Source organism: Primulina eburnea, chromosome 5, assembly GCF_022965805.1.
Source record: "Primulina eburnea isolate SZY01 chromosome 5, ASM2296580v1, whole genome shotgun sequence".
In the NCBI taxonomy this organism is placed as follows: Eukaryota; Viridiplantae; Streptophyta; class Magnoliopsida; order Lamiales; family Gesneriaceae; genus Primulina; species Primulina eburnea.
The window spans coordinates 33217943-33362121 of NC_133105.1; positions in this window are offsets into that span (position 1 = coordinate 33217943).

Here is a 144179-nt window from a genome sequence, read left to right on the forward strand (position 1 = left end):
GTTCTTGACTCGATTCGTTTCTAATCTAGGGATCCCAGTGTGAATAAGACGGTCTGTCACCTACCCAACCACTCGGGGTGACGGTACAGTCTTATTCCTAGACTTCGGTCAACTCTGTATCGAAGGTCTACACATAGAGTAAATCTGCTCCTATGCATCGATACACCGAAACGTCTAGTTTTGGCCAATCTGCCAATATCTCCTATCTCAGGACTCGAATATAAATCAATAAACAAGACATTACATAATCAATGTAATAACAATCTAGTATGTGATTTAGGGAAACTCGTATCAATTCTGAATCGAGTTGTGCAATCCCGTGACCACATGAATTATACCTTTCGTCGCACAATGTCTGTCGAGATCTTGAAATCGGAATGTCGAGTCTGACAATAACAACTCTGAAAGGCAATGTAGACATGCAATATTAATTCTCAATTCAATTCAGCACATATACAATTCAATACTCGGTTTTGATACAATTCGACAGCATAACAGCGTAATCTCGTGATACCGATAACTCAATAATATCATACTCAATCACAAGCAACTCATACTATCATCAAAACATCAACATATATTCTGAAATCTGTAAGTATCCTAACTCATATATGCTGGAAATTTCGAACAATAGCATACGGTCTCCAAATTTCGATCCGGTAACGAATATATCATGCTCAGTATATCAAGAACACATTATTCTAAATCAAATCTGAATTTCCCCCAACATGAATATCTGAAACATGCTGAAACTGCAAGAAACTTACTTCCTTTTGTAGCCAATGATGCAAGGATCAGTAATCTCTACTCGGATTCAAAATCGGATGCACCAATCTTTCAAAACTAATGATCTAATCTACCTTGAAGCTTGAGGATTCTTTGGAGGAGGAGCTCGGTTCTTGTTTCTGAATGAAACAATGAGGTGTCATTTCAAAGTATATATATAACATGCCAAGTGTCAACATAAAAATCGAAGGTGGCATTTCGCATGCAGCACCGCGGGTGCGGTGGCTCAAGAGCGCGGGTGCGCTGTGCTCACGGGGAGTTCATCTATAAGTGCAGCACCTAGACCGCGGGTGCGGTCCCTGCATGACCGCGGGTGCGGTCTCACCACCGCGGGTGCGGTCTTGCTTGCACCGCGGGTGCGGTCTTGCTACGCACAAATCCACTAATTTCCTCTCAATGCACCGCGGGTGCGGTCCTTCCTGTACCGCGGGTGCGGTGTGGCTTCGGCCCAGCTTTACAATTCTGATTTAAATGTCATGCATTCTTACCTTTACAAGTCTAACATCAATGCCAGTTAATAATTCTCGAGCCTTACATTTCTCCCCCTCTTAGACAGGAGTTCTTCCTCGAACTCGTACGCAAGTTATCATGCAAGTATACCCAAAACAGTATAATCAAAATTGAAAGGAAGACTCACATCATATGAATAGCTCGGGATGTTTCTGCCTCATATCAGACTCTGTCTCCCAAGTTGCTTCCTCGATGCCATGACGACTCCACTGAACCTTCACAAGCGGAATGGTCTTGGTTCTAAGCTGTTTCTCTTTCCGATCAAGAATCTGTATTGGTCTTTCAACATAACTCAGAGTTTGATCTAACTCGGCTTCGTCAGGCTGAATGACATGAGAATCATCTGGCATATATCTGCGCAACATCGATACATGAAAAACGTCGTGTATACCCGATAATGAAGGAGGAAGAGCAAGTCTGTAAGCTCGATCGCCAATCTTTTCAAGAATCTCATACGGACCGATGAATCTAGGAGACAGCTTTCCACGCTTGCCAAATCATGACAACGTCTCTGAAAGGTGAAATCTTCAAAAATACTCTGTCTCCTTGCTCAAATATCAACGGTCTTCGTCTAATATTGGCGTATTTCGCTTGCCTATCATGTGCCGTCTTCATTCTCTTTTGAATGATCTTCACTTTCTCGGTCATCTCACGAATCATATCCGGCCCCAACTCTGGAACCTCGGAGATATCATCCCAGTACAACGGAGATCTGCACATCATTCCGTATAAAGCTTCGAACGGTGCCATCTCGATGCTAGTCTGATAGCTGTTGTTGTATGAAAACTCATACAACGGCAATGAATCTTGCCAACTAGTACCAAAATCTAGTACTACAGCTCTCAGCATGTCCTCTAAAGTCTGGATTGTCCGCTCTGACTGTCCGTCTGTCTGAGGATGATAAGCAGTGCTCAGGTGTAAAGTCGTACCTAGAGCCTGCTGCAAACTGTGCCAAAAGTGGGAAGTAAATCGTGGATCACGATCTGATACGATCGACTTCGGCACATCATGCAATCTGACGACCTCTCTGACATACAACTCTGCCATCAGATCGTGTCGATAGGTCATTCTGTACGGAATAAAGCACGCTGATTTGGTCAGTCTGTCTATCACAACCCAAATCGCGTCACAGCCCCGCGAAGATCGAGGTAACTTCGTCACGAAATCCATGGAAATGTGGTCCCATTTCCATTCAGGAACAGACAAACTCTGAAGTAAACCTCCGGGCTTCTTTCTTTCTGCCTTCACCTGCTGGCAATTCAAACATTTAGACACAAATTCTGCAATATCTGTCTTCATCTGCTTCCACCAGAATTGTGTCTTCAGATCATTGTACATCTTCCTGCCACCAGGATGAATGCTGAACCGGCTACAGTGTACCTCTGACATGATCTGTCGTCTTAATTCTGAAACTTCTGGCACTACTAGACGGTTATTCACATACAGAACAAAATCTCTAACCTGATATTCTGATATATGACCAGCTCTGACCATATCAATCGATTTCTGAATGCTCGGATCAGTTCTCTGCGCCTCTTTAACCCTCAAAATCAGATCTGGCTCAATCTGAATCGCAGCAAGTCGCAACGGTCTACTCTCTGTATCAAATGTCAACCCAGACAAGCAACAATCCTCTACTAAATTCGATACACCTACTGTCGACAAGGAAAGCGCACATACCTTTCGACTTAAGGCGTCTGCCGCTGCATTCGACTTCCCTGGATAGTACTTGATCTCGCAATCAAAATCTTTCAGCAGATCAAGCCATCGTCGCTGCCTCATGTTCAACTCTGACTGAGAAAAGAGATACTTCAAGCTCTTATGATCGGAATAGATCTCAAATTTCTCGCCATATAGATAATGACGCCAGATCTTAAGTGCAAAAACAATCGCCGCCAATTCAAGATCATGAATCGGGTAACGAGTCTCGTGCGGCTTCAGCTGTATAGAGGCGTACGCTATCACGTGCCCTCGCTGCATAAGAACACACCCTAGTCCTCTGTGAGATGCGTCACAATATACAACGAACTCATTTGTACCTGAAGGAATCGTCAAGACAGGCGCACTAGTCAGCCTCTTCTTCAACTCTACAAAACTGGCTTCACAATCTTCAGACCATACAAATGGCATGTTCTTCTGTGTCAACTGGGTGATAGGCTTCGCTATACTGGAGAAATCTCGGATAAAACGACGATAATACCCGGATAGACCCATGAAACTGCGTATCTCTGGCACAAAAGTCGGTCTCGGCCAACTGATCACAGCCTCAACTTTACTCGGATCTACCGCAATACCATCTCCAGATATAATGTGCCCCAAAAAGACAACCTGTTTCAGCCAGAATTCGCACTTGGACAATTTAGCATACAACTGCTCATTTCTCAAAGTCTTCAATACAATTCTCAGATGATCTGCATGCTCAGTCAGACTCTTCGAATATACCAAAATATCATCAATGAACACAATCACAAAATCATCTAAATATCTCTGAAAGATGCGGTTCATCAAACTCATAAATACCGCTGGTGCATTCGTCAAACCAAAAGCAATAACAATAAACTCGTAATGTCCATACCTGGTTCGGAACGCAGTCTTCGGGATATCAACGTCTCTAACTCGGAGCTGATGATACCCTGATCTCAAATCAATCTTCGAGTATACAGAAGATCCTTGTAACTGATCAAATAAATCATCGATACGCGGCAAAGGATACTTGTTCTTCACTGTTGCCTTGTTCAACTGTCTATAATCAATACACAATCGCATTGAACCATCTTTCTTTCGAACAAATAGCACCGGAGCACCCCAAGGTGATACACTCGGTCTAATGTATCCCTTGGACAGAAGATCTTCCAACTGCGCTTTCAACTCTTTCAGTCTATCGGTGCCATCCTATACGGAGCTCTCGAAATAGGAACACTGTCTGGCACAAGATCTATGCTGAAATCAACCTCTCGAACTGGAGGCAACCCCGGTATCTCATCAGGAAAAACATCTGCAAACTCGCAAACTACTGGCAGATCTGCCAATGCTGGGCTCGACTTCAGTAGATCTACTGAGTATACGAGAAAGCCCTCTGCTCCTCTCTGAAGCAATCTACTCATAGTCAGAGCAGATACTAAGGGAATCCGAGATCTGGAACCCTTTCCGTAGAATTTCCACTCATCTGTCATTTCGGGTCTGAATCTGACAATCTTGTGGAAACAATCTACAGTGGCCCTGTACTTGGTCAACATATCTATACCAACTATACAATCAAAATCAGCTAAACCAAGTACTACACAGTCTAAATCAATCTCATGCCCCTCAAACTGAAGCATACAGTGTCTAACAGTAGTTACAGATATCAAACCACTTCCCAACGGCGAAGCTATAGACACTACTGTGGACAAAGACTCAACAGGCAATGAATGTCTCAATGCAAAATGTTCAGATATGAATGTATGGGATGCACCTGTGTCTATCAACACATATGCAGGATAACCGCCAAGGAAACAGTTACCTGCAATGACATCGTCTGGTGCCTCCTGCGCCTGCTCCTCTGTCAGCGCAAATACCCTAGCCTGCTGTCGGGAAGGTTGACTCACTGTCTGACTACCTCCTGGTCTCTGCTGGGTCTGTGTAGATGGGGGCTGGAAGGAGTGTACAGAGGATGCCTGTCTTTCCATCTGTGGCACTGGTGCTGATGACCCTGTACTCTGGAATCGTTGTGCACCTCTTTGGGGACAAACTCTGGCAAAGTGTCCCTGTTGCCTACAGATGTTGCAGCGTCCCATAACTCCTTGACACTGCTCCGTGTCATGTCGCCCTCCGCACGAACTACAGTACGTGCCACTATAATCTGACCCCTGAACTCTCTGTCGAGATCCACTCGAACTCGATGAACTGCTCCCGGATTTCTTAAACTGCTTGCCCTTGGCCTTCAGAAATTCCTTCTTGCCGCTACTACTAGATCCACTATCGAAACTAGGAGGAGGTGGTGGAAACTGAACGGCGGTAGGCTGTGGCTGTCTCTGCCCCTGAACACTGTAAGAAGCGCCTCGCTGCCTGATCAGGCCAGCCTCTGCTCCCTTAGCTCTGTTCAGTGCCTCTGAAAAAGTATTAGGCCTCCCGGTGTTTACCAAGGTGAAGACATCTTGGTTCAGCCCGTTGATGAACTGATCAGCCACTGCCTCATCGTTCCCAGCCACATGCGGTGCAAATCGAAGCAACGCAGAAAATTTAGCAACATACTCCTAGATGTTCCACTGTCCCTGCCTCAGATTCGCAAATTCAGCCCCTTTATCTTTTCGGTAAGAGACAGGAAAGAAGCGCTGATAGAACTCATCCTTGAAGACTTTCCACGTGATATCAAAACCTCGGTTCTCCAAGGCTCTCTTCGTAGTCAACCACCAGCTCTTGGCAACCTCTTGCATCTGATGCCCTATCAATTTCACACGTCGCTCATCGGTATATGCCAAAGACTCAAACAACATCTCGATATCATCAAGCCAGCTCTCGCACTCCACTGCACTCTCTGTGCCCTTCAGCGTAGGAGGATGGAAAGACTGAAACCTCTTCAATAAGGTCTCCATCGGCGTAGCGGTGACGTCCATCTGTGCACCTGATGTGCTACCCTGCTCTGGCTGTGGTATATGTCTAGGCGGCATAAATCTGATTACCAAACTGATTAGTACACAATCAATATCATCTGTCTCAGCCCTCCACTGATCATATACTCTGATCGAGAATCGGTTTTGATTCAGGCTTGACAAGTATATGCTGTAAATCAACTCAGATAATGCAATAACATATAATAGGGAAAACAATAAATCATGCTAACACATCAAAAGCAAGGAAGATGACTCGATCTACCCCGCTCATTCTATTCTATCTCAGTCTACAGAACCTACAGCTCTGATACCACCTGTTGTGGGGACCCGGGCTCTAACTCAATTCTTTTGGGATTTATTGGATCTTTGCTCGAAAATGTGGGTCAAAATTTTGCTTTTAACATTAAATCAAATGTATAATCAAAGCATAACACGTCTTTATAATAATTAAACAACATCATGTACATACAAGTCTGTTTAGTACAATCATATACTAGTGTTCAAGTCCCAACTACAACATAAGTAGTACAAGTCTAGTATATCAACACTAGAAATCTTCAACGCCCGAGATCTCCACGCTATCATCAATCTCTCATCTAGCTCGAGACCCAGATCCTGCCCCACCTGTTGCCATGCATACATACAGACACGACAACAACAGGATAACTCCTGTGAGAACAAATCCCAGTATAAAACATGAATGCATGCAATGTAACTAAATCAAGTACAAAAGCATAGCATATATCAAGTAACATGAATTAAAATCTAAACATGTAAAGGAATACAAATCTGTATTCAACATATAGTTCTTGACTCGATTCGTTTCTAATCTAGGGATCCCAGTGTGAATAAGACGGTCTGTCACCTACCCAACCACTCGGGGTGACGGTACGTCTTATTCCTAGACTTCGGTCAACTCTGTATCGAAGGTCTACACATAGAGTAAATCTGCTCCTATGCGTCGATACACCGAAACGTCTTGTAACGCCCCGAAAATTTTAAGTCCACGCGAACCACATGCATGCAATTATTAAATTGCTTTGTATTTTAATTAAATGTTTTAATTGCATTATTTAATTATGTTGTGCATATTTGCATGTTTAAAATATATTTTCTACATGGTTGCATTCAAATGTTATTTTTAGATTTGGTAAAGTAGTTGGTTGTTTTATTTTAAAATGATATCAAAAATATTTTATGGTTCGGCCGAATGCTACGTGAGGTTTTTAAAAAAAAAAATTCTAGTACTTTTAAAGCAATAAAAAGGGAAGGACGTTTCAGTTGGTATCAGAGCCAGGTTCTGTAAAGGGTTGTGCCACCATCAGCGTCGGGAAGATCAGTCGTCAAGCCTCAAACTTGTAAGTTTAAATGCTTTATATGATTTTATTACCTGCATAAGTACTTGAATTAAATGTTTACGTCACATGTTTAGTAGCGTCACGATAATATATGTTCTATATGCTCTGAATTTTTATACGTGTTACGATATGAAATAAGAAATTATTTGATTTTAACGCATGTTGGTTTTGTGGTGGGATTGGATGATGTTGATTTTTGGGTTTTAGAATTGACGTTCTACTTTTTGGGCTATAAGTTAATCGAGAATATTATGAATGCTTTGGGACACGTAGATTTTCTCTAAGAAAATATTTATGATTCATGGTTACTAGTCGAATTAATTTTTGGGAATTAGACATAAGGAATAATTATTCGAGTGTTGCAACGGCTTTGGGAATAAGAAAATGTATAAATTGGGATTTTTAGTAAAATTGGTTATAGGAATTGATTTTGGGTAAATAAGTTTAAGTTTATTGAAATTATGTCATGGGAAAGCTGTAGAAGAAAATTAAGAATGCCAAGAACTTATGGGCTAATCGTAGGATTTTTGAAATTTAAGGACGAATGAGGAAAATTTTTGAGGAAATTAAGAATTTATTTTGCAAATATTTAAGGAATTTTGGGACTAGTTTAACAATAAGCGCGAATTGTAAGGGTTATATGGTAGGAATTTTGATGATTTAGACTTTTAGGAATAGTTGGAACCTTGGGATATCTTGGGTATAATGCTATAAGGAATTTTAATCAAGGGTTTTAAGAATGAATCGATAATAGGCTTGAAAATCTAAGCGTTAGCGGATGCGTTTGGGATTTTAAGGTTGAAATTTGATGAGTCGATGAATATTTTGGATATAAAATAAGGAAAATAATATACGATAAGTATGACACTCCATCTTTTAATATTGGGAATTGTAAGAAAAAATTGAAATTCGAGGTTATAATAGTATAGTACTAAGTCATTTGGGTCTCTTTAAGTTACGATTTGAAAATAAGGATTTAGAAGATAAAATTAATTGGGTTCAATAAGACGTAAGGACATTCTAGAACTTAAGTTTTATCAGAGTAGCGCAGCCGAAGCGTGGATTTTTGGGATACTAGAACTAAGTCTAAACTTTGGGTTCTTAAGGATAAGCGAATTTCGAGGACGAAATTCAATTTAAGGGGGGGAGATTGTAACGCCCCGAAAATTTTAAGTCCACGCGAACCACATGCATGCAATTATTAAATTGCTTTGTATTTTAATTAAATGTTTTAGTTGCATTATTTAATTATGTTGTGCATATTTGCATGTTTAAAATATATTTTCTACATGGTTGCATTAAAATGTAATTTTTAAAGGTTATTCGAGTTGCGATCGAGAAACGGAGACCGATGGCTGAAAAATAGAAACTGTTTTTATTAAAGAATTGTTTTTAGTCATTTAAAATATGGTGATGATTTTTAGTATTTTTGAAAATAAAGGGTTTTGAAGTGATTTTATACGCCGGGACGTAAAATTTATCGGTGTTGGTTTTTCAACTAAAATACGAACTTTTTGGCAACCCGGCTAATAAATTCACACATTAATTAAAGAAAAACTTTGGTATTATTTTATTTAAATCCTAATTAGACTAATGGGCTTAATTTATTGGCTTAATGGGCCTAAGCCTAGTTAGTAAGTTAATTAGCTAATTTTATTATTATAAAACACCTAAACCTAACCCATGCACTCTTATAAAACTCACGGCAACTCCAATTTAAAAATTCAGAAACACCCCACCCCCTCACGGCACAGTACAAACACAAATTTCAGAAAGTTTCAAAGGGATTTTGGTGGGTTCAAGAGAGTTTAAGCCTTGGTTTCGATCCGTTCTTCGTTGTCAACGATTATTCGCGCGTAAACAACGCAAAGGCACGCCATACATCTCCTTTTCTCGTCTATCACATCATATTATTGTTTAAATTATATTTGAATGAAAAGCATGAGGTTTTTATGAATATTTTCGCAACTATTAATATGCATGAGTTTAACTCTTGGTTGTTGATCCAAAAATCATGTTTAATTGGTGTTAAGGGGCTGCCATGGTTAGGGTGTGAATTAAGGGTGTTTTAAACAAGTTTAGGGGTCTTAGAACACACTAAAACGCTGCAAACGACAAAGGAAACAAGATGGGACCAGGTTGCTGTCATGGGAGTAAAGGAGTTCGGTTTTGTGTCCTTGTTGGCATGACTGGACTGGGCTTGGTTCCAGTGTTAGAGTAGATGCCCTACAAGTCAACTGTTGACTAGGGATTTTATTGACTCGGTTGTAAAGAACAATCTTTATTTTAATATAATTCATTATTTCATGGTTCGTTATACTTTATCTGTATACCCATGCAAGCAACATAGATAAAGTCCTTGATTATGCTTTAATACAAATGAATCGTAATTCGATATTGAAACTCATTTGTAAACACTGCATAATCTAAATTCGTTCCTAGTCGATTCAGCCGCCTAAAACAGGGATAAAGGTCGCTTGAGCTCGAGACTAGTGTCTGTGATGTTGTGTACTCCGTTTCTTGGTAAGGGCATAGAGATGTCCAAACATACAGATGGGTAGTCATATGATGATTATACCGAACAACCCTCCCTCGGACTTTCCAAGTGGTTCTCATACATCGAGAGGATAATTCCGTGGTTATGATTGTATACCATTAGTCCTTATGACCCGAGACAACTCTGAGGCTCTATATGCTAGGGCTGTGCTTTGACTCGTTTACCGGCTCCAGGAGAGTCATCAGGTGGCGAGGTTGGGTACAGTCGCGACACATATAGGAGCCAGTGCATTGTAGCCGGGGATTCACCGCTCACCTACGGGTGTGGATATCCTATGTGATCTGATGTAATAATAGTGCATGGAATCTCTGGCCAGAGTATGAGATGTACGTTGGAGAAGGAGTTCTCCAATAGTACACGCGATGCCACTATTATATGTAACACATAGTTATCGAATTAATATGCAACCCTCGATGAACAAATGGTTGCAGATTCGATCGGGATATATGAGATGAAGGGACCGTACTGTACGTTAATCATAATCGACTGGTTCTTGCAGGCACTATCAGTGATACCTAGGGGATCATGGGGCGATGCTACTAGACGCTCCTACCATGATCCGATGGATGCAATCAGAAATGAGTTCTGACATTCTTGATCAAGGTGTTGATGAATAGAATGCGGCTAACTAGGGTAAGCCCGAATAAGAATAAATGTTATTCTGAATCACAAGGAGTTGTGAACCCACGGCTAGCTGTATCCCTGAACCATTGAGGGTCACACAAGTACTGGATTGTTTGTTCCCGTAGAGAGAATAAATTCAAGAAGTTGAATTTATATTATATAGTAAATTCAAGGAGTTGTATTTATGATAAATAAATTTTGAGAGAATAAATTCAAGTAGTTGAATTTATAAAATGTGATAATTTAATTTATTAAACTCAAATGTTGGGTTTATTAAATATTAAATTTTGGAGGTGATGTAAATTCAAGTAGTTGAATTTATAATTTAAAATAAGAAATTCAAATGTTGAATTTGTAATATATTTAATTTATTAAGCTCAAAAGTTGAGTTGATTAATTAATAAATTAAATATGGTGGATAATATGTTTAATGGGCTTGTAGGGGTACAAGTCCAACATATTAAATAATTAAAGTTTTAATGGACTTTGATTAAATTAATTAAACTAGTTGGACTAGCTCAATTAATTAAATCAAGCCCATTAATGTTAATTATGTAATTAGGGTTTAATTTATTATAAATAACACATGCAAACAAATTAAAACCCCTAGCCACCAACCATAATTCGGCAGACCCACCTCCAAGGAATAAAAAAATCGGCCACTTGGTTTTTGGGAAAGAAAAATATTGTGCCGTCTCTCTCAATTATTTTCTCTCCTACGCAAATATCTTCCATATTTTCTAGTGCAAATTGGAAGAGGAACATACTATCTAGTCGTGGACTTGATAGGAGGATTTCTTCAAGAAAGTTCGTAGGGATTCATCAAGAGCCAGATCTGTTATACTGGATCGGTTGGTGTCCAGTGATTAATTCACCAAAGGTATAACGATTCTAACATCCTATATCTGTTTTGATAAATCATACGAGCGCCTAAAGCAATATTATTTTGTTTTTCAAAATAAAATAAAAATTTTTAAATCTTCCGCTGCGTTTGGGCGTGTAGAAAACCGGATCCAACAGTGGTATCAGAGCCAGGTTTTCTAAATCGTATGATTTAAATTATATTGAATAATTTATTTCTAACCACACAAGAAAATTTTCAGAAATATTGATGCACCATAAAAATTAAATTTTTCGGAAAAACAAAAAAAAAATATATATTTTTTCGCGATCTGCCCAGAACTGTTCCGGGCAGACCGCGCGCAGGGCTGCGCGCGCAGCTTGCAGCACCCTGCGCGCAGGAACGCGCAACGCGCGCACGCGCAGAGCGGCGCAGCGTGCGGAACGTCCGCAAGCTGTGCGCCGCCCCGCGCGGCGCACAATGCGGCGCAGCGTGCGGAGCGTCCGCACGCTGCGCTCGGCGTTGTGCGCGCGCCTGCGCGCACAGGTTGCTGCCACTGCCCGAAACGTTCGGGCAGCGGGCGGGCAGCGGGGGCGACGGCCCGGGATCGTCTCGGGAAGCGTGAAAAATTGATGGGCTTGAATTGTTTGGGCCTAGGGTTCAATTTTCTGATTTTTCAAAATTTTGGGTAAAATTGATATTTTTGAAATTGATTCAATTTTTCCTTTTTGAAAATTAATTTTTGGAAAATTAATAATTTTCTTGTAAAATAAATAATTAGAATATGATTTTAATTATTTATGGTAAAAATGAGTTTTTACAATAAATCAATTATTATTGATTTAATTGGAAATTAAATAAAGCAGTTTATTTAATTTATTAAATCTTTTAATAATTGTGGTGGTTAGTGATGAAATTATTAGATATATGATTTATCAATTAATTAAATTTTTTAATTAATTGATGTTAATATTTGATATTAAATGCATGAAGGATGATTGAGAGCCTTGACCAATGTGTTAGGTGTATGTTAGGATATTTTACTGTTTTTATTCAATTTTATAATATTTGATATTATTAAAGTGGGCCTGGTTTATGGCCCGTTCCCACCCCCATGAGATGTATCCCTTATGTGCCATGGCTATTCAAATGTAATAATTAGAAATAGTGGGAGATCAAGACTGGAAGATGGTGGGCCCGATGATCAAGATGAAGACATGTAAAATATTGGAAGCTTTTTTAATAAGTTGCATTTGCATCCCTGCATTCACCTAGGTTTGGACCTGGATCCATGTATGGCTCACATGGATCTATTAGTGTTGGCAATCGATCATCCTTATTTATTGTTGAATGTCATATTATGATATATGTGATATATAGTAGTATGCATGTATGTATATTATTATATAATATAGTTGCATGAATCCGGCAAACATACAAACTCGTGGCACGCGATTTTTAAAAATAAAATGATGAGACAATTTTAAAATTAAAATCCCTCATTTTGAATATGATTCAAAATTTATATCAAATCGAAAAGTAAAAATTAAAAGAGTTTAATTTTTCCTTGCCTTCCATCAACCGTGGTTGCATGTTGATCGCTACCGGCGGACAGTGTCTGGCTCATATTATTGGGGAGACCTGTACGCCGGAAAGCTGTGACTTCCACTGGACATATGATGTGAATTGAGTGGAACTCCCATGACTTCGGCTCATATTATTGGGGGAACTCATGGCGACCGTCCACCACAATTCAATATTGATGGGTTGGTTTGACACGTGAAAATAAACGACGTCATATTATTGGGTCCTTATTAAACGTGAGGCAAAACACGTGGAGGTTGCATAGGGATGCAATTGGACTCTACCTTTTAGAAATTATAATTGGCTGATATTATTCGGGATTATAATTGGCTAATTGGACTCTACGTGCCTACTAAGCAAATACGGTTTCCCTTTTTCATCAGAGGGTGGTGGAAATGTCAAAATAGTGGGAGGGTAATTTATAAAATGAAATCCATATTTTATATCTTAGAATTATTTTAAAATTATCAGTAACATTTATCTGTTTTCATTTTCAGTATATATACGATGTCTACTCGTAACCCGCTTTCAATCATTCTCGATCAAAACAAGTTGACTGGCCCTAACTATAATGACTGGTTTCGAAATTTAAAGATTGTTCTGAACTCGGAAAAGATTCTGTATGTGCTTGATAAGAAGCCACCGAAGGAAGTACCTTCAAATGTCACTCCGACTAAATTGGCTGAGCTTGAAAAATGGTGGGACCATGACATTCAAGCTAAGAGCTACATGTTGGCTTCTATGTCGAATGAACTGCAGAAGCGGTTCGAGGAGGCTGCGAATGCTGCTGACATTCACTTCCATCTGAAAGAATTGTATGCTGTACAAACTCGTTCAGAGAGATATGCTGTTGTTAAAGAACTCATGACTACACGCTTGCGAGATGGGGCTTCGGTCCATGAGCATGGTGTTAGGATGATTGGGCTCATCGAGAAGTTGGTGGGACTCGACTTGGTTATCCCTAGTGAGCTCTCGACTGATATTCTCTTGCTGTCTCTTCCCTCTTCGTTCGATGGATTTGTGGTTAACTTTAATATGAATAAGCTTGAGGCCACCCTTGAAGAGTTGGTCAATATGCTTACTAGTTATGAGGCCACAATCAAAAAGGATAAGCCTGTTTTTCTAGTAGGTTCTTCGTCCTGCACGAAAAAGGGAGCCCCATACAAAGGCAAGAAGCGTTCTGCCCCTCCAAAGAAGAACAAGCCTAACAAAAAGCCATACAAGAAACCTAATCCGGGGCCCACAAAGCCTGACAAGTCAGAACAAATCTGTTTCCACTGCAACAAGCCTGGACACTGGAGGCGTAATTGTGCGGAGTATCTTGTCCAGAAGCGTTCTGGCCATGGTATGTTTTATATTGAAGTTAATGTTTCTATTAATTCCTCTTCTTGGGTATTGGATACCGGATGTGGTTCTCATCTATGCAATGATTTGCAGGTGATGGGAAGAAGCAAGAGGCTTAGAGATGGTGAGACCTTTCTAAGACTAGGAAATGGAGCAAGAGTTGCTGCTACTGCCATTGGAGACATTACTTTAATTTTGGACAATAATTTTAAGTTATTTTTGAGAGATGTTTTATTTGTTCCTGAATTGGTTAAAAACATTATTTCTATTTCTATGCTTGATAGGGATGGTTATTCTTGTGTTTTTGCTAAAGGTGTTTGCAATTTATACAAGAATGAATGTTTGATTGGAACTGGAGAATTAACAAATGATCTCTATAACTTCAAATTGAAAGAGATTCCTTTAAACAATGTCCAAGCGCATACGAAAACAACAACAAACAAAAGAAAAATAGAAAATCCAAATCCCGCACAAATGTGGCACGCTAGACTAGGTCATATTTCTCAAAGAAGGATGCACAAGCTAGTGGGAGAAGGCATGTTTGACTTGTCAGACATAAATTCTCTACCTACTTGTGAGTCCTGTCTAAAAGAAAAAATGACTAAGACTCCATTCAATGGAAAAGTAGAACGTGCACATGGTCTATTGGATTTGATCCATACAGACGTTTGTGGCCCGCTAAGTGTTAGCACAAAATTTGTGCATTCCTACTTCATTACCTTTACTGATGACCATTCGAGGTATGGGTATGTTTATTTGATTAAACATAAATCTGAAGCATTTGAAAGGTTCAAAGAGTTCAGATCTGAAGTAGAAAGACATCTAGAAAGAAGTATTAAGGCACTTCGATCTGATCGAGGTGGAGAATACTTGAGTGCTGAATTTTTGAGTTATCTAAAAGAGAATGGGATTCTCTCACAGTGGACTCCACCAGAAACACCACAATTGAATGGTGTTTCTGAACGTCGTAATCGAACATTGATGGACATGGTTCGATCTATGATGGGATTCACTGAATTGCCTACAATGTTTTGGGGTTTTGCGCTTGAAACTGCGACAATGTTGTTGAATAATGTCCATACTAAAGCAGTGGATAAAACACCATATGAGATATGGATGGGGAAACCTCCCAAGTATTCTTACTTGAGAATATAGGGATGTCCTGCTTATGTGAAGCAGACAGTGGGAGACAAATTGGATAGTAGATCCACTTTGTGCTACTTTGTAGGATATCCAAAGAATTCTATTGGATATTATTTTTATCATCCTAATGAAGCAAAAGTGTTTGTTTCAAGAAATGCCACCTTTTTGGAAAGGGAGTTTCTATTAGATAGAAAAGGCAAGATGATAGAACTTGAAGAAATTCAAGATACTCCCTCAACTTTAGAAGTTGAACCTAATACCCTAGAACCAGTAGTTGAAGTACAAGCTCCTAGAAGGTCTGATAGAGTTATTAGACCACCTGCCAGATATACACTTCTTCATGAACAAGGCAATGATGAGCCTTGTGTTGGATGTGATCCAATGAATTTCAAATAAGCAATATCTGATACTGATTCAACCAAATGGCTTGAAGCCATGCAGTGAGAAATGGACTCTATGTATTCAAACAAAGACTGGACATTAGTGGATCCACCTGAGGGAATCGTTCCCATAGGATGCAAATGGATCTACAAAAGAAAGCTTGGGGCGGATGGGAAGGTAGTGACCTTCAAAGCAAGACTGGTTGCAAAAGGTTATACTCAAAGGCAAGGAATTGACTCTGAGGAAACTTTTTCACCAGTAGCTATGTTTAAGTCCATTAGAATACTACTAGCCATAGCAGCATGGTATGACTATGAGATATGGCAAATGGATGTAAAGACTGCATTCCTCAATGGAGACATCAAAGAAGAAATTTATATGTCTCAACCTGAGGGATACACATCAGTAGGAAGTGAGCATAAGGTATGCAAACTTCAGAGATCAATATATGGTCTCAAGGAGTTGGAACCTCAGATTTGACAGCACTATCAAAGAGTTTGGTTTTGCTAAGAATCCTGAGGAACCATGTGTGTACAAGAAAGTTAGTGGGAGTGCAGTGACATTCCTGGTACATTATGTTGATGATATCCTGCTCATTGGGAATGATATAGGATTACTGCAATCAACTAAAGTATGGTTAGCCAGTAAATTCTCCATGAAGGACATGGGTGAAGCATCCTATGTATTGGGAATACAAATCTATAGAGATAGATCAAAAAGGATGTTGGGGCTCACCCAAGCCACATATATCGATACCATTATAAAACGATTCTCTATGGAAGAGTCCAAGAGAGGATACTTACCAATGTGTCTTGGTATTACTCTATCTAAAGCTATGTGTCCCGCGCATTATCTCGCGCATGTGCGCGCAAGCCTCGGGCAGCTCCGCGCATGTGCGCCAATCCATACAGCGCATGTGCGCGGTGCTCTTTCTTGGCACACACATTTACACCTTTCTCATGTGTTCTAGTCCGATCCGTTCCGTCTATAATCATCTTGATTAATTCAATAAATCATTCCGGATTAATCTTCGATTACAGTAATCATATTCAAATCATTTCAGATTACAGAAATTAAATTATCGGGCATTACATTTCTCCCCCTCTTAGATCTGAGTTCGTCGCCGAACTCATCAACAATCAATCCAAATCTATCAGAAGAACTGTATAACAGAGTTTAACATCCAAACTCATTTCACTAGCCGAATAGATCTCTGATTGTAGTCTGGAATCAGAATTCATCAAGTATCTCAGTCGGATAACATTGACTATACACCATCCGTATATACTAATTGCAATCCATAACAAAGCAATACCACCTGTAGTTGCTATCTCATCTGTTTATCCCAATCAAGGACCTATTCCATCTTTGGTTTCAAATACCAATCGTCATCATCCGACATTGGTTTCCTACATCTATCCATTCTGAATTATCTTGATAACTAGTGCTAACATTCAGCACTAGAGTTCTACCAATATCTTTCAATATCTGAACAAGACACTCCGACTACCTGTCAATTTGTGAACAATCTGCCAGAGAGAGCTTATGATATAATCTACCACAAATACACACTTAATCGTAATCATAGTCTGATATACTCTACTCGAAATCATCAGGCTAGTCAATCTGACTATTTCTTTGACAGGGATCTCTGTCATCTAGTTCTGTTTGTACATCCTCTTTACAAACTACTAGATATAGATTGAACAATCTATCAATCACAATCATCTCACATCTCTATCTGAAGAAAATAGCGGTAATTTTATCACAAAAGTAATAGAAATGTACTCCCATTTCTATTCAGGAATATACTAAGTCGGTAATAAACTTCTGAGCTCTATCTTTCTAACTTCTACTGTTAGCGATTCGGACACCTCGGTACAATTTCTGCCAACATTTCGGTACAAATTCTGTTATAACTGATCAAATCTGTCTATACCAACACTATTTGTTCGAGTATCATACATTCTGAAATGTCTGAATGAAACCTGAATCCCTTACTGTGCATTTCTGACATACCTGAGATTTCAGATTCGAACTATGCTGTACAAAATCAGTTAATAACATAAAATAAATAAGAAATACCTACCTGGTATTCGGCTCTGACTACCCATATCAAAAGCTATAAATAATTCTGAAACATTCTGACATCACACAATAGAAGTAGTCTGTCTGATACAAACACAAAGTCACATATCTGTTACTGTAAACGATACTCTGCTCTGATTTCAACTGTTTACAATAAACTGTATTACACTGATTCACAATAACGGTAATATCACATCGAATTCTGAATAAAAAAAAAAACTTATACAGATCTAGTGAGTTTAAGAAACTCATAACATAATAAATTCTGGCTGGCTGACCAAATCTTCATACTGCCCAGATCAACTGCTATATCTCATCTGCAAATAGAATATATTCCCAACAAATATAAAATGTCTCAAATACTGATTTAGAGAACAATAACAATACTCAGCAGATATACAGCAATACGAGAATAAGATAATCAGAATAAGATAATCTGTCCAAATCAGATAAGAAAGTTCTGACATATCTGACATTCTGCTAATTCTGACATTCCTGATACCACATAGTCTGAATATAAACCTGTATCAATAACTGTATACCAGATTCCTACCTGACCCATTGCTGTATACCATGATCACAGTTCTCGGAATATTTAACCCAGTCTTCAAATATTCAATATAAACAATCAAATGCTGTGGATATATCCCGGAATCATAGATATAACAAGCATAATTTTTCAAAATACCCCTGAACACATAATCTGTCAATCTAGAAACAGAACTAAAATGTCTTCCAGAGAAATACACAATCAACTGGATTCTTTAGCCCATACTTTAATCTGTCAATTCCTTCACTTCATTCTGTACTGAATTCTAACTAAACACAGTACTTGGTATCGATTCAATTCTAAAATCTATCTTTCTGATACAAAACAAATCTGACATCTTATCTAACGATTAGCAATCTACTCGTACATTACTATCAAATTTGTAATTGGATGGCTCGATTTCAGTGGATCTACTGGATACATAAGGATACCATCTGTTCCTTTCTGTAAAAATCGAGTCCTAAACCCTACAATTTTCTGAGGACTTCTGGATCGAAAATCCTCATTTATCACCTAGATCTGGTCTTAATCTTACTATTTCTGGAACACATGCTACAATATTTCGGTACTTGTTCAGCATATTCATGTCAATAATGCAATCCAAATCAGATAGTTACAAGTACATCATAATCTAATCCAGTCTCATCCTCATCTAACTGTACTATATAATATGTCACAGAAATTTCTGATATCAACATATTCCTTAACAGCCAAGGAATCAATACTACAGTATACACAGACCCAACAGATACAGCATATCTCCATACTACTCATTCACAGATACTCATAACGAATGCATTAGTATATATCAATACGTATGCAATATAATCATAAGGAATGGTACCTGTTGTAACTACTGGGTCTGTTTTTTACGCATTGCCACCCGATGGTCCTGCTCCCCAGAATCTTTGGGAACCCTTCTGAGGACACACTCTAGCAAAATGCCCATGCTGTCCGCAGATATTGCATCTACCAGTCACTCCTTGGCATTGTTCGGTGGGATGTCTCCCTCCACACCTAGCGCAATAGACTCCAGTATAACTCGGACTGGAACCACTGGAACTGGAGGAACCACTGCCTAACTTCTTGAACTGTTTCTTCCGAGCTTTCAGCAAATCTTGCTTTCCACTCGTGCTGCCACGTTCAAATCTCGAAGGGGATTGTGGTGTCTGGGGTTGCTTCACACACAACCTCGTTAATTGTCGAATCAGACTCTCTTCTGCTCTCTTTGCTTTACTCAAGACATCAGCAAAGTGATAGGGTCGCTGTAGATTCATGAATGCAACTATCTCCGAATTCAATCCTCTAATGAATTGATTCACTACAGCTTCGTCATCCCTAGCCATATGAGGAGCAAAACGCAACAGAGTAGAAAATTTAGCAGCATAATCATCAATATTCAATTGACCTTGACTTAAATTCTCAAACTCTGCTTTCTTGTCTTCTCGGTACGAGGCGGAGAAAAATCTTTGATAGAATTCAGTCTTGAAGACTTCCCACGTGATCACAGTACCACGTAGTGCTAATACTCCTTTGATTGTAATCCACCAACTTCTGGCAGCCTCTCGTAATTGGTGAAATACCAATTTAACTCTTTGATCATCTGTACAATCCAGTAGATCAAACAATATCTCTATGTCCTCAACCCAGTGCTGACACGTTTCAGGCGTCTCTGTACCACTCAGAATCGGCGGCTGAAATAACTGAAATTCTGCCAACTTGGTTTCCATCGGAGTCGCTGACACATCTATCTGCGGTTCTGGTATATATGGCTGCTCATACGATGTACTGCCTGTTTCCAAAATCCTTCGGGGAGGTATATCTGATTACCACAAACATTAGTAACCCAATACTGCAAATCTGTGCCAATCTTTTTCTGATCATGATCAACTTACTGCTGATCATGAATCCGATCTGATTCATACTCAAGAATACATAATACCAATTTAAATCAAATAGTCAGGTAGCCATGTATCTTAAAGCAGTAACACATAGTCTCATGCTAGCACACAATGTCAATCAACATTAGAATCAATCTCATGCTAGCACACACATGCAAGGAAAGAAAATTCATCTACCCCGCTCAATCTTTTCTATCTCTAAAAGATCTATCGCTAAAGAATCTATAGCTAAAGGAACTATCAGCTCTAGGAACCTTCAGCTCTAGAACCTAATGCTCTGATATCACCTGTTGTGGGGACCCGGACGCTAATCATCTTTGGGATTTAATTATCAATTAAGATCAAACAGGGTCTAAAAATTTTTCGTTTTAAGATATAACTGCGGAAGGTAATGGAATCTAAATACTATACATGTCTGTATAAAATACATTTCAGTATTAAAGTACAACAAGCTAATTTAAGGTTCAACTACTAAAGTCCAGTAATAAAACCAAGTCTACTGTAAGTCCGGAATCACCACGCTACACTCGTCTTCTCTCATCATCATCTTGACCCTGATCCAGCCCCACCTGTTGTCATGCACACATACAAAACAAGACAACAGCCGGATAACTCCGGTGAGAAATAAATCCCAGTATAAAACATGGTAAACATGTATATACATAAAATAGTTCGTGAAACATGCGGTCATGAATAAAATCAAAACATTAGATTTCATAAGCTATGAAATCTAATCATAACAAGCATGCACTTCAAATCAGCTAAACATGCATATAACCAATCTAAAACATAAAAACATGCTAGCACAACTGGAAGCAATATCGATGGGTCCCATGATCTAGGAGCCACATCTATATAAGCATACAGTCCTAATCAAACCATGTCTAGACTCGACTCGATCTGTAACTCTAGGGATCCCGGGGTGAATAAGACGTCACTGGCTGTCACCTACCCTACCAATCGAGGAGCTGTACGTCTTATTCCTAGACTTCGGCCTGATTTGTATCCACATCTACAAAGGGGCGGTGATCTTCCCCAAAGCTGAGATATCGCCGAACGTCTAGAGTCTGCCTGATCTCCAGACTGCCCTATCTTAATGCATGAATAACAATCTATAATCATAGCAAAATCATATAAAACATAACAAGAGTATAGTATGTGATTTAGTGGGCAACTCAACGCGATCTCACTTGAGTTGTTCTTCCCAAATATCACATGAATTATACCTTTGTCTTCCTGATCTGATGAAGACGACGTCTCGAAGTCGAATTTGTCCATATCTGATCTGAAATGATAATAATCAATACACTGTATCAATGTATAATCCAATTCAAAATCTGTCTGGTCAATATCTGAATAAGCTACAATCTGATTCATATCAACCATATCACAAGATAACAGAAACCAATACTGAATCTGATCAATCTGTACCAACTGATGTTTAGACGGCATAACACTACAGTCTTGTAATCCCGTCAGTCTTAACATCACAATTACACTACCAGAATTCCTAATAAATCTCAGTACAATCTATAACTTCAGTATCTGTACACTGTAAAATGAATAACCTCATAATTCTGATAGCAATCTTAATCAAATCAACTTAAAATTCATAACAATTCCATAAACAATCTGTTTCTAAATCTGACTTCGATTCTACAAAATCTACGGTAGTAGAAACACCATATCTGAATCATATTCAATTCTAACAACATCATAAATTCAAATCTTGTCTAAACGTAATAAAACTTACGTCCTTGTGTAGCCTGCGTTGATAGTAACACAGTACCGAAGTTGGATTTCAATTCAGATAGACGGTTTGCTCGCAATTCAATTTAAGAAAATAAGAACGAAGCTTTTTCCCTCAAACTTGTCGATTTCCTTTGCTTATTCTGAATGAGAGACGCTTGTTATATGTATATATATATATACTCCATGCATGTAGAAAACGTGGCATACTTCTTCACGCAGCACGTCTCGCGCATATGCGCGGCCACTACTCGCGCATATGCGCGAGACCTACTGTCTCGGCGAAAATGCTACTCGCGCATATGCGCCATTAATTCCGCGCATATGCGCCACCCCTTCTGGCCCTCCCGCGCATATGCGCCACTCTACTCGCGCATATGCGCCACTGGTTCTGGCCTTGCCGCGCATGTGCGCGCATTATCTCGCGCATGTGCACGCAAGCCTCGGCCAGCTCCGCGCATGTGCGCCAATCCATACAGCGCATGTGCGCGGGGCTCTTTCTTGGCACACACATTTACACCTTTCTCATGTGTTCTAGTCCGATCCGTTCCGTCTATAATCATCTTGATTAATTCAATAAATCATTCCGGATTAATCTCCGATTACAGTAATCATATTCCAATCATTTCAGATTACAGAAATTAAATTCTCGGGCATTACACATTTCCGGTTACCGGAATATTACTGAATCTACTACTGTTTGAATCTGACAATACCTGTCATTCAAATTCGAATATCTGACACAAACCAATCAGCTAATAATATAAAATAAAATATTACCTACCTGGTATTCGGCTCTGACACACTGTTCTAACTATCAAAATCAAGTTCTGAACAGTCTAATCAAACTTCTGAACTTCTTTAATCTTCAAAATCAGTTCTGACTCAACTGAACTATATATCATCTCAACGGTTCATAACAATCTGTATCAAACACAGATTCAGAATGATAATAATATCGGATCAGATTCAAATATCAATACACAATTTCTAGCATTTATGACATTTCTGAAGTTCTGGCATATTCAATGTCATTCTCAACCACTGATCACGGTTTCCCTGTGCTATAATCAGCCAGTATACGATCTTCAGATATCACAGACTCTGAATACAATCTGTTACAATCAAGATTCATATCCGAACAATTCTGTATACAACAATTCCAGTTTCCATAATATTCAATACACTTCAACTGTTCGATTCAATTCAATCATACGCTGCGAATATATCAAATATCATAGATAAAACGAGCATAACATCAATAAAATATTTCTGAACACAGGGTTTACAACCCCATACACGGAACTGAAGTACTTCCCAGAGAAACATATCATCAAATGTAACTCTAACTCTCAGGCAGTAAATCAATCAACTGATATCTCAATTCAGTCAGTATCAGTCTATAAGAAATTCGAAAATGAAACCAATACCTGGTATCAAATCAAGACTGAAATCATTTCCCATATACAGGACAAACGTGAAATCTCATCTGAAAGATTATAGCAAACTTCCTGCTACTAATGAATCAATCCCTCATAGGCTCAACTTCAGTAATCAGCTGAATATATATATGGAATTTCTCCATCCCTTTCGATAATCATCGAATCATACATATATAATACGGATATCAAGGAGTTCAAAATCGAGAATTCCTACCGTATATCGTTTATTCCTTGGCCATTTCAGGTCCAAATCTTACCATCTCTTGGCAAGAATTTATAATTATTCTGTACTTGTGCAATATATCAATATCAATCATGCAGTCATCATCAGACAATACAAGTACAACACAATCTGGTTCAATCTCATTCTCATCTTACTGTAGTATACAATATTTCACAGAAATTTCTGATATCAACATTTCTCCCCAAAAAAGGTAAGAAATCGATACTACAGTACAACAACCTAACAGATGAAACATATATCAATGTAACTCAGTCAACGATAAGCGTAGAAAATGCATTAGTACATATCAATACATATGCAACATAATCATAAAAGATCAGTAACCGCCACCATGTCATCACATGTGTCCCAGGTCTGTTCCTCGATCACCCCATCCAGATGATCCAGCTCCCTAAAATCTTCGGGAACCTCTCTGTGGACAGACTTTAGCAAAGTGTCCATGCTGTTTACAGGAATGTCTCCCTCCGCAAATCCTGCAATAAACTCCAGTATAACTCGGGCTAGAAATACTGGAGCTAGATGAACCACTCGGTCCACTTCCTAACTTCTTGAACTGTTTCTTTCGAGCTTTCAGCAAATCTTGCTTCCCACTCATGCTGCCACTATCAACTCCAAGAGGGGATGGCTGTGTCGGAGGTTGTATCGCACACCACCTTTCTAATTGTCTAATCAGACTCGCCTCCGCTCTCTTCGCTCTACTCAAGGCATCAACAAACTGGTAAGGTCGCTGCATATTCATCAATGCAACTACCTCCGAATTCAATCCTTTGATGAACTGATTCGTCACAGCTTCATCATTCCCAGCTACCTGAGGAGCAAAACGCAGTAGAGTAGAGAATTTAGCAACATATTCTTCAACATTCAGTTGACTCTGTCTCAAATTCTCAAACTCTGCTTGCTTATCCTCTCGATACGAAACTGACAGAAATCTTCGGAAAAATTCAGTTCTGAACATGTCCCACGAAATCACTGTACCTCTCAGTTCTAATATTGTTTTGGTTGAAATCCACCAACTCCTGGCGGTTTCTCGTAACTGAATAGGCACCAGTTTGACTTTCTGTTCCTCTGTACAACCAATTAAATCTAACAGTATTTCTATGTCATCAAACCAGTTCTCACAATCTTCAGACGTCTCGATACCACTCAGAATCGGCGGCTGAAATAACTGAAACTCTTTCACCTTAATTTCCGTCTGAGTTTCTGATACATCTATCTGATCAGACGAAGTACTACCCCTTTCTGGAATTCTCCTAGGAGGTATATCTGCTGATCACAAGAGTCAGTAATCACAGGAGATAAATCAATCTCAGTCCCTTTCTGATCAGCTTACCTCTGATCAAGAATTGGTTCTGATTCATTTTCAAATCAGATATATTACCAAATCAATTCAGATATTCAGGTAACATACATTTAAACGCAATAAAACATGCTGGCATGCTAGCATACTCAATGTAAATCAACATAATACTATATCACATGCTAGCAATCAAAAGCAGGAAAGAAAACTCAGTCTACCCCGCTCACTCTTTTCTATCTCAGTGCGAAGGAACCTACAATTCAAGGACCTATAGCTCTGATACCACCTGTTGTGGGGACCCGGAAGCTAATCCATTCCTTAATCGTCTTAAGGAATATTTAATCATTTATAATAAATAGGGTCTAAATTTTTTTTTTTTTTAAAATGCAAAGCGGAAACGTAATGTAATTAAATTCAATTACATATTAAACATGACATACAATTATTGTATAATCTACAATAATTCATCTAGGTTCAACTACATGTCCGTACTGAATCCTAAGTTGCTTCTGAAGCCCGGATCTCCACGCTATCTAGTCCAGCCTCGTTCTCTTCGTGACCCTGGTCCTACCCCCTGTTGCCATGCACACATACAAACAAGACAACAGCCGGATATCTCCGGTGAGAATTACATTCTCAGTATAAATCATGTATACATGCAATCATATAAACAATATAAAAGCATATAACGGATAATTCTAACATGTATCAAATCGGAACATGAATCAATACAATACTAAATCAAGTTCTAAATATGTATCCTATTCAGGAACATAATCAATATCAAGAATAATTCTTATTCTAGACATGCACCAATATCAGGAACATAATCAATGTCAAGAATATCTTCTATTCTAAACATGTACCAATATCAGGAACATAAATCAGTATTAATCAATACCATTCAATCTAGCTGTCACTCAGGCTAGTGACTCTACGTTTTAGACTAGACTCAATCCTAGTCTAGGGATCCCGGTTTCCAAATGTGGTATTCCTATATCGAATTCCGTAATAGAAGGAACCGTATTCCTATTACTCGATATAACCAATATCCTGGTATTCCTATATCGAATTCCGTAATAGACGAATTCCCATTTCCTATTACTCGATATAACCAAACATCCGGTGTCCTGACATATCCGTCATGGACTGTAGCTCTATCGCTAATATCCTATCTTGAGACATCGTGCAATGTGCCCGTGGCGATTCCACCACTATCAGGCACTTCTGTCACAAGATAATTCGACGAATACCTGTTAACTAATATCAAGAGAACAAGTACATCAATCAACCCAATGCAAATGTCAATGCAATAAGGTAAAGTATGTGATTTAGAGAAACTCGAGCCCAACCTCACTCGAGTTGTGCAATCCCAACTCAACATTAATTTATACCTTTATCTTCTCGCTCCGAAGAAGAAGAAGAAGAAGTCCCGACTCTATCTCGGTCCATTCCCAATCTAGTAATAACAATATCGAACAGATATAACATCAATAAACAACTCAGTTCAATACCTGTTCTGATCAATATTCAAATCACAATAAAATCTGATCAATGTCAAGTCAAGACATAATCTAATCCATATCGACAATATCACGATATAATCGAAATCACTACTGAATCTGATCAATATAAATTAACTGATGTTTCGACGGCATAACAATACTGTCTCGATAATCCCGTCAGTCCAAACATCACAGATATAATACCAGAACTCGTAATCAATATCAATACCAGTCATAAGCTCAATAACCATACATATCTGATATGAATTCTCAGTCCAATCGATTCCAAAAATCATAACAGTTACATCAACAGTCCGTTCTTTAATCTGACTTCGATTCTATGATGTCTAACATGACAAGAACATCATATATGAATCCTATTCAATTCTGACAACATCATAGTTTCAAGACATGTCAAAACGTATCAAAACTTATGTCCAGTTGTAGCCTACGTTGCTAGGAACTCGGTACTGAAGTCGGATTTAAAATCAGACGGACGGATTTCTCACAATCGCGATTTAAAGATTCAGGAACAATTTGGCCAACGTTTTCCTTCAATTCTTGTTTCTGAAGGATTTGTTTTTAACGTTTGTATCTATATATATATATATATATATATATACATCCACGTGCATGCAACCAAACAAGTGGCGAATTTTCATCTTGCATGACTCGCGCTCGGGCGGTAAGAAATTTCCGCTCGAGCGCGGCACATTCTGTCCGAAGATCAACTTGATCACCACTGGCGCTCGGGCGGTAACTTTCTGCCGCTCGAGCGCCAGACGTTCTGTCCGACTTTTTCTTTTATGGTGTATTGGCGCTCGGGCGGTTCTTTTCTACCGCTCGAGCGCCAGATGTTCTGTCCAACATCTTGGCTCACCATGCCACGACGCCCGGCTTCTTCATTCTAGTTCGTATAACTTCAACCCTTAATCCATAAATCATTTTCAACCCTTAATGAACCATTGAGGGCCACACAAGTACTAGCTTTGTAAATCCCGATGAGAAGTAAAATAGTTCAATGTGTTGAACGGCTTATAAATGTGTTTATAAGCGTAAAGAAAAATAGAAGTATGACTTCTATGAGAGAAATATAAATTTTAATTTATGGAAGTGTTCCTAGATTAAAATTTGGTCAAGTGAATAATGTATTTGAAAATTGTGATTTTCATAGACATTATTGTGGACTAAATTAAATTAATTCAAGTGTTGAATTAATTAAAACACTAGTGGACCTAGTAGAGTCCAAATAATTAAATTAATTCAAGTGTTGAATTAATTAAATAATATTGAGTCTTGTAGAACTCAATTAAAAATAATTATTTAACTAGTGGGACTTGGGTAATTTCAAGTAATATTTAATTAATCTCAAATGTGTTTGAGATAATTAAAATTTAGTCCATGGTTTTTAATGTGTTAAAACCATATAATATAAAACATGCTAGGGTTTGCATGCTTGGGAGGTGAAAGGGTGTGGATTAATTTTGATTAAAATATTGCATGACATGCAACTTTTTCTCCCAACTTTTCCCACACCCAAGATTAGACTTCACTCTCTCATTCTCTCCCTCTCACTTGGCCGAAATCCCTCTCCAAAATTCTCTCAAATTTTTCTCTCTTTTGTTCTTCAAGTGTTGGAGAATAAAAGTCTTCTCCTTGAAAAATCTTCTTGTTTTTCCAGTGCAAAACAAGAAGGGATTTACATTGCTAGTGGTGGGCTTAATTTTGGAGGAAGGAAAGCTTGTAGATCTTCATCCTAGAAGAGCTTTGTTGTTTACAACAAAGTTGGAGCCAAACATCAACCTCAAGAGGTTGATAGGTAAAATCCTTCTTACATCCTATGTATGTGTTTGTTTTGTAAATATTGCACAAAAACAAGGGGTGGCCGAAATATTTGCTTGAAAATGTGAAATTTTTGACTTCCGTTGCGCTTCCGGCCACCGTAACCAGTCCGCTTTCAGCAACCCCAAAATAAAGTCCATAGAAATGTCAATCCAAGTTCTTTTTAAGAATAGCACGCAAAAGTGTTCCCAAAGTTCTATTGACAACTTCAGTTTGTCCATCCGTTTGAGGATGACAAGTAGTAGAAAGCAACAATTTTGTGCCAAGTTTAGCCCATAAAGTCTTCCAAAAGTAACTCAAGAATTTAACATCGCGACCAGAAACAATAGTCCTAGGCATGCCATGTGTGGGGACCCGGACGCTAATCAAGTTCTTAATCATCATTGGGACTAATTAATCAATTATAAAACAGGGTCTAAAAATTTTTCCTTTTTTTTAAAATGCGGAACGTAGTGAAATTAAAACATATATACATATCAGTATATAAAATACAAGTCTTGTATTACAACACATTTATTCAAACTAGGGTTTGACAACTACGATCAAGTGTTCAACCCTATCTCTAGTCCAAGTCCGGTGCCACCACTCTAATCACGATCTCTCTCTTCATCTCCTGGACCCTGATCCTGTCCCACCTGTTGTCAAGTACACATACAGACAAGACAACAGCCGGATAAACCGGTGAGAATATACTCCCAGTATAAATCAACGAAACATGCAATCATATACACAATATAAAGCATGTAATCAGGTAACAGATATATGTAACAAAGTCTGAAACATAATCAATATCAAACTGTCGACAATACTCGTAGCTACATCATTCAGACTAGACTCAATCCTAGTCTAGGGATCCCGATTCTAGAAGTTGGCATGCGTATATCGACTAGCAGTAATAGAAAAGACTCCAGTTCTATCCACGCCGATATGGTGTCGATCAACAGTAATAGAAAAGACACCAGTTCTATTCACATCGATACGGAATCGATTACCAGTAATAGAGGAAGCTATTATTCTATCCACATCAATATAGTACCGATTAACAGTAATAGAAGCAACTCTAATTCTATCCACATCGATATGACATCGAATAACAGTAATAGAAGAGCTACTAATCTATCCACATCGATACAATACTGATTAACAGTAATAGAAAGAGCCACCATCCTATCCACATCGATAGTCAAACATCCAGTGACAGTCTTTGGCACAACCGCCAATACACAATCTTATGACATCGTGCAATGTGCCCGTGGTGATCCCACCACTAACGGCACTTCTGTCATAAGACTACTCGTCTAATACCTGCTGTCTAAAATCAAGAGAACAAGTATATCAATCAACTCAATGCAAATATCAATGCAATAAAGTAAAGTATGTGATTTAGGGAAACCCAAGTCTAAACCGACTCAAGTCCATCTCCCAATACCACATTGACTTATACCTTTCTTTCGTCGGTTTCTGGCTCAGTCAAAGTTCTGAACTCACAATCTGTCTGGTACTGACAATATCAATAATCTCATGTCAATATACTAGTCAATTTCATAACAATCTGATCAATCTGGATTTAATTCAAAATCAACGGTATAACGGTACAATTTTAATATCCCCGTCAATACCAATTCACCAGATAACAGTTACAATCTATAACTCATATCCAATACAATCCGTAATCCAATCACAATTCAAATCTGTCCGGTATAAATCAATATACCCTAAAATTCATAACAATTCCATAATCAGTTCGTTTCTAAATCTGACTTCGATTCTACGATGTCTAATATGTCAAGAACATCATATATGAATCCTATTCAATTCTGACAATAGCATAATTTCAACACATGTCAAAACGTAGCAAAACTTACGTCCAGTTGTAGCCTACGCTGATAGGATTGCAATACTGAAGTCAGATTACAATTCGGACGGACGGATTTCTCACAAAAGGCATAAGGATTTTCCGATACTTTTCTGAAGCTTTTCTCAATTATCTCCTACGAATTCTGAGGAGACAATAAGGAAACTTTATATATATATATTGCATGAAATCTGTACGTGGCTTCTCCAGAATTCCTTTCATTTCAGGCGGCGCTCGAGCGGTTAAAAACTACCGCTCGGGCGCCGAACACTCTGTCCAAATGCTCCGCTTGTCACGCCTTGGCGCTCGGGCGGTCAAAAACTACAGCCCGGGCGCCACTCTTTCTGCCCAAGTTTTCCGAATTTCACTTGTAGTCTCCTTTTCGTGTCCCGATTAATCCTCTCATAATCATATCACATTATAACTCAATAATTCTAGATTATTAGGATTAAATTTCCGGGCATTACATTTCTCCCCCCTTAAGATACGATTTCGTCCTCGAAATCACAGGCATTTTATTCGTATCAATAAGGAGTATATATACAAAACTGTATAAGAAATTTACATCGGTGAAATAATATCGGGAATTCCTGTCTCATATCAGATTCAGTCTCCCACGTAGCTTCTTCAAACCCATGACGAGTCCACTGTACTTTCACAAGAGGAATCGTCTTTGTTCTGAGCTGTTTTTCTTTCCGATCGATAATCCGAATCGGTTTCTCGACATAACTCAATGTTTCATCCAGCTCAGTCTCGTCTGGTTTAATCACGTGAGAATCATCAGGGAGATATTTCCGCAGCATCGACACATGAAAAACATCATGTATCCCAGAAAATGAAGGCGGCAATGCTAGTCGATAAGCACGATCTCCTATCTTTTCGAGAATTTCATACGGACCAACGTACCGTGGAGACAATTTCCCTTTCTTGCCAAATCTGACAACTCCTCTGAAAGGCGAAATTTTCAGGAACACTCGGTCTCCTGTCTCAAATACCAACGGTCGTCGTCTGAAGTTGGCATATTTGGCTTGTCGGTCCTGAGCTGCCTTCATTTTCTTCTGAATCAGCTTTAACTTTTCAGTCATATCTCTGATCATGTCAGGTCCAATCTCAGGAATTTCAGAGATATCATCCCAGTACAGAGGGGATCGACACTTCTTTCCGTACAACGCTTCAAATGGTGCCATCTCAATACTCGTTTGATAGCTATTGTTGTACGAAAATTCGCAAAGAGGCAATGCATCTTGCCATCCAGTGTTAAAATCAAGTACTACAGCTCTCAGCATATCCTCCAATGTCTGTATCGTACGCTCTGACTGTCCATCAGTCTGTGGATGATATGCGGTACTAAGATGTAACTTCGTACCAAGAGCTTGTTGCAGGCTCTGCCAGAAGTGCGAAGTAAATCGAGGATCTCGGTCTGAAACAATCGATTTCGGCACTCCATGCAATCTAACCACTTCTCGGATATAAACATCAGCCATCTGGTCATATCGGTATGTCATCTTGTATGGAATAAAACAAGCAGATTTGGTCAATCGATCAATCACGACCCAAATCGCATCACAACCTCGGGAGGATCTCGGTAATTGTGTCACAAAATCCATGGAAATGTGATCCCATTTCCATTCAGGAATGGACAAACTCTGTAACAATCCTCCTGGTTTCTTTCTTTCAGCCTTCACCTGTTGGCAATTGAGACACTTGGCTACAAATTTAGTCACATCAGATTTCATTTGTTTCCACCAATACTGTGTCTTTAAGTCATTGTACATTTTCCTGCCACCAGGATGAATGCTAAAACGACTGTTGTGCGCTTCTGTCAGTATTCGTTGTCTCAATTCTGAAACATTTGGCACAACAATATGATTATTCACATACAAAACACTATCTCGTACCTGATATTCCGATTGATTTCCAGCTCTGACCATTGCAATCGAATTCTGTACATTCTGATCAACTTTCTGAGCTTCTTTAATTTTCAAAAGCAGCTCTGGTTCAGCTCGAATCGCACATAATCTCAGAGGTTGACGATCTGTCTCAAATACTAATCCAGACAAGCAGAAATCTTCAAGCAAATTCGATACACCAATCGTCGATAAGGATAGTGCACATACCTTTCGACTCAGCGCATCTGCTGCTGCGTTGGATTTCCCTGGATAGTATTTAATCTCAAAATCAAAGTCTTTCAATAAATCCAGCCATCTTCGCTGTCTCATATTCAACTCTGATTGAGAAAACAGATATTTTAAGCTTTTGTGATCAGAATAGATTTCGAATTTCTCACCGTACAAATAATGTCGCCATATCTTCAGTGCAAAGACTATGGCTGCCAATTCAAGATCATGAATTGGGTAACGAGTTTCATGGGGTTTCAGCTGTCTCGAGGCATAAGCAATCACATGCTCCCGCTGCATCAAAACACAACCCAATCCTCGGTGAGATGCATCACAATAAACGACAAAGTCACCAGTACCTGAAGAAATCGTTAACACAGGCGCGCTGGTGAATCTCCTTTTCAACTCGAGGAAACTGGTCTCACATTCCTCAGACCAAACAAAGGGAGTATTTTTCTGAGTCAACTGTGTAATCGGTTTGGCAATGCTCGAGAAATCTTTAATAAATCGGCGATAATATCCCGCCAAACCCATAAAGCTGCGAATCTCTGGCACAGATGTCGGTCTTGGCCAACTAATCACGGCTTCAAACTTACTGAGATCAACAGATATCCCGTCTCCTGATATAATATGTCCCAGAAATATCACCTGTTTCAACTAGAACTCGCATTTCGACAGTTTAGCATACAGTTTCTCCGTCCTCAAAGTTTGCAACACAATCCTCAGATGATTAGCATGTTCAATCATATTCTTTGAATAAATCAATATATCATCAATGAATATGATAACAAAATCATCCAAATATTTCTGGAATACGCGGTTCATCAATCCCATAAATACCGCTGGTGCATTCGTCAAACCAAATGGCATGACAATAAATTCATAGTGTCCATACCTGGTTCTGAATGCAGGCTTGGAGATATCAGAATCCCTGACTCTCAGTTGATGGTATCCAGATCTCAGATCGATCTTGGAATACACCGAAGAACCCTGCAACTGGTCAAACAAATCATCAATACGAGGCAAGGGATATTTATTCTTTACCGTTGCCTTGTTCAGTTGCCGGTAATCTATACAAAGTCTCATCGACACATCCCTCTTTCTCACGAACAGTGCTGGAGCACCCCAAGGAGAAACACTCGGTCTGATATACCCCTTGGCTAGTAAATCCTCCAACTGTTCTTTCAATTCTTTTAATTCGATCGGTGCCATTCTGTAAGGAGCCCTCGAAATCGGAACTGTTCCTGGCATTAACTCAATGCTGAAGTCTATTTCTCGAATCGGAGGCAATCCAGGAATCTCATCTGGAAAGACATCAGCAAATTCACACACCACCGGCAAGTCTGCCAATGATGGGCTCGATTTCAGTAAATCAACTGAATATACCAGGAATCCATCCGCTCCTTTCTGCAATAATCGAGTCATATTCATTGTAGATATCAAAGGAATTCTAGAACGAGAACCCTTACCATAAAACTTCCACTCCTCAGCCATTTCAGGTCTGAATCGTACAATTTTGTGGAAACAATCAACTGTAGCTCTGTACTTGGTTAATGTATCAATACCAATAATACAATCAAAGTCAGATATTCCAAGCACAATACAGTCTAACTCAATCTTATGCCCATCGTACTGCAGTATACAAGATTTCACAGACTTCACTGATATCAAACCTGTCCCTAACGGAGACGAGACAGATACTACAGTAGCTAAAGACTCAATAGGCAAAGAATGCATCAAAGCAAATTGCTCAGATATGAAAGTATGGGATGCACCAGTATCAATCAATACATATGCAGGATAACCAGAAATAAAACAGTTACCTGCCACGACATCATCAGGTGCATCCTGTGCCTGCTCCTCGGTCAAAGCAAAAACTCTGGCCTGTTGTCTCGGAGGCTGGCTCACTGTCTGGCCCCCTCCTGGCCTCTGTTGTGACTGAGTAGGCGGTGCTGGCTGAAAAGTATGAACGGTAGAGGGTCTCCTACCTGCCTGAGCCACTGATCCCGATGACTCAGCTGCCTGTGATCCCTGGGCACCTCTCTGTGGACACACTCGAGCAAAGTGTCCATGCTGTTTATAGATGCGGCAGTTGCCGAACACTCCTCTGCACTGTTCAGTGGAATGCTTCCCTCCACAAGTGCTACAGTATGGTCCTGTATAACTCTGGCCCTGACTAGTCTGTCTAGAGCCACTCAAACTAGAGGAGCTACTCCCAGCTTTCTTGAATTTCTTCCCCTTAGCCTTCAGGAAGTCTTTCTTCCCACTTCCACCGCTGCTCTCAAATCGAGGAAATGGTGGAGGCATCTGTGAACTCGGTGCTGAAGGCACAAACGACGCTTCTCTATGTCTCATCAGACCGGCTTCGGCTCCCTTAGCTCGGTTCAAGGCATCGGTAAAATTGTTTGGCCTTCCGGTATTCACCAGGGTAAAGATTTCAGGATTTAGACCATTTATGAACTGGTCTGCAACGGCCTCATCACTCCCAGCCACATGAGGGGCAAATCGGAGCAGAGTAGAGAACTTAGCCACATAATCCACAATGTTTAACTGGCCTTGTTTCAAGTTTGCAAACTCGGCTCCCTTGTCCTTCCTATATGAAACTGGAAAGAACCGTAGATAAAATTCAGTCTTAAACACATTCCAGGTAATGGCCGTACCTCGTAATTCCAAAGCCCGTTTTGTCGTGTTCCACCAGTGTTTAGCAACGTCATGCAACTGGTGTCCGATCAGTTTCACCCTCTTTTCCTCAGTATATTCCAAAGATTCGAACAACGATTCAATATCGTCCAACCAACTTTCACATTCCACGGAATTCTCCGTTCCTTTCAAAGTCGGTGGATGGAATGACTGAAATCTTTTCAGCAATTTCTCCATTGCTGTAGGTGTCACATCCATGGGAGGATTCGAGGTACTCCCCTGTTCTGGCATTCTTATCGGAGGCATATCTGATTTACCAAAAGGGCTAGCAATTCCAACAATAATCCTGTTTCAAGCCTCCTCGGATCATCTTACAGCTGATCCATTCTAATAATATACAATACCATATCAATATCAGATAATTCAGGTAGCATATATTAAAACAAGAATCATGCTAGCAATCAAAAGCAGGAAAGAAAATCAATGATAAGAAGTATATGATCAGAGGAGGGCTGAGACAGCTTGTATAGACTGTGTACTAACCTGTTTAATAACCAGATATGCCGCCTAGAAGGATACCGCAACCAGCTGCAGGACAAGTGCCAGAACAGGGGAGTACGTCAGGTACTCAGATGGACGTAACCGCTACCCCGATGGAGACTCTGTTGAAGCGGTTTCAGTCGTTCCGACCCCCGACTTTGAAAGGCACTGAGAATGCAACGGATTGAGAAAGCTGGCTGGATGATATAGAGATGTTATTTGAATCACTTGCCTATTCAGATGAACGTAGAGTAAAGCTGATTGGGCATCAATTGCAAGAAGTGGCCAAGAGTTGGTGGCTAACAGCGAAACGAGCCCTAGAACATCGAGGTATTGATATTACTTGGAAAGTTTTTAAAGATAAATTTTATCAACGTTTCTTTCCAGTATCATACCGAAAAGACAAAGGGGCAGAGTTCGCCAACTTGAGACAGGGCCAGTGGAACATAGAAGAGTATGTTGCCAAATTCTCGTCCTTGCTTCGATTTGCACCACATGTAGTAGGGAATGATGAGGCAGTTGCCGATCAGTTCGTAAATGGTTTGAATCCAGATATCTTCACCTTAGTGAACACGGGGCGACCCAACACTTTTTCTGAGGCGCTGAACCGAGAGAAGGGAGCAGAGGCTGGCTTGATTAGGCAGCGAGGAGCTTCCTATAATGTTCAGAGTCAGAGACCGCCACCGCCCGCCGTACAGTTTCCACTACCTCCTCCTCGATATGATAGTGGCAGCAGTAGTGGCAAGAAAGAGTTTTTGAAGGCTAAGGGGAAGCAGTTTAAGAGAGCAGGGAGCAGTTCGTCGAGCTCCAGTGGGTCAAGACAGAGAGGTCCTGGCTAGAGTACCGATTATACAGGTGTCTTTTGCAGTTCTTGTGGTGGTAGGCATGCCACTGAGCAGTGTCAGGGAGTGATGGGCAGATGTAACTATTGCAGACAGCCGGGACACTTCGCCAGAGTTTGTCCCCAAAAAGGTGCCCAGAGATTTCAGAGTGTAGGGTCATCAGCTTCAGTAGCTCAGCCCGAGAGGTAAGCTTTGTCTGTCCATTCCTTCCAGTCCACGCCCACACAGTCCCAGCCTAGAGCCAGAGGTGGCCAGACAGTGAACCAACCTCCCAGACAACAGGCTCAGGGGTTTGAATTGACAGAGGAGCAGGCACAGGATGCGCCAGATGACGTGATTGCAGGTAACTGTTTTCTTTGCAGTTATCCTGCATATGTGTTGATAGATACAGGTGCATCACATACATTTATATCAGAACGTTTTGCATTGACACATGCATTGCCTGTCGAGTCTTTGTCCACTGTAGTGTCTATTTCTTGTCAGTTGGGAAGTGGTCTTATATCTGTGACTTCAGTTAGACATTGTATACTACAGTTTGAGGGGCATGAAATTGATTTGGACTGTGTTGTACTTGGTTTATCTGATTTTGATTGCATTGTCGGGATTGACATGTTGACTAAGTACAGAGCTACCGTGGATTGCTTCCATAAGATTGTTAGATTCAGACCTAAAATGACAGAAGAATGGAAATTCTACGGTAAGGGTTCCAGATCTCGGATTCCATTAGTATCTGCTTTGACTATGAGTAGATTTTTGCAGAAAGGAGCAGAGGGGTTCCTTATTTATTCTGTAGATCTACAGAAATCGTGTTAGAGTAGGTGCCCGTCGAGCCAAGTGTTGGCCGAGTGTTCACAATGAAACTCTATGTATAAGCAATCTTTATTTTAGTAATATTTGATATTATTATTTTGGCAAATCTTTATCTGTATACCCATGCTAGTTGCATAGATAAAGCCCTTGAATATACAAATAGTAGAAAGAATATGAGATGCTCATATGATGAGTATCATGAAACTCATATTTGTAATACTGTATATTCTAAACGGTTCCTAGTCGATTCAACCGCCACTAAGAAGGATATAGGCCGCTCGAGTTAGAGACTAGTATCTAAGATGTGAGTACCATGTTTCATTGGTAGGGGACATTGTGATGTCCGAACATGCAGATAGGTGCTCCTTGTAGAGTGCACTGAACAACCCTCCATAAAAGGATTTTCCAAGTGGTTCTCACTTATCGAGTGGAAAAGTCCTAGTTTATGGTTGTACACCATTAGTCCTTATGACCTGGGACAACATTGAGACTCTATGTGCTAGAATTACACTTTGACTTGTTTACCGACTCTCATGGGGTCATCAGGTGGCAAGGTTGGGTGTTCTGTCGAAACACATAGGAGTCGATGCATTGTAGTCGGGGATTCACCGCTTACCTACGGGTATGGATATCCTATGTGTTATCATGTGTATGTAGGTTGAAATATCTGGCCGGAGTATGGTTGTAATTATGAAAGGGGTTTCATAGATTACACCATTGATGCAACTACTACATGACACATAGTATCGATTCATTGACAACTCTCGATAAACCAATGGTTGTCGAATCGGTCGGGATATATGAGTTGAAGGGACCGTAGTGTACGCTAACCATAATTGAATGGTTCTTGCAGGCACTATCATTTGATACCTAGGGAATCATGTAAGCGATGCTGCTAGGCGTTTAACATGATTGGTTGGGTACTATCAGACTTGAGTTCTGACGTTCTTGTTATCAATGTGTTGATAAATAAGAATGGAGCAATTGGGGTATGCTCATATAAGGACATGTTTAGTCCGAATCACATAGAGATGTGAACCCACGGCTAGTTGTATCAGTGAACCATTGAGGGCCACACAAGTACTAGCTTTCCAGATCCCGTTGAGAAGTAAAAATAGTTCAATGTGTTGAACGGCTTATAAAGGAGTTTATAAGCGTAAGGAAAAATTAGAAGTATGACTTCTATAAAGGAGAAACTAGTTCAATGTGTTGAACGGGTTATAAATGAGTTTATAAGCGTAAAGAAAAATAGAAGTATGACTTCTATGAGAGAAATGTAAATTTTGATTTATGGAAGTGTTCCTAAATTAAAATTTGGCCAAGTGAATAATATATTTGAAAATTGTGATTTTCATAAGCATTATTATGGACTAAATTAAATTAATTCAAGTGTTGAATTAATTAAACACTAGTGGACCTAGTAGAGTCCAAATAATTAAATTAATTCAAGTGTTGAATTAATTAAATTATATTGAGTCTTGTAGAGCTCAATTTAAATTAATTATTTAACTAGTGGGACTTGGGTAAATTCAAGTAATGTTTAATTAGTCTCAAATATGTTTGAGATAATTAAATTTAGTCCATGGTTTTTATTTTGATAAAAACCATATAATATGCATGCATGGGAGGTGAAAGGTTGGGAGACTACTTTTTGAGTTTTCAATGCATATCATGCACCTTTTTGACTCTACTTTTCCCACAACCAAAAAAATGTCTCTCCTTCTCTCCAAGGATGAATAGTGCTGAAAATACTATTCATTTTCTCTCCAATTTTTCTTTCTTCAATGGTTGAAGAAACACTCTCTTCTCAAATGAAAAATCCTCATATTTTTCTAGTGCAAAATATGAGGGGATCTACCTAGTTGGTGGTGGGCTTAATTTGAAGGAAAGATTCAAGGTAGGAGGAAGCTTGTTAATTTCTTCATGCCATTCAAGAGCTTTGTTGTTTAACAACAAAGTTGGAGCCATACATCAATCCTTGTGATTGATAGGTAAAACTTCTAAACACCCTATGTATGACATATTTGGTGTTTGTTGTATTTGCTACACAATATAGTAGAGGTGGCCGAAATTTATCATGAAAAATAAAAATTTTAAACTTCCGTTGCGCTTCCGGTCACCGTAACCGATCCCCTTTCAAATCGAGCCCGGCATTAGCAGATTTGCCAGTTGTACGGGAGTTTGCAGATGTATTTCCTGACAAGATTCCAGGGTTACCTCCAGTCCGAGAGGTAGATTTTAGTATTGATCTTATTCCAGGTACCGTTCCTATTTCGAGAGCTCCGTATAGGATGGCACCGATAGAGCTGAAAGAACTGAAAGCACAGTTAGAAGATCTTCTAGCCAAGGGATATATCAGACCTAGTGTATCTCCATGGGGCGCTCCAGTGCTATTTGTGCGAAAGAAATACGGTTCTATGAGATTGTGTATAGATTACAGGCAACTGAACAAGGCAACGATAAAGAACAAATATCCTTTGCCTAGAATCGACGACTTATTTGATAAGTTGCAGGGATCTTCCATCTATTCCAAGATTGATTTGCGATCGGGATATCACCAACTCAGAGTTCGAGATGTTGATATACCGAAGACAGCATTCCGGACCAGGTATGGACATTATGAGTTTGTTGTCATGCCTTTTGGTTTAACGTATGCTCCAGCGGTGTTTATGAGTTTGATGAACCACATCTTTCAGAGGTACTTGGATGAGTTTGTGATTGTTTTTATTGATGATATTTTGGTGTACTATAAGAATCTGAATGATCATGCCAATCATTTGAGAATTGTGTTACAAATACTGGGAAATGAAAGATTATATGCTAAGCTGTCAAAATGTGAGTTTTGGCTGAGACATGTTGTCTTCTTGGGTCATATCATATCTGGAGACGGTATTTCTGTGGATCCGAGTAAAGTTGAAGCTGTTATCAGTTGGCCGAGACCGACTTCTGTGCCAGAGATACGCAGTTTCATGGGTCTAGCAGGGTACTATAGAAGATTCATCAAAGATTTCCCCAGTATTGCGAAACCGATTATCCAGTTGACACAGAAGAATGCGCCATTCGTGTGGTCTGAAGATTGTGAGTCTAGCTTTCTAGAGTTGAAGAATAGGCTGACCAGTGCACCTGTCTTGATGATTCCTTCAGGTACTGGCGATTTCGTTTTATATTGTGATGCATCTCACATAGGGTTGGGGTGTGTTCTTATGCAACGAGGTCATGTGATCACATATGCCTCTAGACAGCTGAAGCCACATGAGACCCGAGACCCAATTCATGATCTTGAATTTGCGGCTATCGTATTTGAATTGAAAATTTGGCGTCACTATCTCTATGGTGAGAAGTTTGAGATTTACTCTGATCATAAAAGCCTGAAATACCTGTTCTCTCAGTCAGAATTGAACATGAGGCAGCATAGATGGCTTGATCTACTGAAAGACTTTAATTGTGAGATCAAATATTACCCAGGGAAGTCAAATGCAGCAGGAGATGCCTTAAGTCGAAAGGTATGTTCACTATCTTTATCGACGATAGGTGTTTTGAGTTTAGTTGAAGATTGATGTTTGTCTGGATTGATATTTAATTCAGAGAGTAGACCACTACGACTTGCTTCGATTCAAGTTGAGCCAGACTTGATTATGAGGATCAAAGAAGCACAGAGAATTGATCCAAATGTGCAGAAATCGATTGATATGGTCAGATCAGGGCATATATCCGAATATCAGGTACATGCTTTTGTACTGTATGTGAATAACCGTCTTGTAGTGCCAGATGTTTCAGATTTGAAACAACAGATTATGTCAGAAGCGCACTGTAGTCGGTTCTGTATCCATCCTGGTGGCAGGAAGATGTACAATGACTTGAAGACACAGTTCTGGTGGAAGCAAATGAAATCAGATATTGCTGAATTTGTGTCTAAGTGCTTAAATTGCCAACAGGTAAAGGCTGAATGGAAGAAGCCCGGAGGATTACTTCAGAGTTTGTCTATTCCAGAATGGAAATGGGATCACATTTCCATGGATTTCGTGACGAAGTAACCTCGTTCTTCCCGCGGCTGTGATGCGATTTGGGTCATCATTGATCGACTGACCAAATCAGCATGTTTTATTCCATACAGAATGACCTACCGACATGATCAGATGGCAGATATATATGTCAGAGAGGTAGTTAGGTTGCATGGTGTGCCGAAGTCTATCGTATCAGATCGTGATTCACGATTCACTTCGCACTTTTGGCATAGTTTGCAGCAGGCTTTGGGTACGACATTACACCTGAGTACTGCATATCATCCTCAGACAGACGGACAGTCAGAACGGACTATCCAGACCTTAGAATAAATGCTGAGAGCTGTAGTACTAGATTTTGGTACTAGTTGGCAAGATTCACTGCCATTATGTGAATTCTCGTACAACAACAGCTATCAGAAGAGTATCGAGATGGCACTGTTTGAAGCTTTGTATGGCAAGAAATGCAGATCTCCATTGTACTGAGATGATGTATCTGAGGTACCAGAACTTGGGCCTGATATGATACGTGAGATGATTGAGAAGGTGAAGATCATTCAGAAAAGAATGAAGACGGCACAAGATAGTGTAAGGCCCAAGAATCATAGAATTGATAAACCAAGATTTTCAATCGTCATTAACGTGAGACTCGGAAGATATGAGAACGCATGACATGCAATGAGGGAAGAAAATACATGAGAAAATAGGGTTTGCAAGACCGCACCCACGCCCAGAACAGGAGTGCACCCGCGGTCATGCAATTGTGGATTTTTGCCAGAAAGGTCGAAGCATCACCGCACCCGCGGTGCAACCAAGACCGCACCCGCGGTGCATGGACAGAAAGTTGGCAAATTTTATTCGAGGCGACACCGCACCCGTGGTATTGGAAGGACCGCACCCGCGGTCTGAGCTTTCGAGAAATGCCAGGATAGGCATTGCACGACCGCACCCGCGGTGCATGACATGACCGCACCTGCGGTCATGCGTGGTTGCTGAAAAATGATGCCACGTTTTTGGGTGTTGCATGCAATATATATATGAGCATGACACGTTGATTCCTTCAGAGAAACTTAGCAAAAGGTACGAGAAATTCTCCAGAAAATCCTTACGCCTTTTAGATTGCGATGGAGAAAGATCCGTCTATCAGAATTCGAATCCGAACGTAGTATACTGTTCCTCGTGCTACAAGCTACACAAGGACGTAAGTTTTGTTACGTTTAGACTTGATTTGAAATTATGATATTGTCAAGAACTGAATATGATTCAGATATGGCATTTCTGCTACCTTAGACATTGTATAATCGAAGTCAGATTTCAGAATAGACTGGTTATGCAATTGTTATGAATTGTGAAAGATATTGATGGATATTTTGATATCAGAATTGTGTTAGTATTCAGAGTATGAATTGTATTGACACAGATTATGAGTTCCAGTATTATATTTGTGATGTTCAGATTGACGGGGTTATTCAGATTGTATTGTTAGGCCGTCGAAACATCAGTTGATTTATATTGTTCAGATTCAGTATTGATTGAGATTGATCAGACTTCGTAATTATTCAGATTGTATTGTAATGTCGATGACATGAATTAGATTGTATCTTCTTCAGATATTGATCAGATTGTATACTGATTTGAGTATTGATCAGAACAGATTGTATATTGAGTTATTCAGTGATACAGCGTATTCGATATTGTCATTTCAGATTCGAGATGGACAGAGTTGAATACTACTCATCGTCTTCGTCAGACCGGGACGACAAAGGTATAATTCATGTGATATTTGGGAAGATGTAACTCAAATCAGATCTTATTTGAGTTTCCCAACTAAATCACATACTAGACTTATTGTTTATCTTTTGATATGATTATGATTTTTTTATAGAATTGTATTCGAATCTTTTGAGATAAATATGCATTGTTTACAGATGGTTATGCATTGCATTTGAGATAGGAAAGTTTGACAGAAACAGTCAGACTTCTAGACGTTCGGTGTATCGTTACATAGGAGCAGACACCGCCCTATTGTAGATTATTCGATACAGATATGACTGAAGTCTAGGAATAAGACGTACGTCACCCCGATTGGGAGGGTAGGTGACAGACAGTGACTTCTTATTCACCCCGGGATCCCTAGAGTTATAGTTGAGTCGAGTCTAGACATGATTTGACTAGAACTGCATGTGGTTATAGATGTGGTTTCATAGACTATGAAACCCGTTTTTATTGCTTTCAGTCATGATAGCATGTTTTTATGATTTGATTTGAGTCGCATGTTTATCAGATTCGAGTTGCATGCTTATTTTGAATTGGTTCCATAGATTATGAAACCTATTGCTTTTAGTATATGATCATGATAGCATGTTTTATGATTTAGATTGTTTCTATACATTGTTACCATGTTTTATACTGGGATTTATTCTCACCGGAGTTATCCGGCTGTTGTCTTGTTTTGTATGTGTGCATGACAACAGGTGGGGCATGATCGGGGTCGAGACGATGACGAGAGAAGATGAGTTTAGCGTGGTGATTCCGGACTTGGATATAGATAGGTTTTATTACTAGAACTTTAGTAGTTGAACCTTAGATAAATTGAAAGACTGTTGTACATTATTGTACTTTTATACAGATATGTATGTTATTTACATGACTTTACCTTCCGCTCTTATATTTTAAAAGAAAAATTTTTAGACCCTGTTTATCAGAACTGATAATTAAATCCCAACGATGATTAAGAAAAAGATTAGCGTCCGGGTCCCCACAACAGGTGGTATCAGAGCGATAGATCCTTTAGATTGAGATAGTCAGAACTGATAGATCCTTTAGATTGAGATAGTCAGAACTGATAGATCCTTTAGATTGAGATAGAAGCAAATGAGCGGGGTAGATTGAATTTTCTTTCCTTACATGTGATTGCTAGCATGAGAATTACTTTAATGTGACTTACATTGTGGGTGCTAGCATGATTACTACTTTCCCTATTACATGTTTGTATCTGAGTTGATTACAGCATGTAATTGTTAAGACTGAATCAGAACTGAGTCTCGATCAGAGGTATATGATCAGAGAAAGGCTGAGACAGATTGTATAGACTGCGTACTAACCGGTTTGATATTCAGATATGCCGCCTCGGAGAATTCCAGAAAAGGGCAGTACTTCAGCTGAACAGATAGATGCATCAGAAACTCGGATAAAAGTAAAGTTGGCTGAACTTCAGTTATTACAGCCACCGATTCTGAGTGGCACCGAGACATCTGAAGATTGTCAGAACTTGGTTGATGACATAGAAATACTATTTGATCTACTGGATTGTACAGATGAACAGAGAATTAAATTTGTATTTCATCAGCTACGAGAGGCTGCCAGAAATTGGTGGATTACAATCAAAGGAGTATTAGCACAACGTGGTACTGTGATCACTTGGGAAGTCTTCAAGACTGAATTTTATCAAAGATTTTTCTCCGTTTCTTACTGAGAGGACAAAAGAGCAGAATTTGAGCCAAGGTCAATTGAATATTGAAGGATATGTGGCTAAATTCTCTACTTTACTGCGTTTTGCTCCTCAGATAGCTGGGAATGATGAGGAGATAGTGAATCAGTTCATCAGAGGGTTGAATTCGGAGGTAGTTGCATTTATGAATCTGCAGCGACCTTACCATTTTGCTGATATCTTGAGTAGAGCGAAGAGAGCTGAGGCGAGTCTGATTAGACAACTAGGGAGGTTGTGTGTGAAGCAACCCCAGACATAGCAATCCCCTCTCAGATTTGATCGCAGCAGTACGAGTGGGAAGCAAGATTTGCTGAAAGCTCGAAAGAAGCCATTCAAGAAGTTGGGAAGTTGTTCCTCTAGCTCAAGTGGTTCTAGTCCAAGTCATACGGAGACCTATTGCAGGGCTTGCGGAGGGAGACATTCCTCAGAGCAATGCAAAGGAGTGCTTGGTAGATGCAATATCTGTAAACAGCTGGGGCATTTTGCTAAAGTTTGTCCCCAGAGACGGTCCCGAAGATCTTAGGGAACAACGTTTAATTGAGAAACTGACCCAGAATCCACAACAGGTACTATTTTTTATGATTAGATTGCATATGTATTGATATATACTAATGCATTCCCTACGATTATCTTATACTGAATTGCATGGAAATATGCTGTATCTGTTGGGTTTGTATGTACGGTAATATTGATGTCATTGCTTGTTGAGGAAATGTTGATATCAAAGATTTCTGTATATATTGTATACTACAGTAAGATGAGAATGAAATAGAGATAGATTATGATGTACTTGTGTTTTCTGATTTGAACTCATTATTGATATGTATATGCTGAACAAGTACAGACATATTGTAGAATTTTTCCAGAAATGGTAAGAGTCAGACCAGAGATGACTGATCAGTGGAGATACCACGATAAGGATTCTAGATTTAGAATTTCTTTGATATCTGTATTGTATATGACTCGATTAATACAGAAAGGAGCAGATTGTATCCCTATGTATTCAGTAGACCTACTGAAATCGAGCCTAGCATTGGCAGATTTGCCAGTGATATATGAGTTGGCTGATATTTGCCGAGATAAGATTTCAGATTTGTGTGATCTCAAAAAGATAGACTTCAGAAATTGAATGGAGATTAAGTATGGTTTGTATGTTAAATTCAGTACAGAATAATATTGAATAGACAGAAAAATACCTACCGAATTGAAAGAGTTGAATATCTGGAGATGGTAGTGAATATTCTGAGAATTAGAATTGTTGTATACAGAAACTATTCAGATAAGAATTCCGCTTGAAACAGATTGTATTCAGAATAGGTGATATCTGAAATTAGTATACAGATTGAGTTTGACACAGTTGCGGTTATGATCAATGACTGAAAGATAGGGAGATCAGAAATGTCAGAATTGTCAGAAATGTATTTTGTCTATTTTGGCAAATTATTTTATTCGACTGTTGCGTTATATCTGCGGAATATTGTTATTGTTCTAAATCAGTATTTGAGACATCTTATATTGTCTGGGAGCATATTTGTGTCGCAGATGAGATATAACAGTTGATCAGAATGACATGAAGATGTTTATCAGAAATCCTTGTTTTATGAGTTCACTGAATTCACTAGATCTGTATAGGATGTGGATACTTCGTCTTTGATTTGATATTACTGTGGTTTTGAATTCGTATATGCTACAGATTATTTTGAACCAGTGAGAGTATATACAGTTCCAACCGAATCAGAGCTGAATTCAAGAGTTACAGTAATTCAGAAATATGATCAGAATGTTCAGAACTAGATTTCAGTAATCAGAGTCGAGTAACAGATATGTGATTTTGTATTTTGTATGAGATTGATTATCTTGTGATATCAGAATGTTTCAGATTTGTACAACAGAATTAATATCGCCAGTCAGAGCCGAATACCAGGTAGGTATTTCTTCTTTAAATTATGTTATTAACTGATTTGTTTATGTCAATAGTTCGAAGTGGAAATCACAGATAATGTCAGAAATGCGCTGTAGTGACTTCAGTTGTCATGTTTGTGATTGAGAATGTAGGATATTCGAACAGACAGTTTTGATATAGACAGATTAAGTCAGTTGTGACAGATTTGTACTGAAATTTTGGCAGAAATTGTACTGAATTGTACGAATTGTCAACAAATGAAGACAGAAATCAGAAGATTATTACAGATGTATATGTTTCTAAATAGAAATGGGAGTGCATTTCTATGGCTTTCGTAATGAAATTACCGCCATCTTCTCCAGATTGAAATATGATATGATTATGATTGACAGATTGTTCAATCTATATTCTATTAGTTTGTACAAGATCATGTACAAACATGACCAAATGACACTGATCGGTGTCAGAGAAGTGGTCAGAAAGATCAGAATGCCACAGTAGATTATGTCAGATTGTGATTTTGCTTGAGTTTGTATTCGTGACAGAATATATCATGAACTTCTCTTAAATGGTTTTACAGATTGACAGACCGTCAGAATGTATTAGCCAGATATCAGAAGATTTTGGAACCGTTTAGTGGCTGATGTTAGCACTATACAGCTTTAGTGCTGGATGTTAGCGCTAGTTGTTATGACTTATTGTCACTGTATGAATTACTATATGACAATAGTTAGTAAGATAGTTCAGAATGAACTGATTTAAGAGACCAACGTCGGATGATGACGATTGGTATTTGAAGCTGAAGATTATATATGTCCTTGATTGGGATAAACAGACTTGAAAACAGCTGATAATACGGATGTTGTACAGCCAGTACTGCGAGATTAATTCTGTGAAAAGAATTTGAAGAAATATTATGGCATTATGCTTAGTGAATTCTTATTCCAGATTGGAATTACATATTCGAGTTTTGATTTATTTCTATTATGCATTTCTTCTGTTATCTCCGAAGTGATTGTTTATGAGTTCGAGGACGAACTCAGATCTAAGAGGGAGAGAAATGTAAGGCCCAAGAATCATAGAATTGATAAACCAAGATTATCAATCGTCATTAACGTGAGACTCGGAAGATATGAGAACGCATGACATGCAATGAGGGAAGAAAAGACATGAGAAAATAGGGTTTGCAAGACCGCACCCGCGCCCAGAACAGGAGTACACCCGCGGTCATGCAATTGTGGATTTTTACCAGAAAGGTCGAAGCATCACAGCACCCGCGGTGCAACCAAGACCGCACCCACGATGCAAGGACAAAAAGTTGGCAAATTTTATTCGAGGCGACACCGCACCCGCGGTATTGGAAGGACCGCACCCGCGGTCTGAGCTTTCGAGAAATGCCAGGATAGGCATTGCACGACCGCACATGCGGTGCATGACATGACCGCACCCGCGGTCATGCGTGGTTGCTGAAAAATGATGCCACGTTTTCGGTTGTTGCATGCAATATATATATGAGCACGACAAGTTGATTCCTTCAGAGAAACTTAGAAAAAGGCAAGAGAAATTCTCCAGAAAATCCTTACGCCTTTTAGATTGCGATTAAGAAAGATCCGTCTATCAGAATTCGAATCCAACGTAGTATAATGTTCCTCGTGCTACGAGCTACACAAGGACGTAAGTTTTGTTACGTTTAGACTTGATTTGAAATTATGATATTGTCAAGAACTGAATATGATTCAGATATGGCATTTCTGCTACCGTAGACATTGTATAATCGAAGTCAGATTTCAGAATAGACTGGTTATGCAATTGTTATGAATTGTGAAAGATATTGATGGATATTTTGATATCAGAATTGTGTTAGTATTCAGAGTATGAATTGTATTGACACAGATTATGAGTTCCAGTATTATATTTGTGATGTTCAGATTGATGGGGTTATTCAGATTGTATTGTTAGGCCGTCGAAACATCAGTTGATTTATATTGATCAGATTCAGTATTGATTGAGATTGATCAGACTCCGTAATTATTCAGATTGTATTGTAATGTCGATGACATGAATTAGATTGTATCTTGTTCAGATATTGATCAGATTGTATACTGATTTGAGTATTGATCAGAACAAATTGTATATTGATTTATTCACTGATACAGCGTATTCGATATTGTCATTTCAGATTCGAGATGGACAGAGTTGAATACAGGTCATCGTCTTCGTCAGACCGGGACGACAAAGGTATAATTCATGTGATATTTGGGAAGATATAACTCAAATCAGATCTTATTTGAGTTTCCCAACTAAATCACATACTAGACTTATTGTTTATCTTTTGATATGATTATGATTTTTTTATAGAATTGTATTCGAATCTTTTGAGATAAATATGCATTGTTTACAGATGGTTATGCATTGCATTTGAGATAGGAAAGTTTGACAGAAACAGTCAGACTTCTAGACGTTCGGTGTATCGTTACATAGGAGCAGACACCGCCCTATTGTAGATTATTCGATACAGATATGACCGAAGTCTAGGAATAAGACGTACGTCACCCCGATTGGGAGGGTAGGTGACAGACAGTGACGTCTTATTCACCCCGGGATCCCTAGAGTTATAGTTGAATCGAGTCTAGACATGATTTGACTAGAACTGCATGTGGTTATAGATGTGGTTTCATAGACTATGAAACCCGTTTTCATTGATTTCAGTCATGATAGCATGTTTTTATGATTTGATTTGAGTCGCATGTTTATCAGATTCGAGTTGCATGCTTATTTTGAATTGGTTCCATAGATTATGAAACCTATTGCTTTTAGTATATGATCATGATAGCATGTTTTATGATTTAGATTGTTTCTATACATGGTTACCATGTTTTATACTGGGATTTATTCTCACCGGAGTTATCCAGCTGTTGTCTTGTTTTGTATGTGTGCATGACAACAGGTGGGGCATGATCGGGGTCGAGAAGATGACGAGAGAAGATGAGTTTAGCGTGGTGATTCCGGACTTGGATATAGATAGGTTTTATTACTAGAACTTTAGTAGTTGAACCTTAGATAAATTGAAAGACTGTTGTACATTATTGTACTTTTATACAGATATGTATGTTATTTATATGCCATTACCTTCCGCTCTTATATTTTAAAAGAAAAATTTTTAGACCCTGTTTATCAGAACTGATAATTAAATCCCAACGATGATTAAGAAAAAGATTAGCGTCCGGGTCCCCACAGATAGGCAAGCCAAATATGCCAATATCAGACGTAGACCGTTAGTATTTGAAGCAGGAGACAGAGTATTCCTGAAGATCTTCCCTTTCAGAGGCGTTGTCAGATTTGGCAAACGCGGGAAGTTGTCTCCGAGATACATCGGTCCTCACGAGATTCTGGAAAAGATTGGCGATCGAGCATATCGACTTGATCTTCCTCCTTCTCTATCCGGGATACATAACGTTTTTCATGTATCGATGCTGCGTAGATATATGCCTGATGCTTCTCATGTCATTCAACCTGACGAAGCCGAGCTTGATCAGACTTTGAGCTATGTCGAGCAACCGATACAGATTCTTGATCGGAAATAAAAACAGCTCAGGACGAAGACTATTCCGCTAGTGAAAGTCCAATGGAGTCGTCATGGCATCGAAGAAGCGACTTGGGAGACAGAAGCAGATATGAGACAGAAACATCCCGAGTTATTTACATGATGTAAGTAATTCTTCAGTCTTGATTATATAACTTTTCATGTATGATTTGATAGATTTCCTGCGATTTCGAGGACGCAATCATTTCTTAGAGGGGGAGAAATGTAATGCCCAGAACACTGATTGACATTTTTGAATTTATAGATATGTTATGGATAATATATATAGAGATCCGATGTAAGAAATGAAGAAGTCCTCATGCCGTTACGCCGTTGAATTGTATTGAAATCAATTACAGATTTGTACACTGAGTTGATTGAGATGTATTTTGATAGAATGTGTCTACACATTGCCATTTCATATGGGTATTGGCTACATTGAATTCGAGAACTCGTCTACGACCGATTGTTCGACTAGAAAGGTATAATTCATGTGGTCACGGGATTGCACAACTCGATTCAGATTTGATACGAGTTTCCCTAAATCACATACTAGATTGTTATTACATTTGATTATGTAATGTCTTGTTTATTGATGTATATTCGAGTCCAGAGATAAGAGATATTGGCAGATTGGCCAAAACTAGACGTTTCGGTGTATCGACGCATAGGAGCAGATTTACTCTATGTGTAGACCCTCGATACAGAGTTGACCGAAGACTAGGAATAAGACGTACCGTCACCCCGAGTGGTTGGGTAGGTGACAGACCGTCTTATTCACACCGGGATCCCTAGAGTAGAAATGAATCGAGTCAAGAACTAGAGATTGAATACAGATTTGTATTCCTTTACATGTTTAGATTTTCATTCATGTTACTTGATATATGCTATGCTTTTGTACATGATTATTACATTGCATGCATCCATGTTTTATACTGAGAATTGTTCTCACCGGAGTTATCCGGCTGTTGTCGTGTCTATATGTGTGCATGGCAACAGGTGGGGCAGGATCTGGGTCTCGAGCTAGATGAGAGATTGACGATAGCGTGGAGATCTCGGACGTTGAAGATTTCTAGTGTTTTCCTATTAGACTTGTACTACTTATGTTTGTAGTTGGGACATGAACACTAGTATATGATTGTACTAAACAGACTTGTATGTACATGATGTTGTTTAATTATTATAAAGACATGTTATGCTTTGACTATACATTTGATTTAATGTTAAAAGCAAAATTTTGACCCATATTTTCGAGCAAAGATCCAATAAATCCCAAAAAGAATTGAGTTAGAGCCCGGGTCCCCACATGTCTCCCTCCGCAACTCCTGCAATACACTCCAATATCACTTGGACTGGACCACTTGAGCTAGAGGAACCACTCCCCAACTTCTTGAATGGCTTCTTCCGAGCTTTCAGCAAATATTGCTTTCCACTCGTACTGCCTCGATCAAATCGAAGAGGGGATTGCTGTGTCTGGGGTTGTTTCACACACAACCTCCCTAGCTGTCTAATCAGACTCGCTTCAGCTCTCTTTGCTCTACTCAGGATGTCAGCAAAATGATAAGGTCACTGCAGATTCATAAATGCAACTACCTCCGAATTCAACCCTCTGATGAACTGATTTACTATAGCTTCATCATTTCCAGCTATCTGAGGAGCAAAATGCAGTAGAGTAGAGAATTTGGCGGTATATTCATCAATATTCATCTGACCTTGGCTCAAATTCTCAAAATCTGCTTTCTTATCCTCTCGGTACGAGACTGAGAAAAATCGTCGATAAAATTCAGTTCTGAATATTTCCCACGAGATCACTGTACCTCTCTGTTCCCACATTCTTCTACTGGTAATCCACCAACTCCTGGCGGCTTCTCGTAACTGATAAGGCACCATTTTAACTCTTTGTTCATCTGTACAATCAAGTAAATCAAATAGTATTTCTATGTCATCAAACCAGTTCTGACAATCTTCGGATGTCTCGATACCACTCAGAATCGGCGGCTGTAATAACTGAAATTCTTTCATCTTTACTTCTAACTGAGTTTCGGATGCATCTATCTTTTTAGACGAAGTACTGCCCTTTTCTGAAATTATTCGAGGCGGTATATCTGATAATCAAACAGATTAGTACATAATCTATACAATCTGTCTCAGCCCTCCTATGATCATATACCTCTGATCCAGACTCGGTTCTGATTCAGGCTTAACAATTACATTCTGCAATCAACTAGATAACAAACAACATGTAATAGGGAAATCAATAAATCATGCTAGCACACATCATGCAAGTCAACATTGACATAAATCTCATGCTAACAATCACATGCAAGGAGAAAATTCAATCTACCCCGCTCATTCTCTTCTATCTCAGTCTAAAAGATCTATCAACTCTGACTATCTCAATCTAAAGGATATATCGCTCTGATACCACTAGTTGTGGGGACCCGGACCCTAATCTTTTTCTTAATCTTCTTTTGGGATTTAATTATCAATAACGATAAAACAGGGTCTAAAAATTTTTCTTTTAAAATATAAGTGCGGAAGGTAATGGCATCTAAATAATATACATATCTGTATAAAAGTACAATAATGTACAACAGTCTTTCAATTAATCTAAGGTTCAACTTCTAAAGTTCTAGTAATAAAACCTATCTATATCCAAGTCCGGAATCACCACGCTAACTCGTCTTCTCTCATCCTCTTCTGACCCCGATCATGTCCCACCTGTTGTCATGCACACATACAAAACAAGACAACAGCCGGATACTCCGGTGAGAATAAATTGTTGGATCTCGGTTTTCTACGCGCCCAAACGAAGCGGAAGTTTTAAAATTTTTATTTTGTTTTGACAATCAAAATATGGTTTGCTTTTGGGCGCTCGTATGATTTTATATAAAAACATTCTTAGGGTGTTGAATTATACCTTTAGTGAATTAAATCACTTGGCTCCAACTAATCCGGTATAGGCGGATCTAGCTCTTGATGAATTCCCTACGAACTTTCTTCAAATCTTCTAATCCGGTCCACGACTGGAATATTTGTCCCTCTTCTAAATTGCACTAGAAATTTATAAGAACTTTTCGTTGAGATCAAAAATTTAAGAGAAGACTCAAATTTCCTTTTCTTGAAAAAGATAGCCAAAATTTGGAGAGTTTTCAAGTGATTTACGTGAATCACTTTTGGAGAGTTGGTGGAATAGTAGTGGAGGCTAGGTCTTTGACTTGAATACACTATTTATAGTAAATCCATACCCTAATTACATAATTAACATTAACGGGCTTGATTTAATTAATTGAGCTAGTTTAACTAGATTAATCAATTTAATCAAAGTCCATTAAAAATTTAATTATTTAATATGTTGGACTTGTACCCCTACAAGCCCATTAAACATATTATCCACCATATTTAATTTATTAATTAATAAACTCAACTTTTGAGCTTAATAAATTAAATACATTATAAATTCAACATTTGAATTTATTATTTAAATTATAAATTCAACTACTTGAATTTTCATCACCTCCCAAATTTAATATTTAATAAACCCAACTTTTGAGTTAAATAAATTAAATTATCAAAAATCATAAACTCAACTCCTTGAATTTATTCTCACCAAATTTCATAAATTCAACTTCTTGAATTTACTATCTCATAAATTCAACTCCTTGAATTTATTTTCTCAAAATTTAATTATCATAAATTCAACTCTTTGAATTTACTATATCATAATATAAATTCAACTCCTTGAATTTATTCTCTCAAAGGGAACAAACGATCCAGTGCTTGTGTGACCCTCAATGGTTCAGGAATACATCTAGCCGTGGGTTCACAACTCTTTGTGATTCAGGACAGAATCCTTTATTCGGGCTTACCCTAGTTAGCCCCATTCTTTCTACCAACACCTTGATCAAGAATGTCAGAACTCATTTCTGATTGCACCCATCGGATCATGGTAAGGGCGTCTAGTAGCATCGCCCCATGATCCCCTAGGTATCACTGATAGTGCCTGCAAGAACCAGTCGATTATGATTAACGTACAGTACGGTCCCTTCATCTCATATATCCCGATCGAATCTGCAACCATTGGTTCATCGAGGGTTGCATATTAATTCGATAACTATGTGATAACTATAATAGTGGCATCGCGTGTACTATTTGGAGAACTCCTTCTCCAATGTACATCTCGTACTCTGGCCAGAGATTCCATGCACTATTATTTCATTAGATCACATAGGATATCCACACCCGTAGGTGAGCGGTGAATCCCCGACTACAATGCACTGGCTCCTATATGTGTCGCAACTGTACCCAACCTCGCCACTTGATGACTCTCCTGGAGCCGGTAAACGAGTCAAAGCACAGCCCTAGCATATAGAGCCTCAGTGTTGTCCCGGGTCGTAAGGACTAATGGTGTACAATCATAACCACGGACTTATCCTCTCGATGAGTGATAACCACTTAGAAAGTCCGAGGGAGGGTTGTTCGGTACAATCATCATATGACCACCCATCTGTATGTTTGGACATCTCCATGCCCTTACCAAGAAACGATGTACACAACATCACAGATGCTAGTTTCGAGCTCAAGCGACCTTTATCCATGTTTTAGGCGGCTGAATCGACTAGGAACGAATTTAGAATATGCAGTGTTTACAAATGAGTTTCAACATCGAATTACGATTCATTTGTATTAAAGCATAATCAAGGACTTTATCTATGCTGATTGCATGGGTATACAGATAAAGTGTAACATGACCATAAAAAGTTAAATTATATTAAAATAAAGATTGTTTATTTCACTTGAGTCAATAAATTCCCTAGCCAACCGTTGGCTTGCAGGGCATCTACTCTAACAATCTCCCACTTGCCCTAGAGCCAACTACCCTTAATCCCATTGCTTCGCGTTGCTTTTGAAACAATGGTCCTGGCAAGGGCTATGTAAGTGGATCAGCAACATTATCTGCAGAGGAACTCTTTCGACCGATATGTCTCCTCTTCCCACAATCTCCCGTATGATGTGGAACTTCCTCAGTACATGTTTGGATCGCTGATGAGACCTTGGTTCCTTTGCTTGCGCAATGGCACCAGTGTTGTCACAGTACAACGGGACTGGATCAACTCTATTAGGAATAATGCCCAACTCTTGAACAAAATTCCTCATCCAAACTACCTCTTTGGCTGCATCAGATGCAACATTGTATTCAGCTTCAGTGGTGGAATCCGCTACGGTGTCTTGCTTGGAACCTTTCCAAAAGACAGCCGCACCATTTAGCATGAATACAAAAACAGAGGTCGATTTCGAATCATCTATGTCAAATTGGAAGCTAGAATCCGTGTAGCCTTCCAATTTCAATTCTCCACCCTCATAGACCATGAACAAGTTCTTAGTCCTTCTCAAGTACTTAAGAATATCTTTCACGGCCTTCCAATGCATTGGACCAGGGTTCGCCTGATATTTGCTTGTAACACTCAAAGCATAAGTAACATCAGGACGTGTCGATATCATACCATACATGATACTACCAATAGCTGACGCATATGGAATACATGTCACCATCTCTATCTCTTCATCAGTTTTGGGACACAAAGCTTTAGATAGAGTAATACCATGACACATTGGTAAGTATCCTCTCTTGGACTCTTCCATAGAGAATCGATTTATAATGGTATCGATATAGGTGGATTGGGTGAGTCCGAGCATCCTCTTTGATCTATCTCTATAGATTTGTATTCCCAATACGTAGGATGCTTCACCCATGTCTTTCATGGAGAATTTACAGGCCAACCATACTTTAGTTGATTGCAATAATCCTACATCATTCCCAATGAGCAGAATAGCATCAACATAAAGTACTAGGAATGTCACTACAATCCCACTAACCTTCTTGTACATGCACGGTTCCTTAGGATTATTAGCAAAACCAAACTCTTTGATAGTGCTATCAAATCTGAGGTTCCAACTCCTTGACTCCTGCTTGAGACCATATATTGATCTTTGAAGTTTGCATACCTTATGCTCACTTCCTACTGATGTGTGTCCCTCAGGTTGAGACATATAAATTTCCTCTTTGATGTCTTCATTGAGGAATGCAATCTTTACATCCATTTGCCATATCTCATAGTCATACCATGATGCTATGGCTAGTAGTAATCTAATGGACTTAAACATAGCAACTGGTGAAAAAGTTTCCTCATAGTCAACTCCTTGCCTTTGAGTATATTCTTTTTCAACCAATCTTGCTTTGAAGGTCACTACCTTCCCATCCGTCCCAAGCTTTCTTTTGTAGATCCATTTGCACCCTATGGGAACGATTCCCTCAGGTTGATCCACCAATGTCCTGACTTGGTTTGAATACATAGAGTCCATTTCTGACTGCATGGCTTCAAGCCATTTGGTTGAATCAGTATCAGATATTGCTTCTTTGAAATTCATTGGATCACATCCAACACAAGACTCGTCATGGCCTTGTTCATGAAGAAGCGTATATCTTGCAGGTGGTCTAATAACCCTATCAGACCTTCTAGGAGCTTGTACTTCAACTACTGGTTGTTGGGGATTAGGTTCAACTACTATAATTGAGGGAGTATCTTGAATTTCTTCAAGTTCTATCATCTTGCATTTTCTATCTAATAGAAATTCCCTTTCCAAAAAGGTGTCATTTCTTGAAACAAACATTTTGCTTCATTGGGATGATAGAAATAATACCCAACAGAATTATTTGGATATCCTACAAAGTGGCACAAAGTGGATCTACTATCCAATTTGTCTCCCGCTGTCTGCTTCATGTAAGCAGGACATCCCCATATTCTCATGTAAGAATATTTGGGAGTTTTACCCATCCATATCTCATATTGTGTTTTATCCACTGCTTTAGTATGGACATTATTCAACAACATTGCCGCAGTTTCAAGCGCAAAGCCCCAAAACGATGTAGGCAATTCAGTGAATCCCATCATTGATCGAACCATGTCCAACAAGGTTTGCTTACAATGTTCAGAAACACCATTCAATTGTGGTGTTGCTGGTGGAGTCACTGTGAGAGAATCTCATTCTCTTTTAGATAACCCAAAAATTCAGCTCTTAATTATTCTCCACCTCGATCAGATCGAAGTGCCTTAATACTTATTTCTTGCTGATTTTCTACTTCAGATCTGAATTCTTTGAACTTTTCAAATGCTTCAGATTTGTGTATTATCAAATAAACATACCCATACCTCGAATGGTCATAAGTAAAGGTAATGAAGTAGGATTGCCCATATCCTGTGCTAACACTTAGCGGGCCACAAATGTCTGTGTGGATCAAATCCAATAGACCATGCGCACGTTCCACGTTTCCATCGAATGGAGTCTTGGTCATTTTTCTTTTCAGACAGGACTCACGGGTAAGTATAGAATTTATGTCTGACAAGTCAAACATGCATTCTCCCACTAGCTTGTGCATCCTTCTTTGAGAAATGTGACCTAGTCTAGCGTGTCATATTTGTGCGGGATTTGGATCATCTAACTTTCTTTTGTTTGTTGTTGAAATCCTGTTTACTTGGACATTCATTCATCATTTCCAGAACATTTCTGGCTCATATAACTTCTTATGTCCGGACTTCTTGCAGTGAAATATGTTCTGACTTATCGGGCTTTGTAGGCCTTTTAAGTGTCTTTCGGAGTTTGCCTCTTATTGGGTTTTTTCTTGTGAGGGGCAGAACATTTCTTTCCCTTACATTGCGGGCCACTTTTGTTCTTGACAACAAGCCCAACTAGGAAACAACATTTTCCTATTTTATGATGACTTCATAAGTCATAAGCATGTTGAATAGCTCTTCAAGGCTATCATCAATTTTATTCAAATTGAAGTTCAACATAAACCCGTCAAATGAGAAAGAGAATGACAACAAATTGATTGTCATGAAGTAACTTGTTAGGAATCACCTATTCCAGGCCCACCACTTTCTCATTAAACCCAATCATATATACACCACGCTCATGGACCAAAGCCACATCTTGCATTCGTGTAGTCATGAGCTTTTAAAAGTGGTGTGCATCACTGTACGAGTTTCATGCACTATGCAACTCTTGCATGTGTATTCGAATGTCAGCAGCATTCAACATTTTCTCAAACTGTCCCTACAGTTCATTTGACATAGAAGCGAGCACATCACACTTTAGCTTTGCACACTATGGTCCTACCATCTTGCATGCTTTGTCAGTTCAACAAGACTGACATTAGTGTGTATGTCATTTTCTCCGAATTCAGAACAATTTCCCAACCAGTCTTGAAAATTAGATTCGGTTAGCTAGTTAATAACAGAAATGTATTACGTGACGAAATCGAAAATATACTGATATGGAAACAGAATAATGGTTGCTGATTATTTTAAAATAATTTTAAGATATAAAATATGGATTTTTATTTTATAAATCTCCCTCCCACTATTTTGACATTTCAACCACCCTCTGATGAAAAAGGGAAATCGCATTTCCTTAGTGGGCACGTAGAGTCCAATTAGCCAACTATAATCCCGAATAATATCAGCCAATTATAATTTCTAAAAGGTAGAATCCAATTGCATCCCTATGCAACCTCCGCGTGTTTTGCCTCACGTTTAATAAGGACCCAATAATATGACGCCGTTTATTTTCGCGTGTCAAACCGACCCATCAATATTGAATTGTAGTAGACGGTCGCCATGAGTTCCCCCAATTATATGAGCCGAAGTCATGGGAGTTCCCCTCAATTCACATCATATGTCCGGTGGAAGTCACAGCTTTCCGGCGTACATGCCTCCCCAATAATATGAGCCAGACAATGTCTGCGGGTAGCGATCAAAATGCAACCACGGTTGATGGAAGGCAAGAAAAAATTAAACTCTTTTAATTTTTACTTTTCCGGTTTGATATAAATTTTGAATCATATTCAAAATAAGGGATTTTAATTTAAAAATTGTCTCATCATTTTAATTTGAAAATCGCGTGCCACGAGTTTGTATGTTTGCCGGATTCATACAACTATATTATCTAATAATATACATACATGCATACTACTATATATCACATATATCATAATATGACATTCAACAATAAATAAGGATGATCGATCGCCAACACTATTAGATCCATGTGAGCTATACATGGATCCAGGTCCAAACCTAAGTGAATGCAGGGATGCAAATGCAACTATTACAAAAGCTTCCAATATTTTACATGTCTTCATCTCGTTCATCGGACCCACCATCTTCCAGTCTTGATCTCCCACTATTTCTAATAATTACATTTAAATAGCCATGGCACATAAGGGATACATCTCATGGGGGTGGGAACGGGCCATAAACCAGGCCCACTTTAATAATATCAAATATTAACAAAATGAATAAAAACAGTAAAATATCCTAACATACACCTAACACATTGGTCAAGGCTCTCGATCATCCTTCATGCATTTAATATCAAATATTAACATCAATTAATTAAACAATTTAATTAATTGATAAATCATATATATCTAATAATTTATCACAAACCACCACAATTATTAAAAGATTTAATAAATTAAATAAACTCCTTTATTTAATTTTCAATTAAATCAATAATAATTGATTTCTTGTAAAAACTCATTTTTACCATAAATAATTAAAAGCATATTCTAATTATTTATTTCACAAGAAAATTATTAATTTTATAAAAATCAATTTTCCAAAATAAAAATTGAACCAATTTTCAAAAATATCAATTTTACCCAAAAATTTGAAAAATCAGAAAATTGAACTCCAGGCCCAAACAATTCAAGCCCATTATTCAGCGCGTTTCCCGACACGCTCCCGGGCAGCCGCCCGCCCGCTGCCCGAACGTTTCGGGCAGCGGCAGCGGCCCTGTGCGCGCAGAACGCGCACAGGCGCGCCGATGCCGCGCGCAGGCGTCGCACGCCTGCGCTAGCGCGGTGCGCGCACGCTGCGCGCTGCCGTGCGCGGCCCTGCGCGCACGGACTGCCCGGAACATTTCCTGGCAGATTAAAATTATTTTTTTTTTTTCGAAAATCTGAAAAATAAATTTTCATGGTGCTAAATTTTTTGAAAAATTTTCTTGTGTGGTAAGAAATAAATTATTCTATATGATTTAAAATCATACGATATAGAGAACATGGCTCTGATACCACTGTTGGATCTCGGTTTTCTACGCGCCCAAACGCAGCGGAAGTTTTAAAATTTTTATTTTGTTTTGACAATCAAAATATGGTTTGCTTTTGGGCGCTCGTATGATTTTAGATAAAAACATTCATAGGGTGTTGAATTATACCTTTAGTGTATTAAATCACTTGGCTCCAACTAATCCGGTATAGGCGGATCTAGCTCTTGATGAATTCCCTACGAACTTTCTTCAAATCTTCTAATCCGGTCCACGACTGGAATATTTGTCCCTCTTCTAAATTGCACTAGAAATTTATAAGAACTTTTCGTTGAGATCAAAAATTTGAGAAAAGACTCAAATTTCCTTTTCTTGAAAAAGATAGCCAAAATTTGGAGAGTTTTCAAGTGATTTACGTGAATCACTTTTGGAGAGTTGGTGGAATAGTAGTGGAGGCTAGGTCTTTGACTTGAATACACTATTTATAGTAAATCCATACCCTAATTACATAATTAACATTAACGGGCTTGATTTAATTAATTGAGCTAGTTTAACTAGATTAATCAATTTAATCAAAGTCCATTAAAACTTTAATTATTTAATATGTTGGACTTATACCCCTACAAGCCCATTAAACATATTATCCACCATATTTAATTTATTAATTAATAAACTCAACTTTTGAGCTTAATAAATTAAATACATTATAAATTCAACATTTGAATTTATTATTTAAATTATAAATTCAACTACTTGAATTTTCATCACCTCCCAAATTTAATATTTAATAAACCCAACTTTTGAGTTAAATAAATTAAATTATCAAAAATCATAAATTCAACTCCTTGAATTTATTCTCACCAAATTTCATAAATTCAACTTCTTGAATTTACTATCTCATAAATTCAACTCCTTGAATTTATTTTCTCAATATTTAATTATCATAAATTCAACTCTTTGAATTTACTATATCATAATATAAATTCAACTCCTTGAATTTATTCTCTCAAAGGGAACAAACGATCCAGTGCTTGTGTGACCCTCAATGGTTCAGGAATACATCTAGCCGTGGGTTCACAACTCTTTGTGATTCAGGACAGAATCCTTTATTCGGGCTTACCCTAGTTAGCCCCATTCTTTCTACCAACACCTTGATCAAGAATGTCAGAACTTATTTCTGATTGCACCCATCGGATCATGGTAAGGGCGTCTAGTAGCATCGCCCCATGATCCCCTAGGTATCACTGATAGTGCCTGCAAGAACCAGTCGATTATGATTAACGTACAGTACGGTCCCTTCATCTCATATATCCCGATCGAATCTGCAACCATTGGTTCATCGAGGGTTGCATATTAATTCGATAACTATGTGATAACTATAATAGTGGCATCGCGTGTACTATTTGGAGAACTCCTTCTCCAATGTACATCTCGTACTCTGGCCAGAGATTCCATGCACTATTATTTCATTAGATCACATAGGATATCCACACCCGTAGGTGAGCGGTGAATCCCCGACTACAATGCACTGGCTCCTATATGTGTCGCAACTGTACCAAACCTCGCCACCTGATGACTCTCCTGGAGCCGGTAAACTAGTCAAAGCACAGCCCTAGCATATAGAGCCTCAGTGTTGTCCCGGGTCGTAAGGACTAATGGTGTACAATCATAACCACGGACTTATCCTCTCGATGAGTGATAACCACTTAGAAAGTCCGAGGGAGTGTTGTTCGGTACAATCATCATATGACCACCCATCTGTATGTTTGGACATCTCCATGCCCTTACCAAGAAACGCAGTACACAACATCACAGATGCTAGTCTCGAGCTCAAGCGACCTTTATCCATGTTTTAGGCGGCTGAATCGACTAGGAACGAATTTAGAATATGCAGTGTTTACAAATGAGTTTCAACATCAAATTACGATTCATTTGTATTAAAGCATAATCAAGGACTTTATCTATGCTGATTGCATTGGTATACAGATAAAGTGTAACAAGACCATAAAAAGTTAAATTATATTAAAATAAAGATTGTTTATTTCACTTGAGTCAATAAATTCCCTAGCCAACCGTTGGCTTGCAGGGCATCTACTCTAACATAAATCCCAGTATAAAACATGGTAACCATGTATATACATCAAGTAAGTCATGAAATATTCTATCATGAATAATATTAAAAGCAATAGATTTCATAATCTATGAAATTAAATCCAAATAAGCATGTAACACAAATCAGTTAAACATGCTACTCAAATCAAATCATAAAAACATGATATCATAACTGAAAGCAATAAACATGGGTTCCATAGTCTATGAAACCACATCTATAAACACATGCAATTCTAGTCAAATCATGTCTAGACTCGACTCAACTATAACCCTAGGGATCCCGGGGTGAATAAGACGTCACTGTCTGTCACCTACCCTCCCAATCGGGGTGACGTACGTCTTATTCCTAGACTTCGGTCATAGCTGTATCGAATAATCTACAATAGGACAATGTCTGCTCCTATGTAACGATACACCGAACGTCTAGAAGTCTGACTGTTTCTGTCAAACTTTCCTATCTCAAATGCAATGCATAACCATCTGTAAACAATGCATAATTATCTCAAAAGATTCGAATACAATTCTATAAACAAATCATAATCATATCAAAAGATAAAACAATAGGTCTAGTATGTGATTTAGTTGGGAAACTCAAATAAGATCTGATTTGAGTTATATCTTCCCAAATATCACATGAATTAGACGAAGTCTCGAAGTCGAATCTGTCCATATCAAGTCTGAAATGACAATATCAAATACACTGTATCAATGTGTAATTCAATTCACAATGTGTTCTGATCAATACTCAACTCAGTATATAATCTGATCAATATCTGAACAATATAACCATGAATCTCAATCAATATCATATCTGATCAATCTAAATCAATACTGAATCTGATCAATCTAAATCAACTGATGTTTCGACGGCATAACAATACAATCTGAATAACCCCGTCAATCTCAACATAAAAGATATAATACTAGAACTCATAATCAATACTGATATAACTCATAATCTCAACGATAACACAAATCTGATATCGAATCTCCGTCAATATCTATTAAAAATCATAACAATTACAGGAACAGTCTTTTCTTTAATCTGACTTGAATTCTACAATGTCGACGGTAGTAGAACCATCATGTCTGAATCATATTCAATTCTGACCATATCATAAATTTAAATCATGTCTAAACATAATAAAACTTACGTCCAGTTGTAGCCTGCGTTAATAGGAACACAGTACTGAAGTCGGATTCAAAATCAGACGGGCGGATTTCTCACAAAAGGCGTAAAGATTTTTCACTACTTTTCTGTAGTTTTTCTCGATCTTCGTTTATGCCTTATGAGGGGATTAAGGCTTGTAATGTATATATATATATATATATATATATACACGTTGCATGTCAAGCTACGTGTCATCTTTTTTTCCACCATTTCCAGGCGGCGCTCGAGCGGTCACAATCTACCGCTCGTGCGCCGAACATGCTGTTGGGATACTTATCTTTCAATACACTGGTGCTCGAGCGGTCAAAAACTACCGCTCGGGCGCCAGACTTTCTGCCCAAGCCATCATGTTCTCATCCCCTGGCGCTCGGGCGGTCAAAAACTACCGCTCGGGCGCCAGCTGTTTTGTCCAAAGGGTAAGCTTATGGTGCATTGGCGCTCGGGCGGTAACTTTCTGCCGCTCGGGCGCCACCAGTTCTGTACCAAATATGCATAACTCACATGCTTCACCCAATCTTGTCTCTGAATGGCCCGGCTTCTTCATTCACGTTTGTATAACCTCGATCATGTCAGTTAATCGACGTCTGATTACAGTAATTAAATCTCGGGCATTACAACAAGTAGTAGAAAACAATAATTTTGTACCAAGTTTAGCCCATGAAGTATTCCAAAAGTAACTCATGAATTTAACATCGCGACCAGAAACAATATTCCTAGTCATGCCATGCAACATAACGACTTCTCTAAAGAACAAATCCGCAATGTTTGAAGCATCATCGGTTTTATGACAAGCTATAAATGTGCCATCTTAGAGAATCTATCCACGACAAAGAAAATAGAATCCCTCCCCTTCTTAGTTCTAGGCCAACCCAAAATAAAGTACATAGAAATGTCAATCCAAGTTCTTTTTAAGAATAGCACCCAAAAGTGTTCCCAAAGTTCTTTTCACAACTTCAGTTTGTCCATCCGTTTGAGGATGACAAGTAGGAGAAAACACCAATTTTGTGCCAAGTTTAGCCCATAAAGTCTTCCAAAAGTAACTCCAGAATATAACATCGCGATCAGAAACAATAGTCCTAGGCATGCCATGCAACCTAACGACTTCTCTAAAGAACAAATCCGCAATGTTTGAAGCATCATCGGTTTTATGACAAGCTATAAATGTGCCATCTTAGAGAATCTATCCACAACAACGAAAATAGAATCCCTCCCCTTCTTAGTCCCAAGCAACCCCAAAATTGTTAGAGTAGGTGCCCGTCGAGCCAAGTGTTGGCCGAGTGTTCACAATGAAACTCTATGTATAAGCAATCTTTATTTTAGTAATATTTGATATTATTATTTTGGCACATCTTTATCTGTATACCCATGCTAGTTGCATAGATAAAGCCCTTGAATATACAAATAGTAGAAAGAATATGAGATGCTCATATGATGAGTATCATGAAACTCATATTTGTAATACTGTATATTCTAAACGGTTCCTAGTCGATTCAGCCGCCACTAAGAAGGATATAGGCCGCTCGAGTTAGAGACTAGTATCTGCGATGTGAGTACCATGTTTCATTGGTAGGGGACATTGTGATGTCCGAGCATGCAGATAGGTGCTCCTGGTAGAGTGCACTGAACAACCCTCCATTAAAGGACTTTTCAAGTGGTTCTCACTTATCGAGTGGAAACGTCCTAGTTTATGGTTGTACACCATTAGTCCTTATGACCCGGGACAACATTGAGACTCTATGTGCTAGAATTACACTTTGACTTGTTTACCGACTCTCATGGGGTCATCAGGTGGTAAGGTTGGGTGTTCTGTCGAAACACATAGGAGTCGATACATTGTAGTCGGGGATTCACCGCTTACCTTCGGGTATGGATATCCTATGTGTTATCATGTGTATGTAGGTTGAAATCTCTGGCCAGAGTATGGTTGTAATTATGAAAGGGGTTTCATAGATTACACTATCGATGCAACTACGACATGACACATAGTATCGATTCATTGACAACTCTCGATATACCAATGGTTGTCGAATCGGTCGGGATATATGAGTTGAAGGGACCGTACTGTACGCTAACCATAATTGAATGGTTCTTGCAGGCACTATCATTTGATACCTAGGGAATCATGTAAGCGATGCTGCTAGGCGTTTAACATGATTGGTTGGGTACTATCAGACTTGAGTTCTGACGTTCTTGTTATCAATGTGTTGATAAATAAGAATGGAGCAATTGGGGTTTGCTCATATAAGGACATGTTTAGTCCGAATCACATGGAGATGTGAACCCACGGCTAGTTGTATCAATGAACCATTGAGGGCCACACAAGTACTAGCTTTCTAGATTCCGTTGAGAAGTAAAAATAGTTCAATGTGTTGAACGGCTTATAAAGGAGTTTATAAGCGTAAGGAAAAATTAGAAGTATGACTTCTATAAAGGAGAAAATAGTTCAATGTGTTGAACGACTTATAAATGAGTTTATAAGTGTAAAGAAAAATAGAAGTATGACTTCTATGAGAGAAATGTAAATTTTGATTTATGGAAGTGTTCCTAAATTAAAATTTGGCCAAGTGAATAATGTATTTGAAAATTGTGATTTTCATAAACATTATTATGGACTAAATTAAATTAATTCAAGTGTTGAATTAATTAAACACTAGTGGACCTAGTAGAGTCCAAATAATTAAATTAATTCAAGTGTTGAATTAATTAAATTATATTGAGTCTTGTAGAGCTCAATTTAAATTAATTATTTAACTAGTGGGACTTGGGTAAATTCAAGTAATGTTTAATTAGTCTCAGATATGTTTGAGATAATTAAATTTAGTCCATGGTTTTTATTTTGATAAAAACCTTATAATATGCATGCATGGGAGGTGAAAGGTTGGGAGACTACTTTTTGAGTTTTCAAGGCATGGCATGCAACTTTATGCCTCAACTTTTTCACAAACCAAGACAAGTCTTCCCACTCTTCCCTACACAACACCATGGCCGAAATATTGTCTACTTTTCTCTCAAGTTTTCTCTCCATTTTTGTGTTCTTCAATTGTTGAAGAATACACACACTTCTCTTTGAAAAATCCTCATATTTTTCTAGTGCAAAATATGAGGGGATCTACCTAGTTGGTGGTGGGCCTAATTTGAAGGAAAGATTCAAGAAGAAAAGAGGAGAGCTTGTAGATTTATCTTCCATTCAAGAGCCAAGTTGTTTACAACTTGGTTGGAGCCATTACATCAACCTCAAGAGGTTGATAGGTAACGATTTTCTTACACCTTATGTATGACAATGGTGTTTAAATGTATTTGCTACAACAAAATGATGGTGGCCGAAAATTTATTCTTGAAAATTCGATTTTTTAACTTCCGTTGCGCTTCCGGTCACCGTAACCGATCCTCTTTCAAGTGGTATCCGAGCTATGGTTACGATTTTGTGTAGCAAATACAAGATATTATGTTGAGATCGATTTCTAACCGCATGAGGTGAAGTTTTGCAACGATTCAAGGCCGGGTTTGGGGCGGCTTTTGGGCAGCAAGTTGCTGCCCATTTCGGGCAGCTTGGGCTGCCCGAGGGGCTGCCCGAAACGGGCAGCTAGGGTAGCCCGAGGGGCTGCCCGAACAGCCCTTGTTTTTAAATAAAAAAAAAAAATTTTTTTGCCAAGTTGGCCGGAATCCGGCGACGGCGATGACGACTAGGGTTTCCAAAAGTGTTTTGGATTATCAAAGTGTCATGGGCCTTGAGTTGTTGGGCCATTAGATGGCTAACATGTTTGTGAATTTTAAATGGGCCAAAACGTTTTTGGTGAAAAATGAATTTTTGGGCCCTTAAGTTTAAAATTACAAAAGTTGCAAATATTTTCTCATGAAATAAATATTTTAAGTTGGACTTTAAATATTTATAGTAAATGGTGATTTACAAGAAATTCGGTTATAAATAAATTAATTTGAAAGTAGACAAAGGTGTTTGTATACTTTGTTAATTTAGTTTATAATCGTGGCGGTTAGTGATCGGATCAAGATATATAATATTGGATCAATTAATTATTGTGATAATTAATTGATGGTGTATGATATGTGATATTATGCATGAAGGATGATCAAAAGCCCAAGCCCAATTTGCTAGGTGTATGCTAGGATATTTTGTGTTGAATGATTGTAATAATTATCAAATTTAAAGTGGGCTTGGTTTATGGCCCGTTCCCACCCCATGAGATGTATCCCTATTTGCCATGGATATTTATTTGTAAATATTAGTATAGTGGATGATCAAGATTGGAAGATGGTGGCCATGATGATTATGAAGATCGAAGACATGTAAATATTGGAAGCTAATGTAATAATTGCATTTGCATCCCGTGCATTTACCCTAGGATTGGACCTAGGCCCGTGTTTAGCTCACACGGTCCGTTAGTATTTGGGCGATTGATCATCCTTGTTTGTTTACTGTTTATAATATATGCATGATATATTATAAATAATGAGTATGTGCATTATTATTATGATAATAACAAAGTTGCATGAATCCGGCAAACATACGATCAAACATGGCGATCTTTTAAAATAAAATTAATGATGAGACCTTTCAAAATTAAAAACCCTCATTTTGAATAAGATTCAAAATTAATATCAAGCCCGAAAAGGGAAATTATAAATTTGTTTATAATTTCCTTGTCTTCCATCGACAATGGGTGCATGATGAACGCTACCCGTACTCGGGGCTCGGCTCATATTATTGGGGGAGCTTTGGGTGCCGGAAAGCTGTGACATCCATTGACATGGTGATGTGAACTACGTGGAACTCCCATGATTTCGGCTCATATTATTGAGGGAACTCATGGCGACCGTCCATTAAGGTTCAACATCGATGGGTAAGGCTTGACACGTGAAGATGAACGACGTCATATTATTGGGTCCTAATCAAACGTGAGACAAAAGTTTACGTAGAGGGTTGCATTGTGATGCAATTGGAAACTACCTTTTAGGAATTGTGATTGGCTGATATTATTCGGGATCATAATTCGCTAATTGGACCTTACGTACCTACTGAGGAAAGGAGTTTCCCGTTTTCACTAGAGGGTAGTGAAAGATGTCAAAACAGTGGGAGCAAATATTTATGAAGTAAAAGTCCAAACTTCATATCTTACTAAATATTTTAAAATAGTCACCAACATTTATCTGTTTTCACTTTTCAGTACAAATTGACAATGTCTTCGATTCGCAATCCGATATCCATAATACTCGACAAACACATATTAACTGGACCTAATTACCTCACTTGGCTAAGAAACCTGAAAATTGTCTTGAATTCGGAAAGGGTAGCATATACACTGACTGAGTCGCCCCCTGTTGAGGCTCCGACTGACTACAATCCTGAGGAATTGCAGGCTTACAAGGAATGGTGTGACCATGACTTGATAGCCAGGTGTTATATGCTGACTTCTATGAATGATGAGCTGCAGAGGCGTTTTGAGGATGCAAAGAGTGCTGCTGACATTCATTTGCATCTCAAGGAGCTCTTCGGTGAGCAAACACGGCCTCTTAGGCATGCTACCGTCAAGGAACTGATCACTTTGCGCATGCGAGATGGGGCCTCGGTCCATGAGCATGGCCTAAAGTTGATTGGGCTCGTGGACAAGCTCGTTGGCATGGATATGATCTTGCCTTCGGAGTTGACCACCGACGTGTTGCTGTTATCATTGCCTAGCTCATTTGATCCTTTTGTGGTGAACTTCAACATGAACAAGATTTAACCGACCCTTGAGGAGTTGGTGAATATGCTTGTTACGTTTGAATCCACCATCAAGAAAGAGAAGTTGGTTCTTTATGTGGGTTCTTCATCTGGTACGAAGATTGATCCACATGGGAAGGGAAAGAAGAGTTCTTTCCAACGTCCCAAGAAGAACGTGCCCTTGTTGAGGCAATCTCCGAATCCCGTTGTGGCAGCCACACCAGTTAGGGCTGACAAGACTAGTGATGTTTGTTATCACTACAAGAAGCCTGGACATTGGAGGCGTAATTGCAAAGAATATCTTGCCCAGAAAAGTTCTGGAAATGGTATGTTCTACATTGAAGTAAACATTTCAGTTAACTCTACTTCTTGGGTATTGGATACCAAATGTTGATCACATCTCTGTAATGAGTTACAGGTGATGGGAAGAAGTAGAAAGCTTAAGGAAGGTGTGACCTTCTAGAGGATAGGAAATGGAGCAAGAGTTGCTGCCAAGACCTTAAGAAATGTTTACTTATTGTTGAACAATGATTTTAAGTTAATTTTAAGAGATGTTTTGTTTGTACCTGTTTGGTGTAAAACATTGTTTCCATTTCTATTGTGATAAAGATGGATATTCTTGTTTATTTTGCAAAGGTGTTTGCAACATTTACAAGAATGAATGTTTAATTGGTACTTGAGAACTTGAAAACGATCTCTATAACTTAAAATTAAAAGATATTCTATGTCCAATCAAAGGCACACACCATATGAGATATGGATGGGTAAGCCTCCCAAATATTCTTATCTTAGAATATGGGGAGCCCTGCTTATGTAAAGCAGGTAGTGGTAGATAAATTGGATTGTCGATCCATTTTATGCTATTTTGTGGGATATCCAAGGAATTCAGTTGGATATCATTTCTATCATCCTCAAGAAACAAAGGTGTTTGTTTCTAGGAATGCAACCTTTTTGGAAAAGGATTTTCTATTGGATAGAAAAAGGGAGATGATAGAACTCGAAGAGGTTCGAGAGACACCCACAATTATAGAACCCACACCCGAAGAGCCAAGAGAGGAGATACAAGCTCCCAAAAGATCCGAGAGAGTCTCGAGACCATCTATGAGGTATGGTCTGCTTCTTGAAGAGGGCCATGATGAGCCTATCAATGGATGTGATCCAAGGACCTTCAAGGAAGCATTATCTGATGTCGATTCATCCTAAATGGCTTGAAGCAATGGAATCTGAGATGAATTCCATGCATTCGAACCAAGTGTGGAATCTCGTGGATCCACCTGAGGGAAAGGTTCCCATAGGGACTTGGGACGGATGGGAAGGTATTGACCTTCAAGGCGCGATTGGTGGCAAAAGGATATACTCAAATACAAGGAGTTGACATTGAGGTAACCTTTTCACCAGTTGCAATGTTCAAGTCCATAAGGATTTTGCTAGCCATAGCTGCATGGTATGACTATGAGATATGGCAGATGGATGTTAAGACAATCTTTCTTAATGGGGATTTTAAGAAAGTGATTTACATGTCTCAACCTGAAGGGTTTACATCTGTCGGAAGTGAGCATATGGTATGCAAACTTCAGAGATCTATTTATGGTCTAAAGAAGGCATCTGGGAGTTGGAACCTTAGATTCGATAGTACAATCAAAGAGTTTGATTTACTAAGAATCCTGAGGAACCCTGTGTGTATAAGAAGGTCAGTGGGAGTGTTGTGACATTCCTGGTGCTTTATGTTGATGACATTCTACTCATTGGGAATGATGTAGTAATGTTGCAATCCACTAAGATATGATTAGCGAGTAAGTTCTCGATGCAGGACTTGGGTGAAGCATCTTTTGTATTGGGATACAGATCTATTGAGATAGATCGAAAAGATTGCTTGATCTCACCCAGTCCACATACATTGATACCATCGTGAAGCGGTTCTCGATGGGTGAGTCCATGAGAGGACATCTACCAATGTGTCATGGCGTGTCCCCTATCCAAGTCTGTCTCCCGAGACTGATGCAGAGATAGTGGCGATGACACACATTCCGTATGCTTCGGCAATTGGTAGCATCATGTATGGGATGATATCTACACGTCCTGACGTGGCTTTCGCACTAAGTATAGTGAGTAGATATCAATCGAACCTTGGTCTTCCACACCTGAAAGCTGTGAAAGACATCCTCAAGTAGTTGAGAAGGACCAATAAGTTGTTCTTGGTCTATGGGGTGGAGAACTGAGATTGGAAGGCTATACCGACTCTAGCTTCCAAAGCGATATCGATGACTCGAAGTCAACCTCTGGGTTTGTATTCATGCTCTATGGTGCTGCTGTCTCTTGGAAGAGTTCCAAGCAAGACAATACTGCGGATTCCAGCACAGAGGCCGAATACATTGTTGCATCGGATGCAGCAAGGGAGGCTGTTTGGATAATGAATTTCGTCCAAGAGTTGGGCGTCATTCCTAATGGAGTTGCTCCTGTCCCGATGTTGTGTGACAACACGGGAGCTATAGCTCAAGCAAAGGAGCCTAGGTCTCATCAGAAATCCAAACTAGTATTGAGAAAGTACCACATCCTCGGAGAGATTGTGGAAAGAGGAAGAAGTGTCTTTGACATAGTCGGCTTCGCAGATAATGTTGTTGATCCACTAGCTAAGCCTTTACCTGGACCATTATTCGACAAGCATCGCGAATCAATGGGTTTAAAGCATATGGGTAGTTGGCTCTAGTGCAAGTGGGAGATTGTTAGAGTAGGTGCCCGTCGAGCCAAGTGTTGGCCGAGTGTTCACAATGAAACTCTATGTATAAGCAATCTTTATTTTAGTAATATTTGATATTATTATTTTGGCACATCTTTATCTGTATACCCATGCTAGTTGCATAGATAAAGCCCTTGAATATACAAATAGTAGAAAGAATATGAGATGCTCATATGATGAGTATCATGAAACTCATATTTGTAATACTGTATATTCTAAACGGTTCCTAGTCGATTCAGCCGCCACTAAGAAGGATATAGGCCGCTCGAGTTAGAGACTAGTATCTGCGATGTGAGTACCATGTTTCATTGGTAGGGGACATTGTGATGTCCGAGCATGCAGATAGGTGCTCCTGGTAGAGTGCACTGAACAACCCTCCATTAAAGGACTTTCCAAGTGGTTCTCACTTATCGAGTGGAAACGTCCTAGTTTATGGTTGTACACCATTAGTCCTTATGACCCGGGACAACATTGAGACTCTATGTGCTAGAATTACAATTTTACTTGTTTACCGACTCTCATGGGGTCATCAGGTGGTAAGGTTGGGTGTTCTGTCGAAACACATAGGAGTCGATACATTGTAGTCGGGGATTCACCGCTTACCTTCGGGTATGGATATCCTATGTGTTATCATGTGTATGTAGGTTGAAATCTCTGGCCAGAGTATGGTTGTAATTATGAAAGGGGTTTCATAGATTACACTATCGATGCAACTACGACATGACACATAGTATCGATTCATTGACAACTCTCGATATAACAATGGTTGTCGAATCGGTCGGGATATATGAGTTGAAGGGACCGTACTGTACGCTAACCATAATTGAATGGTTCTTGCAGGCACTATCATTTGATACCTAGGGAATCATGTAAGCGATGCTGCTAGGCGTTTAACATGATTGGTTGGGTACTATCAGACTTGAGTTCTGACGTTCTTGTTATCAATGTGTTGATAAATAAGAATGGAGCAATTGGGGTTTGCTCATATAAGGACATGTTTAGTCCGAATCACATGGAGATGTGAACCCACGGCTAGTTGTATCAATGAACCATTGAGGGCCACACAAGTACTAGCTTTCTAGATCCCGTTGAGAAGTAAAAATAGTTCAATGTGTTGAACGGCTTATAAAGGAGTTTATAAGCGTAAGGAAAAATTAGAAGTATGACTTCTATAAAGGAGAAAATAGTTCAATGTGTTGAACGACTTATAAATGAGTTTATAAGTGTAAAGAAAAATAGAAGTATGACTTCTATGAGAGAAATGTAAATTTTGATTTATGGAAGTGTTCCTAAATTAAAATTTGGCCAAGTGAATAATGTATTTGAAAATTGTGATTTTCATAAACATTATTATGGACTAAATTAAATTAATTCAAGTGTTGAATTAATTAAACACTAGTGGACCTAGTAGAGTCCAAATAATTAAATTAATTCAAGTGTTGAATTAATTAAATTATATTGAGTCTTGTAGAGCTCAATTTAAATTAATTATTTAACTAGTGGGACTTGGGTAAATTCAAGTAATGTTTAATTAGTCTCAGATATGTTTGAGATAATTAAATTTAGTCCATGGTTTTTATTTTGATAAAAACCTTATAATATGCATGCATGGGAGGTGAAAGGTTGGGAGACTACTTTTTGAGTTTTCAAGGCATGGCATGCAACTTTATGCCTCAACTTTTTCACAAACCAAGACAAGTCTTCCCACTCTTCCCTACACAACACCATGGCCGAAATATTGTCTACTTTTCTCTCAAGTTTTCTCTCCATTTTTGTGTTCTTCAATTGTTGAAGAATACACACACTTCTCTTTGAAAAATCCTCATATTTTTCTAGTGCAAAATATGAGGGGATCTACCTAGTTGGTGGTGGGCCTAAATTGAAGGAAAGATTCAAGAAGAAAGGAGGAGAGCTTGTAGATTTATCTTCCATTCAAGAGCCAAGTTGTTTACAACTTGGTTGGAGCCATTACATCAACCTCAAGAGGTTGATAGGTAACGATTTTCTTACACCTTATGTATGACAATGGTGTTTAAATGTATTTGCTACAACAAAATGATGGTGGCCGAAAATTTATTCTTGAAAATTCGATTTTTTAACTTCCGTTGCGCTTCCGGTCACCGTAACCGATCCTCTTTCAAAAATAAAGTACATAGAAATGTCAATCCAAGTTCTTTTTAAGAATAGCACGCAAAAGTGTTCCCAAAGTTTTATTGACAACTTAAGTTTGTCCATCCGTTTGAGGATGACAAGTAGTAGAAAACAACAATTTTTAGCCAAGTTTAGCCCATAAAGTCTTCCAAAAGTAACTCAACAATATAACATCGCGATCGGAAACAATAGTCCTACGCATGCCATGCAACCTAACGACTTCTCTAAAGAACAAATCCGCAATGTTTGAAGCAACATCGGTTTTATGACAAGCTATAAATGTGTCATCTTAGAGAATCTATCCACAACAGCGAAAATAGAATCCCTCTCCTGCTTAGTCCTAGGCAACTGCAAAATAAAGTCCATTGAAATTTCAATCCAAGTTCTTTCTAAGAATAGCACGCAAAAGTGTTCCCAAAGTTCTATTGACAACTTCAGTTTGTCCATCCGTTTGAGGATGACAAGTAGTAGAAAACAACAATTTTGTGCCAAGTTTAGCCCATAAAGTCTTCCAAAAATAACTCAAGAATTTAACATCGCGACCAGAAACAATAGTCCTAGGCATGCCATGCAACCTAACGACTTCTCTAAAGAACAAATCCGCAATGTTTGAAGCATCATCGGTTTTATGACAAGCTATAAAATGTGCCATCTTAGAGAATCTATCCACAACAACAAAAAAAGAATCCCCCCCCTTCTTAGTCCTAGGCAACCCCAAAATAAATTCCATAGAAATTTCAATCCAAGTTCTTTTTAAGAATAGCACGCAAAAGTGTTCCCAAAGTTTTATTGACAACTTCAGTTTGTCCATCCGTTTCAGGATGACAAGTAGTAGAAAACAACAATTTTGTGCCAAGTTTAGCCCATAAAGTCTTCCAAAAGTAACTCAAGAATTTAACATCGTGACTAGAAACAATAGTCCTAGGCATGCCATGCAACCTAACGACTTCTCTAAAGAAAAAATCCGCAATGTTTGAAGCATCATCGGTTTTATGAGAAGCTATAAAATGTGTCATCTTAGAGAATCTATCTACAACAACAAAAATAGAATCACTCCCCTTCTTAATCCTAGGCAACCCCAAAATAAAGTCCATAGTGTGACACCTCTGACCTCTTTAAATAAAATACACAGCGGAAATTAAAATTTTCTTTAAAATTATGGAAGGAGTTTCAAAATACATTTCTTTAAACATCTTTACAAAATAACAATACATGATCATTTGAATGACATAACAAAATACAAAACATCATTCCTATGATCATGTCTAAAATCTTCCTTCCAACGGTGTATGCATATGACCCCCTGTCCACAGTCAACGTCCCGGGCCGCCACTCTGATCTGCATCACATGAAAATAACTGAAATGAGTATAAAACTCAGCAAGTGGAACTCTTACATAGCAATGACAATAAACTCTGTAAAACATAGCTTTGAAATCATAAATACCATCAACTCTGAATCATAAACTCTGAACATGAATATCATAGCTATAGCATATAAATGAGATGGTATTTCTCTTTACTCTGGGGATTGATATCAATAGTATCTCTGCTCTGGGGTGCTCGTATCCCTATCGATATAAACCGATAACTCTGAGGGATATAAGCATGTGGTCGTTGATCAACTAATTGCATGCAATCTCTGACTATGTATTTATCAATCCAGAAAACATTTAAACTCTCTCTTGGCATTAAAAACACTTTGAAACTCTATCTTTTCTCTTGTATTCCCTTTGAACAATAATTGAGACATCAATTGTCTCCAATATACATAGCAATGGAATCAATACATAACAATGGATCAATTGAAGGGAATAACACATAAAAACCTTTGAAACACAATACATATAACATCATGTGAGCAAAAGGGATGAATTTCCACTTACAAACCAATAGAACACCTCAATCAAAGCTCTTGAACACCACCTACAACAATAATCCATAAATAACACCAACATCAACTCTATATCCAAGAATCCAAGCTAAATAATCCATAAATCCACAAGAACAACAAACCCAAGTCAACTCTTAACTCAAACCTTAAAAGAATCGCACCAAAAGCTTACCTTAGCTTCCTAGCACCAAGGAGAACCACGATCTCAAGTCGAAACGCAAACTAAACGCTTGAATCGAAGATAGGAAGTGAAAGAAATGGATGAAAACCCTAAGAAATGGAGAGAAAATCGAAATGAAAGAGGAAGGAAAAGGGTAAAGTATGGCCAACCACTCCCAAAAAGTAACTTAAAACTCGGCCATACCTAGACCGCGGGTGCGCTGCCACAAGCACCGCGGGTGCGCCTTGAAAGGGGATCGGTTACTGTAGTGACCCGTTCCAGAATCACCTACTAATCAGAACTTAAGCATGCAAAATTAACATTTAAAACTGAATCAGGTAAACAGCGGAAAAACAGTAATACAACCCAATCGAATCTGTAAGTACAATATACTTAAACAACCAGATCGAACTAAATACCAAGAATAAATACCAACAACTACAGGTCAACCTCTGCCAGCTCCCTGTCCACTCCCTCCTGGACCGCCCAACCTGAGACCTGCCCCATCGAATAGGGTGTCCAAAACAGAGATAAACCGAGGACGTGAGCATAAAACGCTCAGTACCGAAAGCATGAGTATACAAGACTATGACATGCATGTATGCAAAATGTACTGGATACCAGGATCTGGGTATATCGAAATACTGCTCAGACAAATGACGTCAAGGTATGTAGCACTCTGCGCCGTCGCACCAGGAGGTGGCTCCCATACCAAAATAAACCTGTGGATATACCGGTGACCTGACCACCGTCGGCCAACGGGGTCCAACCATCCACAACAAACGAGGGCTGAGCACCCTCTCAACAGGCTATCTCAAAGATAATCAGGCTCAACATGATTATGCAAATGCCGCATAATAAACCATGCATCATATGACAGATAATAATGCAACATATAAACATGCAACACATAGTAAAGCATACTCAATCCTGCTATCTCGGATAGTACTTTCGTACCTCAAACCAGTAGATCCTAGCAATCAGCCCTAGAATCAAGCCTACAATCCAAGTGATACCATATCACTAAACCACATCTAAAAGCCTTAACTAGACTAATAGATACTCCCAAATCTCAAAGGGAACCCAGAACTATACCTGCGTCCGTAGTCAGCCCACTGATGCCGCTAGCCCCCAACTAGAGCACAGCTCCGCTACAAAACCAGTAGCTCCCCGCTAGTGCCTGAACCTCGGGAAAAGACTAGAAACCCATCAGAAACGACTAAAACGCTCTGGAACTCTAGGAATTGGCGAGTGAAAAGTGAAGCCTCGCGCTTCTATTTATAGACAACGATCGGACGATCCGATCCACTTCGGACGCTCCGATCCGGTACACTTCGGACGATCCGATCCACTTCGGACGATCCGAACATTGCATGTCTTCCACGTGTCCAGCCACCTGTCTTCGGACGATCCGAACCCTGATCGGACGATCCGAACTCTGACATGACATGACTCGTCTGACTCCGAACAGAACGGTCCATCCGAACCCACTTCGGACGATCCGAACCAACTTCGGACGATCCGAACCCGGTTCGGTCCTTCCGATCCCACCGAAATACAATTAATCCAATAATTAACTCAAATTAGGCATCGGGATACTACATTCTCCCCCTCTAAAAAGGATTTCGTCCGCGAAATCGAGTCTGAAGAATGACAATTCTGAACAACAATACATTCAACTTAAGAATGAATTACAACTGAAAGCACAACTGAGATTACAATCATAACTGAAAATACTACAACTAGAACAATTCTGGATGCTCTGACCGCATGCGACTCTCTAGTTCCCAAGTAGCTTCTTCAGTACCTCGGCGCTGCCACTGCACTAAGACAAGAGGAATAGTCTTATTCCGCAGTACCTTATCCTTCCGGTCTAAGATCGAAACCGGCCTTTCCACAAAAGACAAATCCGGATTCAGCTGAACTTCTGTCGGATGCAAAACATGAGACTCATCCGCTACGTATCGTCTCAGCAAGGACACATGAAACACATTGTGAACACTAGACAGATACGGTGGCAAAGCTAATCTGTAGGCCAAATCTCCCACACATTCTAAGATCTCAAAAGGACCAATGAATCTCGGAGATAGCTTACCCTTGAGTCCAAATCTCAGAATCCTCCGAAAAGGTGATACCTTGAGAAACACTTTCTCGCCTGCATCAAAATGAAGAGGTCTGCGCTTGGAGTTCGCATAACTTGCTTGTCGATCCTGAGCAGTCTTGATCCGCTGTTTGATCACAAGAACTTTGTCCATGGCCTGCTGAATCAATTCTGGACCCTCGACCTGTCGTTCTCCGACTTCTTCCCAGAACAGAGGAGTACGACAACGTCGACCATACAATGCTTCAAACGGAGACATACCAATACTCCTATGAAAACTGTTGTTGTATGCAAACTCTATCAGTGGCAGATGATCCTGCCAAGCTGGCCCGAAATCCATCACACAAGATCTCAACATATCCTCAAGAGTACGAATAGTCCTCTCTGACTGACCGTCAGTCTCTGGGTGATATGCAGTACTCAAACTCAAGGTAGTGCCCAAAGCTTGCTGAAAGCTGCCCCAAAATCTAGACGTAAATCGAGGATCTCTGTCACTAACGATACTCACGGGCACACCATGAAACCGTACAATCTCCTGAATGTACAACCGTGCCATCCGATCGAAAGTGAAATCTCTGTTATACGGAAGAAAATGGGCTGACTTAGTAAGTCGATCCACTACCACCCAGATAGCATCTCTATTCCCCACAGACATAGGCAAGTGAGTCACGAAGTCCATCGTGATATGCTCCCACTTCCACTCTGGAATAGGAAGATTCTGCAACAAACCTCCAGGTCGTCGATACTCAGCCTTCACCTGCTGACAGACTAGGCACTTGGAGACATACTGATAAACATTACGTTTCATACCTTTCCACCAAAATCGAGTCCTCAAATCCTTATACATCTTGTTGCTCCCTGGATGAACACTCAACTTGCTACGATGAGCCTGGGACAAAATCTCCTCCCTCAAAGTGTCATCTTCCGGTACAACAACACGACCAGATAAGCACAAAAGACCCTCGGACTGATAGTGGAATCCAGAAGTATTATCTCCATCAGCCAACCGAGCTAATTTCTGAACCTTAGAATCAGACATCTGAGCATCTCTAATCCGAGAATACAAAACTGGCTCGGACAAAATAGTAGCTATACGGATACTCTCTGTTCCCTTCCGATGCTTACAATTGAATCCCATCGAACAGAAATCCTGAATAATCCCAGATACAGCACAAGTCTGAAGAGCAGATAACCTCACCTTGCGGCTAAGAGCATCGGCCGTGAGATTCGCAGATCCTGGATGATACTTGATCTCACAATCGTAATCCTTGAGGAGATCCATCCAACGACGCTGACGCATGTTCAACTCAGCCTGAGTGAACAGATACTTCAAACTCTTATGATCAGTGAAGATCTCAAATCGCTCACCATACAGATAATGGCGCCAGATTTTCAAAGCAAAAACGATCGCTGCTAATTCCAGATCATGAACAGGATAGTTTTCCTCATGAGGCTTTAACTGTCTCGACGCATAAGCAATCACATGCTCATTCTGCATCAGAACACACCCTAGTCCCTGCAAAGAGGCATCGGTGTAAACACTGAAACCACCAGATCCAGACGGTAAAGCCAAAACAGGCGCAGATGTCAAACGTCTGCGAAGTTCCCAGAAACTCTCTTCGCACTCTGATGTCCACTCAAATGAAACATCTTTCCGAGTGAGCTGAGTGAGTGGCTTAGCAATCTGAGAGAAGTTGACAATGAAACGGCGATAATACCCAGCCAATCCCTGAAAACTGCGGATCTCGGCTACTGTCGTCGGACGCGACCAGTTCAATACCGCTTCCACCTTGCTCGGGTCAACTGAAACTCCCTCGCTAGAAATGACATGACCAAGGAATACAACCCTGTCAATCCAAAACTCACATTTACTCAACTTCGCATAAAGCTGATTCTCGCGAAGTGTCTGTAAAATAATCCTTAAGTGTTGTGCGTGTTCTTGCTGATCATGCGAATAGATTAAGATATCATCTATAAACACCACAACAAACTTATCCAAGAATTCCCGAAAAACCCGATTCATCAGATCCATAAAAACTGCTGGTGCATTCGTCACCCCAAAAGGCATAACCAGAAACTCATAATGCCCATACCGGGTCCTGAATGCAGTCTTCGATATATCTCCCTGATGAACTCGAAGCTTATGATAACCAGACCTTAAATCAATCTTGGAATACACAGAGGTACCTTGCAGTTGATCAAATAAATCATCAATCCGTGGCAACGGATACTTATTCTTTATCGTCGAACGATTCAACTGCCGATAATCTATGCAGAGCCGCATAGAACCATCCTTCTTTTTGACAAAAAGAACTGGTGCTCCCCACGGGGACACACTGGGTCGAATATACCCCTTGTCAAGAAGATCCTGCAACTGCTGTTTCAATTCTTGCATCTCCGATGGAGCTAAACGATAAGGAGCTCTAGAGATTGGTGCCGTGCCTGGCACTAAATCAATGCCGAAATCTACTTCCCGAACAGGAGGAAAACCAGGAATCTCCTCGGGAAAAACATCCGAAAAATCGCAAACCACTGGAATGTCACCGACACCGATAATACCTGCGGACGAATCAATAGCATAGATAAGGTAGCCTTCCCCGCCCGACTCTAAAGCACGACAGGCTTTCAGAGCAGAAACCACAGGCATCGGGGGTCGCGCTCCCTCTCCATAGAAAAACCAACTGTCGCCCTCAACTGGACGAAACTGCACAAACTTCTGATAACAGTCCACAGTAGCTCTAAACACAGTCAGCACATCTATTCCCAGAATGCAATCAAAATCCTCCATCGCAAGAACCATCAAATTAGCAGTTAAAACATTACCCTCAAACTCTAGAGGACAACCCAAAACTAGACGTTTAGCTAACACCGAATGACCCATCGGTGTGGAAACAGATACCACAACGCCCAAAGAAGTGAAGGGTAATGCATGACGCTTAGCAAATCTCGCCGATATGAATGAATGCGATGCACCAGTATCAATGAGAACGTAAGCAGGTAATCCACATAATAAAAACACACCTGCGATAACTCTCTCGTTCTCCTCAGCCGCCTGATCCTGGTTAAGAGCAAAGACCTGCCCTTGAGTACGCGGTCGGGGGTTAGAACCCTGAGTAGACTGTCCCTGCTGTGGCCTCTGATGAACTGAAGCCTGAGAACCAGATCCTGATCCTCCGCCCGTCTGTGGACAATCTCTCTTCATGTGGCCCATCTCACCGCACTTGTAACAAGCACCCGCAACCCTGCGACAACGCTCCGTCGGGTGATCCTTCCCGCAATGCTGACACGGGCCCCTCTTCTTCCCAAAATGGTGAACTCCTCCAGATCCAGAGGAAGAAGAAGTAGATCCAGCCTTCTTAAATGCTTGGGCGCGGGGTCCCAAAGAACTAGTAGGACGAGCAGACTGCATGGCTCGACCTCTCAACAAACTGCCCTCAGCCTGGCGACAACGATTTACAAGGCCCTCATACGATGTCGGATCATCGCAGACAACAACCCGATCATAAATCTCCTGATTGAGGCCCTGAAGAAAATGGTTATACTTGGCACTAGCATTGTCACTGACATGCGGAACATACGGAAGCAACTCAAAGAACTTCTGCTGATATTCATCAACAGACAAACTTCCCTGCTTCAGATTGATCAACTCAATCGCCTTGGTCTGCAGAAGAGCTGGCGGAAAGTAAAGCAACATGAAAGCGGCTCGGAAATCGGCCCAAAGAACTCGACACTGTCGCTGAACTATCGGTGCAGAGGTAGACCTCCACCACTTGCGCGCACCACCCTCCAGCAAGAAATCAAGGGTATCAATCTGCTGCTCCGCCGAGCACTGAAAAGTCTTGAAGCAGCTCTCCATCCTCTCAAGCCAGTTCTCCGCAACATCCGGGGTCTCACCGCCTGAAAGAGGTTTCGGCCCCATCTGCAAGAACCGATGCATACTAAAACTCCGAGGCTCATCACGACGGTGTTGACGACGTTCTCGATGCTCTCGACGACGTTCCCGATCGTCGCGGTCTCCCCAGCGTCCAACGCTGCCATGACTACTAGCATCGTCGTCAAAACCAGACATCTCTTAGCTACAAAAGTTACCAGAGATTAAACCCAAAAGAACAGTTCTAAATCCCAAAATCTTAATGCATGCTCTGATACCATAAATGTAGTGACCCGTTCCAGAATCACCTACTAATCAGAACTTAAGCATGCAAAATTAACATTTAAAACTGAATCAGGTAAACAGCGGAAAAACAGTAATACAACCCAATCGAATCTGTAAGTACAAAATACTTAAACAACCAGATCGAACTAAATACCAAGAATAAATACCAACAACTACAGGTCAACCTCTGCCAGCTCCCTGTCCACTCCCTCCTGGACCGCCCAACCTGAGACCTGCCCCATCGAATAGGGTGTCCAAAACAGAGATAAACCGAGGACGTGAGCATAAAACGCTCAGTACCGAAAGCATGAGTATACAAGACTATGACATGCATGTATGCAAAATGTACTGGATACCAGGATCTGGGTATATCGAAATACTGCTCAGACAAATGACGTCAAGGTATGTAGCACTCTGCGCCGTCGCACCAGGAGGTGGCTCCCATACCAAAATAAACCTGTGGATATACCGGTGACCTGACCACCGTCGGCCAACGGGGTCCAACCATCCACAACAAACGAGGGCTGAGCACCCTCTCAACAGGCTATCTCAAAGATAATCAGGCTCAACATGATTATGCAAATGCCGCATAATAAACCATGCATCATATGACAGATAATAATGCAACATATAAACATGCAACACATAGTAAAGCATACTCAATCCTGCTATCTCGGATAGTACTTTCGTACCTCAAACCAGTAGATCCTAGCAATCAGCCCTAGAATCAAGCCTACAATCCAAGTGATACCATATCACTAAACCACATCTAAAAGCCTTAACTAGACTAATAGATACTCCCAAATCTCAAAGGGAACCCAGAACTATACCTGCGTCCGTAGTCAGCCCATTGATGCCGCTAGCCCCCAACTAGAGCACAGCTCCGCTACAAAACCAGTAGCTCCCCGCTAGTGCCCGAACCTCGGGAAAAGACTAGAAACCCATCAGAAACGACTAAAACGCTCTGGAACTCTCGGAATTGGCGAGTGAAAAGTGAAGCCTCGCGCTTCTATTTATAGACAACGATCGGACGATCCGATCCACTTCGGACGCTCCGATCCGGTACACTTCGGACGATCCGATCCACTTCGGACGATCCGAACATTGCATGTCTTCCACGTGTCCAGCCACCTGTCTTCGGACGATCCGAACCCTGATCGGACGATCCGAACTCTGACATGACATGACTCGTCTGACTCCGAACAGAACGGTCCATCCGAACCCAGTTCGGACGATCCGAACCAACTTCGGACGATCCGAACCCGGTTCGGTCCTTCCGATCCCACCGAAATACAATTAATCCAATAATTAACTCAAATTAGGCATCGGGATACTACAGTTACGGTGACCGGAAGCGCAACGGAAGTTTAAAAAATCAAATTTTTATAGAAAATTTCGGCCACCATGTTCTTTGTGCAACAAATACAATAAACACCAAATAATGTCATACATAGGGTGTTTTAAAGAAATATACCTATCAATCTCAAGAGATTGATTATGGCTCCAACTTTGTTGTCAAACAACAAAGCTCTTGAAAGGTAGAAACTATCTTCAAGCTTTCCAAGTTCTTGAATCTTTCCTTCAAATTAAGCCCACCACCAACTAGGTAGATCCCCTCATATTTTGCACTAGAAAAATATGAGGATTTTTGTGGGGACCCGGGCTCTAACTCAATTCTTTTGGGATTTATTGGATCTTTACTCGAAAATGTGGGTCAAAATTTTGCTTTTAACATTAATTCAAATGTATAGTTAAATCATATCATGTCTTTATATTAAATAAACAACATAACGTACATACATGTCTGTTTTGTACACTCATACACTAGTGTTAATAGTTTCAGTACAAGTCTAGTAAGAAAACACTAGCAATCTTCAACGCCCGAGATCTCCACGCTATCACCAATCTCTCATCTAGCTCGAGACCCAGATCCTGCCCCACCTGTTGCCATGCACACATACAGACACGACAACAGCCGGATAACTCCGGTGAGAACATATTCCAGTATAAAACATGGATGCATGCAATGTGATAATCATGTATAAAAGCATAGCATATATCAAGTAACATGAATGAGAATCTAAACATGTAGAAGAATACAAATCTGTATTCAACATGTAAATCTTGACTCGACTCATTTCTAATCTAGGGATCCCGGTATGAATAAGACGGTCTGTCACCTACCCAACCACTCGGGGTGACGGTACGTCTTATTCCTAGACTTCGGTCAACTCTGTATCGACGGTCTACACATAAAGTAAATCTGCTTCTATGCGTCGATACACCGAAACGTCTAGTTTTGGCCAATCTGCCAATATCTCCTATCTCAGGACTCGAATATAAATCAATAAACAAGACATTACATACTCAAATGTAATAACAATCTAGTATGTGATTTATGGAAACTCGTATCAAATCTGAATCGAGTTGTGCAACCCCGTGACCACATGAATTATACCTTTCGTCGCACAATGTCTGTCGAGATCTTGAAGTCGGAATGTCGAGTCTGACAATAACAACTCTGAAAGGCAATGTAGACATACAATATCAATTCCCAACTCAATTCAGCACATATACAATTCAATAATCAATCTCAATACAATTTTGACGGTATAACGGCGTAGTTCTCAATACCGATAACACAATAACACTAAGCTCAATATCAACAATTCATAACCTTATCAAGACACAATATCATACTGAAATTATCCCATCTCAACTCAATAAATATGCTGGAAAATCGCAACACTATCATACGGTGTCTGAAATTCGATTCGATAGCAATTATATTCTCCCTACGAGCATAAGAATACATAATCATAATCATATCAGCATGGTTCACAAATTGGATAGGTAATTCATTCAAAATTACTAGTTTAAGATCAAAAAGAATGAAGTCTTCTCCCTTGGATGCTTTCGGTGCTCCTGTTTCTGAAATGAGAAAGAATGAATCATCTACCAAGTGTATATATACCATGCCATGTGTCAACATAAGGAGTTAAGGTGGATTTCTCGCATGCAGCACCGCGGGTGCGGTGGCTCAGGAGCGCGGGTGCGCTGTGCTCACGGTGAGTTCATCTAAAAGTGCAGCACCTAGACCGCGGGTGCGGTCCCTGCATGACCGCGGGTGCGGTCTCACCACCGCGGGTGTGGTCTTGCTTGCACCGCGGGTGCGGTCTTGCTTCGCACAAATCCACTAATTTCCTCTCAATGCACCGCGGGTGCGGTCCTTCCTGTACCGCGGGCGCGGTGTGGCTTCGGCCCAGCTTCACAATTCTGATTTAATTCGTGCAATCGTTTCTACTTTCATCTTATGACATGCATTCTTACCTTTACAAATCTAACATCAATGCCAATTGATAATTCTCGAGCCTTACATTTCTCCCCCTCTTAGACAGGAGTTCGTCCTCGAACTCGTACGCAAGTAATCATGCAAGAATACCCAAAACAACATAATCAAAATTGAAAGGAAGACTCACATCATAAGAATAGCTCGGGATGTTTCTGCCTCATCTCAGACTCTGTCTCCCAGGTTGCTTCCTCAATGCCATGATGACTCCACTGAACTTTCACAAGCGGAATGGTCTTGGTTCTAAGCTGTTTCTCCTTTCGATCAAGAATCTGTATCGGCTGTTCAATATAGCTCAAAGTCTGATCTAATTCTGCTTCGTCAGGTTGAATGACGTGAGAATCATCCTGTATGTATCTGCACAACATCGATACATGAAAGACGTCATGTATACCGGACAGTGAAGGAGGAAGAGCAAGTCTGTAAGCTCGATCGCCAATCTTCTCAAGAATCTCATACGGACTGACGTATCTAGGAGACAACTTTCCTCGCTTTCCAAATCTGACAACGCCTCTGAAAGGTGAAATCTTCAAAAACACTCTGTCTCCTTGTTCAAACACTAACGGTCTGCGTCTGACATTGGCGTATTTCGCTTGCCTATCTTGTGCCGTCTTCATTCGCTTTTGAATAATCTTCACTTTCTCGGTCATCTCACGGATCATATCAGGCCCTAACTCTGGTACTTCAGAGATATCATCCTAGTACAACGGAGATCTGCACTTCTTTTCGTATAAAGCTTCAAACGGTGCCATCTCTATGCTCGTCTGGTAGCTGTTGTTGTATGAAACTCACACAACGGCAATGAATCTTGCCAACTAGTACCAAAGTCTAGTACTACCGCTCTCAGCATGTCCTATAAAGTCTGGATAGTCCGCTCTGACTGTCCATCCGTCTGAGGATGATAAGCAGTGCTCAGGTGTAAAGTCGTACCCAAAGCCTGCTGCAAGCTGTGCCAAAAGTGAGAAGTAAATCGTGGATCACGATCTGATACGATCGACTTCGGCACACCGTGCAATCTGACGACCTCTCTAACATACAACTCTGCGATCTGATCGTGTCGATAGGTCATTCTGTACGGAATAAAACACGCTGATTTGGTCAGTCTATCTATCACAACCCAAATCGCGTCACAGCCCCGTGAAGATCGAGGTAACTTCGTCACGAAATCCATGGAAATGTGGTCCCATTTCCATTCAGGAACAGACAAACTCTGAAGTAAACCTCCGGGCTTCTTTCTTTCTGCCTTCACCTGCTGGCAATTCAAATATTTAGACACAAATTCTGCAACATCTGTCTTCATCTGCTTCCACCAGAATTGTGTCTTCAAGTCATTGTACATCTTCCTGCCACCAGGATGAATGCTGAACCGACTACAGTGTGCCTCTGCCCTGATCTATCGTCTCAAATCGGAAACATCTGGCACTACTAGACGGTTATTCACATACAGAACAGAATCTCTAACCTGATACTCTGATATATGACCAGCTCTGACCATATCAATCGATTTCTGAATGCTTGGATCAGTTCTCTGTGCTTATTTGATCCTCAAAATCAGATCTGGCTCAATCTGAATCGCAGCAAGTCGCAACGGTCTACTTCCTGTATTAAATGTTAACCCAGACAAGCAACAATCTTCTACTAAATTCGTTACACTTACTGTCGACAAGGAAAGAGCACATACCTTTCGACTCAAGGCGTCTGCCGCTGCATTCGACTTCCCTGGATAGTACTTGATCTCGCAATCAAAATCTTTCAGCAGATCAAGCCATCGTCGTTGCCTCATGTTCAACTCTGACTGAGAAAAGAGGTCTTCAGGCTTTTATGATCGGAATAGATTTCAAATTTCTCGCCATACAGATAATGGCGCCAGATCTTCAAGGCAAAGACAATCGCCGCCAATTCAAGATCATGAATCGGGTAACGGGTCTCGTGCGGCTTCAGCTGTCTAGAGGCGTACGCTATCACGTGCCCTCGCTGCATAAGAAGACATCCTAGCCCTCTGTGAGATGCGTCACAATATACAACAAACTCACCTGTACCTGAAGGAATCGTCAAGACAGGCGCACTAGTCAGCCTCTTCTTCAATTCTACAAAACTGGCTTCACAATCTTCAGACCATACAAATGGCATGTTCTTCTGTGTCAACTGAGTGATAGGCTTCGCTATACTGGAGAAATCTCGGATAAAACGACAATAATACCCGGCCAGACCCATGAAACTGCGTATCTCAGGCACAGTAGTCGGTCTCGGCCAACTGATCACAGCCTCAACTTTACTCGGATCTACTACAATACCATCTCCAGATATAATGTGACCCAAGAAGACAACATGTCTCAGCCAAAATTCGCACTTGGACAATTTAGCATAAACTGCTCATTTCTCAAAGTCTTCAATACAATTCTCAGATGATCTGCATGCTCAGTCAGACTCTTCGAATATACCAAAATATCATCAATGAACACAATCACAAAATCATCTAAATATCTCTGAAATATGCGGTTCATCAAACTCATAAATACCGCTGGTGCATTCGTCAAACCAAAAGGCATAACAATAAACTCGTAATGTCCATACCTGGTTCGGAACGCAGTCTTCGGAATATCAACATCTCTAACTCTGAGCTGATGATACCATGATCTCAAATCAATCTTCGAGTATACCGAAGATCCCTGTAACTGATCAAACAAATCGTCGATGCGCGGCAAAGGATACTTGTTCTTCACTGTTGCCTTATTCAACTGTCTGTAATCAATACACAATCGCATCGAACCATCTTTCTTTCTAACGAAAAGAACCGGAGCACCCCAAGGAGATACACTGGGTATGATATATCCCTTGGACAAAAGATCTTCCAACTGTGCTTTCAATTCTTTCAGTTCGACAGGTGCCATCCTATACGGAGCTCTCGAAATAGGAACACTGCCTGGCACAAGATCTATGCTAAAATCTACCTCTCGGACTGGAGGCAACCCTGGAATCTCATCTGGGAACACGTCGGCAAACTCGCAAACCACTGGCAGATCTGCCAATGCTGGGCTCGACTTCAGTAGATCTACTGAATATACGAGAAAGCCCTCTGCTCCTCTCTGAAGCAATCTACTCATAGTCAGAGCAGATACTAAGGGAATCCGAGATCTGGAACCCTTTCCGTAGAATTTCCTCTCATCTGTCATTTCGGGCCTGAATCTGACAATCTTGTGGAACAATCTACAGTGGCCCTGTACTTGGTTAACATATCTATGCCAACTATACAATCAAAATCAGCTAAACCAAGTACTACACAATCAAGATCAATCTCATGCCCCTCAAACTGAAGCATACAATGTCTAACAGTAGTCACAGATATCAAACCACTTCCCAACGGAGAAGCTATAGACACTACCGTGGACAAAGACTCAACAGGCAATGAATGTCTCAATGCAAAATGCTCGGATATGAATGTATGAGATGCACCTGTGTCTATCAACACATATGCAGGATAACCGCAAAGAAAACAGTTACCTGCAATGACGTCATCTGGTGCCTCCTGCGCCTACTCCTCTGTCAGCGCAAATACCCTTGCCTGCTGTCTGGGAGGCTGACTCACTGTCTGACTACCTCCTGGTCTCTGCTGGGTCTGTGTGGATGGTGGCTGGAAGGAGTGTACATAAGATGCCTGTCTCTCCATCTGTAGCACTGGTGCTGATGACCCTGTACTTAGGAATCGTTGTGCACCTCTCTGGGGACAAACTCTGGCAAAGTGTCCCTGTTGCCTACAGACGTTACAGCGTCCCATAACTCCTTGACACTGCTCCGTGGCATGTCGCCCTCCGCACGAACTACAGTACGCGCCACTGTAATCTGACCCCTGACCTCTCTGTCGAGATCCACTCGAACTCGATGAACTGCGCCCGGATTTCTTAAATTGCTTGCCCTTAGCCTTCAGAAATTCCTTCTTGCCACTACCACTAGCTCCACTGTCAAAATGAGGAAGAGGTGGTGGAAACTGAACGGCGGTAGGCTGTGGCTGTCTCTGCCCCTGAAAATCGTAAGAAAAGCCTCGCTGCCTGATCAAGCCAGCCTCTGCTCCCTTAGCTCTGTTCAATGCCTCTGAAAAAGTATTAGGCCGTCCCGTGTTCACCAAAGTAAAAACATCTGGGTTCAACCCGTTGATGAACTGATCGGCCACTGCCTCGTCGTTCCCTGCCACATGAGGTGCAAATCGTAGCAATGCAGAAAATTTAGCCACATACTCCTCGATGTTCCACTGTCTCTGCCTCAGATTCGCAAATTCAGCTCCTTTATCTTTGCGGTAGGAGACGGGGAAGAAGCGCTGATAGAACTCATCCTTGAAAACTTTCCACGTAATGTCAATGCCTCGGTGCTCCAAGGCTCTCTTCGCAGTCAACCACCAGCTCTTTGCAACCTCTTGCAGCTGATGCCCTATCAACTTCACACGTCGCTCATCAGTATATGCCAAAGACTCATATAACATCTCGATATCATCAAGCCAGCTCTCGCACTCTACTGCACTCTCTGTTCCCTTCAGCGTAGGAGGATGGAAAGACTGAAACCTCTTCAGTAAGGTCTCCATCGGTGTAGCGGTGACGTCCATCTATGCACCTGATGTGCTACCCTGCTCTGGCTGTGATATACGTCTAGACGGCATAAATCTGATTATCAAACTGATTAGTACACAATCAATATCATCTGTCTCAGCCCTCCTCTGATCATAGACTCTGATCGAGAATCGGTTCTGATTCAGGCTTGACAAGTATATGCTGTAAATCAATTCAGATAATACAACAACATATAATAGGGAAAGCAATAAACCATGCTAGCATCTCAAAAGCAAGGAAGATGACTCGATCTACCCCGCTCATTCTATTCTATCTCATTCTACAGAACCTACTGCTCTGATACCACCTGTTGTGGGGACCCGGGCTCTAACTCAATTCTTTTGGGATTTATTGGATCTTTACTCGAAAATGTGGGTCAAAATTTTGCTTTTAACATTAATTCAAATGTATAGTTAAAGCATATCGAGACCCAGATCCTGCCCCACCTGTTGCCATGCACACATACAGACACGACAACAGCCAGATAACTCCGGTGAGAACATATCCCAGTATAAAACATGGATGCATGCAATGTGATAATCATGTATAAAAGCATAGTGAAAGCGGACCGGTTACGGTGGCCGAAAGCGCAACGGAATTCAAATATTTTAATTTTAAGCACTAAATTTTCGGCCACCATGGTTTATGTGCAATATTTACAAAATAAAACACCATACATAGGATGTTTAAGAAATTATCTATCAACCTCACAAGGTTGATGATGGCACCAACTTAGTTGACAAGCAACTAAGCTCTTGAAATGGATGACAATCTACAAGCTCTCCTCCACCTTCAAAATTAGGCCCACCACTAGCAAGGTAAAACCCCTCTTGATTTGCACTAGAAAAATCAAGAGGATTTTTCAATGAGAAGATTTTATTCTCCAAGAAAATGAAGAACAAAAGAGAGAAAAATTTGAGAGAATTTTGAAGAGAGAATTCGGCCAAGGGGTGAGAGGGAATGAGAGAGTGAAGTCTTGTCTTGGGTGTGTGAAAAGTTGGGAGACAAAGTTGCATGCCTTTTGAATTTTTTAATAAAAAGTAATCCACACCTCTTCACCTCCTAAGCATGCAAACCCTAGCATGTCATGTATATAATATGGTTTTTAACACATTAAAAACCATGGACTAAATTTTAATTATCTCAAACATATTTGAGATTATTAAATACTACTTGAATTTATTCAAGTCCCACTAGTTAAATAATTATTTTTAATTGAGCTATACAAGACTCAATATTATTTAATTAATTCAACACTTGAATTATTTTTAATTATTTGGACTCTACTAGGTCCACTAGTGTTTAATTAATTCAACACTTGAATTAATTTAATTTAGTCCATAATAATGTTTATGAAAATCACAATTTTCAACTACATTATTTACTTGGCCAAATTTTAATCTTAGGAACACTTCCATAAATTAAAATTTATATTTCTCTCTTAGAAGTCATACTTCTATTTTTCTTTACGCTTATAAACACATTTATAAGCCGTTCAACACATTGAACTATTTTACTTCTCATCGGGATTTACAAAGCTAGCACTTGTGTGGCCCTCAATGGTTCATTGATACAACTAGCCGTGGGTTCACATCTCCATGTGATTCAGACTAAACATGTCCTTATACGAGCATACCCCAATTGCCCCATTCTTACTTATCAACACCTTGATAATAAGAACGTCAGAACTCAAGTCTGATAGTAACCAACCAATCACGTTAAACGCCTAGCAGCACCGCTTACGTGATTCCCTAGGTATCACATGATAGTGCCTGCAAGAACCATTCAATTATGGTTAGCGTACAGTACGGTCCCTTCAACTCATATATCCCGACCGATTCGTCAACTATTGGTTTATCGAGAGTTGTCAATGAATCGATACTATGTGTCATGTTGTGGTTGCATCAATGGTGTAATCTATGAAACCCTTTTCATAATTACCACCATACTCTGATCAGAGATTTCAACCCACACATACATGATAAACACATAGGATATCCATACCCGTAGGTAAGCGGTGAATCCCCGACTACAATGCATCAACTCCTATATGTTTCGCCGTAACACCCAACCTTGCCACCTGATGACCCCATAAGAGTCGGTAACAAGTCAAAGTGAAACGCTAGCACACAGAGTCTCAATGTTGTCCCGGGTCATAATGACTAATGGTGTACAACCATAAACTAGGACTTTTCCACTCGATAAGTGAGAATCACTTGGAAAGTCCTTTATAGAGGGTTGTTCAGTGCACTCTACAAGGAGCACCTATCTGCATGCTCGGACATCACAATTGAAACGTCTGCTTAACTTTTCTTAAAACGTGCTAGAAATTTTTTTTTTTTTTAAAACCTCACTTAACGTTCGGCTGAACCATAAAATTTTTTTGACATCAATTTAAAAACTCATTTTTACCATAAATAATTAAAATCATATTCTAATTATTTATTTCACAAGAAAATTATTAATATTTCAAAAATTAATTTTACAAAATAAAAATTGAACCAATTTTCAAAAATATCAATTTTACCCAAAAGTTTGAAAAATCAAAAAATTGCACCCTAGGCCCAAACAATTCAAGCCCATCATCCAGAACGCTTCCCGAGACAATCCCGGGCAGCCGCCCCTGCTGCCCGAACGTTTCGGGCAGCCGCAAGGGCACTGTGCGCGCAGGCGCGCACAGCGCGCACAGTGCACTGCCAGGAACAGTTTCGGGCAGCCCCGATTTTTTATTTTTTTTAATTTCTGGAAAAATAAATTTTATGGTGCATCAATTTTCTGAAAAATTTTCTTGTGTGGTTAGAATAAATTATTCAATATGATTTAAAATCATACGATATAGAGAACCTGGCTCTGATACCACTGTTGGATTCTGGTTTTCTACACGCCCAAACGCAGCGGAAGTTTTAAAATTTTTATTTATTTTGACAATCAAAATATGTTTGGACGCTCGTATGATTTTATCAAACATTCATAGGATGTAAAGAATGTTATACCTTTGGTGAATAAATCACGTGGCTCCAACTACACCGGTATTAACGGACGTAGCTCTTGATGAATCCCTACGAACTTTCTTCAAAAGACTCCTTTCTTCTAATCAGGTCCACGACCAGAAGATTTGTTCCTCTTTCAAATAGCACTAGAATATTTGAAAGAAGTTTTTACGTTGAGATCAAAATTTTGAGAGAGGACTCAAGATTCTTTTCTTTGGAAAAATTGCCAAAATTTTGGGGGAGTTCTAAAGTGATTTACGTGAATCACTTTAGGGAGAGGTGGTGGAGGCTAGGGTTTGACTTTTCAACCCTTTATTTATATTTAGATTATAACCTAATTACATAATTAATATTAATGAGCTTGATTTAATTAATTGGGCTAGTCCAACTAGTTTAATTAATTTAATCAAAGTCCATTAAAACTTTAATTATTTTAATATGTTGGACTTGTACCCCTATAAGCCCATTAAACATATTATCCACCATATTTAATTTATTAATTAATCAACTCAACTTTTGAGCTTAATAAATTAAATACATTATAAATTCAACATTTGAATATATTATTTAAATTATAAATTCAACTCCTTGAATTTTTATCACCTCCAAAATTTAATATCTAATAAACCCAACATTTGAGTTTAATAAATTAAATTCTCAAATTTTATAAATTCAACTCCTTGAATTTATTTTCTCAAAATTTAATTATCATAAATTCAACTCCTTGAATTTACTATATCATAATATAAATTCAACTCCTTGAATTTATTTTCTCAACGGGAACAAACGATCTAGTGCTTGTGTGACCCTCAATGGTTCAGGGATACAGCTAGCCGTGGGTTCACAACTCTTTGTGATTCAGGACATAATCCTTTATTCGGGCTTACCCTAGTTAGCCCCATTCTTTTCAACAACACCTTGATCAAGAATGTCAGAACTCATTTCTGATAGCACCTATCGGATCATGGTAAGAGCGTCTAGTAGCATCGCCCCATGATCCCCTAGGTATCACTGATAGTGCCTGCAAGAACCAGTAGATTATGATTAACGTACAGTACGGTCCCTTCATCTCATATATTCCGATCGAATCTGCAACCATTGGTTCATCAAGGGTTGCATATTAATTCGATAACTATGTGATAACTATAATAGTGGCATCGCGTGTACTATTTGGAGAACTCCTTCTCCAACATACATCTCGTACTCTGGCCAGAGATTCCATGCACTATTATTTCATTACATCACATAGGATATCCACACCCGTAGGTGAGCGGTGAATCCCCGACTACAATGCACTAGCTCCTATATGTATTGCAACTGTACCCAACCTCGCCACCTGATGACTCTCCTGGAGCCGGTAAACGAGTCAAATCACAGCCCTAGCATATAGAGCCTCAGTGTTGTCCCGGGTCGTAAGGACTAATGGTGTACAATCATAACCACAGACTTATCCTCTCGATGAATGATAACCACTTGGAAATTCCGAGGGAGGGTTGTTCGGTATAATCATCATATGACTACCCATCTGTATGTTTGGACATCTCTATGCCCTTACCAAGAAACGCAGTACACAACATCACAGATGCTAGTCTCAAGCTCAAGCGATCTTTATCCATGTTTTAGGCGGCTAAATTGACTAGGAACGAATTTAGAATATGCCGTGTTTACAAATGAGTTTCAATATCGAATTACGATTCATTTGTATTAAAGCATAATCAAGGACTTTATCTATGCTGCTTGCATGGGTATACAGATAAAGTATAAGGAAACCATTAAAAAGTAAATTATATTAAAATAAATATTGTTTATTTCACTTGAGTCAATAAATTCCCTAGCCAACCGTTGGCTTGCAGGGCATCTACTCTTACAATCTCCCACTTGCCCTAGAGCCAACTACCCTTAATCCCATTGCTTCGCGATGCTTTTCAAACAATGGTCCTGGCAAGGGCTTTGTAAGTGGATCAGCAACATTATCTGCAGAGGGGACTCTCTCGACTGATATGTCTCCTCTTCCCACAATCTCCCGTATGATGTGGAACTTCCTCAGTACATGTTTGGATCGCTGATGAGACCTTGTTTTCTTTGCTTGCGCAATGGCACCAGTGTTGTAGCAGTACGACGGGACTGGATCAACTCCATTAGGAATAACGCCCAACACTTGGACAAAATTCCTCATCCAAACTGCCTCTTTGGCTACTTCAGATGCAACAATGTATTCAGCTTCAGTAGTGGAATCCGCAACGGTGTCTTGCTTGGAACCTTTCCAAGAGACAGCCGCACCATATAGCATGAATACAAAGCCAGAAGTCGATTTCGAATCATCTACGTCACATTGGAAGCTAGAATCCGTGTAGTCTTCCAATTTCAATTCTCCACACATAGACCATGAACAAATTCTTAGTCCTTCTCAAGCACTTAAGAATATCTTTCATGGCCTTCCCATGCATTGGACCAGGGTTCGCCTGATATCTGCTTGTAACACTCAAAGCGTAAGCAACATCAGGACGTGTCGATATCATACCATACATGATACTACCAATAGCTGACGCATATGGAATACGTGTCATCATCTCTATCTCTTCATCAGTTTTGGGACACATAACTATAGATAGAGTAATACCATGACATATTGGTAAGTATCTTCTCTTGGACTCTTCCATAGAGAATCGTTTCAAAATGATATCGATATAAGTGACTTGGGTGAGTCCCAGCATCCTCTTTGATCTATCTCTATAGATTTGTATTCCCAATACATAGGATGCTCCACCCACGTCTTTCATGGAGAATTTATTGGCTAACCATACTTTAGTTGATTGCAATAATCCCACATCATTCCCAATGAGTAGGATATCATCAACATAAAGTACTAGGAATGTCACTACACTCCCACTAAATTTCTTGTACACACATGGTTCCTCAGGATTTTTAGCAAAACCAAACTCTTTGATAGTGCTATCAAATCTAAGGTTCCAATTCCTTGATTCCTGCTTGAGACCATCTATTGATCTCTGAAGTTTGCATACATTATGCTCATTTCCTACTGATGTGTATCCCTCAGGTTGAGACATATAAATTTCTTTTTGATGTCTCCATTGAGTAATGCAGTCTTTACATTCATTTTCCATATCTCATAGTCATACCATGACGCTATGGCTAGTAGTAATCTAATGGACTTAAACATAGCAACTGGTGCCTTCCATTCGCCCCAAGCTTTCTTTTGTAGATCCATTTGCACCCTATAGGAACGATTCCCTCAGGTTGATCCACTAATTTCCAGACTTGGTTCGAATATATAGAGTCCATTTCTGACTGCATGGCTTCAAGCCATTTGGTTGAATCAATGTCAGATATTGCCCTTTTGAAATTCATTGGATCACATCCAACACAAGACTCATCATGGCCTTGTTCATGAATAAGCATATATCTTGCAGGTGGTCTAATAACCCTATCAGACCTTCTAGGAGCTTGTACTTCAACTACTGGTTGTCAGGGATTAGGTTCAACTACTATAGTTGAGGGAGTATCTTGAATTTCTTCAAGTTCTATCATCTTGCCTTTTCTATCTAATAAAAACTCCTTTTCCAAAAAGGTGGCATTTCTTGAAACAAACATTTTGCTTCATTTGGATGATAGAAATAATATCCAACAGAATTCTTTGGATATCCTACAAAGTAGCACAAAGTGGATCTACCATCTAATTTGTCTCCCACTGTCTGCTTCACGTAAGCAGGACATCTCCATATTCTCATGTAAGAATATTTGGGAGTTTTTCCCATCCATATCTCATATGGTGTTTTATCCACTGCCTTAGTATAGACATTATTCAACAACATTGTTGCGGTTTCAAGCGCAAAGCCCCAAAACAATGTAGGCAATTCAGTGAATCTCATCATTGATCGAACCATGTCCAACAAGGTTCGCCTACAATGTTTAGAAACACCATTCAATTGTGGTGTTGCTGGTGGAGTCCACTGTAAGAGAATCACATTCTCTTTTAGATAATCCAAAAAATCAGCACTTAAGTATTCAATTGTGGTGTTGCTGGTGGAGTCACTGTGAGAGAATCTCATTCTCTTTTAGATAACCCAAAAATTCAGCTCTTAATTATTCTCCACCTCGATCAGATCGAAGTGCCTTAATACTTATTTCTTGCTGATTTTCTACTTCAGATCTGAATTCTTTGAGGGATTCTTCAAGTTCTATCATCTTGCCTTTTCTATCTAATAAAAACTCCTTTTCCAAAAAGGTGGCATTTCTTGAAACAAACATTTTGCTTCATTTGGATGATAGAAATAATATCCAACAGAATTCTTTGGATATCCTACAAAGTAGCACAAAGTGGATCTACTATCTAATTTGTCTCCCACTGTCTGCTTCACGTAAGCAGGACATCTCCATATTCTCATGTAAGAATATTTGGGAGTTTTTCCCATCCATATCTCATATGGTGTTTTATCCACTGCCTTAGTATAGACATTATTCAACAACATTGTCGCGGTTTCAAGCGCAAAGCCCCAAAACGATGTAGGCAATTCAGTGAATCCCATCATTGATCGAACCATGTCCAACAAGGTTTGCTTACAATGTTCAGAAACACCATTCAATTGTGGTGTTGCTGGTGGAGTCACTGTGAGAGAATCTCATTCTCTTTTAGATAACCCAAAAATTCAGCTCTTAATTATTCTCCACCTCGATCAGATCGAAGTGCCTTAATACTTATTTCTTGCTGATTTTCTACTTCAGATCTGAATTCTTTGAACCTTTCAAATGCTTCAGATTTGTGTTTCTAAACATAAACATATCCATACCTCGAATGGTCAACAGTAAGGATAACGAAGTAGGATTGCCCATATTTTGTGCTAACACTTAGCAGGCCACAAACGTCTGTGTGGATCAAATCCAGTAGACCATGCACACGTTCCACCTTTCCATCGAATGGAGTCTTTGTCATTTTTCCTTTTAGACAAGATTTACAAGTAGGTAGAGAATTTATGTCTGACAAGTCAAACATGCCTTCTCCCACTAGTTTGTGCATCCTTCTTTGAGAAATGTGACATAATCTAACGTGCCATGCTTGTGTGGATTTGGATCATCTAACTTTCTATTGTTGTTGAAATCATGTTTACTTGGACATTCACTTATCATTTCCAGAACATTTCTGGTGCATATAATTTCTTATGTCCGAATTTCTTGCAGTGAAATAAATATGTTCTGACTTATCGGGCTTTGTAGGCCCTTTAAGTGTCCTTCAGAGTTTGCCTTTTATTGAGTTTGTTTTTCTTGTGAGGGCAGAACATTTCTTTCCCTTATCTTGTAGACCATTTTTCGTCTGACGAGAGGCCCATTAGAAAAACAAAAATTACTTGTTTTATGGTGATCTCATAAGTTATAAGCGTATTGACTAGCTCTTCAAGGCTATCATTTATTTTATTCAAATTAAAGTTCACCATAACCCCGTCAAATGAGGAATAGAAAGACAACAAATTGATGTTATCTCGTAACTCGTTAAGAATCACATATTCCAAGCGCACCACATTCTCAATAAGCCCAGTCATATGTACACCACGCTCATGGGCCAAAGCCCCATTTGCATGCTTGTAGTCATGAGCTTTTAAAAGTGGTGTGCATCATCGTACGAGTTTCATGCACCATGCAACTCTTGCACATGCATTCGAATGTCAGCAGCATTCAATATTTCCTCAAACTGTCCCTACAGTTCATTTGACATAAAAGCGAGCATGTTACACATTAGCTTGCATACTATGTTCCTACCATCTTGTATGCTTTGTCAGTTCAACAAGACTGACATTAGTGTGTATGCTATTTTCTCTGAACTCAGAACAATTTTCCCAACCAGTCTTGAAAATTAGATTCGATTAGCTTGTTAATAATAAAAATTGATTACGTGACGAAATCGAAAATATACTGATACGGAAACAGAATAATGGTTGCTGATTACTTTAAAATAATTTTAAGATATAAAATATGGATTTTTATTTTATAAATCTCCCTCCCACTATTTTGACATTTCCACCACCCTCTGATTAAAAAGAGAAATCGTATTTCTTTAGTGGGCACGTAGAGTCCAATTAGCCAATTATAATCCCGAATAATATTAGCCAATTATAATTTCTAAAAGGTAGAATCCAATTGCATCCCTATGCAACCTCCGCGTGTTTTGCCTCACGTTTAATAAGGACCCAATAATATGACGTCGTTTATTTTCGCGTGTCAAACCAACCAATCAATGTTGAATTGTAGTAGACGGTCGCCATGAGTTCCCCCAATAATATGAGTCGAAGTCATGGGAGTACCACTCAATTCACATCATATGTCCGGTGGAAGTCACAGCTTTCCGGCGTACAGGCCTCCCCAATAATATGAGCCAGACACTGTCCGCGGGTAGGGATCAACATGCAACCACGGTTGATGGAAGGCAAGGAAAAATTAAACTCTTTTAATTTTTACTTATTCGGTTTGATATAAATTTTGAATCATATTGAAAATGAGGGATTTTAATTTTAAAATTGTCTCATCAATTTAATTAAAAATCACGTGCCACGAGTTTGTATGTTTGCCGGATTCATGCAACTATATTATCTAATAATATACATACATGCATACTACTATATATCGCATATATATCATAATATGACATTCAACAATAAATAAAGATGATCGATCGCCAACACTATTAGATCCATGTGAGCCATACATGGATCCAGGTCCAACCTAGGTGAATGCAGGGATGCAAATGCAACTATTACAAGATCTTCCAATATTTTACATGTCTTCGTCTTGATCATCGGGCCCACCATCTTCCAGTCTTGATCTCCCACTATTTCTAATATTACATTTAAATAGCCATGGCACATAAAGGATACATCTCATGGGGTGGGAACGGGCCATAAACCAGGCCCACTTTAATAAAATCAAATATTAAAAAACGAATAAAACAGTTAAATATCCTAACATACACCTAACACATTGGTCAAGGCTCTCGATCATCCTTCATGCATTTAATGTCAAATATTAACATCAATTTAATTAAACAATTTAATTAATTGATAAATCATATATCTAATAATTATATTACTAACCACCACAATTATTAAAAAAATTTAATAAATTAAATAAACTCATTTATTTAATTTCCAATTAAATCAATAATAATTGATTTCTTGTAAAAACTCATTTTTACCATAAATAATTAAAATCATATTCTAATTATTTATTTCACAAGAAAATTATTAATATTTCAAAAATTAATTTTCCAAAATAAAAATTGAACCAATTTTCAAAAATATCAATTTTACCCAAAAGTTTGAAAAATCAAAAAATTGCACCCTAGGCCCAAACAATTCAAGCCCATCATCCAGAACGCTTCCCGAGACAATCCCGGGCAGCCGCCCCTGCTGCCCGAACGTTTCGGGCAGCCGCAAGGGCACTGTGCGCGCAGGCGCGCACAGGGGCGCGGCGCGGCGGCACGCCGTGCGCATGTCGCCGTCGCGCGCTGTGCGGACGCTCCGCACAGCGTGCGCGCGCGCCTCCGCACGCTGTGCGGACGCTCCGCACAGCGTGTGCGCGCGCAGCCGCGCGCTGTGCGGACGATCCGCATAGCGCGCGCGTGTGGCACTGTGCGCGCAGGCGCGCACAGTGCACTGCCAGGAACAGTTCCGGGCAGCCCCAATTTTTTATTTTTTTTAATTTCTGGAAAAATAAATTTTATGGTGCATCAATTTTCTGAAAAATTTTCTTGTGTGGTTAGAATAAATTATTCAATATGATTTAAAATCATACGATATAGAGAACCTGGCTCTGATACCACTGTTGGATTCCGGTTTTCTACACGCCCAAACGCAGCGGAAGTTTTAAAATTTTTATTTATTTTGACAATCAAAATATGTTTGGACGCTCGTATGATTTTATCAAACATTCATAGGATGTAAAGAATGTTATACCTTTGGTGAATAAATCACGTGGCACCAACTACACCGGTATTAGCGGACGTAGCTCTTGATGAATCCCTACGAACTTTCTTCAAGAGACTCCTTTCTTCTAATCAGGTCCACGACCAGAAGATTTGTTCCTCTTTCAAATAACACTAGAATATTTGAAAGAATTTTTTACGTTGAGATCAAAATTTTGAGAGAGGACTCAAAATTCTTTTCTTTGGAAAAATTGCCAAAATTTTGGGGGAGTTCTAAAGTGGTTTACGTGAATCACTTTAGGGAGAGGTGGTGGAGGCTAGGGTTTGACTTTTCAACCCTTTTTTTATAATTAGATTATAACCTAATTATATAATTAATATTAATGGGCTTGATTTAATTAATTGGGCTAGTCCAACTAGTTTAATTAATTTAATCAAAGTCCATTAAAACTTTAATTATTTTAATATGTTAGACTTGTACCCCTATAAGCCCATTAAACATATTATCCACCATATTTAATTTATTAATTAATCAACTCAACTTTTGAGCTTAATAAATTAAATACATTATAAATTCAACATTTGAATATATTATTTAAATTATAAATTCAACTCCTTGAATTTTTATCACCTCCAAAATTTAATATCTAATAAACCCAACATTTGAGTTTAATAAATTAAATTCTCAAATTTTATAAATTCAACTCCTTGAATTTATTTTCTCAAAATTTAATTATCATAAATTCAACTCCTTGAATTTACTATATTATAATATAAATTCAACTCTTTGAATTTATTCTCTCAACGGGAACAAACGATCTAGTGCTTGTGTGAGCCTCAATGGTTCAGGGATACAGCTAGCCGTGGGTTCACAACTCTTTGTGATTCAGGACATAATCCTTTATTCGGGCTTACCCTAGTTAGCCCCATTCTTTTCATCAACACCTTGATCAAGAATGTCAGAACTCATTTCTGATAGCACCCATCGGATCATGGTAAGAGCGTCTAGTAGCATCGCCCCATGATCCCCTAGGTATCACTGATAGTGCCTGCAAGAACCAGTAGATTATGATTAACGTACAGTACGGTCCCTTCATCTCATATATCCCGATCGAATCTGCAACCATTGGTTCATCGAGGGTTGCATATTAATTCGATAACTATGTGATAACTATAATAGTGGCTTCGCGTGTACTATTTGGAGAACTCCTTCTCCAACGTACATCTCGTACTCTGGCCAGAGATTCCATGCACTATTATTTCATTACATCACATAGGATATCCACACCCGTAGGTGAGCGGTGAATCCCCGACTACAATGCACTGGCTCGTATATGTATCGCAACTGTACCCAACCTCGCCACCTGATGACTCTCCTGGAGCCGTTAAACGAGTCAAAGCACAGCCCTAGCATATAGAGCCTCAGTGTTGTCCCGGGTCGTAAGGACTAATGGTGTACAATCATAACCACAGACTTATCCTCTCGATGTATGATAACCACTTGGAAAGTCCGAGGGAGGGTTGTTCGGTATAATCATCATATGACTACCCATCTGTATGTTTGGACATCTCTATGCCATTACCAAGAAACGCAGTACACAACATCACATATGCTAGTCTCAAGCTCAAGCGACCTTTATCCATGTTTTAAGCGGCTGAATTGACTAAGAACGAATTTAGAATATGCAGTGTTTACAAATGAGTTTCAATATCGAATTACGATTCATTTGTATTAATGCATAATCAAGGACTTTATCTATGCTGCTTGCATGGGTATACAGATAAAGTATAACGAAACCATTAAAAAGTAAATTATATTAAAATAAAGATTGTTTATTTCACTTGAGTCAATAAATTTCCTAGCCAACCGTTGGCTTGCAGGGCATCTACTCTTACACTAGGACCCTCGTACCCTCCTCTTAAATCCCTTGGTCACGATATTAATAGCAGCAAGCCGCCGAGTGTCCTAATGAACCCTAGCCGAAGAGTCCCAACCCCCTAGGACTCTAAATTTTCGTTTCTTATGATACCTGGTCCTGTTTAGACCTTGATCATGCCCTTAAGGTCCCTAAATACAGTGGATAAACGTCCCCTATGAAGCCCCTAACATGGCAGCACCTTAACGCAAAGTTATCACAAGTTTTAGAACATAAAAACATGAGTTTTTGACATGCTATGACATAAAAACGAAAATAATTAAAAGGTCAATATATTTTCCATGAAAACATAATTAAAACATGTAATATGGTGTGATAGATGAGAAAAAAAGATTTATGGCGTGCCTTTGCGTTTTAAACGCACGAAAATTCGATGACGATACGAAAAACGTTGACGTAAGGGCCTTAGGATGATTTCTTTTCAACACCTTGAATTTTCGAATGTTTCTCCTTCAATATTCTGGTGTGTGCCGTGAATTGAGTGAGTTTCTGAATTTTTAACTTTGGTGGCCGATTGTGTGTGCTGCCGTGTGTAGGGAGGTGGGTGGGGGAGAGTTTTAAACTTTTGAAATTGAGTGGCGTGTGTATGATTGCATGCGGAAGGGTTTTCAATTTAATTAACACTTTAAATACTAATTCATTAACTAAGTGGGCTTTAGGCCTATTAAGCCATAAATTAGAGCCCATTAAGTTAAATTAGGATTTAATTAAAATAGCAGCAAAGTTTTTCTTTTAATAAAAATGTGAATTTATTAGACGGGTTGCTCGAAAGCTCGTATTTTATTTGAAAATCCAATACCGATAAAAATTACGTTCCGGCGTATAAACTTACCTCACAACCCTTATTTTCGAAAATAATAAAAAGCAACACCCTTAATTTTAAATAATTTAAAACATTTAATTAATAAAAACATTTTCTATTTTTCAGCCCTCGGTCTCCGTTCCTCGATCGCAACTTGTATAACCTTTTAAAAAAATACATTTTTAATGCAACCATGTAGAAAATTATATTTTAAACATGTCAATATGCACCACATAATTAATTAATGCAATTAGAACATTTAATTAAAATACAAAAAATTTAATAATCACATGCATGTGGTTCGCGTGAACCTATAAAATTTTCGGGGCGCTACAATCTCCCCCTCTTAAATTGAATTTCGTCCTCGAAATTCGCTTATCCTTAATAAGCCAAAGTTTATACTTAGTTCTAGCATTCCAAAAATCCACGCTTTCGCTGCGCTTACTCTCATAAACTTAAACTCTAGAATGTCCTTAAGTCTCTTTATCCCAATTAAATTTTCCTTCTTAAATCCTTATTTTCAAATTGCAACTTAAAAGGACCCAAATACTTAGTGCTATTACCATTATAACCTCGAATTTCAATTTTTCTTACTATTCCTAATATTAAAAGATGGATGACCATACTTATCTTATATTACTTTCCACAATAAATACCCAAAATATTCATCAACTTATCAAATTTCAATATTAAAATCTCAAATGCATCCGCTAATGCTTAGATTTTCAAGCCTAATATCGATTCATCCTTAAAAATCCATGATCAACATTCCTTATAACATTAAAACCAAAATATTCCAAAGTTCCAATATTCTTAAAAGTCTAAATCCTCAAAATTCTTATTATTTAAACTATTTAATTATCGCTTATTGCTAAACTAATCCTCAATTTCTTTAACAATTGCAAAATAAATTCTTATTTTCCCCAAAAATATCCTAATTGATCCATAATTTCGAAAATCCTACGATTAACCCAGGAATTATTGGCATTCTTAATTTCCTTCTACGGGTTTCCCATAACATAATTTCGATAATTTTAAACTTATTTACCCAAAAATCAATTCTCTTAATCAATCTTATCTTTCATCAAAACTTAAAATCCCAATTTATACATGTTCTTACTCCCAAAGTCATTGTAAATCCTCGAAAAATTCTTACTTATGAGTAATTCCCAAAAATTAATTCAACTAGTAACCATTAATCATAAATATTTTCTTAGAAAATCTATGTGTCCCATAAAACATTCATAATATTCACGATTAACTTATAGCCCAAAAATTAGAACGTCAATACTAAAACCAAAAAAAAAATCAATATAGTCCAATTCCACCACAAACCGACATGCGTTGAAATCAGATAATTTCTTATTTCATATCGTATTACGCATAAAAATTCTAGAGCATGTAAAACATTTATCCTCATAATGCTATTAAACATGTGACGTAAACATATAATTCATATACTTATGCAGGTAACATCATAAAATCATATAAAGCATGTAAACTTACAATTGAGGCTTGACGACTGATCTTCCCGGCACTGATGGTGGCACAACCCTTTACAGAACCACTGCTCTGATACCAACTGAAACGTCTGCTTAACTTTTTTTAAAACGTGCTAGAATTTTTTTTTTTTTTTAAAACCTCACTTAACGTTCGGCTGAACCATAAAATATTTTTGACATCAATTTAAAATAAAACAACCAACTATATAATTTGAAAACACAAAACAAATAGTTTAGCATAAAATATCTTTAACATCATTTAAAATCATAAATCATGACTAGTGCGGAAAACTAGCGTCGGTCCTCGGGTCATGTGCACCTCCAGTCCAGTCAGATCAACCATCAAGACCTCCATTATCATTATCATGATAACCTGCATCCATCACACCTAGTGAGTCTAAAGACTCAACACACCATAATCTTGATAACGAGTAATACGTAATACAGTTAACATATAACAGTGAAAAATACTTGTACTTAAAATATCATTTTCATGAAGATGCATAAACTTAAACTTAAGCATTTTCGTAAACATTTTCATGATGCATAAAAACATTTTCATAAAAAACATAAACATACTCATATTCATATTCGTATTCATATTCATATACGTATTCATATTCATATTCGTATTCATGTTCATGTTCGTGTTTGTTGAATTCAGATCGTGATTGTGACTCGTATTCTTAATCTTAATAGGCGATGGATCCATCTAGAAAACCACAGTACTGGGCGGCGGGGACACCAGCAACACTCTCACCGGTCAACTGGGCCTTGGCCTACGTATTAACATATTCGTATTCGTATCACGTATTCGTATTCGTATCCATATCCAAGGAAACACGATCGTCGGGCTCCCACTGGGACCATAACCCTCACGACATTTCCAACATATTCAATAGTCACAATCTCTTCACATCCTTCAACATATTATCATCACTTAATAAAAATCATGTATGTACATATCGTTTTATTTTTGAAACCAAGCATGCAACATATCTTTTAAATGTCAAAGATTAATCCATAAAAATCCATGAACATTTAACATATAAAAATCATAAAAAAAAAACATAAACGTTTTTAAAATCAACATCATGAAACTATTAAACATTTCAAGTAATCATATTAACACATAAAACAGCATTCAGGGCACTGCCATGACGTTTACTAATTTTTAGGTGTAAAAAGACCGTTTTACCCCTGGACGTATAATTTTTCCGTTTTTGACGTTTTCTTAATTTCATTGACTCTAACATGTCCCAAATAATTATTTAAGCTTACATGAATTTTATCATATTTTTATTTAGCTTAATTCGACGACTTTTAATTTATTCTCTAAATGTGACGTATTAATGCGTTTTAATCACGAATTAAACCAAACTTTCATATAAAATTCCCAAATTAAAAACTTAGACTTCTAATAATTATTTAAGCTTAAATCTAATTTTTCATAATTTTACTACGCTTAAAACTAGGTGTTTCCCGATTCGTTTTTAAACTTAGACGCACTTCTCGGTTTTGACTCGTATGGACTCAAAACTTCTCCAAACCTTACCAAAATTTAACCAAAGCTTCCTTACACCTAACTAAGCCTTATTGAACTCAATTCAAGCCCATAAAGACCCTGGAACCCGCACCTACAGCTGCTGATTTTTCTGCATGGGTGTTCTAGTCCTAATAGGACTCTAACTTCTCCTATTTTGATTCCAGCCCTTAATCAATTAACCCAGACCATGTTTGACCCCCCTAGGACCCTCGTACCCTCCTCTTAAATCCCTTGGTCACGATATTAATAGCAGCAAGCCAACGAGTGTCCTAATGAACCCTAGCCGAAGAGTCCCAACCCCCTAGGACTCTAAATTTTCGTTTCTTATGATACCTGGTCCTGTCCAGCCCTTGATCATGCCCTTAAGGTCTCTAAATACAGTGGATAAACGTCCCCTATGAATCCCCTAACATGGCAGCCCCTTAACGCAAAGTTATCACAAGTTTTAGAACATAAAAACATGAGTTTTTGACATGCTATGACATAAAAATGAAAATAATTAAAAGGTCAATATATTTTCCATGCAAACATAATTAAAACATGTAATATGGTGTGATAGATGAGAAAAAGGAGATTTATGGCGTGCCTTTGCGTTTTAAACGCACGAAAATTCGATGACGATACGAAAAACTTTGACGTAAGGGCCTTAGGATGATTTCTTTTCAACACTTTGATTGCTACCTTGAATTTTCGAATGTTTCTCCTTCAATATTCTGGTGTGTGCCGTGAATTGAGTGAGTTTCTGAATTTTTAACTTTGGTGGCCGATTGTGTGTGCTGCCGTGTGTAGGGAGGTGGGTGGGGGAGAGTTTTAAACTTTTGAAATTGAGTGGCGTGTGTATGATTATATGCGGAAGGGTTTTCAATTTAATTAACACTTTAAATACTAATTCATTAACTAAGTGGGCTTTAGGCCTATTAAGCCATAAATTAGAGCCCATTAAGTTAAATTAGGATTTAATTAAAATAGCAGCAAAGTTTTTCTTTTAATAAAAATGTGAATTTATTAGTCGGGATGCTCGAAAGCTCGTATTTTATTTGAAAATCCAATACCGATAAAAATTACGTTCCGGCGTATAAACTCACCTCACAACCCTTATTTTCGAAAATAATAAAAAGCAACACCCTTAATTTTAAATAATTTAAAACATTTAATTAATAAAAACATTTTCTATTTTTCAGCCCTCGGTCTCCGTTCCTCGATCGCAACTTGTATAACCTTTTAAAAAAATACATTTTTAATGCAACCATGTAGAAAATTATATTTTAAACATGTCAATATGCACCACATAATTAATTAATGCAATTAGAACATTTAATTAAAATACAAAGAATTTAATAATCGCATGCATGTGGTTCGCGTGAACCTATAAAATTTTCGGGGCGTTACAACAATGTCCCCTACCAATGAAACATGGTACTCACATCGCAGATACTAGTCTCTAACTCGAGCGGCCTTTATCCTTCTTAGTGGCGGCTGAATCGACTAGGAACGGTTTAGAATATACAGTATTCCAAATATGAGTTTCATGATACTCATCATATGAGCATCTCATATTCTTTCTACTATTTGTATATTCAAGGACTTTATCTATGCAACTAGCATGGGTATTAAGATAAAGATGCGCCAAATTAATAAATTCAAATATTATTAAAATAAAGATCGTTTATACAAAGAGTTTCATCGTGAACAGTCGGCCAACAATTGGCTCGACGTGCACCTACTCTAACAATCTCCCACTTGCACTAGAGCCAACTACCCATATACTTCAGACTCATTGATTCGCGATGCTTCTCGAATGATGGTCCTGGTAAAGGCTTAGTTAGTGGATCAGCAACATTATCTGCGGAGCCGACTTTGTCGATCGACACTTCTCCTCGTTCCACGATCTCTCTGAGGATGTGGTACTTTCTCAATACATGTTTGGACTTCTGATGAGACCTTGTGTAAGGGCCAAGATCTTGATTCTGTTAATATGAGATTTTAATTATATTAACATGAGATTATTGGAGTTAAGATAATGTGAGTATAACCGGGCCATTACGAGATCAAATCGGACCAAGTATATGAATTATACCACTTGGGGACAGAAAGTCTGGCGCCCGAGCGGTAGAAAGTGACCGCTCGAGCACCAGTGTTCATCAAGTAAGTGTCGCGGGCAGAAGAGTTGGCGCCCGGGCGGTAGTTTTTGACCGCCCGAGCGCCAAAGTGCATATCAAAATGGCTTGGACAGAAGACGCCGCGCTCGAGCGGTAGTTTAGCACCGCTCGAGCGCCGACCCAAGATCAAGAAAAATAAGCCACGTAGCTGTTACATGCAAGTAGATATATATATAAGTTTATGCCTCAGAATTCAGAATAAGGAAGAAAGAAAAGGAACGAGAAATCTCCGTGAAAATCCTTACGCCTTTATATTTCAATCCGTCCGTCAGATTTTAAATCCGACTTCGGTACCGAGTTCCTATCAGCGTAGGCTAAAACTGGACGTAAGTTTTACTACGTTTTGACATGTTTTGAAAATATGACGTTGTTAGAATTGAATACACGTCATATATGTTGTTCTTGACATGTTAGACAGCGTAGAATCGAAGTCAGATTAAGAAACAGACTGATAATGGAATTGTTATGAATTTCAGAATGAAATTGATTAGAATTGATATCAGATTTGTATCGTGGTTGATTGTAAATGTTTGGAATTGATATAGACTGATATAGTATTATCAGTATCGCAAGATTGTACTGTTGTACTGTCAGAATTTGATAGAACAAAGATGTTGTGATTTGATTAGATTATTGATACAAAATATATTGATATTGTCATTGCCAGATTAAACAGTGACAGACTTTGAATCGAGACTTCAATTGTATCAGATCGACAGCAAGAAAGGTATAAATTAATGTTGAGCTGGGATTGCACAACTAAAGTTAGGTTTGACTTGAGTTTCCTTAAATCACATACTTTATTTTATTGCATAGATATTTGCAGATTATCAGATTGATATGTTAATGAATTGACTTAAAATAGAGTCAGAGTTCGAGTCTAGGGCAGACAGCCTAGCTAGGGCAGAACCGCCGAGTCTTTCTCAGAACCGATAAGACTCTAGACTTACGGTGTATCGAAGAGCTTCAGATGTAGATCGACGTCTATCTCAGACACATTCGATACAGCATACCAAAGTCTAAATTAGATTGGGATCCCTAGATCTGAGATAAGATAAGATTAGATCACGAGTCATTGATTCATGTAGTCAGACTAGATACATGTTTCGATGTTTGTTTATGCTTTTATACATGTTTATATGATTGCATTTAATACATTGTTTATACTGGGATATTTATATCTCACCGGAGTTATCCGGCTGTTGTCTTGTTTGTATGTGTGCATGACAACAGGTGGGACAGGTACAGGGTCACAGAGATGAAGACAGACAGAGATTAGAGTGGTGATACCAGACTTGGACTAGAGATAGGGTTTAAACACTTGATAGTAGTTGTTGAACCCGAGTATGTATGATTGTATATTTTATCAGATTTGTACTTTTATACTAATATGTATAGGAGTTTGATTCCATTACCTTCCGCATTTTAAAAAAAAATTTAGACCCTGATTATTATAATTGAATTAGTCCCAATGATGATTAAGAACATGATTAGCGTCCGGGTCCCCACAACAGGTGGTATCAGAGCGATAGATCCTTTAGATTGAGATAGAAGAGGCTAGTGAGCGGGATAGACTGAGGTTTCTTTCTTGCTTTTGAATGCTAGCATGTCTTACTGCTTTATTACATGTTACTTGTTTATCTGATTTGATATAGTAATATGTTTTATTGAGATTGGATCAGTACTGATTCTAGATCAGCAGTAAGATGATCAGAGGAGAATTGCAACAGAATCGTGGTATTTGTTGCTAATCTATTTGATTATCAGATATGTCTCCGAGACGAGTACCAGAACAGGGAAGTACATCCAATCCTCCAATGGATGTCACTCCAACTCCAATGGAAACGTTACTGAAACGATTTCAGTCTTTTCATCCGCCGACTTTGAAAGGCACAGAGAACGCTGTAGAGTGTGAGAGTTGGCTCGATGATATAGAGATGTTGTTTGAATCCTTGGAGTATACAGATGAGAAGAGAGTGAAGTTAATAGGACACCAGTTACACGACGTTGCCAAGGACTGGTGGATTACGAGGAAGAGAGCCATGGAGCATAGAGGTACGAATATTACCTGGAATATATTTAGAACTGAATTTTATCAACGATTCTTTCCAGTGTCGTACCGGAAGGATAAGGGGGCGGAGTTTGCCAATCTAAAGCAAGGACAGATGAATATAGAAGAGTACGTGTCAAAGTTCTCCTCCTTGCTGAAATTTGCTCCACATGTGGCTGACAGCGAAGAAGCTACTGCTGACCAGTTCATCAATGGCCTGAACCCCGACATTTTCACATTGGTGAACACAGGGCGACCGGATAATTTTACTGATGCCCTGAATAGAGCCAAGGGAGCAGAAGACGGTCTGATGAGACAGAAAGGGGCTTCATTTGTGCCTCCAGCACCGAGACCACAACAGCCACTTCCCAGGTTTGAGAGCGGCAGCAGTAGTGGAGGAAAGAAAGAATTTTTGAAAGCCAGGGGAAAGCAATTCAAGAAATCTGGCAGTAGTTCTTCCAGCTCCGGTGGTTCCAGATTGAGCTAGAGTTACACTGGAGTTTACTGCAAGACTTGCGGAGGAAGACATGCAACCGAGCAATGCCAGGGAGTGACTGGTAGTTGCAATTTCTGTAAACAGCCGAGACACTTTGCTAAAGTGTGTCCCCAGAGAGGTTCCCAAAGATCTCAGGGGGCCGAGTCATCAGGATCAGCAGCACAAACTGAGAGACGATCAGCTGCTGTTCACACATTTCAGCCAGCGCCAGCTCAGTCACAGCAGAGGCCAGGAGGAAGCCAGACAGTTGGTCAGCCTCCGAGACAGCAGGCCAGAGTCTTCGCTTTGACAGAGGAGCAGGCCCAGGAAGCACCAGATGACGTGGTGGCAGGTAACTGTTCTTTATGTGGTTACCCTGCTTACGTATTAATTGATACCGGTGCTTCACACACATTTATTTCTGAACGATTTGCATTGAGTCATGCATTGCCTGTAGAGTCTTTAGCTACTGTAGTGTCTGTTTCTTCTCCGTTGGAGATGGGTTTGATATCCGTAAATTCGGTTAACCATTGTATACTACAGTATGACGGGCATGAGATTGAATTAGATTGCATCGTACTTGGGTTGTCAGATTTTGATTGTATTGTCGGTATTGACATGCTAACCAAGTACAGAGCGACTGTGGATTGTTTCCACAAGATAGTGAGATTCAGACCAGATATGGCTGACGAGTGGAAATTTTACGGTAAGGGTTCTAGATCGAGAATTCCTTTAATATCCGTATTATCTATGACTCGATTGTTACAGAAAGGAGCAGAAGGGTTCCTTGTATATTCAGTAGATTTACTGAAGTCGAGTCCAGCATTGGCAGATCTGCCAGTGGTGCGTGAGTTTGCTGACGTCTTCCCAGATGAGATCCCGGGATTACCTCCAGTTAGAGAGATAGACTTCAGCATTGAACTGATGCCAGGTACAGTACCGATTTCTAGAGCTCCGTACAGAATGGCACCAGTTGAACTGAAAGAATTGAAAGATCAGCTTGAAGATTTACTGGCCAAGGGGTACATCAGACCGAGTGTTTCTCCTTGGGGTGCTCCAGTATTGTTTGTAAGAAAGAAAGATGGTTCGATGAGACTCTGCATCGACTATCGGCAACTGAATAAGACAACGATAAAGAATAAATATCCTTTGCCTCGTATAGATGATTTATTCGATCAGTTGCAGGGTTCGTCAGTGTATTCCAAGATTGATTTAAGATCAGGATATCATCAGCTGAGAGTCAGAGATTCTGATATCTCAAAGACGGCATTCAGAACCAGGTATGGACACTATGAATTTATTGTCATGCCGTTTGGTCTGACGAATGCTCCAGCTGTATTCATGGGGTTGATGAACCGTATATTCCAGAATTATCTCGATGATTTTGTGATTATTTTCATCGATGATATTTTGATTTATTCAAAGAATATGAGTGAGCATGCTGAGCATTTAAGAACTGTATTGCGAATTTTAAGAGCTGAGAAATTATATGCTAAACTGTCGAAATGTGAATTTTGGCTAAGACATGTAGTATTTCTGGGTCATATTATATCTGGAGATGGTATATCTGTTGATCCCAGTAAAGTGGAAGCCGTGATTTCTTGGCCAAGACCAACGTCAGTACCTGAAATTCGTAGTTTCATGGGTTTAGCGGGATATTACCGTCGTTTCATTAAAGATTTCTCGAATATAGCTAAACCAATTACTCAGCTGACTCAGAAGAATGCTCCATTTGTTTGGTCTGAAGAATGTGAGACAAGTTTTCTGGAGTTGAAGAAGAGGTTGACCAGCGCACCGGTGTTGACTATTCCATCCGGTACTGGTGATTTTGTGGTTTATTGCGACGCTTCTCACAGAGGGTTGGGATGTGTGCTGATGCAACGAGGGCATGTTATCGCTTATGCCTCAAGACAGCTTAAACCACATGAGACTCGTTACCCAATTCATGATCTAGAATTGGCAGCCATTGTCTTTGCATTAAAGATATGGCGACATTATCTTTATGGTGAAAAGTTTGAGATATACTCTGATCATAAGAGTTTGAAATATCTGTTTTCACAATCTGAATTGAATATGAGGCAACGAAGATGGCTTGATTTGCTTAAAGATTTTGATTGTGAAATCAAATATTATCCAGAAAAGTCTAATGCAGCGGCTGATGCACTAAGTCGGAAGGTATGTTCTTTATCCTTATCGACGATTGGTGTTTCAAATTTGATAGAAGACTGCTGTTTGTCTGGATGAGAATTTGAAACAGATTATAAACCGTTGAGACTTTATACGGTGCAAGTAGAACCAGAGATGATTATGAGAATTAAGGCAGCTCAGAAAGTTTATCAGAATGTACAGAAATCAGTATCGATGGTTAGAGCAGGACATCGATCAGAGTATCAGGTACGTGATAACGTTTTATACATAAATAATCGTCTAGTTGTGCCGAATGTTTCAGATTTGAGACGACAGATATTGTCAGAAGCGCACAACAGTCGATTCAGTATTCATCCTGGTGGCAGAAAGATGTACAATGATTTGAAAAGACAGTTCTGGTGGAAACAGATGAAGACTGATATCGCCGAATTTGTTTCCAAATGTCTGAATTGCCAACAGGTGAAAGCAGAAAGAAATAAACTAAGAGGATTATTACAGAGTTTGTCCATTCCTGAATGGAAATGGGATCATATTTCCATGGACTTTGTGACGCAGTTGCCGCGTTCCTCCCGAGGTTGTGATGCGATTTGGGTCGTGATTGACAGATTGACCAAATCCGCATGTTTTATACCGTACAAGATGACGTACAGATTTGACTAGATGGCAGAGATCTATGTCAGAGAAGTGGTCAGATTGCATGGAGTGCCGAAGTCGATTGTATCAGATCGTGATCCTCGATTTACTTCGCACTTCTGGCAGAGTTTGCAGCAGGCTCTCGGTACGAAGTTACATCTGAGTACCGCATATCATCCACAGACCGACGGACAATCAGAGCGGACTATCCAGACACTGGAAGATATGCTGAGAGCAGTAGTGCTAGATTTCAGCACTAATTAGCAAGATGCATTGCCTCTTTGTGAGTTTTCGTACAACAACAGCTATCAGACGAGTATTGAGATGGGACCATTTGAAGCGTTGTACGGAAAGAAGTGTCGATCCCCTCTCTATTGGGATGATATCTCTGAAGTGCCTGAAATTGGACCAGATATTATCAGAGATATGACAGAAAAGGTGAAGCTAATTCGAAAGAAAATGAAGGCAGCACAAGACAGACAGGCCAAATATGCCAATGTTCGACGTAGACCATTGGTATTTGAAGTAGGAGACCGAGTATTCTTGAAGATTTCACCTTTCAGAGGAGTTGTCAGATTTGGCAAGAAAGGGAAACTGTCTCCACGATATATTGGGCCTTATGAGATACTCGAAAAGATAGGAGATCGTGCCTATCGACTTGCCCTACCGCCTTCATTATCGGGGATACATGATGTCTTTCATGTATCGTTATTAAGGAAGTACCTTCCTGATGCTTCACATGCGATACAGCCAGACGAGGCCGAGCTTAATGAATCTCTGAGCTATGTTGAAAAACCGATTCAGATTATTGATCGCAAAGAGAAACAGCTCAGAACGAAGATGATTCCACTTGTAAAAGTGCAATGGACTCGTCATGGTATAGAAGAAGCGACCTGGGAAACTGAGTCAGATATGAGACAAGAATTCCCAGAGTTATTTAGATTATGTAAATTTCCTATACAGTTTTGTGTATATACTCCTTATTGATATGATGGAATGATTAAGATTTCGAGGACGAAATCGTATCTTAGGGGGGGAGAAATGTAAGGGCCAAGATCTTGATTCTGTTAATATGAGATTTTAATTATATTAACATGAGATTATTGGAGTTAAGATAATGTGAGTATAACCGGGCCATTACGAGATCAAATCGGACCAAGTATATGAATTATACCACTTGGGGACAGAAAGTCTGGCGCCCGAGCGGTAGAAAGTGACCGCTCGAGCGCCAGTGTTCATCAAATAAGTGTCGCGGGCAGAAGAGTTGGCGCTCGGGCGGTAGTTTTTGACCGCCCGAGCGCCAAAGTGCATATCAAAATGGCTTGGACAGAAGACGCCGCGCTCGAGCGGTAGTTTAGCACCGCTCGAGCGCCGACCCAAGATCAAGAAAAATAAGCCACATAGCTGTTACATGCAAGTAGATATATATATAAGTTTATGCCTCAGAATTCAGAATAAGGAAGAAAGAAAAGGAACGAGAAATCTCCGTGAAAATCCTTACGCCTTTATATTTCAATCCGTCCGTCAGATTTTAAATCCGACTTCGGTACCGAGTTCCTATCAGCGTAGGCTACAACTGGACGTAAGTTTTACTACGTTTTGACATGTTTTGAAAATATGATGTTGTTAGAATTGAATACACGTCATATATGTTGTTCTTGACATGTTAGACAGCGTAGAATCGAAGTCAGATTAAGAAACGGACTGATTATGGAATTGTTATGAATTTCAGAATGAAATTGACTAGAATTGATATCAGATTTGTACCGTGGTTGATTGTAAATGTTTGGAATTGATATAGACTGATATAGTATTATCAGTATCGCAAGATTGTACTGTTGTACTGTCAGAATTTGATAGAACAGAGATGTTGTGATTTGATTAGATTATTGATACAAAATATATTGATATTGTCATTGCCAGATTAAACAGTGACAGACTTTGAATCGAGACTTCAATTGTATCAGATCGACAGCAAGAAAGGTATAAATTAATGTTGAGTTGGGATTGCACAACTCAAGTTAGGTTTGACTTGAGTTTCCCTAAATCACATACTTTATTTTATTGCATAGATATTTGCAGATTATCATATTGATATGTTAATGAATTGACTTAGAATAGAGTCAGAGTCCGAGTCTAGGGCAGACAGCCTAGCTAGGGCAGAACCGCCGAGTCTTTCTCAGAACCGATAAGACTCTAGACTTACGGTGTATCGAAGAGCTTCAGATGTAGATCGACGTCTATCTCAGACACATTCGATACAGCATACCAAAGTCTAAATTAGATTGGGATCCCTAGATCTGAGATAAGATAAGATTAGATCACGAGTCATTGATTCATGTAGTCAGACTAGATACATGTTTCGATGTTTGTTTATGCTTTTATACATGTTTATATGATTGCATTTAATACATTGTTTATACTGGGATATTTATATCTCACCGGAGTTATCCGGCTGTTGTCTTGTTTGTATGTGTGCATGACAACAGATGGGACAGGTACAGGGTCACAGAGATGAAGACAGACTGAGATTAGAGTGGTGATACCGGACTTGGACTAGAGATAGGGTTTAAACACTTGATAGTAGTTGTTGAACCTGAGTATGTATGATTGTATATTTTATCAGATTTGTACTTTTATACTGATATGTATAGGAGTTTGATTCCATTACCTTCCGCATTTTTAAAAAAAAAAATTTAGACCCTGATTATTATAATTGAATTAGTCCCAATGATGATTAAGAACATGATTAGCGTCCGGGTCCCCACACCTTGGCTCCTTCGCCTGAGCTATGGCTCCCGTGTTGTCACACATCACCGGGATAGGAGCAACTCCATTAGGAATGACGCCCAACTCTTGGACGAAATTCCTATTCCAAACAGTCTCCTTTGCTGCAGCCGATGCAGCAATGTATTCTGCCTCAGTGGTGGAATCCGCAGTACTGTCTTGCTTGGAACTCTTCCAAGAGACAGCACCACCATTGAGCATGAATATGAATCCGGAGGTTGAATTCGAGTCATCAACATCGCTTTGGAAGCTAGAGTCGGTATAGCCTTCCAATTTTAGTTCTCCACCCCCATAGACCAAAAACAACTTATTGGTCCTTCTCAAATACTTGAGGATGTCTTTCACAGCTTTCCAGTGTGGAAGACCAGGGTTGGATTGATATCTACTCACTACACTTAGTGCAAATGCCACGTCAGGACGTGTAGATATCATCCCATACATGATACTACTAATAGCCGAAGCATACGGAATTCGTGTCATCGCCGCAATCTCTGCATCAGTCTTGGGAGACATAGACTTGGATAGGGACACGCCATGACACATTGGTAGATGTCCTCTCTAGGACTCATCCATCGAGAACCGCTTCACGATGGTATCAATGTATGTGGACTGGGTGAGACCAAGCAATCTTCTTGATCTATCTCTATAGATCTGTATTCCCAATACAAAAGATGCTTCACCCAAGTCCTGCATTGAGAACTTACTTGCTAACCATATCTTTGTTGATTGCAACATTCCTACATCATTCCCAATGAGTAGAATGTCATCAACATAAAGAACAAGGAATGTCACAGCACTCCCACTGACCTTCTTATACACACAGGGTTCCTCAGGATTCTCAGTAAAACCAAACTATTTGATTGTACTATCGAATCTAAGGTTCCAACTCCTCGATGCCTGCTTAAGACCATAAATAGATCTTTGAAGTTTGCATACCATATGCTCACTTCCGATAGATGTAAACCCCTTAGGTTGAGACATGTAAATCTCTTCCTTAATATCCCCATTAAGGAAGGCTGTCTTCACATCCATCTGCCATATCTCATAGTCATACCATGCAGCTATGGCTAGCAATATCCTAATGGACTTGAACATCGCAACTGGAGAAAAGGTTTCCTCATAGTCAACACCTTGCCTTTGAGTATACCCTTTTGCTACCAATCGCGCCTTGAAGGTCAATACCTTCCCATCCGCCCCAAGTTTCCTCTTGTAAATCCATTTGCACCCTATGGGAACAGTTCCCTCAGGTGGATCCACGAGATTTCACACTTGGTTCGAATGCATGGAATTCATCTCAGATTCCATTGCTTCAAGCCATTTGGATGAATCGGCATCAGATAACGCTTCCTTGAAGGTCCTTGGATCACATCCAAGATTAGGCTCATCATGGCCCTCTTCAAGAAGCAAACCATACCTCTTAGGTGGTCTCGAGATCCTCTCGGAACTTCTAGGAGCTTGTATCTCCTCACTTAGCTCATTGGGTGTGGGTTCTACAACTGTGGGTGTCTCTCGAACCTCTTCGAGTTCTATCATCTCGTCTTTTCTATCCAATAGAAATTCCCTTTCCAAAAAGGTTGCATTCCTAGAAACAAACACCTTTGTTTCTTGGGGATGATAGAAATAATATCCAACGGAATTCCTTGGATATCCCACAAAGTAGCATAAAATGGATCGACTATCCAATTTATCTCCCACTGCCTGCTTCACATAAGCAGGACACCCCCATATTCTAAAATAAGAATACTTGGGAGGCTTACCCATCCATATCTCATATGGATTCTTGTCAACTGCCTTTGTATGGACATTGTTCAACAACAGTGCCGCTGTTTCAAGCGTATATCCCCAAAAGGATGGCGGCAACTCCGTGAACCCCATCATAGACCGAACCATGTCCATCAAAGTCCGATTACGACGCTCCGAAACACCATTCAACTGCGGTGTAGCGGGCGGAGTCCACTGCGAGAGAATCCCATTCTCTCTAAGATACTCTTGGAACTCGGCACTCAAGTACTCACCACCTCGATCCGATTGAAGTGTCTTGATGCTTCGTCCCAATTGCTTCTCTACTTCACTTCTGAATTCTTTGAACCTTTCAAAGGCTTCAGACTTGTATTTCATCAAATACACATACCCATACCTCGAAAAGTCATCGGTAAAGGTGATGAAGTAGGAATGTCCATGCTTAGTGGTGATGCTAAGTGGACCGCACACATCGGTATGGATCAAATCCAATAACCCTTTGGCTCGCTCCGCATGGCCCTTAAAGGGAATTTTGGTCATCTTTCCTTTTAGACAGGATTCACAAGTCGTGAGAGCATTAATATCGGACATATCAAACATGCCAACTCCCACTAGCTTGTTCATCCTTCTTATGGAAATATGACCTAATCGAGCATGCCATAATTGTGCCGAATTAAGAGTGTCTTGTTTGCGCTTATTTGTTGTTGTTATCGTTTGGACATTGTTAAGTGGAATATCTTTTAATTTTAAGGTGTAGAGATTGTTTTCAAGTTCACCGGTACCAACTAAACATTCATTCTTGTAAATATTGCAAACACCTTTGCCAAATAAACAAGAAAATCCATCAATATCAAGCATAGGAATGGCCCTTGTGTAAGGGCCAAGACCTTTGCCAAATGTCAGCAGCATTCTTTGCATCCTCGAATCGCCTCTGCAGCTCATCGTTCATCGAAGCCTGCATATAACACCTCGCCTTCAAGTCATGGTCGCACCAATCCTTGTAGGTCTGCAATTCCTCAGGAGTGCAGCTAGTCGGAGCCTCAGCAGGGGGCGACTCAGTCAGTGTGTATGCAATTTTCTCCGAGTTCAAGACAATCTTTAGATTTCTTAGCCAAGTGATATAGTTAGGTCCGGTTAGAATGTGTTTTTCGAGAATAACGGAAAACGGGTTGCGAATTGATGACATTGTCAAAGATTTGTACTGAAAAGTAAAACAGATAAATGTTAATGACTATTTTAAAATATTTAATAAGATATAAAGTTTGGACTTTTACTTTATAAATTATCGCTCCCACTGTTTTGACATTTTCACTACCCTCTATTGAAAACGGGAAACACTTTCCTCAGTAGGTACGTAAGGTCCAATTAGCGAATTGTGATCCCGAATAATATCGGCCAATCACAATTCCTAAAAGGTAGTTTCCAATTGCATCGCCATGCAACCCTCTACGTATACTTTTGTCTCACGTTTGATTAGGACCCAATAATATGACGTCGTTCATCTTTACGTGTCAAGCCTAACCCATCGATATTGAACCTTAATGGACGGTCGCCATGAGTTCCCTCAATAATATGAGCCGAAATCATGGGAGTTCCACGTAGTTCACATCACCATGTCAATGGATGTCACAGCTTTCCGGCACCCAGGTCCCCCTCAATAATATGAGCCGAGCCCCGAGTACGGGTAGCGTTCATCATGCATCCATTGTCAATGGAAGACAAGGAAATTATAAACAGATTTATAATTCCCCTTTTCGGACTTGATATTAATTTTGAATCTTATTCAAAATGAGGGTTTTTAATTTTGAAAGGTCTCATCATTAATTTTTATTTAAAAGCTCGCCATGTTTGATCGTATGTTTGCCGGATTCATGCAACTTTGTTATTATAATAATAATAACGCACATACTCATTATTTATAACATATAATGCATATATTATAAATAGAAAACAATACAAGGATGATCAATCGCCCCAAGTACTAATGGCCCGTGTGAGCTAAACACGGGCCTAGGTCCAATCCTAGGGTAAATGCATGGGATGCAATGCAACTAAATTATTACATTAGCATCTAATATTACATGTCTTCGAACTTCATAATCACCAAGGCCACCATCTTCCAATCTTGATCTTCCACTATTCTAATATTTACAATTAAATATCCATGGCACATAGGGATACATCTCATGGGGAGTGGGAACGGGCCATAAACCAAGCCCACTTTAAATTGATAATTATTACAATCATACAACACAAATATCCTAGCATACACCTAGCAAATTGGGCTTCGGCTTTTGATCATCCTTCATGCATAACATCACATATCATACACCATCAATTAATTATCACAATAATTAATTGATCCAATATTATATATCTTGATCCAATCACTAACCGCCACAATTATAAATTAAATTAACAAAGTATACAAATTCCTTTGTGTACTTTCAAATTAATTTATTTATAATCGAATTTCTTGTAAATCACAATTTACTATAAATAATTAAAGTCCTACTTCAATTATTTATTTTATGAGAAAATATGTGCAACAATTGTAAATTTAAACTTAAGGGCCCAAAACTTTGGCCCATTTAAATTTCACAAAATATGTTGACCATCTAATGGCCCAACAACTCAAGGCCCATGACACTAAAATTGTCCAAAACACTTTTGGAAACCCTAGTCGTCATCGTCGTCGCCGGATTCCGGCAACAACAATTTTTTTTTTTTTATTTTAAAAGCAGAAACTTTCGGGCTGCCCCTTGCTGCCCGAAATCTTCGGGCAGCCCCTCGGGCAGCCCCGAAAAATTATTTTTTTTTTGTGTTTCAAATTTTCGGCCCTTGTGTTTTTTATGCACAAAAATTCTCAAGCGGTTAGAAATCGATCTCAACATAATATTATGCAAATATTACACAAAAACCGTAACCATAGCTCGGATACCACTTGAAAGCGGACCGGTTACGGTGGCCGGAAGCGCAACGGAAGTCAAAAATTTTAATTTTAAGCACTAAATTTTCGGCCACCATGGTTTATGTGCAATATTTACAAAATAAAACACCATACATAGGATGTTTAAAAAATTACCTATCAACCTCACAAGGTTGATGATGGCACCAACTTAGTTGACAAGCAACTAAGCTCTTGAAATGGATGACAATCTACAAGCTCTCCTCCACCTTCAAAATTAGGCCCACCACTAGCAAGGTAAAACCCCTCTTGATTTGCACTAGAAAAATCAAGAGGATTTTTCAATGAGAAGATTTTATTCTCCAAGAAAATGAAGAACAAAAGAGAGAAAAATTTGAGTGAATTTTGAAGAGAGAATTCGGCAAAGGGGTGAGAGGGAATGAGAGAGTGAAGTCTTGTCTTGGGTGTGTGAAAAGTTGGGAGACAAAGTTGCATGCCTTTTGAATTTTTTAATAAAAATAATCCACACATCTTCACCTCCCAAGCATGCAAACCCTAGCATGTCATGGATATAATATGGTTTTTAACACATTAAAAACCATGGACTAAATTTTAATTATCTCAAACATATTTGAGATTAATTAAATACTACTTGAATTTATTCAAGTCCTACTAGTTAAATAATTATTTTTAATTGAGCTCTACAAGACTCAATATTATTTAATTAATTCAACACTTGAATTATTTTTAATTATTTGGACTCTACTAGGTCCACTAGTGTTTAATTAATTCAACACTTGAATTAATTTAATTTAGTCCACAATAATGTTTATGAAAATCACAATTTTCAACTACATTATTTACTTGGCCAAATTTTAATCTTAGGAACACTTCCATAAATTAAAATTTATATTTCTCTCTTAGAAGTCATACTTCTATTTTTCTTTACGCTTATAATGTAATGCCCGAGAATTTAATTACCGTAATCTGAAATGCTTTGGATATGATTACTGTAATCAGAGATTAATCCGGAATGATTTATTTAAATAATTGAGACGATTATAGATGGAACGAATCGGACCGGGAGAGTCACGAAAAGAATTAAAATATGTGTGCAAGAAGGGTCCCGCGCACATGCGCAGCATGTATTGGCGCACATGCGCGGAGATGGCAGAAGCAGCGGCGCATATGCGCGAAGAAGATGGCGCACATGCGCGGCAAGGCCAGATGCATTGGCGCATATGCGCGAAGATGATGGCGCATATGCGCGGAAGGGACAGAATGGGTGGTGCATATGCGCGGAAAGATTGGCGCATATGCGCGAGAAGGAAATTGCTAGTTCGAAGGAACTGGCGCATATGCGCGACTTTGTGCGCGCATATGCGCGAAACGTGCAAGACATGCACCTTGCCACTTGTCTTGCATGCATGAAAGGTATATATATAGGCATGTAAAGACTCAAATTCTCCTCAGAATTTGCAAAGGGGAATCGAGGAAAGCTTCCGGGGGAAAAACTTGGTTCTTAGTTTTAGAAATTGATTTACGAGCAAGCCGTCTATCTGAATTGAAATCCGACTTCGGTCCTGTGTTCCTATCAACGCAGGATACGACTGGACGTAAGTTTCATTACGTTTAGACAAGATTTGAATTTATGATGTTGTTAGAATTGATTATGATTCAGATATGGTGTTTCTACTACCGTAGATATTGTAGAATCGAAGTCAGATTTAGAAATAGACTGGTTATGGCATTGTTATGAATTTTAGAGTTGATTTGATTAAGATTGCTATCAGAATTATGCTGTTATTCATTTTACAAGGTACAAATACTGAAGTTATAGATTGTACTGAGATTTATTAGGAATTCTGGTAGTGTAATTGTGATGTTAAGACTGACGGGATTACAAGACTGTAGTGTTATGCCGTCTAAACATCAGTTGGTACAGATTGATCAGATTCAGTATTGGTTTCTGTTATCTTGTGATATGGTTGATATGAATCAGATTGTAGCTTATTCAGATATTGACCAGACAGATTTTGAATTGGATTATACATTGATACAGTGTATTGATTATTGTCATTTCAGATCAGATATGGACAAATTCGACTTCGAGACTTCGTCTTCATCGGATGGGGACGACAAAGGTATAATTCATGTGATATTCAGGAAGAACAACTCAATTGAGATCGCGTTGAGTTGCCCACTAAATCACATACTATACTCTTGTTATGTTTTATATGATTATTTTATGATTATAAATTGTTATTCATGCATTAAGATAGGACAGTCTGGAGATCAGGCAGACTCTAGATGTTCGGCGATATCTCAGCTTAGGGGAAGATCACCTCCCCTATTGTAGACGCGGATACAGATCAGGCCGAAGTCTAGGAATAAGACGTACAGCACCTCGATTGGTAGGGTAGGTGACAGCCAGTGACGTCTTATTCACCCCGGGATCCCTAGAGTTACAGATCGAGTCGAGTCTAGACATGGTTTGATTAGGACTGCATGCTTATATAGATGTGGCTCCTTGATCATGGGACCCATCGATATTGCTTCCAGTTGTGCTAGCATGTTTTTATGATTTAGATTGGTTATATGCATGTTTAGCTGATTTGAAGTGCATGCTTGTTGTGATTAGATTTCATAGCTTATGAAATCTAATGTTTTGATTTTATTCATGACCGCATGTTTCATGAACTATTTTATGTATATACATGTTTACCATGTTTTATACTGGGATTTATTTCTCACCGGAGTTATCCGGCTGTTGTCTTGTTTTGTATGTGTGCATGACAACAGGTGGGGCTGGATCAGGGTCAAGATGATGATGAGAGAAGACGAGTGTAGCGTGGTGATTCCGGACTTACAGTAGACTTGGTTTTATTACTGGACTTTAGTAGTTGAACCTTAGATTAGCTTGTTGTACTTTAATACTGAAATGTATTTTATACAGACATGTATAGTATTTAGATTCCATTACCTTCCGCAGTTATATCTTAAAACGAAAAATTTTTAGACCCTGTTTTATCTTAATTGATAATTAAATCCCAAAGATGATTAGCGTCTGGGTCACCACAACAGGTGGTATCAGAGCGAGGTTAGTTCTTTCAGAGCTATAGATTCCTTAGAGATGGATATCGTAGAAGTTAGTTCCTTTAGAGGTTAGATCTTTTAGCTATAGATCCTTTAAAGATAGATCTTTAGATTGAGATAGTCAGAACTGATAGTTCTTTTCAACTGACTTAGATTAAGATAGAAGAGAATGAGCGGGGTAGATGAATTTTCTTTCCTTGCATGTCTGTGCTAGCATGCGATTGATTTTCATGTTGATTGACATTGTGATGCTAGCATAGGATTATATGTTACTGCTTTAAGATACATGGCTACTTGACTATTTGATTTAAATTGGTATCCTGTATTCTTGAGTATGAATCAGATCGGATTCATGATCAGCAGTAAGATGATCATGATCAGAAAAAGATTGGCACAGATTTGCAGTATTGGGTTACTAATGTTTGTGGTAATCAGATATACCTCCCCGAAGGATTTTGGAAACAGGCAGTACATCGTATGAGCAGCCATATATACCAGAACCGCAGATAGATGTGTCAGCGACTCCGATGGAAACCAAGTTGGCAGAATTTCAGTTATTTCAGCCGCCGATTCTGAGTGGTACAGAGACGCCTGAAACGTGTCAGCACTGGGTTGAGGACATAGAGATATTGTTTGATCTACTGGATTGTACAGATGACCAAAGAGTTAAATTGGTATTTCACCAATTACGAGAGGCTGCCAGAAGTTGGTGGATTACAATAAAAGGAGTATTAGCACTACGTGGTACTGTGATCACGTGGGAAGTCTTCAAGACTGAATTCTATCAAAGATTTTTCTCCGCCTCGTACCGAGAAGACAAGAAAGCAGAATTTGAGAATTTAAGTCAAGGTCAATTGAATATTGATGATTATGCTGCTAAATTTTCTACTCTGTTGCGTTTTGCTCCTCATATGGCTAGGGATGATGAAGCTGTAGTGAATCAATTCATTAGAGGATTGAATTCGGAGATAGTTGCATTCATGAATCTACAGCGACCCTATCACTTTGCTGATGTCTTGAGTAAAGCAAAGAGAGCAGAAGAGAGTTTGATTCGACAATTAACGAGGTTGTGTGTGAAGCAACCCCAGACACCACAATCCCCTTCGAGATTTGAACGTGGCAGTACGAGTGGAAAGCAAGATTTGCTGAAAGCTCGGAAGAAACAGTTCAAGAAGTTAGGCAGTGGTTCCTCCAGTTCCAGTGGTTCCAGTCCGAGTTATACTGGAGTCTATTGCGCTAGGTGTGGAGGGAGACATCCCACCGAACAATGCCAGGGAGTGACTGGTAGATGCAATATCTGCGGACAGCATGGGCATTTTGCTAGAATGTGTCCTCAGAAGGGTTCCCAAAGATTCTGGGGAGCAGGACCATCGGGTGGCAATGCGTGAAAAACAGACCCAGAAGTTACAACAGGGGTATTTTGAAGAATTATGCTTGTTATATCTATGATTCCGGGATATATCCACAGCATCTGATTGTTTATATTGAATATTCCGAGAACTGTGATTATGGTATACAGCAATGGGTCAGGTAGGAATCCGGTATACAGTTATTGATACAGGTTTATATTCAGACTATGCAGTATCAGAAATATCAAAATTAGCAGAATGTCAAAGATGTCAGAACTTTATTAGCTGGTTTGGGCAGATTATCTTCTTCTGATTGTCTTATTCTCGTATTGCTATATATCTGCTGAGTATTGTTATTGTTCTAAATCAGTATTTGAGACATTTTATATTGGTTGGGAGTATATTCTATTTGCAGATGAGATATAGCAGTTGATCTGGGCAGTATGAAGATTTGGTCAGCCAGCCAGAATTTATTATGTTATGAGTTTTTTTAAACTCACTAGATCTGTATAAGTTCTTTCGATTCAGAATTCGATGTGATATTACCGTTATTGTGAATCAGTGTAAGACAGTTTATTGTAAACAGTTGAAATCAGAGCAGAGTATTGTTTACAGTAACATATATGTGACTTTGTGGTTGTATCAGACAGACTACTTCTATTGTGTGATGTCAGAATGTTTCAGAATTATTTATAGCTTTTGATATGGGTAGTCAGAGCCGAATGCCATGTAGGTATTTTTTTCATTATTTTATGTTATTAACTGATCTTTTACAGCATAGTTCGAATCTGAAATCTCAGGTATGTCAGAAATGCACAGTAAAGGATTCAGTTTCATTCAGATGGTTCAGAATGTATGATATTCGAACAGATAGTGTTGGTATAGACAGATGAGATCAGTTGGGACAGCAATTTATGTTGTAAGGTTGGTAAAAATGGTACTGATATGTCTGGATCGCTAACAAAAGAAGCCAAAAACTAGGAAATAGAAGATTATTACCGACTGAGTATATTCCTGAATAGAAATGGGAGTACATTTCTATAGCTTTTGTAACAAAATTACCACCATTTTCTTCAGATAGAGATGTGAGATGATTGTGATTGATAGATTGTTCAATCTATATCTAGTAGGTTGTATAAGAAGATGTACCAACAAAACTAGAAGACAGAGATCACTGTCAAAGAAATAATCAGATTGATGTGATTGTGATGAAGTTTGCACTTATGGTAGGTTATATCATAAGCTGTTTTCTCTCAAACTTTTGTTACAGATTGACAGGTAGTCAGCGGGTAGTAGTCAGATATTGAAAGATATTGATAGAACTCTAGTGCTGAATGTTAGCATTAGTTATCAAGATAATTCAGAATGGATAGATGTAGGAAACCAATGTCGGATGATGACGATTGGTATTTGAAACCGAAGATGGAATAGGTCCTTGATGGGAATAAAAAGATGGAATAGCAACTACAGGTGGTATTGCTTTGTTATGGGTTGCAATTGGCGTATACGGGTGTTGTATAGCCAGAAATATGGGAGTGATTCGGCTAGAATGAGTTAAAGAAAGATACCTCAAAATGTTGTTAGTGAAGTGAGTTTGGATGTTAAACTCTGTTATACAGTTCTTCTGATAAATTTAGTTTGATGATTGGTGAGTTCGAGGACGAACTCAGATCTAAGAGGGGGAGAAATGTAATGCCCGAGAATTTAATTACCGTAATCTGAAATGCTTTGGATATGATTACTGTAATCAGAGATTAATCCGGAATGATTTATTTAAATAATTGAGACGATTATAGATGGAACGAATCGGACCGGGAGAGTCACGAAAAGAATTAAAATATGTGTGCAAGAAGGGTCCCGCGCACATGCGCAGCATGTATTGGCGCACATGCGCGGAGATGGCAGAAGCAGCGGCGCATATGCGCGAAGAAGATGGCGCACATGCGCGGCAAGGCCAGATGCATTGGCGCATATGCGCGAAGATGATGGCGCATATGCGCGGAAGGGACAGAATGGGTGGTGCATATGCGCGGAAAGATTGGCGCATATGCGCGAGAAGGAAATTGCTAGTTCGAAGGAACTGGCGCATATGCGCGACTTTGTGCGCGCATATGCGCGAAACGTGCAAGACATGCACCTTGCCACTTGTCTTGCGTGCATGAAAGGTATATATATAGGCATGTAAAGACTCGAATTCTCCTCGGAATTTGCAAAGGGGAATCGAGGAAAGCTTCCGGGGGAAAAACTTGGTTCTTAGTTTTAGAAATTGATTTACGAGCAAACCGTCTATCTGAATTGAAATCCGACTTCGGTATTGTGTTCCTATCAACGCAGGATACGACTGGACGTAAGTTTCATTACGTTTAGACAAGATTTGAATTTATTATGTTGTTAGAATTGAATATGATTCAGATATGGTGTTTCTACTACCGTAGATATTGTAGAATCAAAGTCAGATTTAGAAATAGACTGGTTATGGCATTGTTATGAATTTTAGAGTTGATTTGATTAAGATTGCTATCAGAATTATGCTGTTATTCATTTTACAAGGTACAGATACTGAAGTTATAGATTGTACTGAGATTTATTAGGAATTCTGGTAGTGTAATTGTGATGTTAAGACTGACGGGATTACAAGACTGTAGTGTTATGCCATCTAAACATCAGTTGGTACAGATTGATCCGATTCAGTATTGGTTTCTTTTATCTTGTGATATGGTTGATATGAATCAGATTGTAGCTTATTCAGATATTGACCAGACAGATTTTGAATTGGATTATACATTGATACAGTGTATTTATTATTGTCATTTCAGATCAGATATGGACAAATTCGACTTCGAGACTTCGTCTTCATCGGATGGGGACGACAAAGGTATAATTCATGTGATATTCGGGAAGAACAACTCAATTGAGATCGCGTTGAGTTGCCCACTAAATCACATACTATACTCTTGTTATGTTTTATATGATTATGTTATGATTATAAATTGTTATTCATGCATTAAGATAGGACAATCTGGAGATCAGGCAGACTCTAGATGTTCGGCGATATCTCAGCTTATGGGAAGATCACCTCCCCTATTGTAGACGCGGATACAGATCAGGCCGAAGTCTAGGAATAAGACGTACAGCACCTCGATTGGTAGGGTAGGTGACAGCCAGTGACGTCTTATTCACCCCGGGATCCCTAGAGTTACAGATCGAGTCGAGTCTAGACATGGTTTGATTAGGACTGCATGCTTATATAGATGTGGCTCCTAGATCATGGGACCCATCGATATTGCTTCCAGTTGTGCTAGCATGTTTTTATGATTTAGATTGGTTATATGCATGTTTAGCTGATTTGAAGTGCATGCTTGTTGTGATTAGATTTCATAGCTTATGAAATCTAATGTTTTGATTTTATTCATGACCGCATGTTTCATGAACTATTTTATGTATATACATGTTTACCATGTTTTATACTGGGATTTATTTCTCACCGGAGTTATCCGGCTGTTGTCTTGTTTTGTATGTGTGCATGACAACAGGTGGGGCTGGATCAGGGTCAAGATGATGATGAGAGAAGACGAGTGTAGCGTGGTGATTCCGGACTTACAGTAGACTTGGTTTTATTACTGGACTTTAGTAGTTGAACCTTAGATTAGCTTGTTGTACTTTAATACTGAAATGTATTTTATACAGACATGTATAGTATTTAGATTCCGTTACCTTCCGCAGTTATATCTTAAAACGAAAAATTTTTAGACCCTGTTTTATCTTAATTGATAATTAAATCCCAAAGATGATTAGCGTCCGGGTCCCCACATATAAACACATTTATAAGCCGTTCAACACATTGAACTATTTTACTTCTCATCGGGATTTACAAAGCTAGCACTTGTCTGGCCCTCAATGGTTCATTGATACAACTAGCCGTGGGTTCACATCTCCATGTGATTCGGACTAAACATGTCCTTATACGAGCATACCCCAATTGTCCCATTCTTACTTATCAACACCTTGATAATAAGAACGTCAGAACTCAAGTCTGATAGTACCCAACCAATCACGTTAAACGCCTAGCAGCACCGCTTACGTGATTCCCTAGGTATCACATGATAGTGCCTGCAAGAACCATTCAATTATGGTTAGCGTACAGTACGGTCCCTTCAACTCATATATCCCGACCGATTCGACAACTATTGGTTTATCGAGAGTTGTCAATGAATCGATACTATGTGTCATGTTGTGGTTGCATCAATGGTGTAATCTATGAAACCCCTTTCATAATTACCACCATAATCTGATCAGAGATTTCAACACACACATACATGATAAACACATAGGATATCTGTAGTGACCCGTTCCAGAATCACCTACTAATCAAGAAACTAAGCATGCGATTAACTTAATTAAAAACAATCAGAAATAAAGGCGGAAAACTGTCACCAAAAGATATTTATACGACCCAATCGAAAATCCAGGACAACTCAACTAAAATGAAATATACGGTACAACCATATCGAATCAAAAAGATACCGAAGAACTAAACCAACCAGCTACTCAACGTCCTCCTCCTCCTCCTCCTGAGCTGTCCAACCTGAGGCCTGCCCCGTGGGAATGGGGTGTCCAAGATAAACAAAACCGAGGACATGAGCGATAAGAACGCCCAGTACAAAAGCATGAGTATACAAACCTATATGAAATGCACATGCTATGATATGATACCAGGGTAGTCAAGAAACAGGAGCAACAAAGGATCTCAAAATGCTCAGTCTAGAGGCGCCAAGTGGATAGTGCCGCGCGGTACTCCTCTGGGTCACTGCATCCACTACAAGAACAGACGTGGACCTAAAATGTCCCGGATCACCGAAGCCCTCCGGACCCGTCGGCCACTGTGTACTCTCGGTGTCCATGCGTCCACAACACAAAACAGGGCTGAGCGGCCCCACAAGATATAGCTTATCTCGAAAGAGATACAGCTCAACAGTAAAGGCTATCTCGAAGGAGATACGGCTCAACATGAAATGCGACATGCATCATACAGCGTGACATAATAGCATGCATCATATGACATATATCAATGCACCACATAATCATGCAACACATATAAGAATGTATACTCGACCAGGATATCTCGGATAGTACTTTCGTACCTCTATCACTGCAATCCTAATCCACTGGAAAACCAGACAAACAGGTCTATTCCAAGCCTATTCATCAAGTGAAAACCATCACTAAAACTTATCTACCAGACTTAACTAGATAATCCTGAAATAATAATGATACAATTCCAAACCTTCGTCCGTCGCTAGCCCGCTGATGCCGCTAGCTCCCAACTAGAGCACAGCTCCGCTACAAAACCAGTAGCTCCCTGCTAGTGCCTGAACCTCGGGAAAGACTAGAAACCTCTCAGAAACGACTAAAACGCTCTGGAACGCTCTGAAATGGCGAGTAAGAAATGAAGCCTCGCGCCTCTATTTATAGCCAATGTTCGGACGATCCGATCCACTTCGGAAGCTCCGATCCGGTACACTTCGGACGATCCGAACCCACTTCGGACGATCCGAACCTTGCATGCGTTCTACGTGTCCAGCCACCTGTCTCGGACGATCCGAACCCTTGCTCGGACGATCCGAATTCTGCATGTCTGCCACGGGTCCAGCCACCTGGCTCGGACGATCCGACATCTGGCTCGGACGATCCGAACCATGATCGGACGATCCGAACCCGGTTCGGTCCTTCCGATCCCACCGAAAATAATTAATCCAATAATTAACTCAAATTAGGAATCGGGATACTACATTCTCCTCCCCTTAAAAAGATTTCGTCCTCGAAATCAGGTTTATAGGATGAACAAAAAGGAGTAACAACATTGTTATTATATCTCAATTGTTGTTGAACACAACTGATCTTTGGATTACAACGGAAAACACACACACACATCCATAGTACAACTACAGAACAACTCAAAAGAGCTCTGGATGCTCCGAACGCATACGACTCTCTAGCTCCCAAGTGGCTTCTTCAGTGCCTCTGCGCTGCCACTGAACTAAGACAAGAGGAATGATCTTATTCCGCAATACCTTGTCTTTGCGATCGAGAATCCGCACTGGTCGTTCCACGTAAGACAAATCCGAATTTAGTTGAACTTCAGAGGGATGCAAAATGTGAGACTCATCTGCTACGTATCGTCTCAACAAAGATACGTGGAACACATCATGAATACTTGATAGGTACGGCGGCAATGCAAGTCTGTAAGCCAAATCTCCCACGCTTTCCAATATTTCAAATGGACCAATAAATCTCGGAGACAGCTTACCCTTGAGACCAAATCTCAAAATCCTGCGAAAAGGCGAAACTCGGAGAAACACTTTCTCACCTGGCTGAAAATAAAGAGGTCGCCGCTTGGTGTTCGCATAACTAGCCTGTCGATCCTGAGCGATCTTAATCCGTTTCTTGATTATTGCAACCTTATCAATAGCCTGCTGGACTAACTCCGGTCCCTCAACATGTCGTTCCCCAACTTCGTCCCAGAATAATGGAGTACGACAACGTCGCCCATATAACGCCTCAAATGGTGCCATACCAATACTACGATGATAGCTGTTGTTGTACGCGAACTCAATCAAAGGCAAATGATCCTGCCAAGCGGGTCCGAAATCCATAACACAAGCTCGCATCATATCCTCAAGTGTACGGATAGTCCTCTCTGTCTGACCGTCGGTCTCTGGATGATAAGCCGTACTCAAACTTAGTGAAGTGCCCAATGCTGACTGGAAACTACCCCAAAATCGTGAGGTAAAACGAGGATCTCTGTCACTAACAATACTGACTGGCACTCCATGCAGACGTAAAATCTCTTGAATATACAAGCGAGCCATACGATCGAAAGTGAAATCACGGTTATATGGCAGAAAATGAGCAGACTTGGTGAGTCGATCCACCACTACCCAAATAGCATCACTATTCCTCGAAGACAATGGTAAGTGAGTAATGAAGTCCATCGCGATATGCTCCCACTTCCATTCAGGAATAGGTAAGTTCAGCAATAATCCTCCCGGTCGACGGTGCTCTGCCTTAACCTGCTGACAAACAAGACACTTGGAAACAAACTGATAAACGCTGCGCTTCATCCCTTTCCACCAAAATCGTGTCCTCAAATCTTTATACATCTTATTGCTTCCCGGATGAACACTCAACTTGCTTCGATGGGCCTGAGATAAGATCTCTTCCCTCAAAGTATCATCCTCTGGTACTACAACCCGATTAGACAAACACAGAAGACCATTAGACTGATAATGGAAATTACTATCTCCACCAGCCAACCGAGCTAATCTCTGAGTCTTGAGATCAGACATCTGAGCATCTCGAATCCGAGCGAACAAAATTGGCTCAGATAAAATGGTAGCAACACGAATGCTCTCCATACCTTTCCGATGTTTGAAATTAAATCCCAACGAACAACAATCCTGGATAGCACTAATCATAGCACTGGTCTGAAGTGCAGAGGCTCTCACCTTGCGACTCAGAGCATCGGCTGTGAGATTCGCAGAACCTGGATGGTACTTGATCTCGCAGTCATAATCTTTAAGTAGATCCATCCAACGACGTTGTCTCATGTTCAACTCAGCCTGAGTGAACAGATACTTCAGACTCTTATGATCAGTAAAAATTTCAAACTTAACCCCGTACAAATAATGACGCCAGATTTTTAGCGCAAACACAATAGCAGCTAATTCTAGATCATGAATAGGGTACTTCTCCTCGTGAGGTTTTAACTGCCTGGATGCGTAAGCGATCACATGATCATTCTGCGTCAACACACACCCTAAGCCTTGAAAAGAGGCATCGGTGTAAACACTGAAACCATCAGATCCTGACGGTAACGCCAAAACAGGTGCAGAAGTCAGAAGTCGACGAAGCTCTCTGAAACTATCTTCGCACTCAGATGACCACTCAAATGGAACATCCTTCCGAGTAAGTTGCGTCAATGGTCTAGCTACCTGAGAGAAATTCACAATGAAGCGACGATAATACCCTGCCAGACCTAGGAAACTATGGATCTCAGCCACCGTCGTAGGACGTGACCAATTCAGCACTGCCTCAATCTTGCTGGGATCCACAGAAATTCCTTCCTTGGAAATCACATGACCAAGGAATATTACACGATCAATCCAGAACTCGCACTTATTCAGCTTAGCATACAATTGCTTCTCGCGAAGAATCTGCAACACAATCCTCAAGTGCTGGATATGCTCTTCCACACTGTGAGAATAAATCAAGATATCATCGATGAAAACCACAACAAACTGATCGAGAAAATCCCGAAAGACCCGGTTCATTAGATCCATGAACACCGCTGGCGCATTCGTCAATCCGAATGGCATAACTAGAAACTCGTAATGCCCATATCGAGTACGAAATGCAGTCTTGGAAATATCATCATCTCTGACTCTCATCTGATGATAACCCGATCGCAAGTCAATCTTGGAGTAAACAGAGGTACCCTGAAGCTGATCGAACAAGTCATCAATACGAGGTAATGGATACTTGTTTTTGATCGTCACACGATTCAGCTGGCGGTAATCAATACACAATCGCATCGATCCATCCTTTTTCTTGACAAACAAGACTGGAGCTCCCCAAGGTGAAACATTCGGGCGAATATAACCTTTATCAAGAAGATCCTGCAATTGCTGTTTCAATTCTCTCATCTCTGACGGAGCAAGACGATAGGGGGCACGAGAAATCGGTGCAGTCCCTGGCATTAACTCAATGCCAAATTCCACCTCTCTAATCGGAGGAAAACCAGGAATCTCATCTGGAAAAACATCAGGAAATTCACAAACCACTGGAATATCATCTATACCAACACTACCTGTGGAGGAATCAATCGCATAGATGAGGTAGCCTTCCCCGCCCGCCTCTAAAGCACGACAGGCTTTCAGAGCAGATACCACTGGCATCGGAGGTCGCGCTCCCTCACCATAGAAAAACCAACTAGAGCTCTCAGTCGTACGAAACTGAACAAGCTTCTGGTAACAATCCACGGTAGCTCGGTAGGTAGTCAATAGGTCTATACCTAGAATACAATCAAAATCTTCTATCTCCAGGATCATAAGATTCGCAATCAATTTGTTACCCTCAAAATCTAAGGGACAACCCATCACTAGACGCTTAGCTAACACCGAATGACCCATCGGGGTAGAAACGGAAAGAATGACGTCTAGAGAAACATACGGTAACTTATGACGCTTAACAAATCGTGCAGAGATGAATGAATGTGATGCTCCGGTATCAATAAGAACAAAAGCAGGAATACCGCATAAACGAAAAGTACCTGCTATGACTCTCTCTGTCTCATCTGCAGCCTGATCCTGGTTCAGCGCAAAAACCTGACCTTGGGCACGAGGTCGAAGATTTGAACTACCCACTGCCTGACCCTGCCTCCTCTGCTGAACAGTCGTCTGAGATCCGGAACCAGATCCTGCTCCACCTCGCAACTGAGGACAATTCTTCTTGATATGACCCATCTCTCCGCACTGAAAACAAGCTCCCGCGGCTGATCGGCATTGCTCCGATGGATGGTTCTTCCCACAATGCACACAAGAAACCTTCGTCTTACCAAAGCGAAAAACACCGCTAGACCGTGATCCAGATCCAGAAGAAGAAGAACCTGACTTCTTGAAAGACTGAGATCGAGGGCTCAAAGTACTCGGAGGTCTAGAAGAAGAAAGAATAGCCCTACCACGCTGGAGACTGATCTCTGCCTGGCGGCACCGGTTCACTAACCCATCATAAGAAGTAGGATTATCACAGACAGTGACTCGATCAAAAATCTCCTGGTTAAGACCCTGAAGGAAATGGTCATACTTGGCCTCAGAACTGCCACTGATATGAGGAGCAAAGGGTAACAACTCGAAGAACTTCTGCTGATATTCATCAACAGACATACTACCCTGCTTAAGGTTCAGGAGCTCAATCGTCTTTGCCTGGCGAAGGGCTGGAGGAAAGTATAGCTGCATGAAAGCCGCACGGAAATCGGCCCAAGTCACCCTACCCTGGGACTGAACTATCGGCGCAGACGTCGATCGCCACCACTTACGCGCACGGCCCTCGAGAAGAAAACTAAGGGTCTCCATCCTCTGCTCCTCGGTGCACTGGAATGCACGGAAACAACTCTCCATGCGCTCTAACCAATCCTCAGCATCATCGGGAGTCTCACCGCCGACTAAAGGCTTAGGCCCCATCTGAATGAAACGGTGCAAATCAAAACGCCTAGGACCATCCCGACGATGACGATGTTCACGATGACGCCTACGATCGTCCTGGTCACCCCAACGACCTACACTTCCCTGACTACTCTCATCACCAAAGTGGTCAGCCATCGCTACAAGATAGAATGGGGAAAATGGTAAAATGGTCAACGAAAATCCCAAAACAGAAATCTATATCCCAAAATCGTAAGCATGCTCTGATACCATAAATGTAGTGACCCGTTCCAGAATCACCTACTAATCAAGAAACTAAGCATGCGATTAACTTAATTAAAAACAATCAGAAATAAAGGCGGAAAACTGTCACCAAAAGATAGTTATACAACCCAATCGAAAATCCAGGACAACTCAACTAAAATGAAATATACGGTACAACCATATCGAATCAAAAAGATACCGAAGAACTAAACCAACCAGCTACTCAACGTCCTCCTCCTCCTCCTCCTGAGCTGTCCAACCTGAGGCCTGCCCCGTGGGAATGGGGTGTCCAAGATAAACAAAACCGAGGACATGAGCGATAAGAACGCCCAGTACAAAAGCATGAGTATACAAACCTATATGAAATGCACATGCTATGATATGATACCAGGGTAGTCAAGAAACAGGAGCAACAAAGGATCTCAAAATGCTCAGTCTAGAGGCGCCAAGTGGATAGTGCCGCGCGGTACTCCTCTGGGTCACTGCATCCACTACAAGAACAGACGTGGACCTAAAATGTCCCGGATCACCGAAGCCCTCCGGACCCGTCGGCCACTGTGTACTCTCGGTGTCCATGCGTCCACAACACAAAACAGGGCTGAGCGGCCCCACAAGATATAGCTTATCTCGAAAGAGATACAGCTCAACAGTAAAGGCTATCTCGAAGGAGATACGGCTCAACATGAAATGCGACATGCATCATACAGCGTGACATAATAGCATGCATCATATGACATATATCAATGCACCACATAATCATGCAACACATATAAGAATGTATACTCGACCAGGATATCTCGGATAGTACTTTCGTACCTCTATCACTGCAATCCTAATCCACTGGAAAACCAGACAAACAGGTCTATTCCAAGCCTATTCATCAAGTGAAAACCATCACTAAAACTTATCTACCAGACTTAACTAGATAATCCTGAAATAATAATGATACAATTCCAAACCTTCGTCCGTCGCTAGCCCGCTGATGCCGCTAGCTCCCAACTAGAGCACAGCTCCGCTACAAAACCAGTAGCTCCCTGCTAGTGCCTGAACCTCGGGAAAGACTAGAAACCTCTCAGAAAAGACTAAAACGCTCTGGAACGCTCTAAAATGGCGAGTAAGAAATGAAGCCTCGCGCCTCTATTTATAGCCAATGTTCGGACGATCCGATCCACTTCGGAAGCTCCGATCCGGTACACTTCGGACGATCCGAACCCACTTCGGACGATCCGAACCTTGCATGCGTTCTACGTGCCCAGCCACCTGTCTCGGACGATCCGAACCCTTGCTCGGACGATCCGAATTCTGCATGTCTGCCACGGGTCCAGCCACCTGGCTCGGACGATCCGACATCTGGCTCGGACGATCCGAACCATGATCGGACGATCCGAACCCGGTTCGGTCCTTCCGATCCCACCGAAAATAATTAATCCAATAATTAACTCAAATTAGGAATCGGGATACTACAATATCCATACTCGTAGGTAAGCGGTGAATTCCCGACTACAATGCATCGACTCCTATATGTTTCGCCGTAACACCCAACCTTGCCACCTGATGACCCCATGAGAGTCGGTAAACAAGTCAAAGTGAAACGCTAGCACATAGAGTCTCAATGTTGTCCCGGGTCATAAGGACTAATGGTGTACAACAATAAACTAGGACTTTTCAACTCGATAAGTGAGAACCACTTGGAAAGTCCTTTATAGAGGGTTGTTCAGTGCACTCTACAAGGAGCACCTATCTGCATGCTCGGACATCACAATGTCCCCTACCAATGAAACATGGTACTCACATCGCAGATACTAGTCTCTAACTCGAGCGGCCTTTATCCTTCTTAGTGGCGGCTGAATCGACTAGGAACGGTTTAGAATATACAGTATTCCAAATATGAGTTTCATGATACTCATCATATGAGCATCTCATATTCTTTCTACTATTTGTATATTCAAGGACTTTATCTATGCAACTAGCATGGGTATTAAGATAAAGATGCGCCAAATTAATAAATTCAAATATTATTAAAATAAAGATCGTTTATACAAAGAGTTTCATCGTGAACAGTCGGCCAACACTTGGCTCGACGTGCACCTACTCTAACACATAGCATATATCAAGTAACATGAATGAGAATCTAAACATGTAGAAGAATACAAATCTGTATTCAACATGTAAATCTTGACTCGACTCATTTCTAATCTAGGGATCCCGGTATGAATAAGACGGTCTGTCACCTACCCAACCACTCGGGGTGACGGTACGTCTTATTCCTAGACTTCGGTCAACTCTGTATCGAGGATCTACACATAGAGTAAATATGCTTCTATGCGTCGATACACGGAAACGTCTAGTTTTGGCCAATCTGCCAATATCTCCTATCTCAGGACTCGAATATAAATCAATAAACAAGACATTACATAATCAAATGTAATAACAATCTAGTATGTGATTTAGGGAAACTCGTATCAAATCTGAATCGAGTTGTGCAACCCCGTGACCACATGAATTATACCTTTCGTCGCACAATGTCTGTCGAGATCTTGAAGTCGGAATGTCGAGTCTGACAATAACAACTCTGAAAGGCAATGTAGACATACAATATCAATTCCCAACTCAATTCAGCACATATACAACTCAATAATCATTCTCGATACAATTTTGACGGTATAACGGCGTAGTTCTCGATACCGATAACTCAATAACACTAAGCTCAATATCAACAATTCATAACCTTATCAAGACACAATATCTTACTGAAATTATCCCATCTCAACTCAATAAATATGCTGGAAAATCGCAACACTATCATACGGTGTCTGAAATTCGATTCGATAGCAATTATATTCTCCCTACGAGCATAAGAATACATAATCATAATTATATCAGCATTTCCCCAACATGTATATTTCGAACCATGCTGAAACTACAAGAAACTTACATCCTTTTGAAGCTCTTGAGGAGAGGAATACAAATCTCTACTTGGTTCACAAATTGGATAGGTAATTCATTCAAAATTACTAGTTTAAGATCAAAAAGAATGAAGTCTTCTCCCTTGGATGCTTTCGGTGCTCCTGTTTCTGAAATGAGAAAGAATGAATCATCTACCAAGTGTATATATACCATGCCATGTGTCAACATAAGGAGTGAAGGTGGATTTCTCGCATGCATCACCGCGGGTGCGGTGGCTCAGGAGCGCGGGTGCGCTGTGCTCACGGCGAGTTCATCTAAAAGTGCAGCACCTAGACCGCGGGTGCGGTCCCTGCATGACCGCGGGTGCGGTCTCACCACCGCGGGTGCGGTCTTGCTTGCACCGCGGGTGCGGTCTTGCTTCGCACAAATCCACTAATTTCCTCTCAATGCACCGCGGGTGCGGTCCTTCCTGTACCGTGGGCGCGGTGTGGCTTCGGCCCAGCTTCACAATTCTGATTTAATTCGTGCAATCGTTTCTACTTTCATCTTATGACATGCATTCTTACCTTTAGAAATCTAACATCAATGCCAATTGATAATTCTCGAGCCTTACAATTTTTCAAAGAGAAGTTAGTGTTTTCTCCAACAAATTGAAGAACACAAAAATGAAGAAAAATGGAGAGAATTTGCCATGAAGATTTCGGCCATATGGTGTTGGGAGAGAAGGGAGAAAAACTTTCCTGGTTGTGGAAAAAGTAGAGTAAAAAAGGTGCATGCTATGCCTTGAAAACTCAAAAAGTAGTCTCCCAACCTTTCACCTCCCATGCATGCATATTATATGGTTTTTATCAAAATAAAAACCATGGACTAAATTTAATTATCTCAAACATATTTGAGACTAATTAAACATTACTTGAATTTACCCAAGTCCCACTAGTTAAATAATTAATTTAAATTGAGCTCTACAAGACTCAATATAATTTAATTAATTCAACACTTGAATTAATTTAATTATTTGGACTCTACTAGGTCCACTAGTGTTTAATTAATTCAACACTTGAATTAATTTAATTTAGTCCATAATAATGTTTATGAAAATCACAATTTTCAAATACATTATTTACTTGGCCAACTTTTAATTTAGGAACACTTCCATAAATTAAAATTTACATTTCTCTCATAGAAGTCATACTTCTATTTTTCTTTACACTTATAAACTCATTTATAAGTCGTTCAACACATTGAACTATTTTCTCCTTTATAGAAGTCATACTTCTAATTTTCCTTACGCTTATAAACTCCTTTATAAGCCGTTCAACACATTGAACTATTTTTACTTCTCAACGGGATCTAGAAAGCTAGTACTTGTGTGGCCCTCAATGGTTCATTGATACAACTAGCCGTGGGTTCACATCTCCATGTGATTCGGACTAAACATGTCCTTATATGATCATACCCCAATTGCTCCATTCTTACTTATCAACACCTTGATAACAAGAACGTCAGAACTCAAGTCTGATAGCACCCATGTTGTAGTTGCATCGATGGTGTAATCTATGAAACCCCTTTCATAATTACCACCAAACTCTGATCAGAGATTTCAATCTACATACACATGAGAACACATAGGATATCCATACCCGAAGGTAAGCGGTGAATCCCCGACTACAATGCATCGACTCCTATGTGTTTCGACAGAACACCCAACCTTGCCACCTGATGACCCCATGAGAGTCGGTAAACAAGCCAAAGTGTAATTCTAGCACATAGAGTCTCAATGTTGTCCCGGGTCATAAGGACTAATGGTGTACAACCATAAACTAGGACTATTCCACTCGATAAGTGAGAACCACTTGGAAAGTACTTTTATGGAGGGTTGTTCAGTGCACTCTACAAGGAGCACCTATCTGCATGTTCGGACATCACAATGTCCCCTACCAATGAAACACGGTACTCACATCGCAGATACTAGTCTCGAACTCTAGCGGCCTATATCCTTCTTAGTGGCGGCTGAATCGACTAGGAACCGTTTAGAATATACAGTATTTCAAATATGAGTTTCATGATACTCATCATATGAGCATGTCATATTCTTTCTACCATTTGTATATTCAAGGGCTTTATCTATGCAACTAGCATGGGTATTCAGATAAAGATGTGCCAAAATAATAATATAAAATATTACTAAAATAAAGATTGCTTATACATAGAGTTTCATTGTGAACACTCGGCCAACACTTAGCTCGACGGGCACCTACTATAACAATCTCCCACTTGCACTAGAGCCAACTACCCATATGCTTTAAACCCATTGATTCGCGATGCTTGTCGAATAATGGTCCAGGTAAAGGCTTAGCTAGTGGATCAACAACATTATCTGCGGAGTCGACTATGTAAAAAGACACTTCTCTACTTTCCACAATCTCTCCGAGGATGTGGTACTTTCTCAATACTAGTTTGGATTTCGGATGAGACCTAGGCTCCTTTGCTTGAGCTATAGCTCCCGTGTTGTCACACAACACCGGGACAGGAGCAACTCCATTAGGAATGACGTCCAACTCTTAGACGAAATTCCTTATCCAAACAGCCTCCCTTGCTGCATCTGATGCAGTAATGTATTCGGCCTCTGTGCTAGAATCCGTAGTATTGTCTTGCTTGGAACTCTTCCAATAGACAGCAGCACCATTGAGCATGAATACAAACCTAGAGGTTGACTTCGAGTCATCGATATCGCTTTGGAAGCTAGAGTCGTTGTAGCCTTCCAATTTTAGTTCTCCACCCCATAGACCAAGAACAATTTATTGGTCCTTCTCAACTCCTCGAGGATGTCTTTCACAGCTTTCCAGTGTGGAAGACCAGGGTTCGATTGATATCTACTCACTACACTTAGTGCGAAAGCCACGTCAAAACGTGTAGATATCATCCCATACATGATGCTACCAATCGCAGATGCGTAAGAAATGCTTTGTCATCGCCGCTATCTCTGCATCAGTCTTGACAGACAGACTTGGATAGGGACACGCCATGACACATTGGTAGATGTCCTCTCTTGGACTTATCCATCGAGAACCTCTTCACGATGGTATCAATGTATGTGGACTGGGTGAGACCAAGCAATCTTTTCGATCTATCTCTATAGATCTGTATCCCAATACAAAAGATGCTTCACCCAAGTCCTGCATCTAGAACTTACTCGCTAACCATATCTTAGTTGATTGCAACATTCCTACATCATTCCCAATGATTAGAATGTCATCAACATAAAACACCAGGAATGTCACAACACTCCCACTGACCTTCTTATACACATAGGGTTCCTCAGGATTCTTAGCAAAACCAAACTCTTTGATCGTACTATCGAATCTGAGGTTCCAACTCCTAGATGCCTTCTTTAGACCATAAATAGATCTCTGAAGTTTGCATACCATATGCTCACTTCCGATAGATGTAAACCCTCCAGGTTTGAGACATGTAAATCACTTTCTTAATATCCCCATTAAGAAAGGCTCTCTTGACATCCATCTGCCATATCTCATAGTCATACCATGCAGCTATGGCTAGCAAAATCCTTATGGACTTGAACATTGCAACTGGTGAAAAGATTTCCTCAAAGTCAACTCCTTGTCTTTGAGTATATTCTTTTGCCACCAATCGCGTCTTGAAGGTCAATACCTTCTCATCCGTCCCAAGTCCCTATGGGAACCGTTCCCTCAGGTGGATCTATAAGATCCCACACTTGGTTAGAATGCATGGAATTCAACTCAAATTCCATAGATTCAAGCCATTTGGATGAATCGGCATCAGATAACGCTTCTTTGAAGGTCCTTGGATCACATCCATGGTTAGGCTCATCATGGCCCTCTTCAAGAAGCTGACCATACCTCATAGGTGGTCTCGAGACTTTCTCGGATCTTTTAGGAGCTTGTATCTCCTCACTTGGCTCTTCGGGTGTGGGTTCTATAATTGTGGGTGTCTCTCGAACCTCTTCGAGTTCTATCATTTCCCATTTTCTATCCAATAGAAATTCCTTTCCCAAAAAGGTTGCATTCCTAGAAACAAACACCTTTGTTTCTTGAGGATGATAGAAGTATCCAACCGAATTCATTGGATATCCCACAAAGTAGCATAAAATGGATCAACTATCCAATTTATCTCCCACTACCTGCTTCATAAGCAGGGCACCCCCTTATTCTAAGATAAGAATATTTGGGAGGCTTACCCATCCATATCTCATATGGTGTTTGTGTTAGAGTAGGTGCCCGTCGAGCCAAGTGTTGGCCGAGTGTTCACAATGAAACTCTATGTATAAGCAATCTTTATTTTAATAATATTTGAAATTATTATTTTGGCAAATCTTTATCTGTATACCTATGCTAGCTGC